At 38.4% G+C, this 141533-nt stretch overlaps 1 protein-coding gene and 1 pseudogene across 2 annotated transcripts; both read left to right on the top strand.

The window, feature by feature from the left end:
• Positions 1-16582: 16582 nt before the first annotated feature.
• Positions 16583-111838, top strand: MTMR9 (myotubularin related protein 9; the record flags this gene model as incomplete). Its single annotated transcript, XM_082655816.1, has 10 exons — positions 16583-16764; positions 29860-29968; positions 34886-35011; positions 53152-53325; positions 56081-56298; positions 57412-57573; positions 92287-92428; positions 94234-94454; positions 99985-100136; positions 107242-111838. 10 exons carry the CDS (start codon positions 16583-16585, stop codon positions 107403-107405), a joined length of 1650 nt encoding a protein of 549 aa, XP_082511942.1. The 3' UTR covers positions 107406-111838.
• LOC309823723 (large ribosomal subunit protein P1-like) lies at positions 45371-46412 on the top strand (annotated as a pseudogene). Its single transcript has 2 exons — positions 45371-45381; positions 46063-46412. The product of its transcript is annotated as a large ribosomal subunit protein P1-like (transcript).
• Positions 111839-141533: the final 29695 nt, after the last annotated feature.

Here is a 141533-nt window from a genome sequence, read left to right on the forward strand (position 1 = left end):
GGGGGAAGGATTTTTAATGCAGAATTCGGTTGTTTACATGAGGTTGTTTGCTAAGGTGAGTGCATATAAAATGTTATATTGGTCTAAGCATTAAATAAGACTTTGTGGCCAGATCTTAGCATGTCTTTGTAGCCAATTGAGTAGATACTCTGTAGTTATCTGGGCACTAATTGTTAAGTACAGATTACAACAGATCTAAGTTATCGCTTGTAAAGCTTGCAAAATTCATTCTTATTTGATATTCTACGGTCATACTTTTACACTTCCTTTTATTTCTATAAACATATTAAAATATTTACTTTACTTTCTTTTCCAATATCTTCAGTCTTTTGTGAATGTTTCTACTGTTTCCTCTTTCTCCTAACTCCTGCTCTTGTGACTTGTTTCCTCTTGTGTCTTATAAACTGTCATTGTGAGATTGTGTCCCATGGATACCATCTGTAACATTTCTTTGACTTGAGTCTGAGGTGTATTCTCTGAGCAAATATTTACATTTGCTTTTTCAGGCACCTGATATATGAGCAATCCAGGATGTCTTAAAACTAAATTATCAGTTTGGTGTTCCCAGGATTCTCAGACAGTATACCTTCTGGCCCTAAACCTGTGTGAGGGTGAAGTGCAAACTCTTAAATATATTTGTCTCCCCATCACTCGGAGGTAAGGTCAAGAGAGACAAGTTTCTGGGCTTCCCTGGTGGTGAAGTGGTTAAGAATCTGTCTGCCAATGCAGTGGACACGGGTTCGAGCCGTGGTCTGGGAAGATCCCACATGCCGCAGAGCAGCTAAGCCCGTGAGCCACACTACTGAAGCCCGCGTGCCTAGAGCCTGTGCTCTGCAACAAGAGAAGCCACCACAGTGAGAAGCCCACGCACCACAACTAAGAGTAGCCACTGCTTGCCGCAACTAGAGAAAGACTGGGCGCAGCAACAAAGACCAAAGCCAAAAATAAATAAACAAACAAACAAATAAATAAATAAATAAAAAAAGAGAGAGACAAGTTTCCTTACTATCTCCTTAAGAGAGGAAGGATTTTTTCCTGGATTACTGAATGAAATGTGGCTTTCAGGGTCCCAAATAATGAAGGTCTCCAGATGGTAGACTTACCACCGGTGTAGGCACTAGACTTTGTCTCCTTTTCCCTCAACCAAATTATTAAATGGAAACTCCAGGCCCCCAGATGTTCCTTGAACAGTAACTGCTTCTGATCCTTGCTCACATCGCTGAATTCACGATTTCCATTATTTTTGGCCTTTGAGAATTTTCTTTTACTTTTTTGCTAGGCCAGCTATACATTTAATAATATGTCGGGTTTTAAAAAAATATTTTAAAATACTTGCTTTTTTAAAAACAGACAATCATAGGTGTTTCACACAAAGTGTTATTAGGGTTTGTAGTCTGCCATATTGCTAAAAATGGAAGGCAATAATTTTGTGGGTTTTTCTGTTTTTACGCTTAGAGCTTTATTTCAGCTAGAACTTATTTTTGTGATTAGTTTGAGATAAGGTTAAATTTTTTTCCTGTAGATTCAAACAGCCTAAAAGGAAGGTATAATGGAAAATGGGCACTAAATGAGTGTGTTAGGAACTCTGGTGAGTTCAACTTTAGGGGCAAAGCAAATATCAAGTAATTAACAGATTGCTTTCATACCTTTGGTTAAGGTCTGCTACCCACCCCAGCCCTGACTCCTTTTGACACAAAAGGTTCAAAATGACCCTTATTCTTTTTTATAGTGCTTTATTCACTGCATTTCCCCTGCTCTCATACACCAGCTTTTCCCAGTGAGCTTCATCACTGAGGATCTACTATTTACCGTTCACTCTTTTATACCTGACTCTTCCAGGATGGTGGGACCTAAATAAAGATGGGTGATTAGGGTGGTGGGTGGATTTTAGGATTTGGGTCCAGATAAAAGTAATCTGAGACTGCTAATAAGAGATTAAGTGTTAATAGTTGATTGGTAAATGCAACCCCATCTAAATACAGAAACTCAGAACCCAGGATGAATCCCATTCCTACCAACTGTGAGGAACCGTTCCAACTCTTTGAAATATCAAATGTGTAAAATATATGTAAATATATAAATAAATAAACCATTTTCTAGAACTTAAAGATTGTTTTGTTATAGAAAGATTTAAATTACAATGCACAGCCTTTTTAGAAATGAGAAAACACTAAATGAAGACTACGTTCTGTTTAACAATGAAAACATCCAACTTTGGAAGACCTTCCTAACCTTTGATTGGAATAGAAAAGTTTGCTTTCTCTCCTTTTATAGGACACTATTTATGACAATGTAAATATTATAATTAAGTTACATCTTTGTGATGGAAGTTCCAATGTTCTATTTTCTCTTTTTTCCTGTAGTGAAGCCTGGATATCCCTTTTCTTATTTTCTGGCTCTCTACTCAGAAGATCCCTGTGTTTATTTATCTCCACCTTGCTGGTATTGTAAAGCATTTGTCTTTTTAAAACATTGATCTCCACCTTGCTTATATCATAGAGCATTTGTCTTTTTGAAACATTTTAAATTTATATTGGATATAGTTGATTTACAATGTTGTGTTAGTTTCAGGTATATAGCAGAGTGATTCAGTTATACATATACATACACCTGTTGTTTTCCAGATTCTTTTCCCATTTAGGATATTACAGAATATTGAGTAGAGTTCCCTGTGCTATACAGTAGGTCCTTGTTGATTATCTATTTTATACATAGTAGTGTGTATATGTTAATCCCAAACTCCTAATTTATTCCTAACCCCTCCCCTTTGGTAACCATAAATTTGTTTTCTATGTCTGTGAGTCTGTCTCTGTTTTGTAAATAAGTTCATTTGTATCATTTTTTTTAGATTCCACATGTAAGTGGTATTGTATATTTGTCTTTCTCTGTCTGATTTACTTCACTTAGTATGGTCATCTCTAGGTCCATCCATGTTGCTGCAAATGGCATTATTTCATTCTTTTTTAAGGCTGAGTAATATTCCTTTGTATATATATACTGCATTGGAAGATCTAGAAATTGATTTGGTTTTTGTGCTCATACCCTAGTTGGACAAAAGTTTAGAAAAAAGGAAGCAAGTGTAAAACCTCATAGCAGAGGATGGTTTTCATCCATCAACCTCTGGGTTATGGGCCCAGCATGCTTCCACTGCACCACTGTACTGCTTTAAAGGTGTGTTGTTTTAAGCCACTAAGTGTGTGGTAATGCGTTACAGCAGCCATAGGAAACATATACGGTATACAAGGCCTGGGCACATAATAAATGTTCAGTGACTATCTTCGCCCCACCTTCACTGTTGGAGGAGTAGACAAGAGTCGCTTTATTACTTTGCCAGGCAAAGGGGGCCACAGAAGGCCAGCACCCTCAAGACTGTGCCCCCCTTCCTGGGAAATAGGAAGGGGTCTTATAGTTTCAGGGTGAAAAATGAGGCTGTAGATAAGGATTGGGGCTGATGTAGTCTTGCATTTTTCTTTTCCCCTGGAGATATTGAGATCATTAGGGCTGGTGTCAGGTGTTTACAGAACAGGTTCTGGTGGTCCTCGAGGTTATCATTCCATGACCTTCTTTCTGGAATGAAGGATGCTCACAAAGGAGTGTTAGGGAGTGTTGTCTTGGAGAAGTAAACAGCAGGTGCATAATACCATTTTAGCTAGAGGGCAATCATTTTCAGAGTGCAATTAAGCAAGAAAGAGAGGGGGGTAAAAACATCTGTAGAAGACCAGTTGAATGAGCAGAAAGAATAAAGGCTGAATGAGGGTTAACATAATGGGGATGCCTCAACTAGTTTCTGCTACAGCATCACCTAAAGAACCACGATGGAGGAGTGAGGGAGACCTGAGTTGCCTGGGTTGACTGTGTCAATTCTTTCTTTCTTCTTCTTCTTCTTTTTTTTTTTTAGGGCCTCTCACGGCTGCAGCCTCTCCTGTTGCAGAGCACAGGCTCCGGACACGCAGGCTCAGCGGCCATGGCTCACAGGTCCAGCCGCTCCGTGGCATGTGGGATCTTCCCGGACTGGGGCATGAACCCATGTCCCCTGCACTGGCAGACGGACTCTCAACCACTGCGCCACCAGGGAAGCCCCTCTTCTTTTTTTAAAATAAATTTATTTATTTAATTTTGACTGTGTTGGGTCTTCGTTGCTGAGCGCAGGCTTTTCTCTAGTTGTGGCAAGCGGGGCTACTCTTTGCTGCAGTACGTGGGTTTCTCATTGTGGTGGCTTCTCTTGTTGTGGAGCACGTGCTGTAGGCGCGTAAGCTCAGTAGTTGTGGCACGTGGGCTCAGTAGTTGTGGTTCGCGGGCTCTAGAGTGCAGGCTCAGTAGTTGTGGCACATGGGCTTAGTTGCTCCATGGCATGTGGGATCTTCCCGGACCAGGGCTTGAACCTGTGTCCCCTGCATTGGCAGGCGGATTCTCAACCACTGTGCCACCAGGGAAGTGCCCGTGTCAATTATTTCTTAATCTTTGGTTTCATACAGGTTTTTAAAAAAAAAATAAACAGAAGACCATCTACATTAATTTGCTAGGGCTGCCATAACAAAGTACCACAGACAGAGAGACTTAAACAACAGAAACTTATTTTCTTGCAGCTCTGGAGGCTGGAAGTCCAAGATCAAGGTGTCAGAGGGTTGGTTTCTCCTGAGACCTCTCTCTGGGGCTTGTAGACGGCTGTCTTCTCCCCATGTCTTCACATGGCCTCCCCTCTGTGTGTCTGTGTCCTAATATTCTCTCTCTCTTTATTTTAAAAAATTTTCAGCCGTTCCTCACAGCATGTGGGATCTTACCTCCCCGACCAGGGATTGAACCCGTGCCCCTTGCATTGGAAGCGTGGAGTCTTAACCACTGGATGGCCAGGGAAGTCCCTAATATTCTCTTCTTATAAAGACTTTAGACATATTGGATTAGGGCCACCCTAAAGACCTTATTTAACTTCAATCATCTCTTGAAAGACCCTGTCTCTACAGACAGTCACATTCTGAGGTCCTGGGGGTTAGAACTTCAAAATATGAATTTTGGGGGACGCAGTTCAGCCATCAGGCCGCTGTGTCTGTTAGATAGCAATTACTATCAAGTTAGGATTGTATCCTCCCACAGCCTGGCAGACGGGGGCCCTATCCTTCCTGAGGATTGCATTTCAAAGGAATGGCTTTCAGGTCCTTGACAAAGACACTCCTGAGTTGTAGGAGATACATACACATCTCAAAGGGACAGAGGAAGTGTTCACAGTTGCAGGCCCTTTTTAGTACATGTTCTGTAAAGTCAGGTCAGGGCCTATTGTCAGGTGTTGGGTAGAACAAATAGTAACTTCTTTTGGTAGGTTTGAGGTTTTTCAGGCAAGTGCTTCAAGGTGGCTAGGTTCATCCTAGGGCTGTGGCCTTGAGCTGTTAGAGATCATGTTAGTGTTATTCAAGGCTTTTAAAATTTTATTTTTTTTTTGCGGTACGCGGGCCTCTCACTGCTGTGGCCTGTCCGGTTGCTGAGCACAGGCTCCGGTCGCGCAGGCTCAGCGGCCATGGTTCACGGGCCCAGCTGCTCCGCGGCATGTGGGATCTTCCAGGACCGGGGCACGAATCCGTGTCCCCTGCATCGGCAGGCGGACTCCCAACCACTGCACCACCAGGGAAGCCCCCCAAGGCTTTTAATGTGTGTGGGATAAGGAGAGGCGAGTGGATGAAGTCACTTATGCTAAAGGTTTGCAGTTTTTAGCGGCCAAGGCTGAGCCTGATTAGAATTGGAAAGGAGGAAGTAACACTGTCACTGTTTGCAGATGACGTGATACTATACATAGAAAATCCTACAGATGCTACCAGAAAACTACTAGAGCTCATCAATGAATTTGGTAAAGTTGCAGAATACAAAATTAGTATACAGAAATCTGTTGCATTTCTATACACTAACTGTAAGGCCAACTGGCCCGAGGCAGGGGAACACAATCAGATTCACAGGTTGCATCAGACCGAAACTCTCCGGACCACCCAGTTCCAGAAACTGACCTGGGGACTTTGCACCCGGCCCAGCCTTCCCGCCTTTCGAGGGGCGGGACTAACGGTTCCCCAGGATACCCGAAAAGACCACCAAATAAGGAATACCCTGCGTCCTCCCAGATTTACCACACCCCTTTCCCTTCTTCCCCTATCTTGCCCAACCCTCGCCCGGGTGCGACTTCTCTGGCCCCTTTTTCTCGGACCAGTGAACCTCGCCCGGGAGCGCTCCCTAATAAAGCTCACTTGAAGCTTTCCTCTGTTTCGCGGTGCCGTTTGTTAAGATCCGACCTTACACTAACAATGAAATATTAGAAAGAGAAATTAAGGAAATAATCTCATTCTCCCTTTAAAACACCCAGTCACCTTTGAACAAATCAAAGTTCAATTCACTCTGGACCCTCTTCCCTATTGCAATACTATATTCCTGATTAAAATCTGCCCTTACCACTTGAACTAGTATCTGGTTTTGTTTATCTTTGATACTGATGATAACAGAATTTCCTCTTTTTAAAAAATATTTATTTATTTATGTTTTGGCTGTATTGGGTCTTCGTTTCTGTGCGAGGGCTTTCTCTAATTGCATCAAGGGGGGGGCCACTCTTCATTGCGGTGCGCGGGCCTCTCACTGTCACGACCTCTCTTGTTGTGGAGCACAGGCTCCAGACGCGCAGGCTCAGTAGCTGTGGCTCACGGCCTTAGTGCTCCGCGGCATGTGGGATCTTCCCAAACCAGGGCTCGAACCCGTGTCCCCTGCATTGGCAGGCAGATTCTCAACCACTGCGCCACCAGGGAAGCCCCAGAATGCCCTCTTAAGTCTTAGGACAGGAGATGGTCTCAAATTGAGAGTTCAGAAAAATAGATGTTCATTGCTCCTTAAAAGTGAAAACCTGAGGCACACACACACACACACACACACACACACACACACACACGCACACACTGAAACCAAGGAGAAAAAGTCAAAGTGAATCAAGGGACAAGAGACTTTTTGTCAGGGAGGAACTGATTAAAATGCAGCAGAAAACCAGCAGAGGAGAGAACTTCTTTCCTGTCTCTTGTCACATATACCTCTACTCCCCTGGGGATGAGGGACTGGAGGAAACACAGACCCAGAGGCCAGACTGTGGGAGATATATCCTGGTTCATTATTTGGTATTTTTAGACAAATTGGTTCTTCATTCTTTCCCTGTTCCTTATTTATCTTATCTCAAAAAATAACAACTAAACTAGATTAAATAAGTGATGGCAAAGAAAGCATTGGCAGTAGAAAGAACATTGACCAGAAAGTTAAAAGAAATGGATTTTGCAGCATAATTTACAATTGCCAAGACACAGAGGCAACCTAAGTGTCCATCAACAGATGAATGGATGAAGAAGATGTGGTATATCTATACAATGGAATATTACTCAGCTGTAAAAAAGAATGAAATTCTGCCATTTGCAAGAACATGGATGGACCTAAAGGGTATTACGCTAAGTGAAATAAGTCAGACAGAGAAAGACAAATACTGTATAATTTCACTTATATGTGGAATCTAAAAAACAAAGCAAATGAAGAAACATAACAAAATAGAAACAGTTATAGATACAGAGAACAAACAGGTGGCTGCCAGAGGGGAGGGGAGTAGGGGAGGAAAGAAATAAGTGAGGGAGGTTAGGAAGTACAAACTTCCAGTTGCAAAATAGATGAGTCATGGATATGAAACATACAGGGTGGGGAATATAGTCAATAACTATGCAATATCTCTGTATGGTGACATAGAGTAACAGGACTTATCATGGTGATCATCTTGAAATGTACAGAAATTGAATCACTATGTTGTGTAACTGGAACTAATGTAGTGCTGTAGACCAATTATACTTCAAAACAAAAGAAACAAACAAACTCACAGAAAAAGAAATCCGATTAGTGGTTATCAGAGGTGGGGGTGGGGGAAGAGGAATTGGATGAAGGTGGTCAGAAGGTATAATCTCCCAGTTATAAGATAAGTAAGTACTAGGAATATAATGTATAACATGATAAATATAATTAACGCTGCTGTATGTGACATATGAAAGTTGTTAAGAGAATAAATCCTAAGAGTTCTCATCACAAGGGAAAATATTTCTTTTTTTTTTTTTTTGCAGTACGCGGGCCTCTCACTGTTGTGGCCTCTCCCGTTGCGGAGCACAGGCTCCGGACCCTCTCCCGTTGCGGAGCACAGGCTCCGGACGCCCAGGCTCAGCGGCCATGGCTCACGGGCCCAGCCGCTCCGCGGCATGTGGGATCTTCCCGGACCGGGGCACGAACCCGTGTCCCCTGCATCGGCAGGCGGACTCCCAACCACTGTGCCACCAGGGAAGCCCTTGGGAAAATATTTCTTTATTTCTTTGATTTTGTATCTATATGAGATGATGGATGTTCACTAAACTTATTATGGTACTTACTTCATGATGTATGTAAGTCAAATCATTATGCTGCACAACTAAACTTCTATAGTGCTGTAAATCAATTACATCTCAATAAAACTGGAAGAAAAAATGAAAATGGATTTTAGTCCCCAATCTGCCACTAACTAGCCATGTGATCTTAGATCAGTGATTTCAAGTCTCTGAGCCTAATTTCCTCATCTGTGAAATGAGAGGGTTGGATTAGAAAATTCAATTTCATTCAGATGTATTTGTCAAATATTTATTGCATGCCCATTGCTGGAGCTACAAAGATAAAGGAAACGCAATCCTTTCCTTCATGCAGGTGGAGTTAAGCCTGCTGGAGAGTGTGGTGGAAATTATTGACCAGTGGATGGGGCCTGGGCAGGGAAGGAAATGACACTAAGTAATGCTAGTAGAGACTTGAAGTCAACCTGAGCAGGGCAGATTTAGTGTGAGCGAAAGTCATGTAAAAGAAACTGTGGTCAGAAGTTGGATTTGGGGATTTGAAATTGTCAGATGTAGAGAAGTTCTGACTGATGAAGAGATTACATTGTGTGGGCTTTAAATTATGAATGTATGATCTAACAACTCATATTTGAATTCCTACAAGTAATCCCTTACAATGAAACAATAAAGCTCACAGCAGTAGTTAACTGTTGCCAAGTCTTTTGGTCTCTGGTGAGCTTTAGGAATCTAGACCTCCTCAGAAAGATCAGCAATTATGCTTCCCTGGGTCAGGGCACATTAAAATTGAATCGCCAGTCCAGGCCACTCCAGACCACACATGATGCTAAACCACAGTTCCAAGTGTGTTCTTGTGTTTAGCTGTCAAATGCCAGAACTTGCCTTACTGCCCATTCTATTTCAGCGTGTCATAATTGGTGGGTTTTTTTTTATTTTGATTTTTTTTCAATCTTAACTTTGAAAAAATTTCCAGGTATAGAAAAATTGGAAAAATGGTATACTACACACCCTTAAACCCTTCACCCACATTAACCAATTATCAATAATAAATAAATGCCACATTTTCATCCTGTGTGTGTGTACATACTTCATGTGTATGTATATATGTATCTATATGTATATATATACATGTATGTATACATACACTTCATCTTTAAATATTTCAGCATGCGTTTCCTGAGAAAAGGGACATTTTTATCCTGTGTGTGTGTACATACTTCATGTGTATGTACATATGTATCTATATACATGTATGTATACGTACACTTCGTCTTTAAAATATTTCAGCACACATTTCTTGAGAAAAAGGACATTTTCCTGCACAACCACATGATCATTATCCCACCTAAGAAAACTAACATTAACTCAATAATATCATCTAGTATAAATTCCATATTCTCACTCCCCCCAAAATGCCTTTCGCAGTAATTTTTTCTTTGCATCGGGAATTAATCAAGTTTCCTGCCTTGCATTTGGTTGTTATATCCCTTTCACCTCTGAATATGGGATGGTTCTCTTGCCTTTTGCTTTTGTTTTCCGTGGCACTGAATTTTTAGGAGAATCCAGGGCAATTGCCTTGTAGAATATTCCACCCTGGGGGTGTGTCTGATGTTTTCCTTTAGATTTGAGTTAAGTGTGTCTGGCAAGAACATGTCCCAGGTGATGCTGTGAACCTGACCTTGCCTCTCATTAGGAGGCACAGAATGTCTGGGTATCGCACTGTTAACGCTTGGTCATGGTGGTGACCACCAGATCTCTCCAGTATAAATACATGCTGCTCTTTTTGTAATTACTGAGTCATCTTTGGGGGTGATACTTGAAGGTCTTCTTAAGGTGGTCATCTCTGAGAAGAAAGATTGGGGAGAGAAAAGCAGAATAAGATGAGAAAGGAAAGGACAGTGGAGTAAAGGCAAAGGAAGGAAAGTTAGGGACGACAGGAAGGGATATTGGAACAGGTATCATAGTCTATTAAACGAATTAAAGCGTTGAAAACAAAACTATATCTCGCACTTAAACTTGTATACAAAGCTTCCCCTAAATCGTGTGGGGAAAGAAGGAATGGGAGGCTAGGGAAGTGTGACTTAAAGAGCTGAGAGCAGACTTGCTTCCCTACTTTATTGGACCTTGATCCTGATTTAGGTTCAGTGACAATAAAATAAACCCCAACAGTATTCACTGAATTTGCACTGTTGACATTCCCACCTAGTAAATTTTTCTACTTCTTAATTATGCCTTTATTTTAGACGTGTCTCTTTCTTTTAATGATATCCAATTATATGTAATTGCAGATTCTTAGTTCACTTCATTATGGCTATGAGCAGAAAAGCACTTTATCGGAGTGTTCTCTCTTTCCAAATATTCTCTTTATTCCTCCTTCCAGCTGCCCGTGTGCACAAGGGAAGTTGAGTTCATACGTATATGTTTCCCACTCAACTGCACCCCTGTGGCAGACGTTTTCTGACACCGCTCCTGTTGAGAGATGGGATCCGTGTCCTCTCGCTTCGAAACTGAGTGGGTTTTGTGACTGTTTAAGATCCACAGAGGGCAGTGGAAATGACATTATGTGACATCCGAGTCTGGGTCATAAAAGTTGATGCAGCTCTGATTTGCTCTTGGGAATATTCACTCTTGACCTTCAGCTGCCATGTATGCAGCCCGCCTGTGCTAAGGCCGCTGTGTTACCGGGTTCAAGCTCGTATTGATGGCCTCATGACAGGCCAATAAATCGAGAGACGAGGTGTTGGGGCAAGGAATATCAACTTTATTAGAAAAGCCAGCAGACCAAGATGATGGTGGACGAGTGTCCCAAAGAACCATCTTTCCCCAGTTAAAATTCGGGCTTCTCTTATACTCAAAGGGGAGGAGGTACGGTTGATTGCTGCAAACTTCTTGGTGTCGGAATCCTCTGTTCTTGGAGCTGTCGCTGTAGGTTGATCACCATGTTCCTGTAAACCATGACAAGACAAATGTTACTCTCTGTTCTACAACTTTTTATCTCTATACGAATAGAAAAGTGTACACGTTTAAAGGTCAGAGCCTTCAGAATGGGCTATCCTGTATATTTCAGGGTATGGGCAACATTCTAACTTGTGGCAAAAGCAATAGAATACAAAGATTAAAGTAAAAGAAACAGAGCTAATATGGAGTCAGATTTATTCTTCCCTATTACAACTGTACTAGCAGGAATACAGAATCAACTCCCAAGGAGACCACAGGGAGAGAGCCTGAGACCACAGAAACAGATGACTGGGCAGCTCTCACTCCCCCTCCCATTCCCCTTCCCACTACTCCAGCTCTAGCTATCAACTACTGGGTGTTGTTTCAAGCAATTCTGTTTGGGCTGATTTATTTTATGTGCAATAAAATAAATCAGCTCCTCTTCCTTCCAGTTTGCCACTTTTTTCTAAAGCGCTGGGTTCCTTTGCTTCTGATGAAGCAGCTCAGTGATTGAGGCACAGGAATGTGGCTATTAGAATGTAGTATCTGAACACAGACCTATGGACCATATCACTGTCACCAGAGGCTTCCTTTTGTTGCTGTGTGCAGTGAAACCTCAGCCCTCCTTTTCTTACTTAAGAATGGCTGTCTTCTCCCAACACCCACATTTCAGAATCTTAACAGATAAAAGCAATGCCAAGTGAGTCTAATTTAATTTAGCAAAGGCCTGGGTTTGGGACTCAGAATTGTTGCCTTTGGGTTTCTGCTTCTCTGCTTGGTTTGTCATTGAAAGGACATCGGCATCCTTTGAGCCTCCATCCTTCTCTGAGCTGGGACCAATACCTCTCCTATCTGCTTCGCCAGGGTACTGAGAGCCATATGTGACAGAATATTAGAAAACATGTAAATTGTAAAACAGTGAGTAAACATAAGAGATGATAGATATCGTCGTCCCTGGGAAGTTATTCATCTGCTTTAATTTCCTCATCTGCAAGGTGGGAACAGTATAACACCACCTTCCTCCTGCTCTCATCAAAATACTGCTTTAAGCATCCACAATATTATCTAAAGTCACTCAGATTGGGGGGTGGAGGAGAGGTCAGGGTGGAATATGTTAAGTAAAATACGGAGTATGTATTCAACAAATATACATTGAGTGGCTACTGTGTATTGGCACTAAGCTAGATGCTGGGCATATTGCAATCAAGAAATGGTCCTTCCTCTCAAGGAGCTTACTGTCTAGTGGAATGTTGTTATGGACGCATAAGGAGTCTATTTCAAGACAGCTGAAGAGGGGAAATCAGAGAGAGTGACCAAGGTGGGCTCAGATCTCCTGGGTGGCCATGTAGCACGGTGGTGAAGAGCACAGAGTCTGCACTTGACTCCTTGATTCCGAATCCTGCTTCCGCCACTTATTGCTGTCTGACCCTGGAAACATTATTAAGATCTGTGGGCCCCAGTTTCCTCATCAGTAAAAGGAGAATACTAACCAACCTCAAAGAATTGTGGAAGGACTCCATGAGCCAATGCTTGTAAAGCATTTATCATAATGTCTGGAACACAGAGTAAACACGCAAAAATGTGAACTGTTGTTACTATTATTATTACATAGTGCTGTGGAACATTTATAACATGGAGCCCATAGTTTTGGAGGGGAAGTCAGAGAAGGCTTCCCAGAAGTAGTGACATCTGAGTTGAAATCTGAAGGATGATAGGCATTAGCAGGTCAGAGACAAGGTACTGGGAGTGAGATGAGTATATACCAGGCAGAAAGAACAGTCAGATTTCATGTGCACAAAAATCGTCTAGCAGTCTTGTTAAAGTGCAGATTCTAATTCAGTAGCTCTGGAACAGAACATTTCTAATGAAGTTCCCAGGGAATGCTGATGATGCTGGTGCCTGTTCTACACTTCCACTTGGTAGCGAGGTTCTAAATGGGTGCAAAATCTCAAAAGGATACAGCAAGCTCTTTAAGGATGGTTGGCATGAAAATGGGGGTTGGGGACTGTTGTGTTGAGTAGAGAGAAGTAGGAGAGATGAGGTCTAGGATGCTGATCACAAAGGGGCTAAATCACAAAGGGACTTACAAGTTAAGAGAAGAAAAAAGCAATTTGGAGCAGCAAAGAGGGCTTTAACTGCCAAGTGGAAAGTGGGTTGGAGGAGAACCTCTCTAGAAGAAAGGTGACCAACTGAGAGGCTTCTCCTCTCAAGTAACAGTAGGTGAGAAATGATGGTACAAGCTATGGCAGTGGCCCTGGGGATGGAGAGAAGTGGAGGAATTCAAGAGCTGTTAGAAGATATGATCAACAGTTTAGTGATTGATTTGCATGGAGGATGAAGGGGGTGGAGAACACAAGAAAGGCACAGCACAAGGTTATCAGTTCGTCTCAGCTGCCTACAGTCAACACATAATTACAAAGCACATGGAGAATAGCTGCTCATCAATGGCACACAGAGGCACTATCTTCTCCACCTGAGATGCTCCTACTACTTTTGGCAATCGTTGACCTACTGTTTTCAAAATACCTTCATTTCTACTAACTCCTCAAGGCCTAATGGAGAAACACAAAACCAGGAACGTAAATCTGTACTTCATAATTTAGCACTTACTCTCTTATTTTATTCATTCCTTATGTGGGGTGTGTTGGCCTCCCCAAATTAGCTATTACTCTTTGCGGGCAAGGGCCGTGTCAGATCTATTGTTTCCATTCCCCACAGTGGCGATGACCAGGTAGGCAGTTAATACATGCTAGTTGACTAGTTGATAGAATAACATCTAGATGTTTACACGTCAGTGCCATTTATTACACATGAAATGATGACAATATCTGTCAGGTGTTGAGTGTTTTATATACATTATAAATGACATCATCTTATTTGGTTTATCAGAATCCTCTGAGACCCTTATATCCGGGCAGCTGGGGTAATAACTTATTTGACTACAGCTTCACTTAATTATTTTAATAGAATGAAAGCCTATCCCCTTACTGTTGAACTCTACTGCCATCTACTGTTCATGTGGTAAGTTAAGCTATTGTTGCTGCCCACCTCCTTTCTTTCTTTACTATTGAATGTATGTTTTCTTCAGATCTCAAGGGCTTTCTATGCTTGGAGTTTCAATCCAGAGAAGATGCAATTTTCTAATAGTTTCTGGCATTTCATTATAACAACCCAACATGATATTGACAATTTTTTTCTCATTGGCAAAAAGAGTTTATGCCTTTATGGAATATTAGCCATTTAAAAATGTAATGACACAATGGTCTTTTCATAGGCTTCTTTTTTTTCCAGGAAAATTAAAAGAAAAAGGTCATGACATTTCTGAAGAATTTTTTCTCTACCTTTAGAAGACATCATTAAACTGGACAGCTACCTAGGCTAAACTTCATTCAGGGTGTAAATCTTAACTCATCCTTCAAGGTCCTCCTCTCAAATGATACCTTCTCCATAAAACATTCCCTAATTCTTCATTCTAGAAGTCAATTCTCCCCTACACAATTGGTAATTGTTATAATGAACCACATGGTGGAAGGACAACAAAAATTCCAAAATTAGGGCTTTCCTGGTGGCGCAGTGGTTGAGAGTCTGCCTGCCGATGCAGGGGACGTGGGTTCGTGCCCCGGTCAGGGCGGAGCGGCTGGGCCCGTGAGCCATGGCCGCTGAGCCTGCGCGTCCGGAGCCTGTACTCCGCAACGGGAGAAGCCACTGCAGTGAGAGGCCCGCGTACCGCTAAAAAAAAAAAAAAAAAAATTCCAAAATTAAAAACAAAACTTTATAAATCGTTTCCGCTCCTTCTTTCTTCTCTGATGGTTCTTGTTTTTCTATTGTAGACAATCAACATAAAACTGGGCTCTCAGCTGTAACAATCTCATAAAGGGGTTTGTTTTAAGAAAGAGAACGTTTTAGGAAGGACAAGGACAGAAGCAGGGACACGTGTTGGGTGATCTGATGAGAATTCAGGCAATTTATTTTGTCTTTATTCTGAGACTTAAGCCAACTCGCTGTTCTTAGGTTCTAGATGGTGAAGATTTCAAAGGTTAATGAAGTAACAGTAGACCGGGTCTTAAACCCTTGCATATTTCCCCTCTAATGCCCTATTTTAGTATGAAAATGTTAGTTTAAAAGGGGAGGGAGACACCAGGTAAATTTCTGGCATAGTTAAGGTGTCTGGAAGTAGTTCAGTTGGATTGTATTTAATGGGAAGGCTGTGCGGTGGTGACCAAGGCCCAATTCCTTGAATTTCGTAGACCTAGACTGAAGCCCGTTCTGCTACATAAACTGTGTTTTAGCGCGTCACTTGAGTTTCCGCAAAGAATAGGATTGGTCACTTCCTCTTCGGTGCACTGTACGTATTTCTACCTGGGTCCCTTTCATAGATGTTTGTATGCTTTTCCTCTTTCTTGTTCCAGGTCACAGCACCTTGGCGCTCGCCCTCTGGTCGTCTGCGGCGTCCGGCCGTGCCCCTCCCTTACACCTGGCGCTTCTGTGTGGTCACAATCACCGCCTCAATCCCATGAGTCATCTCTTCACGGCCAATGGATGAAAATCGCCAAAATTTACGGCAGCCCCACGCTCTGAAGAGGGATTACTGCTCAAGTGGAGGGAGGCAGGTCAGGGACGTCTTCTCGTCGTCCCTTTTTCCCTAGCCTTTTCTCAAACGGAATGTTTGTAGGGGTGGCGGGTGCGGCGGTTGGCTTGCAGGTAGAGCTTTTTCCTGCTAGGAACACAAATCTTCGATTCCTGCTGTGTTTCCGGAAGCATTCTCATCGGACCTAGGCGGGGACCGACTTCCGGATCGGACTCCCCTGTCTTCCGAGTTTCGAGCCCGCCGCTTCCGCCCGGAGTTGCTTTAAGCTCCGGCTGCGAGTAGCTACTTCAGCCAGGAGTCCGTAGCGTCTCGGACGTGGAAAGTGGCCCTGGGTCGGCCTCCTTCTTGTGCCCTCAGCCTGCCCGCCCCGAGGCCGGGGCCTCAGCTGGCGGCGGTGGCGGCTGGGCCTGTCGCGGAGCGTTCTCTCTGCCCGAGTCCTGGGCCTGGGGGAACAGAGCGGTGAGGGAGCGACGCCCGGCCTGGCCCAGCCCCGGTCCAGCCCCGGCTTTCCCGGGGCCTGTGACGGTGGCCACAGGCCTCGCCGCGCCCACCCCAGCCTGGGGCGGGGCACGACCTCCCCGCCCGCGTCCCCGCCCCTTCTGCCTGCCCAGCGCCTGGGCATTCCCTTCAGCCCAGCGGCGGCGTAACCGTCTCGCCCCTCCGGGACTCGGCAGTCCCCTGGCTCCGGCCGCTGGGGAACATGGAGTTTGCGGAGCTGATTAAGACCCCACGGGTGGACAATGTGGTGCTGCACCGGCCTTTCTACCCGGCCGTCGAGGGGACCTTGTGTCTTACTGGCCACCACCTGATCCTGTCCTCCCGGCAGGACAACACGGAGGAGCTGTGGCTCCTCCATTCAAACATCGACGCCATCGACAAGCGGTGAGTGCCTGTCCCACCCCCTATTCCGCGGGGAGCCTGGGGTCCTCAGGTGCAGGTCTGCGGAAACGCGTCCCATCGCCCAACCAGCCAGCAGATCGAGCCCCCTCTGGCCTAGATTGAGGATTTGAGTTTTAGAAAGCAGAAAACCATCCAAATGAGATCCCTGGTTTCCATTCAGTTTGGCTGGGTTATCACGTGGTTGTTATCGTGATTATCATTTTTGGTACATAACACCATGTGGGGGGATATGCAACGTTTTCTTTTAAAATTTCTTTTGCTTGCACCGTCATATTCCCTGAATGTTAATTGTCCATCAAGGTTCATGAAATTGTGATTGAATGTGATTTAGGTAGAGTCTTTACTTGCCACTTTCGAGTATGTAGACTTTAGTATGTAGTGTCTAAATTCCATAAAACCTTTTCCCCTCCTCTCAAAAATGTTCAGTTTACCATATTTCTCCTTATTTCTTACCTTCTGGGTCATCGATTTAAGACTTCCCATTATGGGAGATTATAATGTCTTTTATTTATTTTTACTCTGTTTGGCTTTTGGAAAGGACAGAGTAGGCTCTTCAACAAAGGTATTAATTAATTAACCTCTTATTTTGCACCCCAGACTCTGTCTTTCCAGGGTAGTGCCTCAGAGACAAAAAGTTATACTTCCTTTGCAGTCAGAATTATCATTTCCCCAATGGCTTTGTACTTACTCTAGCCAGAAGAAGGTAAATTGGTTATCCAGTGAACACTAAAGTATAAATGAATGACAACAGCTTTTTCTATTACCTCTCAAGAGAATTTGGGTACAGTATTAAGAAGATTCCTAGAGAGGTTATGCCTTAAAAGAAAATACTTTGTAATAGTAGAAGGTAAACAAAACGGGTGAAGTGGTGGTAAATTTATTTTTTCAAGCAGAGGGCTCCTATTAGATAGATTCCTGAGATCACCTTCTCCTGTGTAAAAGTTTTCAGCTGTTACTCATCTATCAATATTCAGTTTAACCATTTCAATCTGCCACCCCTTTCACAGGTTCTTCTGTTAATCCCACAATGAGAAGTAATTCCCCTCACCTTGAAATCCTATAGCTCTTTAATTATACCTCTTTCATAAGTATATTTTACAATCTGTATTTTGATAGTTACATATATGTTAGCTCCTTGGAGCCAGGACACAAATTTGGTTAATTTTTATCTCCTTCAAAACTGTGGCATGGGCAGATAGGCACGTAGGAAATAAAAGGATTAACCACTGAATGGTCAGTGGTGCCATAGAATACAAATTAGAGTTTCTTCATGCCACCAACTCTTTTCTTTCTTCCTTACCTCTTTCTGTGGTTGCTTTTCACTCTCTCATTTCATCGTATTTACCTAGCATTCACTACACGCTGGGCCTGGTTGGGCTAAACCAAGTATTTAAGATAAGCACTTTTTAATCTGTTAGGGGAGAAATGACAAACTGTACACATTTATCTTTTTCCTGGGAAGCAGCATGATGTAATGGAAAGAGCTAGCTAGCTAATGGTCAGATCAGAGTTTGTTGAGTTGTTGCTTTCAAAAGAGTTACTTCCATGTGTCTCCTATATGCTGAGTTCTGTCTGGGCTGTGCAGATGCAGTGGTGACTAAGACAGATGAGGAGCTTATGTACTAGTGGAGGAGATGGACATTCACATAAGTCAACAAATAAATATATAACAATGTCAGGTAATAAATGCCAGGAAGGAAAATAAAGGAAGATGTTAGGATAGAGAATGCCTGGAGTCAGTTCAAGAAGACAAGTGACATTTGAATTAATGAAGGGAGGAAGCCTGCAGTGTGAATATTGGAGGAAGGAGCGTTCCAGCCAAAGGGAATGCAAAGGCAGAGACTTGAGACAGGACCATGCCTGGCTTGTAGGAGGAAGAACAAAGAGGCAGGTGTGGCAGGAGGGCAGTGAGCACGGGGTAGAAGCTAGGGGGACTAGGGAGACGGCAGAAACGTGGTTGGAGGGATAAGCAGGGGCCAGATGGTGTAGGGCCTGTTACGCCATTGGGATGGTTTTCATGGGAAGCCTTGGAGAGTTGAAAGCATGGAAGTAGCAATCGCTAGACTTCTAGAAGATGATTCTGGTAGCTGGCAGAAAATGGATTGTAGAAGGGCAGTGATTTGTTAGCAAATCATTAAAAATATTTTTCCCTTTCTGTGGATTGCCTGTGAATTTCCTTGGTGTTTCTTTCTTTCTTTCTTTCTTTTTTTTTTTTTTGATGGTACGCGGGCCTCTCACTGTTGTGGCCTCTCCCGTTGCGGAGCACAGGCTCCGGACCCTCTCCCGTTGCGGAGCACAGGCTCCGGACGCGCAGGCTCAGCGGCCATGGCTCACGGGCCCAGCCGCTCCGCGGCACGTGGGATCTTCCCGGACCGCCGCACGAACCCGTGTCCCCTGCATCGGCAGGCGGACTCTCAACCACTGCGCCACCAGGGAAGCCCGCCTTGGTGTTTATCTGGTGATTTTTTTTTTTTTTTGGCACCAGTTCCTTATATACTCTCTAGGTATTAATTCTTCGTTTAGACATTGCAGATATCTTCTGCATATCTCTCACCCATTTGTTAACTTTTGTGTGGTGCCCTTTGTGGAACAGAAGTTCTAATTTTAATACAAAATTCATTGATACTTTATGGTTTGTGCTTTTTAAGTCTTAAGAAGTCCTTCCTTATCCCAAAATTACTAGGATATTCTCCTACTTTTCTTCCATATTAGCTTTATAGTTTTACCCTTCATTTTTAGGTCTTTAATTCATTTGTATTCTACCTTTGTTTCAAGTGTGATAAGAATCCAACTTTGTTTTTCTTCATGTAGCAAGCTAGTTTTCCTAAAACCATCATCTAACAACCCATCCTTGACTGATTTATCATATTATCAGGTGGTTTTATATATATGTATATATAATATATACAACTTTTGCTGTGCCCCATAAGTTTTGTAATGTCACGTTTTTGTTTTCATTTTTTTTGTCTGTGTTTTATAATTTCCCTTGTGATTTCTTCTTTGATCCATTGGTTGTTTAAAAGTGTATTAATTTCCATAATTTGGTGAATTTCTCAATTTTACTTTTGTTACTGATTTCTAACTTCATCCCATGTGGTCAGAGAAGATACTTTGTATGATATCTTTTTTTTTTTTTTTTGGCTGCACCTAGCGGTATGTGGGATCTTAGTTCCCATACCAGGGATCTAACCCATACCCCCTGCAGTGGAAGCTCAGAGTCTTAACCACTGGACTGCCAGGGAGGTCTCTATATCTGTCTTTTTAAATCTGTTGAGACTTGATTTGTGGCCTAACATACAGTCTATCCTGAAAATTGTTCCATGTGCACTTGAGAAGAATGTGTATCCTATTGTTGTTGGGTAGCATGTTTATGTCTGTTAGGTCTAGTTAGTTTATTGTATTAAGTCCTCTGTTTCCATATGTATATCTGTTTGGTCTCCAACTATTATTGTAGAACTGTCTATTTCTCCTTTCACTTCTGTCTGATTTTGCTTCAAATATTTTGATTGTCATAAGATGTGTAAATGTTTATAATTGTTACACCTTCTTGCTGTGTTGAACCTTTTATTAATGGATAATGTCCTTTGTCTCTCATAACCAGTTTTGATTTATAGACTATTTTGTCTAATACTAGTAAAGCCTTCTTTGCTGTCTTTTGGTTACTGTTTGCTTGGAATATCTTTTTCCTCCATTCCTTCAATTTCAACTTGTTTGTGTCTTTGGATCTCAAGTGAGTCTCTTGTGAGACAGACTATAGTTGGATCATATGGTTTTTTTTGTTTGTTTGTTTGTGGTACGCGGGCCTCTCACCGTTGTGGCCTCTCCCGTTGCGGAGCACAGGCTCCGGACGCGCAGGCTCAGCGGCCATGGCTCACGGGCCTAGCCGCTCCGCAGCACGTGGGATCTTCCTGGACCGGGGCATGAACCCATGTCCCCTGCATCGGCAGGCGGACTCTCAACCACTGCGCCACCAGGGAAGCCCGGATCATGTTTTTATCCATTCTGCCAATGTCTATCCTTTGACAGTTTAATCCGTTTACATTTAAAGTAATTATTGGTAAGGAGGGACTTACTTCTGTCATTGTGCTGTTTGTTCTCTATATGCCTTAAAGCTTTTCTCTCCCTCATTTCCTTCATTATTGTCTTCTTTTGCACATAGTTGATTTTATTGTAATGAAATGTTTAAAATTTTTTCTCATTTACTGTTGTGTATATTCTGTAGCTGTTTTCTTTGTGGTTACCATGGGGATTAAATTTAACATCCTAAAGTTATAATACTCTAATTTGAGTTTATACCAGCTTAACTTCAAAAACATACAAAAACTCTACTCCTTTATAGCTCTGTCCCCACTGCTTTCCATTGATGTCATAAAATTACATTTTTATGTATTTGGGCCTGAAAACATAATCTAATAATTCTTTTAAATGTATTAGTCTCTTAAATGATGTAGAAAATAAAATGGGCGTTTACAAACCATTGTTACAATAATACTAGATTTTAAAAAAAAGTAACTATTTATTTTTGGCTGTGTTGGGTATTCGTTGCTGCACGTGGGCTTTCTCTAGTTGTGGCGAGTGGGGGCTACTCTTCATTGCGGTGTGTGGGCTTTTCATTGTGGTGGCTTCTCTTTGTTGCATGGGCTCTAGGTGTGTGGGCTTCAGTAGTTGTGGTATGTGGACTCAGTAGTTGTGGCTCGCAGGCTCTAGAACACAGGCTCAGTAGTTGTGGCACATGGGCTTAGCTGCTCTGCAGCATGTGGGATCTTCCCAGACCAGGGCTCGAACCCATGTCCCCTGTATTGGCAGGCGGATTCTTACCACTGCGCTACCAGGCAAGTCCCAATACTAGCTTTTATAATTGCCTTTTATTTTACCTTTTTGAGATATTTATTTCTTCATTCAGCTTCAAGTTACTATCTAGTGTCCTCTCATTTCAGCTTGCAGGATTCCCATGAGTATTTCTTGCAGAGCAGGTCTAGTGCTCACAAGCTCCCACAGCTTTTGTTTATCTGGGAATGTCTTAATTTCTCCCTCACTTTTGAAGGACAGTTTTGCTGGATATCAGATTTTAGTTGACAGTTTTTCCTTTCAGCACTTTGAATATATCAGCCCACTGTCTTCTAGCTGCAGAGTTTTTGAGTTCCTGGTGTGGGTCTCTTTGAGTTAATCTTACTTTGAGTTCATTGAGGTTTTTGGATGTTTATAGTCATGTATTTCATCAAATTTGGGAAATTTTCAGCCATTATTTTCTCAAATATCCTCTCTGCCCTTTTCTTTCTCTCTTCTCTTTCTGGAACTCCCACTGTGTGTGTGTTGGTCTGCTTGTTGGTACCTCACAGGTCACTTTTCTTTAATCTTTTTTTCTTTCTGTTTCTCAGACTTGATAACTTCCATTGTCCTGTCTTTAAGTTTGCTGATTCTTTCTTCTGCTTTCTGAGAATCTGCTTTTGAATCCCTCTTGTGAATTTTTGATTTCAGTTCTTATACTTTTCAGCTCCAGAATTTGTTTTTTCTTTTCTTTTTTTACGTTTTCTATCTCTTTATTGATATTTCTGTTTTGTTCACACATTATATTCTTGACTTTCTCCATACCTTCCTTTAGTTCTTTGAGCATCTTTAAGACTGTTAAAGTCTTTGTCTAAGATATCATCTTCCATCAAGTCTTTTTCAGGGACAGTTTCTGTTTATTTTTTACCTTTTGAATGGGCCATGCTTTCCTGATAATTTCTCTGCCTTGTGATTTTTTTTTTTCTTGCTCAACACTGGACATTTAGATCTAATAATGTGGTAACTCTGGAAAACAGATTCTCCCTCGTCCCCAGGGTTTGCTGTTTTGGGGGGTTTCTTTTGTTTATTATTTTTGCTTTTTTGACTGCTGTAGGATGTCTATATACCAAAGATCAGCCTGAGGTGTAAACTTAAGGCTTTCTCGTCTTTTCTGAGCCTGGGTATGTGTAGTCACAGTCACTTCCTAATTTTCCTATATATACAGTTGTTTTCAAATGTCCTGATCTTTAATGTCTGGTTCCTGAAAGGGGGAAAGTGAAAAATGAAGAGGAGTGGGAAGAGAGCTGACCCTGTAAATCCACTGAAAGTCACTGATTGGGGGCTGGAGGCAGCTTGCAACAGTGGGAGGAATTGCAACAATGGTTGCCTGCCTCTTTGCACCTCTGTGATCAGAAACAGCAATCTACAATCACAGCACAGACCCCTGATATTTGGAGGACAGGGTGCTTTCTGCCCACCCTGGCTCCTGTAAGCTGTGTGCAAGCTGCTCCAGGAACATACACACAGCTGCTTGTCACTTGGGTGGGGGTGGGGAATGGGTAGCTGCTATTTTGCTAAGAGCTGAATATATCCAAAATTAACTGCAATTTATTATCCAAGTCTTTCCCTGGAAGTTGCAAGCCTTTAATAGACATCAGAGTTCCAAAATAGGTATAGCAAAGAGATTCTGCCAGTGCAATTGTTATCTAGGTGGGAAGACAGATTCCTAATGCTTCTGATTCCACTGTCTTCCAGAATCCTTTCCCTTGTTAAGTTTTGAGGGTTTTTTTTTTCTAAGTATATTCTGATACAAGTCTTTTATCAAATATAAGATTTGCAAATGTTTTCTCTCAGTCTGTGGCTTGTCTTTTTATTCTCCTTAACTGTGTCTTTCAGAGAGCAAGCATTTAAAATTTTGAAGACATATAGTTTATTAGCTCTTTTATAGACTGGGGTTGTGATAGCTAAGAAACCTTTGCCTAACCAGAGGTCACAAAGATTTTCTCCCGTGTTTTCTTCTAGAAGTTTTATAGTTTTAGGTTTAGATATATGATCCATTTTTAGTTAGTTTTGTATATGGTTCATGTATAGATCCAAATTCTTTTTTTCATATAGATATCTGATCGTTGTAGCACCATTTCTTGAAAAGTCTGCCTTTTCTTCAATGAATTGTCTTTGCACACCTTTGTCCATATATAAGTGAATATATTTCTAGACTTTCTGTTCTATTCCATTGATCTATTTGATGCCATTGCTGCCACAGTCTTTATTTTTATATTAAGTCTTTAAATTATATAGTGTTAGCTGTCTGATTTTGTTCTTATTCCAAGTTGTTTTGGTTATTTGAGGTCATTTGCATTTCCATATGAATTTTTAAAATATTTATTTATTTATTTATTTTTGGCTGTGCTGTGCAGCTTGCAGGATCTTCCCCGACCAGGGATTGAACCTGCACCCTTGTCCGTGAAAGCATGGCATCCTAACCACTGGACCGCCAGGGAATTCCTCCATATGAATTTTAGAATCAGCTTGTCAATTTCTTTTTAAGAAAGGCCTGTTGTGAGAATTGTGGTGAACCTGTTGATAAGTGAACTTGATGAGAATTAACCTAGGATATCATAATATTGAGTCTTCTGACTTACGAACAAATCTCTCCATTATCTTATTTAGGTCTCAAATTTCTTTCAGCCATGTTTTATAGTTTTCACTCACAGGTCTTTCACATCTTTTGTCAGAATTTCCTCTATGTATTTCATATTTTTTATGCTATTTCAAGTGATATTTTTCAAATTTCAGTTTCCAGTTACTTGTTTGTATTAATCATTTATAAAAATTTTAATTTATTTTATTTTTGGCTGCATTCCATCTTCGTTGCTGTGCATGGGCTTTCTCTAGTTACGGCAAGTGGGGACTACTCTTCGTTGTGCGGCACGGCCTCAGTAGCTGTGGCTCACGGACTCTAGAGCGCAGGCTCAGTAGTTGTGGCGCCTGGGCTTAGCTGCCCTGCATCATGTGGGATCTTCCTGGACCAGGGCTCAAACCCATGTCCCCTGCATTGGCAGGCAGATTCTTAACCACTGCGCCACCAGGGAAGTCCAGTACAATGTTGAGTAGAAGTGGTGAGAGGGAACATCCTTGTATTATTCCTGATCTTAGTGAGAAAGCATTCAGTCTTTCTCATTAAGTATGCTATTAGTGGTAGAGTTTTTTAGTTTTTTAGTTTTTGTAAATGCTCTTATCAGGTGGAAGAAGTTCACTTCTGTTCCTAGTTTGCTGAGAGTTGGGTGGTTTTGTTTCATTTTAAAATCATGAATAGCTGTTGGATTTTGTCAATGCTTTTTCTATATCTATCGAGATAAGCATATTGTTTTTCTTTTTCAGTTTGTTAATATGGTAAATTACTTTGTTAAACCACCCTTGCATTTTGGGGATAAACCCCATTTGCTCGTGATACATTATCCTTTTTATATATTGTTGGATTTAATTTGCTAATGTTTTGTTTAGAAATTTTACATCTATGTCTATGAGGGATATTTGTCTGTAGTTTTCTTGTAATGTTTTTGGGTTTTGTATTTGGGAAATGCTGGACTTTAGGTGTGAATTGAGAAGTAATTGCCTCTTCTCAGTTTTCTGGAAGAGTGTGTCTTGACTTAATAGTATTTTTTCCTTAAATGTTTTATAGAATTCATCAGTGAAGCCACCCAGGACTGGAGTTTTCTTTGTGGGGAAGATTTTATTGAAAATTTCAGTTTATTTAGTAGATATAGCTCTAACCAGGTTATTTATTCTTGAATGAGCTTTAGTAGTTTGTATCTTCTGAGGAATTTGTCCATATCATTTACCTTGTTGAATTTATTGGCATAAAATTGTTCCTAATATTCCCTTATTATTTTTTAATGTCTGTGGAGTCTGTAGTGATTGTAACCTCTCTCATTTCTGACATTGGTAAATTGTGACTTTCTTTATTCCTGATCAGTCTGGCTAGAATTTTATCACTTTTATTGATCTTTTGAAAGAGTCATTTTTGCTTTTATTGTTTTTCCCTAGAATCTTCTCTTATTTCATTAATTTTTTTTCTTTTTATCTTTATTTAATTTTCTCTGCTTTGGATTTATCTTGCTGTTCTATTTCTAGTATAGTGGAATCTGAGGTCACTAATTTGAGACCCAAATTTTCTTCATTAATTTCCTTCTTTCCTAATATAGGTGGTCTCCTCAGACTCTCAACCCCACCCAGTTTTCCTCTCCCTTCACTATAACTTGGAAAATCTCAAAACAGTAAATTGGGGCAGTCACTGAACTCACCCATCTCCCAGAGAGCTCTGTTCTTTGTTGTCTGATGTTCAGTGTCTTGAAAACAGTCTTTCCTTATATTTTGCCCAGTTATTTTGGTTGTTTCAGGTAGGAGGGTAAATCTGGTCTCTGTTATTCCACTTTTGCCAGAAGTGGAAGTGCCAAGAGTATGAGTTTTCAAAATACATTTCATAAGAGGCATTCCACTGTGTTGTTTAGTTGTGGATATCTGGTGGAATTTTCTTTGCTAGGATTTGACCCATGTTGATAATTTTTGCTTATCCAAATTCACAGTGCAGTGATGTTGGGCATGGGGGTATTTACAGTTGAAGTAGAATTTGGGAAGAGTAGCTGTAGGAGTCATTTTCCTAAGCTAGGCACAGTATAAATAAAATTATCTGCTTTAGATCAATCTAAGAATTCTTAGTTTAGGGAATACTCAGAAGTATTAATGGGAAAGAATTGGGGCAGTCAGTGGCAAAGCAAAAGAAAAATCAGAGCTATCAGCAAGTGCAGACAAAAAAAAAAAAAAAAGAAAAGGAAGACAAAAATCCCAACTAAGGTAAAATTAAATTTGTTCAAAACTTACTGATACAAAATTTATGATTACACGTGGCATTTACTCTGAAGTTTTCCTTGACTTAGAATAGATATTGCAAGTTAATAGGTTTTAAAGACTGAACAAAAGATACTTATTTTTCAAATCAACTGTTGTAAGTTTGGAAGTAAGTAAAATCTGAAATGAACTGTTTTTCTATGCTTTGGAAATATCTCTACACAAACACTTAATACATTAATTACAGATCTGTTTTTCCTATAATTTGCAGTAAGGCCCCTAATAATCTCCATTAAATGAATTGGCCTAGCATGAATTACTTTATATATTTGAAAAAAAATTAAATATATTTAAAATTATTTGTGGCTCACATTTTAATGATGCAGGCTTGATTCTTCCTTAATTAGATTACTAGGGGAGAAGAAAGTTGAATACAGGCACACGGTGGAGGTATTGCAGGTTTAGTTCCAGACCACCTCAGTAAAGCCGATATGACAATAAAGAAAGTCACATGAATTTTTTGGTTTCCCAATGCATGTAAAAGTTATTATACACTATACTGTAGTTTATTAAGTGTGCAGTAGCATTATATCTAAAACAACAGTGTACATACCTTAATTAAAAAATACTTTATTGCTAAGAAACGCTAATCATCATCTGAGCCTTCAGTGAGTTGTAATCTTTTTGCTGGTGGAGGGTCTTGCCTCAGTGCTGATGAATGCTGACGGATCAGGGTGATGGGTGCTGAAGGTTGAGGTGGCTGTGAAAATTTCTTAAAATAAGACAGCAGTGAAGTTTGCCACATTGATTCTTTCCTTTCAAGAACAATCTCTTTGTAGCATGCAATGCTGTTTGATAGCATTTTTCCCACAGTAGAACTTTTTTCAAAATCAGAGTGAATCCTTTCAAACCCTCTTGCTGCTTTATCAACTAAGTTTATGTAATATTCTAAATCCTTTGTTGTCATTTCAACAATCTTCATCAGGTGTAGATTCCATTTCAAGAAAACACTTTGTTCAACTCCTTATCCATTAAAGTTTTATCATGAGACTACAGCAGTTCATTCACACCTTCAGACTTCACTTCTAATTCTAGTTCTCTTGCTATTTCCACCACATCTGCAGTGACTTCCTTCACTGAAGTCTTGAACCCCTCAACATTATCCTTGAGGGTTGGAATCAACTTCTTCCAAACTCCTGTTAATGTTAATATTTTGACCGCTTCCCATGAATCACAGATATTCTTAATGGCATCTAGAATGGTGAATCCTTTCCAGAAAGTTTCAATTTACTTTGCCCCGTTCTATCAGAAAAATCACTATGTATTGCAGCTATAGCCTTTTGAAATCTGTTTCTTTTTTAAAAAATTAACTAATTAATTAATTAATATTTGGCTGCGTCGGGTCTTTGTTGCTGTGTGTGGGCTTTCTCTAGTTGCGGCGAGTGGGGGCTACTCTTCGTTGTGGTGTGTGGGCTTCTCATTGCGGTGGCTTCTCTTGTTGCGGAGCACGGGCTCTAGGCATATGGGCTTCAGTAGTTGTGGCACGCAGGCTCAGTAGTTGTGGCTCATGGGCTTAGTTGCTCTGCAGCATGTGGGATCTTCCCAGACCAGGGCTCGAACCTGTGTCCCCTGCATTGGCAGGTGGATTCTTAACCACCGTGCCACCAGGGAAGTCCCTGAAATATATTTCTTAAATAATAAGATTTGAAAGTCAAAATTACTCCTTGATCCATGGTCTGCAGAATGGGCATTGTGTTAACAGGCATGAAAACAACATTAATGTCATTGAACGTCTCCATCAGATAATGGGTGATCACGTGCATTGTCATTGAGCAGTAATATTTTGAAAGGAATCTTTCTGAACAATAGGTCTCAACAGTGAGCTTAAAATACTTAGTAAACCATGTTGTAAACAGATGTGTTGTCATCCAGGCTTTGTTGTTCCATTTATAGAGCACAGGCAGAGTAGATTTAACATAATTCTTAAGGGCCCTAGCTAGGACTTTGGGAATGGTATATGAGCATTGGTTTCAGCTTAAAGTCACTAGCCACATTGTCCCCTAACAAGAGGGTCCATCTGTCCTTAGAATCTTTGAAGCCAGGCACTGACTTCTCCTCTCTAGCTACGGAAGTCCTCAGATGGCATCTCCTTCCAATATAAGGCTTTGTCTACCTTGAAAATCTGTTGTTTAGTGCAGCTGCCTTCATGAATTATCTTAGCTAGATCTCCTGGATAACTTGCTGCTTCTTCTACATCAGCACTTGCTGCTTTGCTTTTACTTTTATGTTATGGAGATGGCTTCTTTCCTTAAATCTCATGAACCAACTTGTGCTAGCTTCAGACTTTTCTTTCATAGGTTTCTTGCCTCTCTCTGCCTTCAGAGAATTAGAGTTAGGGCCTTGCTCTGGATTAGGCTTTGATTTACGGGAATGTTGTGGCTGGTTGATCTTCTATCCAGACCACTAAAACTTTCTTCATATCGGCAATTAGGCTGTTTTGCTTTCTTATCATTCATGTGTTCACTGGAGTAACACTTTTTTTTTTTGGGGGGGGGGGCGTGCGGTTCGCGGGCCTCTCACTGTTGTGGCCTCTCCCGTTGCAGAGCACAGGCTCTGGACGCGCAGGCTCAGCGGCCATGGCTCACAGGCCCAGCCGCTCCGCGGCATGTGGGATCTTCCCAGACCAGGGCACGAACCCGTGTCCGCTGCATCGGCAGGCAGGCTCTCAACCACTGCGCCACCAGGGAAGCCCTGGAGTAACACTTTTAATTTCCTTCAAGGACTTTTCCTTTGCATTCACACCTTGCTACCTATTTGTCATAAGAGGTGTAACTTTTGGCCTGTCTCGACTTCCTCACTAAGCTCAATCCTTTTTAACTTTTGATGTTAAAGTGAGATGTGTGACTCTTCCTTTTACTTGAGCTCTTAGAGGGCATTATAGAGTAATTAATTGGCTTAATTTCAATATTTTTGTGTCTAAGGGAATAGGGAGGCCTGAGGAGAGAGAGAGAGATGGGGAAACAGCAGTCGGTGGGGCAGTCAGAGGACACACATTTATCAATTAAGTTCACTGTAGTATATGGGCATGGTTACTGGTGCCCCAAAACAATTAAAATAGTAACATCAAAGATCATTGATCACAGATCACCATAACAAATATAATAACAACAACAACAATAAAGTTTGAAATATTGTTAAGAATTACCAAAATGTGATGCAGAGAGATGAAGTGAGCAAATGCTGTTGGAAAAATGGTGCCGATAGACTTGCTGGACACAGGGTTGCCACAAACATTCAATCTTTAAAAAACTCAATATCTGCAATGCTCAATAAAGTGAAGTGCAATAAAAGAAGGTCTGCCTGTGTAGATGGTGATTATAACCTCCTCTTTTTAAAGAAATAATCATATACTTTGAGTTGGGAGTATATAGGTCCCTAAGCATAATTTATAATTTTTTATAGGTTTGTGGGACCACTGGGTACCATCATCATAAAATGTAAGGATTTTCGAATTATTCAGTTGGATATTCCTGGAATGGAGGAATGTTTGAATATATCCAGTTCCATTGAGGTAAGTATTTTGGAAGCAAAATGTGATGAAAATAAATAATCATTAAAAGGAACCTAAAAAAAAAAAAAAAGGAACCTTATTTTCTGCTTCACTGTAGCTCTTATGTTTTTTTTTTTAACATCTTTATTTATTGGAGTATAATTGCTTTACAATGGTGTGTTAGTTTCTGCTTTATAACAAAGTGAATCAGCTATACATATAAATATATCCCATATCTCCTCCCTCTTGCGTCTCCCTCCCACCCTCCCTATCCCACCCCTCTAGGTGGTCACAAAGCCCCGAGCTGATCTCCCTGTGCTATGCGCTGATCTCCCTGTGCTATGCGGCTGCTTCCCAGTAGCTATCTATTTTACATTTGGTAGTATATATAAGTCCATGCCACTCTCTCACTTCGTCCCGGCTTACCCTTCCCCCTCCCTGTGTCCTCAAGTCCATTCTCTACGTCTGAGTCTTTATTCCTGTCCTGCCCCTATATGTTTCTTTTAGATATTTAGTCATGTTTGTGACTCAAATATTGAAGACTGAATGGAAGAGCCTCACCCTGAGTCATTGTTATAGGAATGTAAAAAGATTTTATTGACTTACAGCAGTTTTTAATGTTGGTTATTCTTCTGGGTTTATGGATGTTGTAGCATGTGACAGGAATTCCTTCCCTTTTAAGGCTGAATAATATTCCATTGTGTGTATATAAATGCTGAGACTTTTTAAAAACGTTATTTCTTTTGTAAAGCAAGTAATTATCAACAATGATTGTAGTCTTGTTTGTTTTTAGTAAATCTGAATTTCCATAATTATGTTTGCTTAAGACAGGATGTATTTTATATTTACAGAAATGATATTGAATATCTGTTCAGATTACAAATAATAGAAATTTTACTTGGATAATTTAATATTTAAATTGAAGAGCTCATACTGTTTTCTTTCCCATTTTAAACGATTTTGGTATACCCTCAGATTTTAAGTTGCTTTATTTTAAATCATTGCCACTAAATTATAGCAATTAACTTCATGTTTACAGTATTTTCTAGGTAATTATAGAGACACACTGATTTTTTTTTTCCTTCTGTCTTTGAGTGACTGATCTGGGCTTTGTATGCAAAATAAATGCTATTGGCTTAACTGTTAAAGGCGGCAGAAAGGCTTAAATCTGTAGGATCTCATTTGGCTTTTAAACAAAAATAGAGAAACAGAGGAACCACTGTTGTGGTACTGAGAAAATGGCATGTAGCATTTTTCTTTCTGCTTTTGCTAAATTTTACTTAAGGAAATGAGAAGATGAGCTGAACTGTTTGTCTTACATATTCATCATTTGGAAATAACACAGTCATGTTGATTTGGCTGAATTTGCTGACATGAGTGAGAAACACACTGTGGCTTCTAGGCTGTTAAAGGGAAATGCTGTCCTGCTGTTTGGGCCAGGGAATGCCACTCACCCACTTCAGTTGAGCCTGTGTTTTTTTTCAGTTGTGGGGTTGGATTTTCACTGAGCTGTCCACATTTTTTTTTTCTTATCCCGTTTATAACTTGTAAGATAGATGGTGGGTGTTAGTGAAGTTGCCTGTGGTAAAGAAACAAGGCAAAGCCTATTACCCCACTTGCTGATTGCATTTACTTAACTCCTTGGCATCTGACACTAATCAGTTGTTTATTTAGCTACACATATTACCTAAAGCTCTGTAGAAACTGACTGATTATGTAGAAGCCTTACGGCTGAAAAGCAGCAGTAAGTAATTTGACCTTGTTTTAACAACATAGTAAATACACATGGTGTACTTGGCCTCTCGCCTTTTCCTGGCATCCAATTTCCCTCCCTTCTTCCATACATCTTGACATAATTTGGTAGTAATAAGTGCATTTCTTTTCTTTTTTTTTAAAGAAGATGTTGGGGGTAGGAGTTTATTAATTAATTTATTTTTTCTGTGTTGGGTCTTCGTTTCTGTGCGAGGGCTTTCTCTAGTTGTGGCAAGCGAGGGCCACTCTTCATCGCGGTGCGCGGGCCTCTCACTATCGCGGCCTCTCTTGTTGTGGAGCGCAGGCTGCGGACGCGCAGGCTGCGGACGCGCAGGCTCAGTAGTTGTGGCTCACGGGCCTAGTTGCTCCGCGGCACGTGGGATCCTCCCAGATCAGGGCTCGAACTTGTGTCCCCTGCATTAGCAGGCAGATTCTCAACCACTGCGCCACCAGGGAAGACCAGTGCATTTCTTATAAAGCACGGTTGAACTATTCTTTGTTATCAAAATCCATATACCCAAATATATTCTGTTGCCATAAATAGAATCCCATTGGAAGAATAACTGGCAAGTGCTTGGTTTTCTAAATTATAGCAGGAAGTCAGATGAATCTTATTTTCTATATAGTTTCAGTGGCCTTTTAGGGTTGAAATGACTTCAGTTCTTTGAGCATTAATGTGTTTAAAGGAAAAGTTCTGTCTCTAGTGAAATGAAATGTAGTCACGACAAGTCTGAGCCTGAGTGCTTATTGCCTGCCAGAATGGTTGCTGACATGCATTTAAAATAATGGTTGTGGGCTTCCCTGGTGGCGCAGTGGTTGAGAGTCCACCTGCCGATGCAGGGGATATGGGTTCGCGCTCCGGTCCGGGAGGAGCCCACGTGCCGCGGAGCGGCTGGGCCCGTGAACCATGGCCGCTGGGCCTGCGTGTCCGGAGCCTGTGCTCCGCGGCGGGAGAGGTCTCAGTGGTGAGAGGCCCGCGTACAGCAAAATAAAATAAAATAAAATAATGGTTGTACCGATCACTATGGAATACAGTATGGAGGTTCCTCAAGGAATTAAAAATAGAACTACCATATGATCCAGCAATCCCACTCTCGGTATATATCCGAAGGAAACACAAAATCATTGTCTTAAAGAAATATCTGTACTCCCATGTTCACTGCAGCATTATTCATAATAGCCAAGGTATAGAAACAACCTAAGTGTGTTGATGGATGAATGAATAGGGAAAATCACACACACACACACACACACACACACACACACACACACACACACACAGGAATATTATTCAGCCTTAAAAAAGAAAGCAGTCCTGGGCTTCCCTGGTGGTGCAGTGGTTGAGAGTCCGCCTACTGATGCAGGGGACGCGGGTTCGTGCCCCGGTCCAGGGAGATCCCACATGCCGTGGAGCGGCTGGGCCCGTGAGCCATGGCCGCTGAGCCTGCGCGTCCGGAGCCTGTGCTCCGCAATGGGAGAGGCCACAACAGAGAGGCCCGCGTACCGCAAAAAAAAAAGAAAGCAGTCCTGCCATTTGCAAGAACATGGATGAAACTGAAGGGCGTTGTGTTAAGTGAAATAAGCCAGACAGAGAAAGACAAGTAATTCATGGTATCACTTATATGTGGAATCTAAAAAATAAAAAAAAGCAAACATAGAAACAGGGAGTAGAAAAGTGGTTTCCAGGGGCTGGAGGTGGGTGAAATAGGGAGAGGTTGGTAAAAGTTACAGATGTTTATGAGATAAGGTTTGAGAATCTAATGTGTAACATGGACTATAGTTGATAACACTGTATTATGTAATTGAAGTTTGCTAAGAGAGTAGAACTTAAATGTTTTCATAAACAACAACAGAAGGTAAATATGTGAGGTGATGGATGTGTTAATTAACTCGATGGGGGAAAAACCCTTTTGCGATGTGCATGTGTATCAAATCATCACTTTGTACATTTGAAATATCTTACAGTTTAATAAAGCTGTCAATTGATACCACAGTAAAGCTGAAAAAAATTTTTTAATATTGCGAAGAATATCTTTTAAATAATAAAATAATAAAATTTAAAAATAAAATAAAATAAAGGTTCTACTGACCTAAAAGGAGGTAGCTTTATTCTGAGAGCTTGGGGATGTTAGCGTGATGTTGGGCCCTCTTCTCCGCCTCCAGCTGAGTGTCTCCAAAATTACTGCAGTTTGAATTATGCTAATTGATTTTGCTGCTTTTTTTCCCCCGCTCACAGAAATGCTTTCTAAAACTCCCCTGTCAGAAGGATGAAACTGCCAGGTGATGTTCTGTTTCTCAGTTCCTCCATCTAGTCAGGTTTCCCTGGTGTTGTCACCAGAATTCAAGTGCTTCAGATGGCAATAGGCTTATTTTGGGACCACAGAGTTATTGCCCCGGTTTTGGGTCAGTGTAGCATAAAGGTATGAGAATACCTGACCATATCACTCTAGGAAGGGAGGAAATTTCACATCGATGGAGGCGATGTGGAACATGTAACAGCTAAAATTATTTTAGAGTTTATTATGTGCCAGGTACTGTTCTAGCCCTGTTACATACATTTTCTCTCTTAATGCTCCCAACAGCCCTAAGAGGTAGTCCTATGAGGTTACTTCCTCTACTTTACAGCTAAGGAAAGTGAGGCATAGAGTGGTTACATTACTTAAACACTCTTGCATCGGCATCTGGAATTTGAGTCCAGCAGTCTGACTCCCTTCTGACTCTTTGGCTACTAAGCTTTTTTACAATTGCTTACACACACTGATTTTAAATAATTTACATATGTTTCTGTATAGTTAATAACTGGATTTTGAGCCAAGGCCTTACTGACTAACCAAAACCTATTCTCTGATCCCCAGAAGTATTTGGACCTTTTTATTAGGGCTTATTAAATGGTCTCAAGAAGCAGTTTTTTCATTTTTCTCCTGAGTAGGTGTGCACGTTGTTTTGTTCTTTTGTTCATTCAGCAAATGCTAATTGAGTGTATGTTATGTGCCAGAAACTTAGAGGCTGAAAGCATGGTAATTAGCCTCAGTAAGGTATAATTGTATCTAGTGATAAATACCATGTTAGAGAAATATATTGGGTGTTCATCATTATTAGGCCGTATTTAATACCAATTTGGCAATTAGAAAGTGTTTAAAATTGTGATATGTTCCAATTTTCTTTTTTATTTCTTTTTTCCCCTAGGCATTGTCTACCCTGGACTCCATCACTCTGATGTACCCTTTCTTTTACCGGCCCATGTTTGAAGTGATAGAAGATGGCTGGCATTCTTTCCTTCCTGAGCAAGAGTTTGAACTCTACTCTTCAGCTGTGAGTAACTTTTGAGAGAACTATGGGTAATGAGAAATAACCCAGCACTTTACTTGTGAAAATGATCACTTCCTTTTGACGAGTAATAAGGTGCAGTTGACTTATCCATGCCTAAAAGAAGTATCTATTAGCTATTAGTGCTGCAGCCTTTGCCGTTCAGAGATTTGCATAATTTGTTCCCAGTGCTGCAGCTTAAGTAATTTTTCTTCTAGTGGATTTACTGATAAAACATTAAGATCTTCATAAAGATAGTCCTGAAAACAGCTTTATATACAGTAATTAGGTTCTGAGCCATCTCCCAAAAGTCTGTTGAACCCACTGTGTATCTAGGAGAGCACTAGAGAACCATGTATCAATTTGTTTTTGTGGGATGATTTTTGTGATTTTATAATTTGGATCCAGCAGTGGATCCAGTGTACTAGATCCACTGCTCTTTCTGGAAGATTGGAAGATTGGCAGGACCTTCCTGCACACTTTCTGCTTCTACTGCTGCCCACCCTCCTGAAGCCATTTTTTCTTAGCTTTTGTTAATACTTTTTCCATCCTGATACTTGTTTTTACTGTTAAGTATTCTGCCAGTGGACGGTAATAGTACCCAAATAACCTGTACATATGGAATGAGAAGATATACATAAATGCCAGATTAAAAACAATCAAGGTTTTTCTATCCCACTTTTACTTAGGAGTGGGATGTTGTTTATAAAGGTTTTTTGCTTTCACCAAAAAAGAAACATCTGTGTCTGTCATTGAGTGTTCCTTCCCCTTCTCCCTTAACTGGCTGAAATGTACAAATACCCAAAAAAAGGAATGGGCTGTATCTCATTAGGAAAGAAGCTGCAATTGACCAACAAATAGAGGCTGTTGGTCTTAAAAAAAAAAGAGGTTTTTTTTTTTTTTACTACTTTTCTTTTTCCAGCATACCTCTGTAAATGGGTCCTAGGAGGATCAAGAAGTAGGGACCAGGGTGCCATGTAGTTTAAAGAACAAAGATGTCCATAGCAGCAAAGTGAGAAAGGAAGGGGAATTGTACATTCTTGTGTATGGACCATTTTTTTTTTCACATCTTTATTGGAGTATAATTGCTTTACAATGGTGTGTTAGTTTCTGCTTTATAGCAAAGTGAATCAGTTATACATATACATATGTTCCCATATCTCTTCCCTCTTGCGTCTCCCTTCCTCCCACCCTCCCTATCCCACCCATCCAGGTGGTCACAAAGCACCGAGCTGATCTCCCTGTGCTCTGCGGCTGCTTCACACTAGCTATCTATTTTACGTTTGGTAGTGTATATATGCCCATGCCACTCTCTCACTTCGTCCCATCTTACCCTTCCCCCTCCCCATATCCTCAAGTCCACTCTCTAGTAGGTCTGTGTCTTTATTGCTGTCTTACCCCTAGGTTCTTCATGACATTTTTTTCCTTAAGTTCCATATATATGTATTAGCATATCGTATTTGTCTTTCTCTTTCTGACTTACTTCACTCTGTATGACAGACTCTAGGTCCCTCCACCTCTTTACAAATAGCTCAAAGTCGTTTCTATTTATGGCTGAGTAATATTCCATTGTATATACGTGCCACATCTTCTTTATCCATTCATCTGATGATGGACACTTAGGTTGTTTCCACTCCGGGCTATTGTAAATAGAGCTGCAGTGAACATTTTGGTACATGACTCTTTTTCAGTTATGGTTCTCTCAGGGTATATGCCCAGTAGTGGGATTGCTGGGTCATATGGTAGTTCTACTTGTAGTTTTTTAAGAAACCTCCATACTGTTCTCCATAGTGGCTGTACCAATTCACATTACCACCAGAAGTGCAAGAGGCTTCCCTTTTCTCCACACCCTCTCCAGCATTTATTATTTCTAGATTTTTTGATGATGGCCATTATGACTGGTGTGAGATGATATCTCATTGTACTTTTGATTTGCATTTCTCTAATGATTAATGAAGTTGAGCATTGTTTCATGTGTTTGTTGGCAGTCTGTATATCTTCTTTGGAGAAATGTCTGTTTCGGTCTTCTGCGCATTATTGGATTGGATTGGGTTGTTTGTTTTTTTGTTATTGAGCTGCATGAGATGCTTATAAATTTTGGAGATTAATCCTTTGTCAGTTGCTTCATTTGCAAATATTTTCTCCAATTCTGAGGGTTGTCTTTGTTCTTGTTTATGGTTTCCTTTGTTGTGCAAAAGCTTTGAAGTTTCATTAGGTCCCATTTGTTTATTTTTGTTTTTATTTCCATTTCTCTAGGAGGTGGGTCAAAAAGGATCTTGCTGTGATTTATGTCTTAGAGTGTTCTGCCTATGTTTTCCTCTAAGAGTTTGATAGTTTCTGGCCTTACATTTAGGTCTTTAATCCATTTTGAGCTTATTTTTGTGTATGGTGTTAGGGAGTGATCTAATCTCATACTTTTACATGTACCTGTTCAGTTTCCCCAGCACCACTTATTGAAGAGGCTGTCCTTTCTCCACTGTACATTCCTGCCTCCTTTATCAAAGGTAAGGTGACCATATGTGCATGGGTTTATCTCTGGGCTTTCTGTCCTGTTCCATTGATCTATCTTTCTGTTTTTGTGCCAGTACCATACTGTCTTGATTACTGTAGCTTTGTAGTATAGCCTGAAGTCAAGGAGCCTGATTCCTCTAGCTCCATTTTTCGTTCTCAAGATTGCTTTGGCTATTCGGGGTCTTTTGTGTTTCCATACAAATTGTGAAAGTTTTTGTTCTAGTTCTGTGAAAAATGCCAGTGGTAGTTTGCTAGGGATTGCATTGAATCTGTAGATTGCTTTGGGTAGTAGAGTCCTTTTCACAGTGTTGATTCTTCCCATCCAAGAACATGGTATATCTCTCCATCTATTTGTATCATCTTTAATTTCTTTCATCAGTGTCTTATAATCTGCATACAGGTCTTTTGTCTCCTTAGGCAGGTTTATTCCTAGATATTTTATTCTTTTTGTTGCAATGGTAAATGGGAGTGTTTTCTTGATTTCCCTTTCAGATTTTTCATCATTAGTGTATAGGAATGCCAGAGATTTCTGTGCATTAATTTTGTATCCTGCTACTTTACCAGATTCATTGATTAGCTCTAGTAGTTTTCTGGTCACATCTTTAGGATTCTCTATGTATAGTATCATGTCATCTGCAAACAGTGACAGCTTTACTTCTTCTTTTCCGATTTGGATTCCTTTTATTTCCTTTTCTTCTCTGATTGCTGTGGCTAAAACTTCCAAAACTATGTTGAATAAGAGTGGTGAAGAGCTTCCCTGGTGGTGCAGTGGTTGAGAATCTGCCTGCTAATGCAGGAGACACAGGTTCGAGCCCTGGTCTTGCAGGATCCCACATGCCGCAGAGCAACTAGGCTCGTGAGCTGCAACTACTGAGCCTGTGCATCTGGAGCCTGTGCTCCGCAACAAGAGTGGCCGCGATAGTGAGAGGCCCGTGCACCATGATGAAGAGTGGCCCCCGCTTGCCACAACTAGAGAAAGCCCTCGCACAGAAACGAAGACCCAACACAGCAAAAATAAATTAATTAATAAACTCCTACCCCCAACATCTTCTTTAAAAAAAAAAAAAAAGGAGTGGTTAGAGTGGGCAACCTTGTCTTGTTCCTGATCTTAGTGGAAATGCTTTCAGTTTTTCTCCATTGAGGATGATGCTGGCTGTGGGTTTGTCATATATAACCTTCATTATGTTGAGGAAAGTTCCCTCTATGCCTACTTTCTGCAAGGTTTTTATCATAAATGGGTTTTTAAATTTGTCGAAAGCTTTCTCTGCATCTATTGAGATGATCATATGGTTTTTCTCCTTCAATTTGTTAATATGGTGTATCACGTTGATTGATTTGCACATATTGAAGAATCCTTGCATTCCTGGAATAAATCCCACTTGATCATGGTGTATGATCCTTTTAATGTGCTGTTGGATTCTGTTTGCTAGTATTTTGTTGAGGATTTTTGCATCTATGTTCATCAGTGATATTAGCCTGTAGTTTTCTTTTTTTTGTGACATCCTTGTCTGGGTTTGGTATCAGGGTGATGGTTGCCTTGTGGAATGAGTTAGGAAGTGTTCCTCCCTCTGCTATATTTTGGAAGAGTTTGAGAAGGATAGGTGTTAGCTCTTCTCTAAATGTTTGATAGAATTCGCCTGTGAAGCCATCTGGTCCTAGGCTTTTGTTTGTTGGAAGATTTTTAATCACAGTTTCCATTTCAGTGCTTGTGATTGGTCTCTTCATATTTTCTATTTTTTCCCAATTCATTCTTGGCAGGTTGTGCATTTCTAAGAATTTGTCCTTTTCTTCCAGGTTGTCCATTTTATTGGCATAGAATTGCTTGTAATCTCTCATGATCTTTTGTATTTCTGCAGTGTCAGTTGTTACTTCTCCTTTTTCATTTCTAATTCTATTGATTTGAGTCTTCTTCTTCTCCCTTTTTCCTTTTTTTTTTGCGGTATGCGGGCCTCTCACCATTGTGGCCTCTCCCATTGCAGAGCAACGGCTCTGGATGCGCAGGCCCAGCGGCCATGGCTCACGGGCCCAGCCGCTCCGCGGCATGTGGGATCCTCCTGGACCAGGGCACGAACCCGCTTCCCCCGCATCGGCAAGCAGACTCTCAATGACTGCGCCACCAGGGAAGCCCCTCCCTTTTTATCTTGATGAGTCTGGCTAATGGATTATCAATTTTGTTTATCTTCTCAAAGAACCAGCTTTTAGTTTTATTGATCTTTGCTATCGTTTCCTTCATTTCTTTTTCATTGATTTCTGATCTGATCTTTATGATTTCTTTCCTTTTGCTAACTTTGGAGTTGTTTGGTTCTTCTTTCTCTAATTGCTTTAGGTGCAAGGTTAGCTTGTTTATTCAAGATGTTTCCTGTTTCTTAAGGTAGGATTGTATTGCTATAAACTTCCCTCTTAGAACTGCTTTTGCTGCATCCTATAGGTTTTGGGTCGTTGTGTCTCCATTGTCATTTGTTTCTAGGTATTTTTTGATTTCCTCTTTGATTTCCTCAGTGATCACTTTGTTATTAAGTTGTGTATTGTTTAGCCTCCGTGTGTTTGTATTTTTAACAGATCTTTTCCTGTAATTGATATCTAGTCTCATAGTGTTATGGTCGGAAAAGATACTTGATACAATTTCAATTTTCTTAAATTTACCAAGGCTTGATTGGTGACCCAAGATATGATCTATCCTGGAGAATGTTCCATGAGCACTTGAGAAAAATGTGTATTCTGTTGTTTTTGGATGGAATGTCCTATAAATATCAATAAAGTCCATCTTGTTTAATGTATCATTTAAAGCTTGTGTTCCCTTATTTATTTTCATTTTGGATGATCTGTCCATTTGTGAAAGTGGGGTGTTAAAGCCCCCTACTATGAATGTGTTACTGTCGATTTCCCCTTTTATGGCTGTTAGTATTTGCCTTATGTATTGAGGTTCTCCTATGTTGGGTGCATAAATATTTACAGTTGTTGTATCTTCTTCTTGGATTGATCCCTTGATCATTATGTAGTGTCCTTCTTTGTCTCTTGTAATAGTGTTTATTTTAAAGTCTATTTTCTCTGATATGAGAATTGCTACTCCAGCTTTCTTTTGGTTTCCATTTGCATGGAATATCTTTTTCCATCCCCTCATTTTCAGTCTGTATGTGTCTCTAGCTCTGAAGTGGGTCTCTTGTAGACAGCATATATATGGGTCTTGTTTTTGTATCCATTCAGCCAGTCTGTGTCTTTTGGTGGGAGCATTTAATCCATATACATTTAAGGTATTTATTGATATGTATGTTCCTATTCCCATTTTCTTAATTGTTTTGGGCTTGTTATTATAGGTCTTTTCCTTCTCTTGTGTTTCTTGCCTAGAGAAGATCCTTTAGCATTTGTTGTAAAGGTGGTTTGGTGGTGCTGAACTCTCTCAGCTTTTGCTTGTCTGTAAAGGTTTTAATTTCTCCATTAAATCTGAATGAGATCCTTGCTGGGTAGAGTAATCTTTGTTGTAGGTTTTTCTCCTTCATCACTTGAAATATGTCCTGCCAGTCCCTTCTGGCTTGCAGAGTTTCTGCTGAAAGATCAGCTGTTAACCTTATGGGGATTCCCTTGTGTGTTATTTGTTGTTTTTCCCTTGCTGCTTTTAATATGTTTTGTTTGTGTTTAATTTTTGATAGTTTGATTAGTATGTGTCTTGGCGTGTTTCTCCTTGGATTTATCCTGTATGGGACTCTCTGTGCTTCCTGGACTTGATTAACTATTTCCTTTCCCATATTAGGGAAGTTTTCAACTATAACCTCTTTAAATATTTTCTCAGTCCCTTTCTTTTTCTCTTCTTCTTCTGGAACCCCTATAATTCGAATGTTGGTGCGTTTAATGTTGTCTCAGAGGTCTCTGAGACTGTCCTCAGTTCTTTTCATTCTTTTCTCTTTATTCTGCTCTGCAGTAGTTATTTGCAGTATTTTATCTTCCAGGTCACTTCTCCGTTCTTCTGCCTCAGTTATTCTGCTATTGATCCCGTCTAGAGTATTTTTAATTTATTTTATTGTGTTGTTCATCGTTGCTTGTTTCATCTTTAGTTCTTCTAGGTCCTTGTTAAATGTTTCTTGCATTTTCTCTATTCTGTTTCCAAGATTTTAGATCCTCTTTACTATCATTATTCTGAATTCTTTTTCAGGTAGACTGCCTATTTCCTCTTCATTTGTTAGGTGTGGTGGGTTTTTTCCTTGCTCCTTCATCTGCGGTGTGTTTTCTGTCTTCTCATTTTGTTTATCTTACTGTGTTTGCGGTCTCCTTTTTGCAGCCTGCAGGTTCGTGGTTCCCGTTGTTTTTGGCGTCTGTCCCCAGTGGCTAAGGTTGGTTCAGTGGATTGTGTAGGCTTCCTGGTGGAGGGGACTAGTGCCTGTGTTCTGGTGGATGAGGCTGGATCTTGTCTTTCTGGTGGGCAGGTCCACATCTGGTGGTGTGTTTTGGGGTGTCTGTGGACTTATTATTATTTTAGGCAGCCTCTCTGCTAATGGGTGGGGTTGTGTTCCTGTCTTGCTAGTTGTTTGGCATAGGGTGTCCAGCACTGTAGTTTGTTAAGGTTGAGTGAAGCTGGGTGTTGGTGTTGAGATGGAGATCTCTGGGAGATTTTCACTGTTGGATATTATGTGGAGCTGGGAGGTCTCTTGTGGACCAGTGTCCTGAAGTTGGCTCTCCCACCTCAGAGGCACAGCACTGACTCCTGGCTGCAGCACCAAGAGCCTTTCATCCACACGGCTCTCTAGCTTCCTACCCCAGCTATACTGAATTCCTTGCAGTTCCCTTGATTCATTCGCCAATTCACGCTGCCCCGCCTCTTTGGAGCATTTTTATATAGTTTGTGGATATCTACCTGTATTTACATTTATATTCAGGGTCTTTATAACATTAAAAACTGCATAGTAAGCATTCTCAAATGCATGATGCTTTTCTTTTGTATCCATTAACTACTAGCTAACAGCTACCTTAGAGGAATCCTTAGTTACTTCCTAGGTGGAAAATGGCAGTCAGAATTTGATCTGGAAGGGAGATGTCTGGATGATTTTCTTGATTATCCAGAAACGTCTGTATAAATGACTTGCTCATGATTTATCTTGTAGTTAGGTGCCATAAGTGAACCAGTCTAAGTCTACATTCAACAAGCCAACGTTCAAATCAGTCTCCTGTTCTGTGCAGAAATCCTCTGTGCTAACACATCCACGATGTGGTTGTCCAGCTTCTGCTTGAAATCTCTAGTGCAAGAGAATTTGCAAAATCATACGGTAATGTCCCAGATGGGAACAGTCCTAATACCAAGCTGAAGTTCCCCTGTACTTAGACCCCATGTTTCTGATGTTGTGTTGTGTTTTTCAGGTTGTCTTATTCCTCTACTATGAATTGTTCTTCAAATTAAGAACTTTTATGTCCCCATTAAGTTTCCTCTTCTACAGATTAAATATCAGTATTTATTTCAGCCTTTTCCCATAGTGCTGAACTCAGGGCCCCACCCTGTCCTGGCTGCTTTCCTCAGCAAGGCCTTCAGTTTGTCATTGATTCTCTTAAAACATGGTACCCGTAACATTTAGCGTAGATTGGAACTATTACTGATACTTTACTGTACCCTAAAGTTGCATTGGCCTTTTTCAGAATTAAATTACTAATGAAATAAACTAAAATTCCTTCATCCTTATACATGTGTTGTTAAGGGATCCTCCTTGCCTTTTTGTTTGTTTGTCCATTCATTCATTCTTATATTCAACATTTTTTTCTCGTAGGCATTTCCTTTTGGGGTTAGCTACTTAGTTAAGCAATTTGTATATTTGAATTTCTGTTTTAAATTCCTGCAAATTTTGTAATCCACAAATTTAATGAGAACATTTTTAATGCCTTGATTTGAGGTATTTGCTTACTATTGCTAGATTATGGAAATTTTAGATAAGCAAAGCATGGTCCCTTCCTTTTAATTGTTCAAAGTCTAATAATTATCTAAGTAATTGAATACAATAAAATAAGTGCTGACAAAATTTCCACAAGACACAGGGGAAATGAAATTATTAGATCTGTGTTATAGAAAGTCAGTTCTGTTGCAAAATGCTGAGAAACTGCTTAATCGGATACTGTAATAACATAAAGTAGATGGTTGGATCAGTAGCAGAGTGATTACAGTGCAGAAGGATTCAGGAAGTGGAATTAAAAGGAGTTGGTGAGTCACTCCCTGGATGTGAGAGGTAAAACAGGCAGTGGCATCTAGGTTTTACCATTGAAATGGGAAAGACAGAAAGAGAAATATGTTTGACAGGGAATGAGCTGAGTTCAGTTGTGGGGATGGCAAATTCAAAGGGCCTGTGTGGTACATGTCATTGAATATGTACAAGAGATAGTTTAGAGCTTATTTGAGAGATCTGTGTTAAAAATGAAATATTGAGCATAATCAATGTGTACATTGTGGGAACCATGGGGAGAAGTTGATGTTGCTGAGGGAAAGCATCTAAAGTAAGTAGGGGGCCAAGGATGAACCATGTAAGGGATGAGTGGAGGAAAAAGCCAAGGGAAGAGCGAGCTTCAAGGAGGGGGTCACTAATGTGAAAGCTTCTTATTCGTTGTTTGTTTATTGTCTGTCTTCTGGTCTAGGATACAAGCTGCTAGAATATAAACTTTAAGATGGTGGGAAACATACATGTCATTCTTATTCTCTACTGTATTCTTTTTTTTTAACATCTTTATTGGAGTATAATTGCTTTACAATGGTGTGTTAGTTTCTGCTTTATAACAAAGTGAATCAACTGTACATATACGTATATCTCCATACCTCCTCCCTCTTGCATCTCCCTCCCACCCTCCCTATCCCACCCCTCTAGGTGGTCACAAAGCACTGAGCTGATCTCCCTGTGCTATGCAGCTGCTTCCCACTAGCTATCTATTTTACATTTGGTAGTATATATAAGTCCATGCCACTCTCTCACTTCGTCCCAGCTTACCCTTCCCCCTCCCTGTGTCCTCAAGTCCATTCTCTACGTCTGCATCTTTATTCCTTTCCTGCCCCTAGGTTCCTCAGAACCATTTTTTTTTTTTTTAGATTCCATATATATGTGTTAGCATACAGTATTTGTTTTTCTGTTTCTGACTTACTTCACTCTGTATGACAGACTCTAGGTCCATGCACCTCACTACAAATAACTCAATTTCGTTTCTTTTTATGGTTGAGTAATATTCCACTGTATATATGTGCCACATCTTCTTTATCCATTCATCTGTTGATGGACACTTAGGTTGTTTCCATGTCCTGGCTATTGTAAGTAGAGCTGCAATGAACATTGTCGTACATGACTCTTTTTGAATTATGATTTTCTCAGGGTATCTACTGTATTCTTAGCACATGATTGGCAAGCAGTTGATATTTGTTGAGCAAATGAATATAGGAATGTGTGCATTTATGCAGGATAGGACAAAAGGACAATAAGGCCTTCTATATATCTTTGGAATCCTCTGCCACGTAGACATATATCACTTAATCAGTCAGTATTCGTTGAGTAAGGTTTTTTGACCATCTCAAAAACTTTCTAAATAGTATTAGCCAGTCCCTTCTTCTCTATTATATCCGAAAGAGATGTATGGTATTGAGAAGACAGAGTACTAAAACTAGCTATCAAGATATCTTATGTTGCATCCCAGATATGTTGGCTGCTTGACTTTCTGGGACTCAGTTTCCAAGTCTACACGATGAAAGTATTGGACAAATGATCTTTAAGAGTTCCTCCCCTTTTAACATGCTTTTATTCTAGGATATCATGAAATATTATTTCAGATACTTTGCTGAAATACACATATATAGTATATCAGTACTCTCCCAATCTACTACTTCAGAAATTATATACAACAACGATGATGATAAGGTAATGGTTGAGTAGCTTCTATCTGACAAGACCTCCTGCAGATATACAATGACAAACTATGAATAAAATACAGAAAACTACTACTTGGAGGCTCTGGTAAGTGAACAGAAATCAGCATATTTTAGAGGGGAGTGAAAACTTAGAGGATGTGAATGACAGAGTGAATTTCCTATTTTGCGGGCCTTGTCCTGAGGCCGGTGAAATTATGGCATTGATGGTATAGGACAGCTAACATTCTGGTGAAAAGCCCACTTTGTCTCTGGTGGGAGGAAGGGCTTGGGGAACCAGAGAGCCAGAGGAGGGGAACCTTGATTCTGTATATAATCCTGAATCTCTGGCTGACTCTTGACCCATGATTGCATGGGAGAAACTGGGAGCAGTCAGAGCTAAGGTCTGAGCTGCCGTGCACCTCAGATGTTACAGAGTTTGCAGTTTAAGTCTGAACAAGCCGTTTCCTTGTAAAACAGAACCATAACACTCTTCAAAGATGTGTAATAGAATTCAGTTTCTGGACATTCACAATGTCCAGGATACAGTCCAAAGTTGAGCCAGGATGTTATGACCCGTTCTCAAGAAAAAAGACAATCAGCTCCCTTTCCTCAGCTGCCGCTAAGGTGCTTGGTCCTTCTGAGGAAGCTAAGGCCGCGTTGGGGTGCAGCCCTCACTTCATCCGGTGACTAGCATCGCTCCTGGCAGCACCTGGCTAGCACTCACCCACACCGTGGCCTCCGTCTCGGAGCTCGCCTGCATCTACTTGGCCCTCATCCTGCACTACTGAGGTGACGGTCATGGAGGATAAGATCAATGCCTTCATTAAAGCAGCAGGTGTAAATGTTGAACCTTTCTGGCCAGGCTTGTTTGCAAATGCTTTGGCCAGCCAGTGTGGACCTGCCCCAGCAGCTGGTGCTGCCCCAGCAGGAGGTCCTGCCCCCTCCCTCAGTGCTGTCCCAGCTGAGGAGAAGAAAGTGGAAGCAAAGAAAGAAGAATCTGAAGAGTCTGATGATGACATGGGCTTTGATTTTTTTGACTAAACTAAACTTCTTTAGTAACACAAAAAGCTGGGCTCTTTGCAAAAAACAAAAGACAATCAGCAATTGCCAACCCCAAGATGACTCAGATGTTCACGGGATCGTACAAGATCTTTCGAGCAGCTGTTTAAACTGCCCAACTTTCCATAAAGGAAACTATGCTTAAAATGAGACAAAAGACAGGAAACCTCAGCAGAGAAATAGAAAACATTAAGAAGAGTCAAATGGAACTCAGCATTTTTTGAAAAATTTGTATCTGAAATAAAATATTCACTAGGCTAAATGACAGAGGACAGAAACAGTAAAATTGAAATTAGAGCAATAGAAATTATTTGGAGAAATAAAGAGAGAAGAGAAATTATGGAAAAATAAACAGAGCCTCAAGAATATGTGGAACAATATCAATATATCTAGTATATATATAATTACAGATCCAGGAGAGAATAGACAGAATAGGTAGAAAAAATATTTAAAGAAATAATGTTCAGAAACTAAAAATTTGGTGAATATTCTGAATTCAAAAAACTCAGCAAGCCCCAAACAGGATAAGTATGAAGAAAATCATGCTAGGCACATCATAGTCAGACTGTCAATGAACCATGATAACATGAAGATCTTGAAAGCTGCCAGATAAAAACAACACATTACATACACAGAGACAATTCAAATGACCGTGGACTATTCATCAGAAATCATGGTGACTAGAAGACAAAACTTTTAAAGTGTTGAAAGGAGTAAAACCTATCAACCCTGAATTCTGTATCTGGTGAAAGTATCTTTCAAGGAGGAAGGTGAGACAACATTTTCGGATAAAAAGAAGCTAAGAATTTGTCACCAAGAGACGTTCACTATAAGAAATGTTAAAGGAAGTTCTTCAGACTGAAGGGAAATAATACCAGAGGGAAACCTGAATACTCAAAATGATTGAAGAATATTGAAAATGGTAAATTCTAGGTAAATATAACAAGCTACTTTTTTTCTTTTTAGTGTCTTTAAAATATGTATGACTACTTAAAGCAAAAACAATGGCATTGGGGGCTTCCCTGGTGGTGCAGTGTTTAAGAATCTGCCTGCCAGTGCAGGGGACACGGGTTCGAGCCCTGGTCCGGCAAGATCCCACATGCCGCGGAGCAGCTAAGCCCGTGCACCACAACTACTGAACCTGCGCTCTAGAGCCTGTGAGCCACAACTACTGAGCCCGCGTGCCACAACTACAGAAGCCTGTGCTCCACAACGAGAAGCCACCACAGTGAGGAGCCCGCACACAGCAACGAAGACCCAATGCAGCCAAAAATAAATGAATATATAAATAAATTTATTAAAAAAACAAAAACAAACTATGGCATTGCCTTTGTGGTGTTTATAGTATATGTAGACATATTATGTATGGAAACTATGTCATTAAAAATGACTGGGTGTGGTGTGGCTGAATGGATATAGATCAGTACAGCTTCAAGGTTTTTACATATTACGTAATGTGGGCTAATATTTAAATTAACAATATATATTATAATCCCTAGAGCAGAGTTTCTCGAACTTGGCGCTGTTGACATTTGGGCTAGATAATTCTTTGTTGTGAGAAACTGTCCTGTGCATTGTAGATTGTTTGGCAGTATCCCTGGCCTGCCACTAGATGCCAGTAGCATTCTTCTCCTCCAACCCCAGTAGTCTTCAGTCATTGACAGATGTTCTCTTGGGGCAAAATCACCCCTAGCTGCGAACCATTGTCTTAAGCAGTCACTTCTTAAAAATGTTAAGAGGTATAATTAAAAGATTAATACATTAAAGTGCAATTCTAAAAAGTATTTAAATAATACAAAAGAAAGTGGGAAAGAAGAAACAGCAATAAAAACTGAAGGGGCAAACAGAAAATAAATGCTAGACTAAAATCCAGCTGTATCGATATTTAATATTGGTGAGCTAAATGCTCCAATTAAAAGGCAGAGACTGTCAGAATGAATTAAAGAAAAAAGCAAGGGAGTTCCCTGGTGGCCTAGTGGTTAGGATTCCAAGGCTTTCACTGCTGAGGGCTCGGGTTTGGTCCCTGGTTGGGGAACTGAGATCCCTCAAGCTGCGTGGTGTGGCCAAAAAAAAGAAGAAAAAAGCAAGATGCAAATATTGCTGTGTACAGGAGATGCATTTTGAATATAAAGAGACAGATTGAAAATAAATGGGTGGGCAAAATGTGCCATGAAAATAATAAGTATAAAAAAGAAGTAGCTTTATTAATTCCAGATTAAAAAAAAAAACTTCAAGACACAGAATATTATCAAATAAAGAGGGTCATTCCATAATAATAAAATTCATCAGGACAACATAATGATTTATATATAAAAATAAATATTTATGCCTGATAGCCAAAATTGATGGAAATGAAGAAATAAGCAATTCTGTGATGATTGTAGATTGTTTAAACTGCCCTCTCAGCAAGTAATAGAACAACTAAACTAAAAACAACAACAAAACAAGTAGAGACAGAATCTGAACAACACTCTCTGATGTTCATTGAATACTACTTCCCAACTTCTGCACAATAAACAACATGCAAGAGCACATGGTATGTTTTCTAAGAGAGAATATACGCTGGGCTATTAAATAAATATCAATAAATCTAAAAGGATTGAAACCATACAGTATATAATCCCTGATCACAAAGTAATTATATTAGAAATCAGTTAACACTAAGGTATCGAGGAATACCCAGAGTATTTCTAAATTAAACAACATGCTTGTAAATAATCTGTAACTCAAAGATGAAATCAGAAAGGAAATTAGGAAATATTTTGAACTGAATGATAATATCAAAATTTGTAGAATATAGCTAAAGCAATGTTTAGAGAGAAACTTATAATGTTAAAGTGCTAATATAAAACAAGAAGAAAGGTCTAAAATCACCGACTTAAGCTCCAACTTAAGAAACTGGGAAAAAAATGAGCAAAGTAACTTGAAAGAATGAAATGATAAAAATAAGAGCAGAAATGAACAAAATAACTAGAACTAATAAGTTTAGCAAGTTTGCTCGGTACAAGTGTACAAAATCTAACTGGCAATAAGCAATCTTAAAATGAATAAAGTACTTAGTAATACATTTAACAAAAGGGCAGGATCTATACAAAACACAAAAGAAAACACAAAACATTGCTGAGAGAAGTTAAAGGACATCTAAATAAAAGGAGAAACACATGTTCATGGATTGGAAGACAGTATGGTTAAGATCAGTCAGTAATGGGCTGAGTTATGTAAAGGACCCAATAGTAAATACTTTAGGCTTTGAGGGTCATGAAATCTTTGTTGCAGCTGCTCCACTCTGCTGTTACAGCATGAAAACAGCAATAAATAATATATCAATGAATGGGTGGTGCTGTGTTCCAGTAGTATCTTACAGGCATACCTCATTTTATTGCATTTTCATCTTATTGTGCTTTTCAGATATTGTGTTCTTTACAAATTGAAGGTTTGTGGCAATCCTATGTCAAGCAAGTCTTTCAGTGCCACTTTTCCAACAGCATTTGCTTACTTCATGTCTCTGTTGCATTTTGGTAATTCTGAAAATATTTCAAATCCTCCACCAGCAGAAAGATTATGACTTGCTAAAGGCTCAGATGATGGTTAGCATTTTTTAGCAACAAAATATTTTAAAATTAAGGTATGTACATTTTATTTTTTTAAGACATATTGATGTTGCGCACTTAATAGACTACAGTATAGTGTAAACATAACTTAGATGCATTGGGAAAGCAAAAAATTTGTGACTCGCTTTGTTGCAATATTCACTTAATTGCAGTGGTCTGGAACCAAACCTGCAATGTCTCTGAGGTATGCCTGCATTTACAAAAACAAGCAGGGGCCTGGATTTGGCTTGTGGACTATAGTTTGCTGACCTCTCATTAAGATGCTAATTCTCTCCAAATTGATTTATTGATTCAGTGCAACTCCTATCAAAATTCCAATAGATGTCTTTGTAGAAATTGCCAAGATTATCCTGAAATTTATATGGAACTGCAGAGTTACTAGAATAGCCAAAACAACTTTGAAAAAAAATAGCTAAATTATTTACATTACTTGATTTGAAATTTTACTATCAGGTTACAGTAATCAAGAGAATGTGGTATATTGGCTTAAGGATAGATATATAAATCCATGGAACAAGATAGAGGGTCTAGAGATAAACTCTCCCATTTGTGGTCAATTTTTGCCAAAGGTGCCTAGACAATTTTATAGGTAAAGGAGAGTTTTTTTCAACTAATGGCATTGGAACAACTGGACTGATAAAAGATAGATCTAGACCTTTACTTCCATCCACAAAAATTAACTCAAAATATATTATAGACCAAAACATAAGAGCTAAAGGTATACAATTTCTTGAAGAAAACACAGGAGAAAATATTTATGACCATAGATTAGGCAAAGATTTCTTAGATAAGACACTAAAAGTGACCGAAAGCAGATTAGTGATTTCCTAGTATTGGTTGTGGAGGGGAAGGTATGGACTGCAAAGATGCACAAGGGTATCCCAGCAAACACCATGTAGGATAACCAAAAGGAAATTTTTACTTAGATGTATTGAGTTCAGCTATTGAACAGTAAGGCAAAGAGAATATCACAAAATTAACCAAAGAGAAAAGACAAATTACATACATGGTGAAACAAAATTAGAAGAGAAAAAAACAATTTGGTAAAATTAAACATCTACTTATGATAAAAGCTCTTAGCAGAGTTGGATTTGAAAGGAATTTATTTAATCTGATACAGGGTAGCTACAAAAACAAAAATATACAAAAAGCAAATCTTTCATTTGACAAAGATGCCTGCCATTGCTACTCATAGCTGACTCAGGAAGACAAGAAGGAAAAATAAAAGGTATTAGGATTGAAATGAAAGAAGCAAAATTGCTATTAGTTGGGTTTTTTTGGCCATGCAGTACGTGGGATCTTAATTCCCTGATCAGGGGTTAAACCTGCCCCCCTGCATTGGGAGCGCAAAATCTTAACCATTGGACCACCAGGGAAGTCCCTGCTCTTAGTTGTTGATTATATGCTTCTCTACATAGGAAACTGAAAGAATCTTGAAATTGTAGGCATTTCTCTACACCAAACATAATTTTGAAGACATACAACTAAAATGCTGTAAAAATATAATGTTCCTAGGAGTATATCTAAGAAAAGATATGAAAGATGTTTATTGAGAGAATTTTAAAACTTTATTGAAAAATTAAGAAAGCTTTGAAAAGTAGAGGGACACTATGCTCATAGACAAGGATATTAAATATTATAAAGATGTCTCCAAATCAATCTATAAAGTCAGTGCTATCTTATTAAAACACCAGTGGGTTTTTAAGTGGAATTTGATAAAAGTTACATGAAAGAGCAAAGGATCAAGGGGAACCAAGGTTCTCTTGAAGAGCAAGAAGGAGGGAAGAGGATTCTAGGAGACTTAGCCTACTAAATACAAAGTTTATTCTAAAAGCCGTGGATGGACTTGCTGCAGCTAGACAAGTGCGACAGAATAGAGAGACCAACGTGTGGAAAGTTAATATTTGACAGAAGTGGCATTGCAGGTCAATGAAGAATCATAGCATTCTCTGGAGTAGGAAATCAGTAAGTAATACCTAATTGTGAAAAATAGCCAAAAATTAAAAAAAAACAAAAAACAGCTGAAAGAGTTGAAAATGGTTACTTCTGGGGAAAGGGAATTAGATGATGTGTGAGCAGGAAACAGGTAACTTCCTTTTTAAAAAATAATTTTTTAGAAACTGTCTTTTAAATTAGTAATGTGAATAACTGAACAGTGAAAAAATTTAATTAAAAAATATTGTATCTTGTAAAAGGATTTTTTTTTTTTAAATACATTTATCAGACATGCTTTGGTTTATCCTCATGATACTACGAGCCATGGCCAGCATGTTAGGGCAACTCTGATTTATAGGAACATATTGAAATTTACATACACATAATTTTGTTTGTTTTTTGCAGTGCAAAGCTTTTTACAGTCTTTAAGTGATTTTCATTTTTGATATTAGAAATAAGTTGTCATTTGATAGTTTTATGTTGTGTACTTTTGGTTCTTAGCATACTGAGTTTGAAATTATTTCATTGACTTCTAAGCATAATCTTTCTTAGTATTAAGTTGTTATTGCTTTAAGAGAGATGTTAACAGTCTTTCCTCATTTTTCTCCTTTTTTAAATAACAGAAATGAGCAAGGGGTTTGATGTAAGTATTAGCAGTGTTCTGTTCTGGTTAAGCATCATCTGGAGTTTTAGTCTTCCTGTTGCTGTACTTTAAGAGTACCATTAACAAAGTAAATGGTACCAAGACAAGAAGGAATGAGATGATGTTGGCCCTGATATTCATAAATATACTTAATATATTTAACTTGGAGAATAGAAGACTAAGGGAGAAACAACTCTTTCATATATTCCATAAGATGTCATGTGAAATGGGGAACTTGTACTGAAATCACAGTAAACAACAATAGAGGAAGTTACAGAGCAATAAGTTTTGCTCAATAGGAGGAAGAACTTTCTAGGAACTAGGGATACCTAGCACTGTAGGAAGCTGGCTCTGAAGAGTGGAGCTCCTTTTCTGTGGAAGTATTTAAGTATGGGCTAGGTATCCTTCTATTAAATTCCTGTGAGATGGCTTCTTCACTGTATGAAAATTGATCTCTAAGCTTTAAAAGTTTTCAGATTATTTTGTGACATTGAGATACTTGCTTAGCTTTGAAGTATTTTGTGTTTTTCAGACCAGTGAATGGAGGTTAAGCTATGTCAATAAGGAATTTGCTGTTTGCCCCTCTTACCCACCAATTGTCATAGTACCCAAAGCCATTGATGATGAAGCTCTTCGGAAGGTAGCTACGTTTCGACATGGAGGACGCTTCCCAGTACTCAGCTATTATCATAAAAAAAATGGAATGGTAAGTGAACAATAAATACTACTGCTTAATCGACTGGAAGACTTGGTTTGAGGTTCTTAGAAATGTTCCCCTTTTCTGTGTACCTGTTCATTGAAGTGATTAGTCTCTCCCGCTGGGACTTCTGATATTTAAGCTTTAGGGAATCAGGAGTAGAGTGTTTTCTGTGATCAGGACATGACTTTGAATTCTTTCCATGATGCTGCTTAACCTTAGAAAAGCCCAAAGAAGTGTATCTTTAGGACTCAGTACAAAGGGAGCTAATGTTTAGTTTATACTTAAAATGAACACTCTTAGGTAGAAAAATAAATTTCTCTGACCGGAATAATGGTATGATACTTTATTTTAATGATTCTCACCAGATTTTCCTGTGAAAGGTAAATTGAACAGACGTTTTTATTTTCAGAAGGGAAAAGAGTGACACATGTCATTAGTCACAACTTAAGTAAACACAGGAGTCAGGAATTGAATAGGCAAGTGCTCACTGTGTGTTCGTTTCCTAAATATTTTCGAAGTTTATTTCTCTCCTCTTATTTTCTCTTTGTCAGTAAACTCTGCTTCTCATTTTGAATCCAGTAGTAAATGAGTGGGTAAGTTATAGCTATCTTCCATTTTCCTTTTTCCCCTGGTAGTAAGTCAAGTGTAGATATTTAGGATAAAGGGATTTCTAGAAATCAGGTCACCTATCTTGCCTGCTCAGCAGTATTTCTCTTCACTAGGGTTCACCATAAAGCATTTTAACAACTCATAAAATATATTATTGCGTCCAGTTACATGGTAAGTGCAGTCTGAGAGTTAGCCATTGTCATCCTCTGGATGACCTTCCTTTTGTTAAATTTCAGGGTAGTTAAGATAACAGTATGTATTATGGCACTGGTCCCCAACCTTTTTGGCACCAGGGACTCTTCATGGAAGACAGTTTTTCCACTGAAAGGGTGGGGGGTGGCTCAGGCGGTAATGCAGGTGATGGGTAGCGGCAGATGAAGCTTCGCTCGCCCACCTACCACTCACCTCCTACTCTGAGGCCTGGTTCCTAACAGGCTGTGGGCTGGTACCGGTCTGCGGCCTGGGGGTTGGGAACCCCTGTATTATGGGACGAGCTTGAAATAATTCTAAACCATTCGCCAGGGAATAGATCAGTATAACAGATATTGATTTCTTGAGAAAAGTTTCAAAAGCAGACTTCGAAGTATGTAGTTTTTGGTCTTTGGAGTCAAGTGGTTAAGTCCTGGAATACTGGAAGAAGACCACTGGAGAATAAAGAATAAATAAGTAGTTTTCAAGATATTGAAAGTGATTCCCGAAACAAGAATAATAGTACATAAATTTTTTTTATTTTACCATCGGTGCCTTTTCTCTTTATAATTCTTGATAAAACCTGCCAACCCTAAGTTTATGTAGTTGAAGCCAAAGTTTCCTGGTGTGTAGGCTGTTATCATTATCTAAATTACAGGCCCAGATCTGCTGGATAATTAATTCACTGACTAAATGAATTGTAATATTTGATCTTAAAGAGGAACTATAATTTATTATGTGAAAGTATTTTGAGATAGTAGGAAGAAAAATCATGTAAAAGTGCAAGTCTTGTTTTTGTTTTACAATGATTAACTGTTGTCAATACATAGAAACATTTCTTTGTTTTAGGATCAAATTCATCTCCGAAGTGACACACAATTTTTTTATTCTTTTAAAACATCTTTATTGGAGTATAATTGCTTTACAATGGTGTGTTAGTTTCTGCTGTATAACAAAGTGAATCAGCTATACATATAACTTATATCCCCATATCCCCTCCCTCTTGCGTCTCCCTCCCACCCTCCTTATCCCACCCCTCTAGGTGGTCACAGAGCACCGAGCTGATCTCCCTGTGCTATGCGGCTGCTTCCCACTAGCTATTGGTTTTACATTTAGTAGTGTATATATGTCCATGCCACTCTCTCACTTCGTCCCAGCTTACCCTTCCCCCTCCCTGCATCCTCAAGTCCATTCTCTAGTAGGTCTGCGTCTTTATTCCCTTCATGCCCCTAGGTTCTTTTTTTTTTTAAACAGAGAACAGGGGTCTTTATTTATTTATTTATTTATAAATTTATTTATTTATTTTGGGCTGTGTTGGGTCTTCGTTTCTGTGTGAGGGCTTTCTCTAGTTGTGGCAAGTGAGGGCCACTCTTCATCGTGGTGCACGGGCCTCTCACTATCGCAGCCTCTCTTGTTGCGGAGCACAGGCTCCAGACGCGCAGGCTCAGTAGTTGTGGCTCACGGGCCTAGTTGCTCCGCGGCATGTGGGATCTTCCCAGACCAGGGCTCGAACCCGTGTCCCCTGCATTAGCAGGCAGATTCTCAACCACTGCCCCACCAGGGAAGCCCCCACCTAGGTTCATCATGACCATTTTCTTTAGATTCCATATATATGTGTTAGTATACGGTATTTGTTTTTCTCTTTCTGACTTACTTCACTCTGTATGACAGACTCTAGGTCCATCCACCTCACTACAAATAACTCAATTTCGTTTCTTTTTATGGCTGAGTAATATTGCATTGTATATATGTGCCACATCTTCTTTATCCATTCATCTGTCAGTGGACACTTAGGTTGCTTCCATGTCCTGGCTATTGTAAATAGAGCTGCAATGAACACTGTGGTACATTACTCTTTATAGAATTGTTTTTTGAGATACTCTTAATGTAGCTAATTCATTTCTGCTTTCAGAAACTTTAAAAAGCAGCTACTGTTAAATTTTAGACTCTTTTGTCCTTGTAGGTTATTATGCGAAGTGGTCAGCCACTCACTGGCACAAATGGGAGACGGTGCAAAGAAGATGAGAAGCTGATAAATGCTACCCTCAGGGCAGGAAAGCGTGGCTACATCATTGACACCCGACCTCTAAACGTAGCTCAGCAAGCTAGAGCCAAAGGAGGTGGCTTTGAACAAGAAGCTCATTATCCCCAGTGGAGGCGGATTCATAAGTCCATTGAGAGGTAAAAGATTTGGGAGACAGTACTGGACTCTTATTTGAAGATATTTAGAGTGGGTGAGCCCTTAGCTGTTCAAAAATCACAAGTTTTCAAATGAACCTTCATATTAACTTGAGTCAAAAATTGGCTGGATATCCTGTCCTTGTGTTTTTTGTTTTTTTCTGCGATACGCGGTCCTCTCACTGTTGTGGCCTCTCCCGCTGCGGAGCACAGGCTCCGGACGCACAGGCTCAGCAGCCATGGCTCACGGGCCCAGCCGCTCCGCGGCATGTGGGATCTTCCCGGACCGAGGCATGAAGCCGTGTCCCCTGCATCGGCAGGCAGACTCTCAACCGCTGCACCACCAGGGAAGCCCTGTCCTTGTGTTTTATAAGATAAGCAGAAAACTTATGGTGGATGCTCAGAAGTGAGTTTTGATCAGATAGCATTTTTTCTCTGTTAGCTCTGAAATTTCATCACCATGAGGTCTGCTCCTCTACTTGTAGATCAGCAGTCACCAAACTTACTGAAAAGATATGCTACACATAATTATGTTTTCCTAAGTCAAAAAGACTTAGACATTTAATTTCCCTGATACACACTTATTTTCACACCTTATTTCCTCTACCTATATCATCTCCTTTATGCTTGCAATTAGTGGTTTATAATTGCTTCTGGGTGGGTGAGTGGGTAGGAGTTAGAGTTAATAAAACAATGGGATCTGAGCTGGCCTTGGGCATCCCTGCTGTGACAGTACAGGTGTCCAGAGTTGATTCTGTGGGAACGGGACACAGATGTTAGTGATGCTGTTTTGTGACCTGTGACAAAAAGCAGTACTGTGGCCCTCTTCTCAGTCAGATAATTCAGTTATGCAAACTGGGTTTAATCTGTTCAGTTGAGGAAGAGTTTACCATCGCAGGCATTTTAAGCATTTCACACTCATGTTTAAATATTAGTTTTTCAGTCTTTAACCCTATAAGTTATTATATAGCAAGGTAAATATTTTTATAGTATTTGGAGCTGCTTTTGCCCTTGCATATATATTGGAGGCTGAGTTTTTGATTTGGTTTCTTCCTTCATTGTTCTATGTTCTATTTTCTTTCTTTCTTCTTTTTAACTTTTTCTTGTTTTTGAAAGGTATCACATTCTTCAGGAGAGCTTAATCAAACTCGTGGAAGCTTGTAATGACCAAACACATAACATGGACCGATGGCTCAGTAGATTGGAGGCCTCCAACTGGCTGACTCACATCAAGGAGATTCTGACAACTGCCTGTCTGGTAGCTCAGTGTCTCGACAGGTAAAGTGCATCTCCAGGTTATAGAGCGGGCCACTCACACCAACAAGACTTCGCTTCCATCCAGACCTGTGGTTGTGTATCATGTTACTGTTCATGCCTGTCTGTATCTTATGTTTACATAAGATCATTTTACAAATAACTGTAGAAGATAGTCAACGCCATTCAGTGTCAGTGAAGTATGTGTGTAGAGTCTGGCATTTAATTGATAATGTTTGTTGAATGAATGTGAACCATGTACATATACATGTCTTCCATGACAAAATTTTTTTAAGTATTAAAGGACCTATTTTTTTCTATAAAAATCCTTAAAATGTGAATCTACCAATTTTCCTTTTCTTAGACTGAAAAAGAATGAAAAGAAGTTTTCTTATTTCTCCTCAGAGGGCCAAACTTGGCCTTCAAGGAACTTTTGAAATAGCAATGAAAGGAAACATGTAATTTTGTTACACAGTAAATGATCCTTTCTAATTTCTCAGCTATCTTGTTACAAACTACTTGATATGTGCAGTTATATCTGGATCTCGAGTTGAGAAAACCGGATGGTAGTGATGTGAAGTATATGAAGTGATTTTAGTTTATTCACTCAGTTGAAAGTTGCTAATCCTCGAGACTTGAGGCAGAAGACTTGAACAGGGGCAGAAGGATTGGTATAAGTTGTTGCAGAAGCTTAGAATGCCCTTTTCATTTATTTTTTCATTTTAAACCTGTTTTTTTTAAAAAAATAAATTTATCTATTTAGGGCCGCGTCGGGTCTTCGTTGCTGCATGCGGGCTTTCTCTAATTGCCGCAAGTGGGGCCTTCTCTTCCTTGCAGTGCGTGGGCTTCTCATTGTGGTGGCTTCTCTTGTTGCAGAGTACAGGCTCTAGGCGTGTGGGCTTCAGTAGTTGTGGCACGCAGGCTCAGTAGTTGTGGCGCACAGGATCAGTTGCTCCGCAGCATGTGGGATCTTCCGGGACCAGGGCTCAAACCCGTGTCCCCTGCATTGGCAGGTGGATTCTTAACCACTGCACCACCAGGGGAAGTCGTTTTAAAATGTTATATGCTTGCAAAGATGGGGTGGAGGGCAGTGCTGAACTTCCTAGCAGCCAATTCAAAGGCAGAGAACACTTTGCTTAAAAATGAACCCACATAAACATGAATTTCAATTAGAACCCCGATCTGCATTCACACAGGATGCTGCAACAGGCCCTAGAAGAGCTGGCTAAGTCCTTGTCTTGGTCCATCTCTACTCTAATGTCTTCATTAGCTTCCACAGAGAATAGATGTCTCCTCGATAAGGCATCAGTTACTCTACTTGAAAGCAGATGGGACAAAGACTGAAAGGAGGTTTTCTGAAAACCAGATTTTTTTTTTTTTTTTTTTGCGGTATGCAGGCCTCTCACTGTTGTGGCCTCTCCTGTTGCGGAGCACAGGCTCCGGACGTGCAGGCTCAGCGGCCATGGCTCACAGGCCCAGCCGCTCCGCGGCACGTGGGATCTTCCCAGACCGGGGCACAAAACCGTGTCCCCTGCATCGGCAGGCAGACTCTCAACCACTGCGCCACTAGGGAAACCCTACATATATAATTTCATTTAAGCTTCCAAACAACAATTGTTATGTATTATTACCCTACCTCTATAGATAAGGAAAAATAAAATCAGAGTAAGTTGCCTGAGTTGTACTGATTACAGCCCAAGTGGCAGTGCTGAGATTCCAACCTTTTTGTAAGAAATAATTAAGGAATAACACAGATAGACCCCTGAGTGTATGTCTCTGGATCATTTCCTGGATCTTTAAATGGCTGTTGTTCTGCTCTGGTATTTTCTATGCTATTTTGTTTGTTTGTTGTTGTTTTTGGTTTAAGTAACATCAGGGATGGTTAACATAAAAACTTTTAGCTGGGAGAGCAAATCTATTTCAGAGAGAAAAATGCCCATCCCTTGGTTGTTTCAGAAGGGTCTCCTTATTTGCTTCAGAAAGCTGAAGGAAGACTCTGGGAGCACATTAATATATGCTAACAACTTTTTCTATAGGAAAACGTGAAAACTTGCCCCACTCTTGTGCAAGATGGAACACGAAATATTTTAATACATTATCCTTCTATATTAAAAAAAAACTAGGCTGCTGTTTTAAAATAGGATAGATGTGACCCCAGTTGCATTTTGGGGGGTTAATTTTTAAATGTTTGCACACCAACAATTTCATCAGCAAAAACATACATCTCTGAATAAAATGAGAAATACTTATAACCAAGAAGAACAACAGATAATTTCACTGGTAGTTACTGATTTTATGTTTTTCAGTTTATCAGAGGGATTTTTCTTTTTGTGCAAGCATTTTGCATGCTTATTTTGGGTCAAATTCTAAACCTAGCCCTGACACCAGTATTTAATTCCCAGGGGCTAGTATATGTACACAAGGAAAGCTTCCAAAGATATCTTCCTATCAACTGAGTTATTTAAAATAATAATCTATTTGTCTGCCAGAAAAAACATATTGATATCATGTTAAAGCTAAACTTTTGGAGGGGAAAACATATTTTGTTATTCATTTCTAAACAATTTAAAAAAGAAATATGAAAATAATTACAAAATAAAACTTTCTAGAGTCATAAAATTATTTTATACTCCTAAGTGGTTAATTCCTTTTTTAAATTAATTGAAGTATATTTGATTTACAGTGTTGTATTAGTTTCAGGTGTACAGCAAAATGATTCAGTTATACATATACATATATCTATTCTTTTTCAGATTCATTTCCCATATAGATGATTACAGAGTATTGAGTAGAGTTCCCTGTGCTCTATAGTAGGTCCTTGCTGATTATCTATTTTATATATAGTAGTGTGTATAGGTTAATCCCAACCTCCTAATTTATCCCTTCCCCTCCTTTCCCTTTGGTAACCCATAAGTCTGTTTTCTAAGTCTGTGAGTCAGTTTCTGTTTTGTAAATAAGTTCATTTGTATCATTTTTTTAGATTCCACATATAAGTGATATGATTTGATATTTGTCTTTCTCTGTCTGACTTCACTTAGTATGATCATCTCTAGGTCCATCCATGTTGCTGCAAAAGGCATTATTTCATTCTTTTTTCATTCATTTTATCCCCATCAGTGTATACATGTCAATCCCAATCTCCCAACTCATCACACCACTACCACCACCACCACCGCCACTTCCCCCCTTGGTGTCCGTACGTTTGTTCTCTACATCTGTGTCTCAATTTCTGCCCTGCAAACCAGTTCATCTGTACCATTTTTCTAGGATCCACATATATGCGTTAATATACTATATTTGTTTTTCTCTTTTTGCCTTCACTCTGTATGACAGTCTTTAGATCCATCCACATCTCTACAAAGGACCCGATTTTGTTCCTTTTCATGGCTAAATAGTATTCCATTGTGCACATGTGCCACATCTTCTTTATCCATTCATCTATCAGTGGACCTTTAGGTTGCTTCCATGTCTTGGCTATTGTAAACAGTGCTGCAATGAACACTGAGGTGCATGTATCTTTTCAAAGTATGGTTTTCTCCAGATATATGCCCAGGAGTGGGATTGCTGGATCATATGGTAGATCTATTTTTAGTTTTTTGAGGAACCTCCATACTGTTTTCCATAGTGGCTATGTCAGTTTACATTCCCACCAATAGTGTAGGAAGGTTCCCTTTTCCCCACACCCTCTCCAGCATTTATTGTTTGTAGACTTTTTGATGATGGCCATTCTGAATGGTGTGATGGGATACCTCAGTAGTTTTGATTTGCATTTCTCTATTAGCGATGTTGAGCAACTTTTCATGTGCTTTTTGGCCATCTGCATGTCTTTGGAGAAATGTCTGTTTATATCTTCTGCCCATTTTTTGATTGGGTTATTTGTTTTCTGCATCATCTGTTTGTATATTTTGGAGATTAATCCCTTGTCAGTTGCTTCGTTTGCAAATGTTTTCTCCCATTCTGTGGGTTTTCTTTTCATTTTGTTTATGGTTTCCTTTGCTGTGCAAAAGCTTTTAAGTTTTTTTTTTCTGGCTGCGTTGGGTCTTCGTTGCTGCACATAGACTTTCTCCAGTTGCGGCAAGCGGGGGCTACTCTTCATTGCAGTGTGCAGGCTTCTCATTGTGGTAGCTTCTCTTGTTGTGGAGCATGGGCTCTAGGCACGCGGGCTTCAGTAGTTGTGGCTCACAGGCTCTAGAGCGCAGGTTCAGTAGTTGCACATGGGCTTAGTTGCTCCACGGCATGTGGGATCTTCTCGGACCAGGGCTTGAATCCGTGTCCCCTGCATTGGCAGGCAGATCCCTAACAACTGTGACACCAGGGAAGTCCCACTTTTAAGTTTATTCGGTCCCATTTGTTTATTTTTCTTTTTTTTTTTATTGGAGTATAGTTGCTTTACACTGCTGTGTCAGTTTGTTTTTATCTTCATTAATGTAGGAGGTGGATTGAAAAAGATATTGCTGTGATTTACGTCAAAGAGTGTTCTGCCTATGTTTTCCTCCAAGAGTTTTATAGTATCTGGTCTTATATTTAGTTCTTTAATCCATTTTGAGTTTATTTTTGTATATGGTGTTAGAGAATGTTCTAATTTCATTCTTTTACATGTATCTGTCCAGTTTTTCCAGCACACTGAGGGGTTAATTGTAATATTTCCACAAAGACATGTCATAAGTGACAAGCCAGAAGCTGTGACTTGGGCTTGAGGTAGACATTTTAGTACTATATGAAGCTCTGTAAGTAAAAATTTTAGATTCAACATTAATTAGACAGTATAATCAGACTCTAATCAGGACAGCAATTGTTAATGTGTCGACCACACATTTACAGATACTGGTGAGAAAACTGGCTAAATTATCAAACCCGAGAAGAAAATGCCTACTTTTGTTATTTCCTTAAGTCATCAAGAAGATTCAATTGTTCTCAGCTTTGAAAAAAGGATATTGACTGCAAAAAAGTTACATAGACAGTAGCATGCATTCTTAGATATGATGGAACAATTTAATTAATGATGATGTTGGGATCCTGTTTTCATACATGCATTGTTCTTTTTTTTTATGACGTCTCTTTCCATTTATTCATCTGATCTGTCCATTAATTCGTCTACTTTTTGACGCTTCCAAGCACATTACAGATCATTTACCTTTTTTTATTAACATTTTTTCTTTTTTATTCAAACACAAAGTCACAAAAATTATAATCATCCTCATCAGTTCACTCAGTCCCATGTAATTAATTTTTTTTCATCTTGATCTTTTGTTAACACTTTTATGAATTCATCAGTTTTCCATTAGAGTTCTGAAAATGCTTATTCATTCAGTTCAGAAGTATTATAGTCAGTTACTAGAAACCTGTACTTGTCAGAGTCTTTTCCATGAATTCCTTGAAGATGAAATTCTTTTAAAGGAACATTTTTGAAAAAGCATCAGAGTACACCCAGAAATGTCTGTAAATGACAAAAGACTTAAAAATGACCACGGTTAAAGATTTGATGAAAGTTCATAATAATGCAATTGACAAGGAAATTTAGTTATTTCTGAGATGTACATTTTAAAGTAATAACTACAATTATGACATAAAACATTACACCAGAACATACAAGATTTTTAGAAATTTCTTGTAATGTCTGAAACATTTATATTAACATATTTCCATACAAATAACCCAAACAAACTTTAATATTAGTTTTTTGTATTGTTTTGTTTTTTTATACAGCAGGTTCTTATTAGTCATCAATTTTATACACATCAGTGTATACATGTCAATCCCAATCGCCCAATTCAGCACACCACCATTCCCAACCCCCCGCGGTTTTCCCCCCTTGGTGTCCATACGTTTGTTCTCTACATCTGTGTCTCAACTTCTGCCCTGCAAACCGGCTCATCTGTACCATTTTTCTAGGTTCCACATACATGCATTAATATACGATATTTGTTTTTCTCTGACTTACTTCACTCCGTATGACAGTCTCTAGATCCATCCACGTCTCAACAAATGACTCAATTTCATTCCTTTTTATGGCTCAGTAATATTCCATTGTGTATATGTACCACATCTTCTTTATCCATTCGTCTGTCGATGGGCATTTAGGTTGCTTCCATGACCTGGCTGTTGTAAATAGTGCTGCAATGAACATTGGGGTGCATGTGTCTTTTTGAATTATGGTTTTCTCTGGGTATATACCCAGTAGTGGGATTGCTGGGTCATATGGTAGTTCTATTTTTAGTTTTTTAAGGAACCTCCATACTGTTCTCTGTAGTGGCTGTATCAATTTACATTCCCACCAACAGTGCAAGAGGGTTCCCTATTCTCCATACCCTCTCCAGCATTTGTTGTTTGTAGATTTTCTGATGATACCTATTTTGACTGCTGTGAGGTGATACCTCATTGTAGTTTTCATTTGCATTTCTCTAATAATTAGTGATGTTGAGCAGCTTTTCATGTGCTTCTTGGCCATCTGTACATCTTCTTTGGAGAAATGTCTATTTAGGTCTTCTGCCCATTTTTTGAGTCGGTTGTTTGTTTCTTTAATATTGAGCTGCATGAGCTGCTTATATATTTTGGATATTAATCCTTTGTCCGTTGATTCATTTGCAAATATTCTCTCGTATTCTGAGGGTTGTCTTTTCGTCTGGTTTATGGTTTCCTTTGCTGTGCAAAAGCTTTTAAGTTTCACTCGGTCCCATTTGTTTATTTTTGTTTTTATTTCCATTATTCTAGGAGGTGGATCAAAAAAGATCTTGCTGTGATTTATGTCAAAGAGTGTTCTTCCTATGTTTTCCTCTAAGAGTTTTATAGTGTCTGGTCTTACATTAAGTCTCTAAGCCATTTTGAGTTTATTTTTGTGTATGGTGTTAGGGAGTGTTCTAATTTCATTCTTTTACACGTAGCTGTCCAGTTTTCCCAGCACCACTCATTGAAGAGACCGTCTTTTCTCCATTGCATATCTTTGCCTCCGTTGTCATAGATTAGTTGACCATAGGTGCGTGGGTTTATCTCTGGGATTTCTATCTTGTTCCATTAATCTATGTTTCTGTTTTTGTGCCAGTACCATATTGTCTTGATTACTGTAGCTTTGTACTACAGTCTGAAGTCAGGGAGTCTGATTCCTCCAGCTCCGTTTTTTTCCCTCAACTGCTTTGGCTATTCGGGGCTTTTTGTGTTACCATACAAATTTTAAAATTATTTGTTCTAGTTCCGTAAAAAATGCCATTGGTAATTTGATAGGGATTGCATTGAATCTGTAGGTTGCTTTGGGTAGTAGAGTCATTTTCACAATATTGATTCTTCCAATCCAAGAACATGGTATATCTCTCCATCTGTTTGTATCATCTTAAATTTCTTTCATCAGCGTCTTATAGGTTTCTGCATACAGGTCTTTTGTCTCCCTAGGTAGGTTTATTCCTAGGTATTTTATTTTTTTCGTTGCAGTGGTAAATGGGAGTGTTTCCTTAATTTCTCTTTCAGGGTTTTCATCATTAGTGCATAGGAATAAAAGAGATTTCTGTGCATTAATTTTGTATCCTGTAACTTTACCATATTCATTGATTAGCTCTAGTAGTTTTCTGGTAGCATCTTTAGGATTCTCTATGTATACTGTCATGTCATCTGCAAACAATGACAGTTTCACTTCTTCTTTTCCAATTTTTATTCCTTTTATTTCCCTTTCTTCTCTGATTGCCGTGGCTAGGACTTCCAAAACTATGTTGAATAAGAGTGGCAAGAGTGGACATCCTTGTCTTGTTCCTGATCTTAGAGGAAATTCTTTCAGTTTTTCACCATTGAGAATGTGGTTTGCTGTGGGTTTGTTGTATATGGCCTTTATTATGTTGAGGTACGTTCCCTCTATGCCCACTTTCTGGAGAGTTTTTATCATAAATGGGTGTTGAATTTTGTAAAAAGCTTTTTCTGCATCTATTGAGATGATCATATGGTTTTTCTCCTTCAGTTTGTTAATATGGTGTATCACATTGATTGACTTGCGTATATTGAAGAATCCTTGCATCCCTGGGATAAATCCCACTTGATCATGGTGTATGATCCTTTTAATGTGCTGTTGGATTCTGTTTGCTGGTATTTTGTTGAGGATTTTTGCATCTATATTCATCAGTGATAGTGGTCTGTAATTTTCTACCTTTGTAGTATCTTTGGTTTTGGAATCAGGGTGATGGTGGCCTCTTAGAATGAGTTTCGGGGTGTTCCTTCCTCTGCAGTTTTTTGGAAGAGTTTGAGGAGGATGGCTGTTAGCTCTTCCCTAAATGTTTGACAATTCACCTGGGAAGCCATCTGGTCTTGGACCCTCTTTTTCTTGATGAGTCTGGCTAATGGTTTATCAACTGTGTTTATCTTCTAAAGGAACCAGCTTTTAGTTTTATTGATCTCTGCTGTTGTTTTCTTTGTGTCTACTTCATTTATTTCTGCTCTGATATTTATGATTTCTTTCCTTCTGCTACCTTTGGGTTTTGTTTGTTCTTTCTCTAGTTCCTTCAGGTGTAAGGTTAGATTGTTTGAGGTTTTTCTTGTTTATTAAGGTAGGCTTATATCGCTGTAAACTTCCCTCTTAGAACTGCTTTTTCTGCACCCCATACGTTTTGGATATTCGTGTTTTCATTGTCTTTTGGCTCTAGGTATGTATGATTCCCTCTGTGATTTCTTCAGTGATCTCTTGGTCATTTAGTAACGTACTGGTTTTTTTTTTAATCTTTATTGGAGCATAATTGCTTTAGAGTGGTGTGTTACTTTCTGCTTTATAACAAAGTGAATCAGTTATACATATACCTGTGTTCCCATATCTCTTCCCTCTTGCGTCTCCCTCCCTCCCATCCTCCCTATCCCACCCCTCCAGGTGGTCAGAAAGAACCGAGCTGATCTCCCTGTGCTATGCGGCTGCTTCCCACTAGCTATCTACCTTACGTTTGGTAGTGTATATATGTCCGTGCCTCTCTCTCGCTTTGTCACAGCTCACCCTTCCCCCTCCCCATATCCTCAAGTCCATTCTCTAGTAGGTCTGTGTCTTTATTCCTGTCTCACCCCTAGCTTCTTCGTGACGTTTTTTTTTCCTTCTTAAATTCCATATATATGTGTTAGCATACGGTATTTGTCTTTCTCTTTCTGACATACTTCACTCTGTGTGACAGACTCTAGGTCTCTCCACCTCATTACAAATAGCTCAATTTCGTGTCTTCTTATGCCTGAGTAATATTCCATTGCATACATGTGCCACATCTTCTTTATCCATTCTTCCGATGATGGGCACGAAGGTTGCTTCCAGTCCGGGCTATTGTAAATAGAGCTGCAATGAACATTTTGGTACATGACTCTTTTTGAATTATGGTGTTCTGAGGGTATATGCCCAGTAGTGGGATTGCTGGGTCACGTGGTAGTTCTATTTGTAGTTTTTTAAGGAACCTCCATACTGTTCTCCACAGTGGCTGTATCGATTTACATTCCCACCAACAGTGCAAGTGGCTTCCCTTTTCTCCACACCCACTCCAGCATTTACTGTTTCTAGATTTTTTGATGATGGCCATTCTGACTGGTGTGAGATGATATCTCATTGTAGTTCTGATTTGCATTTCTCTAATGATTAATGAAGTTGAGCATTGTTTCCTGTGTTTGTTGGCAGTCTGTATATCTTCTTTGGAGAAATGTCTATTTCGGTCTTCTGCCCATTTTTGGATTGGGTTGTTTGATTTTTTGTTCTTGAGCTGCCTGAGCTGCTTATAAATTTTGGAGATTAATCCTTTGTCAGTTGCTTCATTTGCAAATATTTTCTCCCCTTGTGAGGTTTGTCTTTTGGTCTTGTTTGTGGTTTCCTTTGCTGTGCAAAAGCTTTGAAGTTCCATTAGGTCCCATTTGTTTATTTTTGTTTTTATTTCCATTTCTCTAGGAGGTGGGTCAAAAAGGATCTTGCTGTGATTTATGTCTTAGAGTGTTCTGCCTATGTTTTCTTCTAGGAGTTTGATAGTTTCTGGCCTTACATTTAGGTCTTCAATCCATTTTGAGCTTATTTTTGTGTATGGTGTTAGGGAGTGATCTAATCTCATACTTTTACATGTATCTGTCCAGTTTTCCCAGCACCACTTATTGAAGAGGCTGTCCTTTCTCCACTGTACATTCCTGCCTCCTTTATCAAAGATAAGGTGACCATATGTGCGTGGGTTTATCTCTGGGCTTTCTGTCCTGTTCCATTGATCTATCTGTTTTTGTGCCAGTACCATACTGTCTTGATTACTGTAGCTTTGTAGTATAGTCTGAAGTCACGGAGCCTCATTCCTCCAGCTCCGTTTTTCGTTCTCAAGATTGCTTTGGCTATTCGGGGTCTTTTGTGTTTCCATACAAATTGTGAAAGTTTTTGTTCTAGTTTTGTGAAAAATGCCAGTGGTAGTTTGCTAGGGATTGCATTGAATCTGTAGATTGCTTTGGGTAGTAGAGTCCTTTTCACAGTGTTGATTCTTCCCATCCAAGAACATGGTATATCTCTCCATCTATTTGTATCATCTTTAATTTCTTTCATCAGTGTCTTATAATTTTCTGCATACAGGTCTTTTGTCTCCTTAGGTAGGTTTATTCCTAGGTATTTTATTCTTTGTGCTGCAGTGGTAAATGGGAGTGTTTTCTTGATTTCACTTTCAGATTTTTCATCATTGGTGTATAGGAATGCCAGAGATTTCTGTGTATTAATTTTGTGTCCTGCTACTTTACCAAATTCATTGATTAGCTCTAGTAGTTTTCCGGTAGCATCTTTAGGATTCGCTGTGTGTAGTGCCATGTCATCTGCAAACAGTGACAGCTTTACTTCTTCTTTTCCGATTTGGATTCCTTTTATTTCCTTTTCTTCTCTGATTGCTGTGGCTAAAACTTCCAAAACTATGTTGAATAAGAGTGGTGAGAGTGGGCAGCCTTGTCTTGTTCCTGATCTTAGTGGAAATGCTTTCATGTTTTCACCATTGTGGATGACGTTGGTTGTGGGTTTGTGATATATGGCCTTTATCATGTTGAGGAAAGTTCCCTCTATGCCTACTTTCTGCAAGGTTTTTATCATAAATGGGTTTTGAATTTTGTCAAAAGCTTTCTGTGCATCTATTGAGATGATCCTATGGTTTTTCTTCTTCAGTTTGTTCATACGGTTTATCACATTGATTGTTTTGCGTATACTGAGGAATCCTTGCATTCCTGAAATAAACCCCATTTGATCATGGTGTATGATCCTTTTAATGTGCTGTTGGATTCTGTTTGCTGGTATTTTGTTGAGGATTTTTGCGTCTGTGTTCATCAGGGATATTGGCCTGTAGTTTTCTTTCTTTGTGACATCCTTGTCTGGTTCTGGTATCAAGGTGACGGTGGCCTCGTAGAATGAATTTGGGAGTGTTCCTCCCTCTGCTATATTTTGGAAGAGTTTGAGAAGGATAGGTGTTAGCTCTTCTCTAAATGTTTGATAGAAGTCGCCTGTGAAGCCATCTGGTCCTGGGCTTTTGTTTGTTGGAAGATTTTTAATCACAGTTTCCATTTCAGTGCTTGTGATTGGTCTGTTCGTATTTTCTGTTTTTCCCGATTCAGTCTTGGCAGGTTGTGCATCCCTAAGAATTTGTCCGTTTCTTCCAGGTTGTCCATTTTATTGGCATAGAGTTGCTTGTGGTAATCTCTCATGATCTTTTGTATTTCTGCACTGTCAGTTGTTACTTCTCCTTTTTCATTGCTAATTGTATTGATTTGAGTCTTCTCCCTTTTTTTCTTGATGAGTCTGACTAATGGTTTATCAATTTTGTCTATCTTCCCAAAGAACCAGCTTTTAGCTTTATTGATCTTTGCTATCGTTTCCTTCATTTCTTTTTCATTGATTTCTGATCTGATCTTTATGATTTCTTTCCTTCTGCTAACTTTGGGTTTTTTTTGTTCTTCTTTCTCTTTAAAATTGCTTTAGGTGCGAGGTTAGGTTGTTTATTCGAGATGCTTCCTCTTTCTTAAGGTAGGATTGTATTGCTATAAACTTGCCTCTTAGAACTGCTGTTGCTGCATCCCATAGGTTTGGGGTCGTCGTGTCTCGATTGTCATTCGTCTCTAGGTGTTTTTTGATTTCCTCTTTGATTTCTTCAGTGATCACTTCGTTATTAAGCAGTGTATTGTTTAGCCTCCATGTGTTTGTATTTTGTACAGATCTTTTCCTGTAATTGATATCTAGTCTCACAGCCATGTGCTTGGAAAAGATGCTTCATACAGTTCCAATTTTCTTTCTTTTTTTTTTTCACATGTTTATTGGAGCATAATTGCTTTACAGTGGTGTGTTACTTTCTGCTTTATAACAAAGTGAATCAGTTATACATATACCTGTGTTCCCATCTCTCTTCCCTCTTGCGTCTCCCTCCCTCCCACCCTCCCTATCCCACCCCTCCAGGCGGTCAGAAAGAACCGAGCTGATCTCCCTGTGCTATGCGGCTGCTTCCCACTAGCTATCTACCTTACGTTTGGTAGTGTATATATGTCCGTGCCTCTCTCTCGCTTTGTCACAGCTCACCCTTCCCCCTCCCCATATCCTCAAGTCCATTCTCTAGTAGGTCTGTGTCTTTATTCCTGTCTCACCCCTAGCTTCTTCGTGACATTTTTTTTTCCTTCTTAAATTCCATATATATGTGTTAGCATACGGTATTTGTCTTTCTCTTTCTGACATACTTCACTCTGTGTGACAGACTCCAGGTCTCTCCACCTCATTACAAATAGCTCAATTTCGTGTCTTCTTATGCCTGAGTAATATTCCATTGCATACATGTGCCACATCTTCTTTATCCATTCTTCCGATGATGGGCACGTAGGTTGTTTCCAGTCCGGGCTATTGTAAATAGAGCTGCAATGAACATTTTGGTACATGACTCTTTTTGAATTATGGTGTTCTGAGGGTATATGCCCAGTAGTGGGATTGCTGGGTCACGTGGTAGTTCTATTTGTAGTTTTTTAAGGAACCTCCATACTGTTCTCCACAGTGGCTGTATCGATTTACATTCCCACCAACAGTGCAAGTGGCTTCCCTTTTCTCCACACCCACTCCAGCATTTACTGTTTCTAGATTTTTTGATGATGGCCATTCTGACTGGTGTGAGATGATATCTCATTGTAGTTCTGATTTGCATTTCTCTAATGATTAATGAAGTTGAGCATTGTTTCCTGTGTTTGTTGGCAGTCTGTATATCTTCTTTGGAGAAATGTCTATTTCGGTCTTCTGCCCATTTTTGGATTGGGTTGTTTGATTTTTTGTTCTTGAGCTGCCTGAGCTGCTTATAAATTTTGGAGATTAATCCTTTGTCAGTTGCTTCATTTGCAAATATTTTCTCCCCTTGTGAGGTTTGTCTTTTGGTCTTGTTTGTGGTTTCCTTTGCTGTGCAAAAGCTTTGAAGTTCCATTAGGTCCCATTTGTTTATTTTTGTTTTTATTTCCATTTCTCTAGGAGGTGGGTCAAAAAGGATCTTGCTGTGATTTATGTCTTAGAGTGTTCTGCCTATGTTTTCTTCTAGGAGTTTGATAGTTTCTGGCCTTACATTTAGGTCTTCAATCCATTTTGAGCTTATTTTTGTGTATGGTGTTAGGGAGTGATCTAATCTCATACTTTTACATGTATCTGTCCAGTTTTCCCAGCACCACTTATTGAAGAGGCTGTCCTTTCTCCACTGTACATTCCTGTCTCCTTTATCAAAGATAAGGTGACCATATGTGCGTGGGTTTATCTCTGGGCTTTCTGTCCTGTTCCATTGATCTATCTGTTTTTGTGCCAGTACCATACTGTCTTGATTACTGTAGCTTTGTAGTATAGTCTGAAGTCACGGAGCCTCATTCCTCCAGCTCCGTTTTTCGTTCTCAAGATTGCTTTGGTTATTCGGGGTCTTTTGTGTTTCCATACAAATTGTGAAAGTTTTCGTTCTAGTTTTGTGAAAAATGCCAGTGGTAGTTTGCTAGGGATTGCATTGAATCTGTAGATTGCTTTGGGTAGTAGAGTCCTTTTCACAGTGTTGATTCTTCCCATCCAAGAACATGGTATATCTCTCCATCTATTTGTATCATCTTTAATTTCTTTCATCAGTGTCTTATAATTTTCTGCATACAGGTCTTTTGTCTCCTTAGGTAGGTTTATTCCTAGGTATTTTATTCTTTGTGCTGCAGTGGTAAATGGGAGTGTTTTCTTGATTTCACTTTCAGATTTTTCATCATTGGTGTATAGGAATGCCAGAGATTTCTGTGTATTAATTTTGTGTCCTGCTACTTTACCAAATTCATTGATTAGCTCTAGTAGTTTTCCGGTAGCATCTTTAGGATTCGCTGTGTGTAGTGCCATGTCATCTGCAAACAGTGACAGCTTTACTTCTTCTTTTCCGATTTGGATTCCTTTTATTTCCTTTTCTTCTCTGATTGCTGTGGCTAAAACTTCCAAAACTATGTTGAATAAGAGTGGTGAGAGTGGGCAGCCTTGTCTTGTTCCTGATCTTAGTGGAAATGCTTTCATGTTTTCACCATTGTGGATGACGTTGGTTGTGGGTTTGTGATATATGGCCTTTATCATGTTGAGGAAAGTTCCCTCTATGCCTACTTTCTGCAAGGTTTTTATCATAAATGGGTTTTGAATTTTGTCAAAAGCTTTCTGTGCATCTATTGAGATGATCCTATGGTTTTTCTTCTTCAGTTTGTTCATACGGTTTATCACATTGATTGTTTTGCGTATACTGAGGAATCCTTGCATTCCTGAAATAAACCCCATTTGATCATGGTGTATGATCCTTTTAAGGTGCTGTTGGATTCTGTTTGCTGGTATTTTGTTGAGGATTTTTGCGTCTGTGTTCATCAGGGATATTGGCCTGTAGTTTTCTTTCTTTGTGACATCCTTGTCTGGTTCTGGTATCAAGGTGACGGTGGCCTCGTAGAATGAATTTGGGAGTGTTCCTCCCTCTGCTATATTTTGGAAGAGTTTGAGAAGGATAGGTGTTAGCTCTTCTCTAAATGTTTGATAGAAGTCGCCTGTGAAGCCATCTGGTCCTGGGCTTTTGTTTGTTGGAAGATTTTTAATCACAGTTTCCATTTCAGTGCTTGTGATTGGTCTGTTCGTATTTTCTGTTTTTCCCGATTCAGTCTTGGCAGGTTGTGCATCCCTAAGAATTTGTCCGTTTCTTCCAGGTTGTCCATTTTATTGGCATAGAGTTGCTTGTGGTAATCTCTCATGATCTTTTGTATTTCTGCACTGTCAGTTGTTACTTCTCCTTTTTCATTGCTAATTGTATTGATTTGAGTCTTCTCCCTTTTTTTCTTGATGAGTCTGACTAATGGTTTATCAATTTTGTCTATCTTCCCAAAGAACCAGCTTTTAGCTTTATTGATCTTTGCTATCGTTTCCTTCATTTCTTTTTCATTGATTTCTGATCTGATCTTTATGATTTCTTTCCTTCTGCTAACTTTGGGGTTTTTTTGTTCTTCTTTCTCTTTAAAATTGCTTTAGGTGCGAGGTTAGGTTGTTTATTCGAGATGCTTCCTCTTTCTTAAGGTAGGATTGTATTGCTATAAACTTGCCTCTTAGAACTGCTGTTGCTGCATCCCATAGGTTTGGGGTCGTCGTGTCTCGATTGTCATTCGTCTCTAGGTGTTTTTTGATTTCCTCTTTGATTTCTTCAGTGATCACTTCGTTATTAAGTAGTGTATTGTTTAGCCTCCATGTGTTTGTATTTTGTACAGATCTTTTCCTGTAATTGATATCTAGTCTCACAGCCATGTGCTTGGAAAAGATGCTTCATACAGTTCCAATTTTCTTTCTTTTTTTTTTTCACATGTTTATTGGAGCATAATTGCTTTACAGTGGTGTGTTACTTTCTGCTTTATAACAAAGTGAATCAGTTATACATATACCTGTGTTCCCATATCTCTTCCCTCTTGCGTCTCCCTCCCTCCCACCCTCCCTATCCCACCCCTCCAGGCGGTCAGAAAGAACCGAGCTGATCTCCCTGTGCTATGCGGCTGCTTCCCACTAGCTATCTACCTTACGTTTGGTAGTGTATATATGTCCGTGCCTCTCTCTCGCTTTGTCACAGCTCACCCTTCCCCCTCCCCATATCCTCAAGTCCATTCTCTAGTAGGTCTGTGTCTTTATTCCTGTCTCACCCCTAGCTTCTTCGTGACATTTTTTTTTCCTTCTTAAATTCCATATATATGTGTTAGCATACGGTATTTGTCTTTCTCTTTCTGACATACTTCACTCTGTGTGACAGACTCCAGGTCTCTCCACCTCATTACAAATAGCTCAATTTCGTGTCTTCTTATGCCTGAGTAATATTCCATTGCATACATGTGCCACATCTTCTTTATCCATTCTTCCGATGATGGGCACGTAGGTTGTTTCCAGTCCGGGCTATTGTAAATAGAGCTGCAATGAACATTTTGGTACATGACTCTTTTTGAATTATGGTGTTCTGAGGGTATATGCCCAGTAGTGGGATTGCTGGGTCACGTGGTAGTTCTATTTGTAGTTTTTTAAGGAACCTCCATACTGTTCTCCACAGTGGCTGTATCGATTTACATTCCCACCAACAGTGCAAGTGGCTTCCCTTTTCTCCACACCCACTCCAGCATTTACTGTTTCTAGATTTTTTGATGATGGCCATTCTGACTGGTGTGAGATGATATCTCATTGTAGTTCTGATTTGCATTTCTCTAATGATTAATGAAGTTGAGCATTGTTTCCTGTGTTTGTTGGCAGTCTGTATATCTTCTTTGGAGAAATGTCTATTTCGGTCTTCTGCCCATTTTTGGATTGGGTTGTTTGATTTTTTGTTCTTGAGCTGCCTGAGCTGCTTATAAATTTTGGAGATTAATCCTTTGTCAGTTGCTTCATTTGCAAATATTTTCTCCCCTTGTGAGGTTTGTCTTTTGGTCTTGTTTGTGGTTTCCTTTGCTGTGCAAAAGCTTTGAAGTTCCATTAGGTCCCATTTGTTTATTTTTGTTTTTATTTCCATTTCTCTAGGAGGTGGGTCAAAAAGGATCTTGCTGTGATTTATGTCTTAGAGTGTTCTGCCTATGTTTTCTTCTAGGAGTTTGATAGTTTCTGGCCTTACATTTAGGTCTTCAATCCATTTTGAGCTTATTTTTGTGTATGGTGTTAGGGAGTGATCTAATCTCATACTTTTACATGTATCTGTCCAGTTTTCCCAGCACCACTTATTGAAGAGGCTGTCCTTTCTCCACTGTACATTCCTGCCTCCTTTATCAAAGATAAGGTGACCATATGTGCGTGGGTTTATCTCTGGGCTTTCTGTCCTGTTCCATTGATCTATCTGTTTTTGTGCCAGTACCATACTGTCTTGATTACTGTAGCTTTGTAGTATAGTCTGAAGTCACGGAGCCTCATTCCTCCAGCTCCGTTTTTCGTTCTCAAGATTGCTTTGGTTATTCGGGGTCTTTTGTGTTTCCATACAAATTGTGAAAGTTTTCGTTCTAGTTTTGTGAAAAATGCCAGTGGTAGTTTGCTAGGGATTGCATTGAATCTGTAGATTGCTTTGGGTAGTAGAGTCCTTTTCACAGTGTTGATTCTTCCCATCCAAGAACATGGTATATCTCTCCATCTATTTGTATCATCTTTAATTTCTTTCATCAGTGTCTTATAATTTTCTGCATACAGGTCTTTTGTCTCCTTAGGTAGGTTTATTCCTAGGTATTTTATTCTTTGTGCTGCAGTGGTAAATGGGAGTGTTTTCTTGATTTCACTTTCAGATTTTTCATCATTGGTGTATAGGAATGCCAGAGATTTCTGTGTATTAATTTTGTGTCCTGCTACTTTACCAAATTCATTGATTAGCTCTAGTAGTTTTCCGGTAGCATCTTTAGGATTCGCTGTGTGTAGTGCCATGTCATCTGCAAACAGTGACAGCTTTACTTCTTCTTTTCCGATTTGGATTCCTTTTATTTCCTTTTCTTCTCTGATTGCTGTGGCTAAAACTTCCAAAACTATGTTGAATAAGAGTGGTGAGAGTGGGCAGCCTTGTCTTGTTCCTGATCTTAGTGGAAATGCTTTCATGTTTTCACCATTGTGGATGACGTTGGTTGTGGGTTTGTGATATATGGCCTTTATCATGTTGAGGAAAGTTCCCTCTATGCCTACTTTCTGCAAGGTTTTTATCATAAATGGGTTTTGAATTTTGTCAAAAGCTTTCTGTGCATCTATTGAGATGATCCTATGGTTTTTCTTCTTCAGTTTGTTCATACGGTTTATCACATTGATTGTTTTGCGTATACTGAGGAATCCTTGCATTCCTGAAATAAACCCCATTTGATCATGGTGTATGATCCTTTTAAGGTGCTGTTGGATTCTGTTTGCTGGTATTTTGTTGAGGATTTTTGCGTCTGTGTTCATCAGGGATATTGGCCTGTAGTTTTCTTTCTTTGTGACATCCTTGTCTGGTTCTGGTATCAAGGTGACGGTGGCCTCGTAGAATGAATTTGGGAGTGTTCCTCCCTCTGCTATATTTTGGAAGAGTTTGAGAAGGATAGGTGTTAGCTCTTCTCTAAATGTTTGATAGAAGTCGCCTGTGAAGCCATCTGGTCCTGGGCTTTTGTTTGTTGGAAGATTTTTAATCACAGTTTCCATTTCAGTGCTTGTGATTGGTCTGTTCGTATTTTCTGTTTTTCCCGATTCAGTCTTGGCAGGTTGTGCATCCGTAAGAATTTGTCCGTTTCTTCCAGGTTGTCCATTTTATTGGCATAGAGTTGCTTGTGGTAATCTCTCATGATCTTTTGTATTTCTGCACTGTCAGTTGTTACTTCTCCTTTTTCATTGCTAATTGTATTGATTTGAGTCTTCTCCCTTTTTTTCTTGATGAGTCTGACTAATGGTTTATCAATTTTGTCTATCTTCCCAAAGAACCAGCTTTTAGCTTTATTGATCTTTGCTATCGTTTCCTTCATTTCTTTTTCATTGATTTCTGATCTGATCTTTATGATTTCTTTCCTTCTGCTAACTTTGGGGTTTTTTTGTTCTTCTTTCTCTTTAAAATTGCTTTAGGTGCGAGGTTAGGTTGTTTATTCGAGATGCTTCCTCTTTCTTAAGGTAGGATTGTATTGCTATAAACTTGCCTCTTAGAACTGCTGTTGCTGCATCCCATAGGTTTGGGGTCGTCGTGTCTCGATTGTCATTCGTCTCTAGGTGTTTTTTGATTTCCTCTTTGATTTCTTCAGTGATCACTTCGTTATTAAGTAGTGTATTGTTTAGCCTCCATGTGTTTGTATTTTGTACAGATCTTTTCCTGTAATTGATATCTAGTCTCACAGCCATGTGCTTGGAAAAGATGCTTCATACAGTTCCAATTTTCTTTCTTTTTTTTTTTTCACATGTTTATTGGAGCATAATTGCTTTACAGTGGTGTGTTACTTTCTGCTTTATAACAAAGTGAATCAGTTATACATATACCTGTGTTCCCATATCTCTTCCCTCTTGCGTCTCCCTCCCTCCCACCCTCCCTATCCCACCCCTCCAGGCGGTCAGAAAGAACCGAGCTGATCTCCCTGTGCTATGCGGCTGCTTCCCACTAGCTATCTACCTTACGTTTGGTAGTGTATATATGTCCGTGCCTCTCTCTCGCTTTGTCACAGCTCACCCTTCCCCCTCCCCATATCCTCAAGTCCATTCTCTAGTAGGTCTGTGTCTTTATTCCTGTCTCACCCCTAGCTTCTTCGTGACATTTTTTTTTCCTTCTTAAATTCCATATATATGTGTTAGCATACGGTATTTGTCTTTCTCTTTCTGACATACTTCACTCTGTGTGACAGACTCCAGGTCTCTCCACCTCATTACAAATAGCTCAATTTCGTGTCTTCTTATGCCTGAGTAATATTCCATTGCATACATGTGCCACATCTTCTTTATCCATTCTTCCGATGATGGGCACGTAGGTTGTTTCCAGTCCGGGCTATTGTAAATAGAGCTGCAATGAACATTTTGGTACATGACTCTTTTTGAATTATGGTGTTCTGAGGGTATATGCCCAGTAGTGGGATTGCTGGGTCACGTGGTAGTTCTATTTGTAGTTTTTTAAGGAACCTCCATACTGTTCTCCACAGTGGCTGTATCGATTTACATTCCCACCAACAGTGCAAGTGGCTTCCCTTTTCTCCACACCCACTCCAGCATTTACTGTTTCTAGATTTTTTGATGATGGCCATTCTGACTGGTGTGAGATGATATCTCATTGTAGTTCTGATTTGCATTTCTCTAATGATTAATGAAGTTGAGCATTGTTTCCTGTGTTTGTTGGCAGTCTGTATATCTTCTTTGGAGAAATGTCTATTTCGGTCTTCTGCCCATTTTTGGATTGGGTTGTTTGATTTTTTGTTCTTGAGCTGCCTGAGCTGCTTATAAATTTTGGAGATTAATCCTTTGTCAGTTGCTTCATTTGCAAATATTTTCTCCCCTTGTGAGGTTTGTCTTTTGGTCTTGTTTGTGGTTTCCTTTGCTGTGCAAAAGCTTTGAAGTTCCATTAGGTCCCATTTGTTTATTTTTGTTTTTATTTCCATTTCTCTAGGAGGTGGGTCAAAAAGGATCTTGCTGTGATTTATGTCTTAGAGTGTTCTGCCTGTTTTCTTCTAGGAGTTTGATAGTTTCTGGCCTTACATTTAGGTCTTCAATCCATTTTGAGCTTATTTTTGTGTATGGTGTTAGGGAGTGATCTAATCTCATACTTTTACATGTATCTGTCCAGTTTTCCCAGCACCACTTATTGAAGAGGCTGTCCTTTCTCCACTGTACATTCCTGCCTCCTTTATCAAAGATAAGGTGACCATATGTGCGTGGGTTTATCTCTGGGCTTTCTGTCCTGTTCCATTGATCTATCTTTCTGTTTCTGTGCCAGTACCATACTGTCTTGATTACTGTAGCTTTGTAGTATAGTCTGAAGTCACGGAGCCTCATTCCTCCAGCTCCGTTTTTCGTTCTCAAGATTGCTTTGGCTATTCGGGGTCTTTTGTGTTTCCATACAAATTGTGAAAGTTTTCGTTCTAGTTTTGTGAAAAATGCCAGTGGTAGTTTGCTAGGGATTGCATTGAATCTGTAGATTGCTTTGGGTAGTAGAGTCCTTTTCACAGTGTTGATTCTTCCCATCCAAGAACATGGTATATCTCTCCATCTATTTGTATCATCTTTAATTTCTTTCATCAGTGTCTTATAATTTTCTGCATACAGGTCTTTTGTCTCCTTAGGTAGGTTTATTCCTAGGTATTTTATTCTTTGTGCTGCAGTGGTAAATGGGAGTGTTTTCTTGATTTCACTTTCAGATTTTTCATCATTGGTGTATAGGAATGCCAGAGATTTCTGTGTATTAATTTTGTGTCCTGCTACTTTACCAAATTCATTGATTAGCTCTAGTAGTTTTCCGGTAGCATCTTTAGGATTCGCTGTGTGTAGTGCCATGTCATCTGCAAACAGTGACAGCTTTACTTCTTCTTTTCCGATTTGGATTCCTTTTATTTCCTTTTCTTCTCTGATTGCTGTGGCTAAAACTTCCAAAACTATGTTGAATAAGAGTGGTGAGAGTGGGCAGCCTTGTCTTGTTCCTGATCTTAGTGGAAATGCTTTCATGTTTTCACCATTGTGGATGACGTTGGTTGTGGGTTTGTGATATATGGCCTTTATCATGTTGAGGAAAGTTCCCTCTATGCCTACTTTCTGCAAGGTTTTTATCATAAATGGGTTTTGAATTTTGTCAAAAGCTTTCTGTGCATCTATTGAGATGATCCTATGGTTTTTCTTCTTCAGTTTGTTCATACGGTTTATCACATTGATTGTTTTGCGTATACTGAGGAATCCTTGCATTCCTGAAATAAACCCCATTTGATCATGGTGTATGATCCTTTTAATGTGCTGTTGGATTCTGTTTGCTGGTATTTTGTTGAGGATTTTTGCGTCTGTGTTCATCAGGGATATTGGCCTGTAGTTTTCTTTCTTTGTGACATCCTTGTCTGGTTCTGGTATCAAGGTGACGGTGGCCTCGTAGAATGAATTTGGGAGTGTTCCTCCCTCTGCTATATTTTGGAAGAGTTTGAGAAGGATAGGTGTTAGCTCTTCTCTAAATGTTTGATAGAAGTCGCCTGTGAAGCCATCTGGTCCTGGGCTTTTGTTTGTTGGAAGATTTTTAATCACAGTTTCCATTTCAGTGCTTGTGATTGGTCTGTTCGTATTTTCTGTTTTTCCCGATTCAGTCTTGGCAGGTTGTGCATCCCTAAGAATTTGTCCGTTTCTTCCAGGTTGTCCATTTTATTGGCATAGAGTTGCTTGTGGTAATCTCTCATGATCTTTTGTATTTCTGCACTGTCAGTTGTTACTTCTCCTTTTTCATTGCTAATTGTATTGATTTGAGTCTTCTCCCTTTTTTTCTTGATGAGTCTGACTAATGGTTTATCAATTTTGTCTATCTTCCCAAAGAACCAGCTTTTAGCTTTATTGATCTTTGCTATCGTTTCCTTCATTTCTTTTTCATTGATTTCTGATCTGATCTTTATGATTTCTTTCCTTCTGCTAACTTTGGGTTTTTTTTGTTCTTCTTTCTCTTTAAAATTGCTTTAGGTGCGAGGTTAGGTTGTTTATTCGAGATGCTTCCTCTTTCTTAAGGTAGGATTGTATTGCTATAAACTTGCCTCTTAGAACTGCTGTTGCTGCATCCCATAGGTTTGGGGTCGTCGTGTCTCGATTGTCATTCGTCTCTAGGTGTTTTTTGATTTCCTCTTTGATTTCTTCAGTGATCACTTCGTTATTAAGTAGTGTATTGTTTAGCCTCCATGTGTTTGTATTTTGTACAGATCTTTTCCTGTAATTGATATCTAGTCTCACAGCCATGTGCTTGGAAAAGATGCTTCATACAGTTCCAATTTTCTTTTTTTTTTTCACATGTTTATTGGAGCATAATTGCTTTACAGTGGTGTGTTACTTTCTGCTTTATAACAAAGTGAATCAGTTATACATATACCTGTGTTCCCATATCTCTTCCCTCTTGCGTCTCCCTCCCTCCCACCCTCCCTATCCCACCCCTCCAGGCGGTCAGAAAGAACCGAGCTGATCTCCCTGTGCTATGCGGCTGCTTCCCACTAGCTATCTACCTTACGTTTGGTAGTGTATATATGTCCGTGCCTCTCTCTCGCTTTGTCACAGCTCACCCTTCCCCCTCCCCATATCCTCAAGTCCATTCTCTAGTAGGTCTGTGTCTTTATTCCTGTCTCACCCCTAGCTTCTTCGTGACATTTTTTTTTCCTTCTTAAATTCCATATATATGTGTTAGCATACGGTATTTGTCTTTCTCTTTCTGACATACTTCACTCTGTGTGACAGACTCCAGGTCTCTCCACCTCATTACAAATAGCTCAATTTCGTGTCTTCTTATGCCTGAGTAATATTCCATTGCATACATGTGCCACATCTTCTTTATCCATTCTTCCGATGATGGGCACGTAGGTTGTTTCCAGTCCGGGCTATTGTAAATAGAGCTGCAATGAACATTTTGGTACATGACTCTTTTTGAATTATGGTGTTCTGAGGGTATATGCCCAGTAGTGGGATTGCTGGGTCACGTGGTAGTTCTATTTGTAGTTTTTTAAGGAACCTCCATACTGTTCTCCACAGTGGCTGTATCGATTTACATTCCCACCAACAGTGCAAGTGGCTTCCCTTTTCTCCACACCCACTCCAGCATTTACTGTTTCTAGATTTTTTGATGATGGCCATTCTGACTGGTGTGAGATGATATCTCATTGTAGTTCTGATTTGCATTTCTCTAATGATTAATGAAGTTGAGCATTGTTTCCTGTGTTTGTTGGCAGTCTGTATATCTTCTTTGGAGAAATGTCTATTTCGGTCTTCTGCCCATTTTTGGATTGGGTTGTTTGATTTTTTGTTCTTGAGCTGCCTGAGCTGCTTATAAATTTTGGAGATTAATCCTTTGTCAGTTGCTTCATTTGCAAATATTTTCTCCCCTTGTGAGGTTTGTCTTTTGGTCTTGTTTGTGGTTTCCTTTGCTGTGCAAAAGCTTTGAAGTTCCATTAGGTCCCATTTGTTTATTTTTGTTTTTATTTCCATTTCTCTAGGAGGTGGGTCAAAAAGGATCTTGCTGTGATTTATGTCTTAGAGTGTTCTGCCTGTTTTCTTCTAGGAGTTTGATAGTTTCTGGCCTTACATTTAGGTCTTCAATCCATTTTGAGCTTATTTTTGTGTATGGTGTTAGGGAGTGATCTAATCTCATACTTTTACATGTATCTGTCCAGTTTTCCCAGCACCACTTATTGAAGAGGCTGTCCTTTCTCCACTGTACATTCCTGCCTCCTTTATCAAAGATAAGGTGACCATATGTGCGTGGGTTTATCTCTGGGCTTTCTGTCCTGTTCCATTGATCTATCTTTCTGTTTCTGTGCCAGTACCATACTGTCTTGATTACTGTAGCTTTGTAGTATAGTCTGAAGTCACGGAGCCTCATTCCTCCAGCTCCGTTTTTCGTTCTCAAGATTGCTTTGGCTATTTGGGGTCTTTTGTGTTTCCATACAAATTGTGAAAGTTTTCGTTCTAGTTTTGTGAAAAATGCCAGTGGTAGTTTGCTAGGGATTGCATTGAATCTGTAGATTGCTTTGGGTAGTAGAGTCCTTTTCACAGTGTTGATTCTTCCCATCCAAGAACATGGTATATCTCTCCATCTATTTGTATCATCTTTAATTTCTTTCATCAGTGTCTTATAATTTTCTGCATACAGGTCTTTTGTCTCCTTAGGTAGGTTTATTCCTAGGTATTTTATTCTTTGTGCTGCAGTGGTAAATGGGAGTGTTTTCTTGATTTCACTTTCAGATTTTTCATCATTGGTGTATAGGAATGGCAGAGATTTCTGTGCCCTGCTACTTTACCAAATTCATTGATTAGCTCTAGTAGTTTTCCGGTAGCATCTTTAGGATTCGCTGTGTGTAGTGCCATGTCATCTGCAAACAGTGACAGCTTTACTTCTTCTTTTCCGATTTGGATTCCTTTTATTTCCTTTTCTTCTCTGATTGCTGTGGCTAAAACTTCCAAAACTATGTTGAATAAGAGTGGTGAGAGTGGGCAGCCTTGTCTTGTTCCTGATCTTAGTGGAAATGCTTTCATGTTTTCACCATTGTGGATGACGTTGGTTGTGGGTTTGTGATATATGGCCTTTATCATGTTGAGGAAAGTTCCCTCTATGCCTACTTTCTGCAAGGTTTTTATCATAAATGGGTTTTGAATTTTGTCAAAAGCTTTCTGTGCATCTATTGAGATGATCATATGGTTTTTCTTCTTCAGTTTGTTAATACGGTTCATCACATTGATTGTTCTGCGTATACTGAGGAATCCTTGCATTCCTGGAGTAAACCCCATTTGATCATGGTGTATGATCCTTTTAATGTGCTGTTGGATTCTGTTTGCTGGTATTTTGTTGAGGATTTTTGCGTCTGTGTTCATCAGGGATATTGGCCTGTAGTTTTCTTTGTGACATCCTTGTCTGGTTCTGGTATCAAGGTGACGGTGGCCTCGTAGAATGAATTTGGGAGTGTTCCTCCCTCTGCTATATTTTGGAAGAATTTGAGAAGGATAGGTGTTAGCTCTTCTCTAAATGTTTGATAGAAGTCGCCTGTGAAGCCATCTGGTCCTGGGCTTTTGTTTGTTGGAAGATTTTTAATCATAGTTTCCATTTCAGTGCTTGTGATTGGTCTGTTCGTATTTTCTGTTTTTCCCGATTCAGTCTTGGCAGGTTGTGCATCCCTAAGAATTTGTCCGTTTCTTCCAGGTTGTCCATTTTATTGGCATAGAGTTGCTTGTGGTAATCTCTCATGATCTTTTGTATTTCTGCACTGTCAGTTGTTACTTCTCCTTTTTCATTGCTAATTGTATTGATTTGAGTCTTCTCCCTTTTTTTCTTGATGAGTCTGACTAATGGTTTATCAATTTTGTCTATCTTCCCAAAGAACCAGCTTTTAGCTTTATTGATCTTTGCTATCGTTTCCTTCATTTCTTTTTCATTGATTTCTGATCTGATCTTTATGATTTCTTTCCTTCTGCTAACTTTGGGGTTTTTTTGTTCTTCTTTCCTTTAAAATTGCTTTAGGTGCGAGGTTAGGTTGTTTATTCGAGATGCTTTCTCTTTCTTAAGGTAGGATTGTATTGCTATAAACTTGCCTCTTAGAACTGCTGTTGCTGCATCCCATAGGTTTGGGGTCGTCGTGTCTCGATTGTCATTCGTCTCTAGGTGTTTTTTGATTTCCTCTTTGATTTCTTCAGTGATCACTTCGTTATTAAGTAGTGTAGTGTTTAGCTTCCAAGTGTTTGCATTTTTTACAGATCTTTTCCTGTATTTGATATCCAGAATCATAGCCTCGTGGTCGGAAAGATACTTGAAACAATTTCAATTTTCTTAAATTTACCAGGGCTTGACTTGTGACCCAAGATATGATCTATTCTGTAGAATGTTGCATGAGCACTTGAGAAAAATGTGTATTTTGTTGTTTTTGTTAGAATGTCCTATAAATGTCAGTAACGTCTGTCTTGTTTAATGTATCATTTAAAGCTTGTGTTTCCTTATTTATTTTCATTTTGCATGATCGGTCCATTGCTGAAGGTGGTGTGTCAAAGTTTCCTACTATGAATATGTTAGTGTTGATTTCTCCTTTTATAGCTGTTAGTATTTTCTTTATGTATTGAGGTGCTTCTATGTTGGGTGCCTAGATATTTACAATTGTTATATCTTCTTCTTGGATCGATCCCTTGATCATTATGTAGTGTTCTTTGTCTCTTGTAATAGTCTTTATTTTAAAGTCTATTTTGTCTGATATGAGAATTGCTACTCCAGCTTTCTTTTGGTTTCCATTTGCATGGAATATCTTTTTCCATCCCCTCACTTTCAGTCTGTATGTGTCTCTAGGTCGGACATGGGTCTCTTGTAGACAACATTAATATGGGTCTTGTTTTTGTATCCATTCAGCCAGTCTGTGTCTCTTGGTGGGTGCGTTTAATCCATTTACATTTAAGGTAATTATCGATATGTATGTTCCTATTCCCATTTTCTGAATTGTTTGGGGTTTGTTATTGTAGGTCTTTTCCTTCTCTTGTGTTTCTTGCCTAGAGAAGTTCCTTTAGCATTTGTTGTAAAGCTTGTTTTGTGGTGCTGAAGTCGCTCAGCTTTGCTTGTCTCTAAAGGTTTTTAATTTCTCCATCAAATCTGAGTGAGACCCTTGCTGGGTATAGTAATCTTGGTTTTAGGTTTTTCTCCTTTATCACTTTAAATATGTCCTGCCAGTCCCTTCTGGCTTTCAGAGTTTCTGCTGAAAGTACAGCTGTTAACCTTATGCCAATTCCCTTGTGTGTTATCTGTTGTTTTTTCCTTGCTGTTTTTAATATGTTTTCTTTGTATTTAATTTTTGTTAGTTTGATTAATATGTGTCTTGGGGCGTTTCTCCTTGGATTGTTCTTGTATGGGATTCTCTGTGCTTCCTGGACTTGATTAACTATTTCCTTTCCCATATTAGGGAAGTTTTCAACTATAACCTCTTCAAATATTTTCTGAGTCCCTTTTTTCTCTTCTTCTTCTGGAACCCATATAATTGTAATGTTGGTGTGTTTAATGTTGTCCCAGAGATCTCTGAGACCTTCCTCAATTCTCTTCATTGTTTTCTTTTTATTCTGCTTTGCAGTAGTCATTTGCAGTATTTTATTTTCCAGGTCACTTATCTGTTCTTCTGCCTCAGTTATTCTGCTATTGATCCCATCTAGAGTATTTTTCTTTTCATTTATTGTGTTGTTCATTGTTGCTTGTTTCATTTTTAGTTTTTCTAGGTCCTTGTTAAATGTTTCTTGCATTTTGTCTATTCTAGTTCCAAGATTTTGGATCATCTTGACTATCATTATTCTGAATTCTTTTTCAGGTAGACTGCCTGTTTCCTCCTCATGTGTTAGGTCAGGTTGGTTTTTATCTTGCTCCTCCATCTGCTGTGTGTTTTTTTGTCTTCTCATTTTGCTCATTTTACTGTGTTTCGGGTTTCCTTTTTGCAGGCTGCAGGTTTGCTGTTCCCATTGTTTTTGGTGTCTGTTCCCAGTGGCTAAGGTTGGTTCAGTGGGTTGTGTAGGCTTCCTGGTGGAGGGGACTTTTGCCTGTGTTCTGGTGGATGAGGCTGGATTTTGTGTTTCTGGTGGGAAGGTCCATGTCTGGTGGTGTGTTTTGGGGTGTCTGTGGACTTACTATTATTTTAGGCAGCCTCTCTGCTAATGGGTGGGGTTGTGTTCCTGTCTCGCTAGTTGTTTGGCATAGGTTGTCCAGCACTGTGGCTTGCTGGTCGTTGAGTGAAGCTGGCTGCTGGTGTTGAGATGGAGATCTCTGGGAGATTTTCGCTGTTTGATATTATGTGGAGCTGGGAGGTTCCTTGTGGACCAGTGTCCTGAAGTTGACTCTCCCACCTCAGAGGCACAGCACTGACTCCTGGCTGCAGCACCAAGAGCCTTTCATCAACTCGGCTCAGAATGAAAGTGAGAAAAAGTAGAAAGAAAGAAAGGAAGGGTGGGAGGGAGGGAGGGAGGAAGGAAAGAAGAAAGAAAAAAGAAAGAAAGCAAAATAAATTAAGATAAAATAAAGTTATTAAAATTAAAAATAATTATTAAGAAAAAAGATTTTTAAAAATTAAAAAAAAAAAACGGACGTATAGAACCCTAAGACAAATGGTGAAATCAAAGGTATACAGACAAAATCTCACACAGAATCATACACATACACACTCAGAAAAAGAGGAAAAGAGGAAACAATAATAAATCTTCTCAAAGTCCACCTTTTCAATTTGGGATGATTTATTGTCTATTCAGGTATTCCACAGATGCAGGGTACATCAAGTTGATTGTGGAGTTTTAATCTATTGCTCCTGAGGGTGCTGGGAGAGATTTCCCTTTCTCTTCTTTTTTTGCACAGCTCCTGGGGCTCAGCTTTGGATTTGGCCCTGCCTCTGTGTGTAGGTCGCTGGAGGGTGTCTGTTCTTCGCTCAGACAGGCCGGGGTGAAATGAGCAGCTGACTCGGGGGCTCTGGCTCACTCAGGCTGGTGGCAGGGAGGGGTGTGGATGCCAGGCGAGACTGCGACGGCAAAGGCTGGTGGGACATTGTACCAGCCTGAGGCGTGCCGTGCGTTCTCCTGGGGAAGTTGTCCCTGGATCCCGGGACCCTGGCAGTGGCGGGCTGCGCAGGCTCCCCGGAAGGGAGGTGTAGATAGTGACCTGTGCTCGCACACAGGCTTCTTGGTGGCGGCAGCAGCAGCCTTAGCATCTCATGCCCATCTCTGGGGTCCGCGCTGTTAGCCGCGGCTCGCACCCGTCTCTGGAGCGCCTTTAAGCAGCGCTCTTAATCCCCTCTCCTCGCGCACCAGGAAACAAAGAGGGAAGAAAAAGTCTCCTGCCTCTTCGGCAGTTGCAGACTTTTCGCGGACTCCTTCCCGGCCAGACGTGGCGCACTAACCCCCTGCAGGCTGTGTTCACTCCGCCAACCCCAGTCCTCTCCCTGCGCTCCGCCCCAGTGGGTGAGCAGACAAGCCTCTCAGGCTGGTGAGTGCTGGTCGGCACCGATCCTCTGTGCCGGAATCTCTCTGCTTTGCCTTCCGCACCCCTGTTGCTGTGCTCTCCTCCGTGGCTCCAAAGCTTCCCCCCGTTGCCACCCGCAGTGTCTGCCCACAAAGGGGCTTCCTAGTGTGTGGAAACCTTTCCTCCTTCACAGCTCCCTCCCACTGGTGCGGGTCCCGTCCCTATTCTTTTGTCTCTGTTTATTCTTTTTTCTTTTGCCTTACCCAGGTATGTGGGGATTTTCTTGCCGTTTGGGAGGTCTCAGTTCTTCTGCCAGTGTTCAGTAGGTGTTCTGTAGGAGTTGTTCCACATGTAGATGTATTTCTGGTGTATCTTTGGGGAGGAAGGTGATCTCTGCGTCTTACTCTTCCACCATCTTCCTCCCAGTAATGTATTTTTTAGCCTCCATGTGTTTGTGTTTTTTACATTTTTTTCCCTGTAATTCATTTCTAATCTCATAGCGTTGTGGTCAGAAAAGATGCTTGATATGATTTCAATTTTCTTAAATTGACTTAGGCTTGATTTGTGACCCTAGAGGTGAGCTATCCTGGAGAATGTTCTGTGCGCACTTGAGAAGAAAGTGTAATCTGCTGTTTTTGGATGGAATGTCCTATAAATATCAATGAAATCTATCCGATCTATTGTGTCATTTAAAGCTTCTCTTTCCTTATTTATTTTCATTTTGGGTGATCTCTCCATTGGTGTAAGTGAGGTGTTAAAGTCCCCCACTATTACTGTGGTACTGTCAATTTCTTCTTTTATAGCTGTTAGCAGTTGCCTTATGTATTGAGGTGCTCCTATGTTGGGTGCATATAGATTTATAATTGTTATATCTTCTTCTTGGATTGATCCCTTGATCATTATGTAGTGTCCTTCCTTGTCTCTCGTAACATTCTTTATTTTAAAGTATATTTTATCTGATACGAGTATAGCTACTCCAGCTTTCTTTTGATTTCCATTTGCATGGAATATCTTTTTCCATCCCCTCACTTTCATATGTATGGGTCTTGTTTTTGTATCCATTCAGCAAGCCTGTCTCTTTTGGTTGGAGCGTTTAATCCATTCACATTTAAGGTAATTATCAATATGTATGTTCCTGTGACCATTTTCTTCATTGTTTTGGGTTTGTTTTTGTAGGTCCTTTTCTTGTATTTTCCACTTAGAGAAGTTCCTTTAGCATTTGTTGTAGAGGTGGTTTGGTGGTGCTGAATTCTCTTAGCTTTTGCTTGTCTGTAAAGCTTTTGATTTCTCCATGGAATCTGAATGAGATCCTTGCTGGGTAGAGTAATCTTGGTTTTAGGTTCTTCCCTTTCATCACTTGAAGTATGTCATGCCACTCCCTTCTGGCTTGTAGAGTTTCTGCTGAGAAATCAGCTGTTAAACTTATGGCAGTTCCCTTGTATGTTATTTGTCAGTTTTCCCTTGCTGCTTTTAATAATTTTTCTTTGTCTTTAGTTTTTGCCAATTTGATTACTATGTGTCTCGGCATGTTTCTCCTTGGGTTTATCCTGTATGGGACTCGCTGCGCTTCCTGGACTTGGGTTGCTATTTCTTTGCCCATGTTAGGGACGTTTTCAACTATAATCTCTTCAAATATTTTCTTGGGTCCTTTCTCTCTCTCTTCTCCTTCTGGGACCCCTATAATGCACATGTTGTTGTGTTTAATGTTGTCCCAGAGGTCTCTTAGGCTGTCTTCATTTCTTTTCATTCTTTTTCCTTTATTCTGTTCCACAGCAGCGAATTCCACCATTCTGTCTTCCAGGTCACGTATCCGTTCTTCTGCCTCAGTTATTCTGCTATTGATTCCTTCTAGTGTAGTTTTCATTTCAGTTATTGTATTGTTCGTCTCTGTTTGTTCTTTAATTCTTGTAGGTCTTTGTTAAAGATTTCTTGCACGTTCTTGATCTTTGCCTCCATTCTTTTTCCGAGGTCCTGGATCATCTTCACTATCATTATTCTGAATTCTTTTTCTGGAAGGCTGCCTATCTCCACTTCATTTAGTTGTTTTTCTGGGGCTTTATCTTGTTCCTTCATCTGGTACCTAGCCCTCTGCCTTTTCATCTTGTCTGTCTTTCTGTGAATGTGTTTTTTGTTCCACAGGCTGCAGGATTGTAGTTCTTCTTGCTTCTGCTGTCTGCCTTGTGTTAGAATGCCCTTTTTAAGAAGGGGATTCCCACTGAAACAGTAGGTAGGTAGAAGTGTTGTCACCACATAGTTGGATGGCACTTTTCTTTGAGATTTTAATTTGTTTTATTGATGCTTCCAAATTAGGGAAATATATATGTAATTTTAAAAATAAATGAGAAATTGATAATAGAACAGGTTGCTTAAGATCATGTGGTGAGTTAGCAACTTACCACAGGGCCACCAAGTGCCATGAATCAGGATTCCCTGGGATTCCTGGTGTAGGGACCTCTCTGGTGGTCCAGTGGTAAAGAATCCACCTTCCTATGCAGGGGACACGGGTTTGATCCCTGGTCGAGGAATGAAGATCCCACTTGCCGCTGGGCAAATAAGCCCACACGCCACAGCTACTGAACTTACGCGCCTCAATGAGAGCCCACGTGCCGCGAACTACAGAGCCCACTCACTCTGGAGCCTGCGCGCTACAACTAGAGAGAGAAAACCAACACGCCACAACTAGAGAGAAGACCGCACCACAACGAAAAGATCCTGCATGCCGCAACTAAGGCCTGATGCAGCCAAAAAAATAAAGAAAAAAAAGGGAAGCCCAATTATCTTATAAAATAATGGGAGTTAAAGACCAAGGTTCTGTGGCAGAGAAATAAATAATACAGAATGATGAGATGTATATATTAAGGGATTGGGTTTTTTTTTTTCTTTTTGCGGTATGAGGGCCTCTCACTGCCGTGGCCTCTCACGTTGCGGAGCACAGACTCCGGATGCACAGGCTCAGCAGCTGTGGCTCACGGGCCCAGCCGCTCCACGGCATATGGGATCTTCCTGGACCGGGGCATGAATCCGTGTCCCCTGCATCAGCAGGCGGACTCTCAACCAGGGAAGCTCAAGGGTTTGGGATTTTTTAACCTAAGTTAAAAATATTTCCCCTTACATGATGAGTACAGAGGCTTTGTTTGCTTATGAGACATGAATTGTCATAAACCCTTATAACCATGTTGTCTGAGTCTTCAGCCATAATTAGAGGTGATGCAGGTGGATGTAATCCCAGGGGCAGAACAGTGTTTTCTATCTCCACCTTTGTTTGGTTTGGGCTACCTTAAACAAACAGGGACTTACACACTCCTAGGAGAATTGAAGGTTTTGGTTTATTTTGCCATGTTTGAGTTCCCTTTTGGGATGTATATTAGCTCATTAGTTATACCTTCATAAAAATCTGCCCTTACAACACTCAAAATGTAAAAATAGACCTTAAATTAATTGAATTAAATTTAGAGTATACCACAGATAACTAGGATATACATCTAATATATATCAAAAGCCTGAAAACATTTGCTCATACCCTTCAGTCTAGTCATTAGATTTCATCCTGAGAATGGGGTTGTTAACTTAAACATAGGTGAACATCAGGGAGTCTTATTTTCAAATTAAGAACTCTAGAATAATTCAGCAAAAGACAAAAAGCTAAGTACACCATCTAAAGTGTAACAAAAATTGGCAGTGACCTGAATGTCCAAGTATAGGATTAAGTAAATTGTAGTTCATCACTTAATAGAATATTATGTAACCATTAATACAATACTTTTATAGATGACATAGAAACATGGGAAAATGTTTATAATAAAAGTGGAAATAATAAGTTACCTTTCGCTACAGCTATGTAAAGTATATCTGTACATGAGGAAAGAATTAACAGTAGCCAAACATAAAACTTTTATGGGAAAGTGGTGAGCTTATTTTCCTTTTTTCCACAATTTCCTTCACTGTCATTTCAATAAAAAGAGGTAGAAGAAGGGGAGGGGAGAAAATGTAGTTTAGTTTCTGGTGTTTCCTCCCACTCTTTAGAATAATGGGGTCCTGGGAACCACCTACACAGTGTATAGTGGTATCATTGCCACTGACTTTCTAGATTGATACTTTTTTTTCCCCCTAAGGAATTTATTTATTTGGTTGCACTGGGTCTATTTGGTTGCGCTGGGTCTTATTTGCAGCAGGCGGACTCCTTAGTTGTGGCTTGCCGGCTCCTTAGTTGCAACACGCGGACTCCTTAATTTTGGCTCATGGGTTCCTTAGTTGCGGGTCGCTGGCTTCTTAGTTGCAGCATGTGGGCTCCTTAGTTGTGGCATGCAAACTCTTAGTTGTGGCATGCGTGTGGGATCTAGTTCCCTGACCAGGGATTGAACCTGGGCCCCCTGCATTGGGAGCATGGAGTCTTTACCACTGTGCCACCAGGGTGGTCCCTAGATTGACACTTTTTTTTTGTTGTTTTTTTGCGGTACGCGGGCCTCTCACTGTTGTGGCCTCTCCCGTTGCGGAGCACAGGCTCCGGATGCGCAGGCTCAGCAGCCATGGCTCACGGGCCCAGCCGCTCCACGGCACGTGGGATCCTCCCAGACCAGGTCACGAACCCGTGTCCCCTGCATCAGCAGGCGGACTCCCAACCACTGCGCCACCAGGGAAACCCCCTGACACTTTTATATATAATATTTTAAAATTTTTCTTCCTGTTTTCATGTTTCTCAAAGTGTGGTTTAGGACTTGTTTCCCAGATTCATTATGGTTTATGAAGGCATCCTTACAGTAAACTGATGGTGGAAAGGTAGAATCAAGGTCAGAGAGATACAGAAAAATAACTGTGTGTGTTTCTAGGCTTGATGAGAAAAGGCTTTAGTTAACTATATTAAAGCAGAAAAGGTCAGCATCTAGTGAATGTGATGAGGTCTGCTTTCTGGTTTTGTAAAGGAAGAAAACATTCAGGAAATGGTTTTATGAAATTTGTTATAATGTAAATGGGTTCTTGTCCTATGAAATTTGGGACTTAGAGTTTTATATTTTCCCCAAAGGAAGCTATCTTCATGTACCTCATTTAGACTCTAAACCTACTGGACAGAGCAGAATGCAAAAGACTTTCAACTGTTATACTCAAGAAATGTTTATTGTTATACTCAAGAAATGTTTATTATTAACAGAGTTGGTTGACCATGTCAGGAGTGTCCCATTTGTCCTCTGAATTTTCCTACCAGGGAAGGAGCATCCATACTGATTCATGGAACAGAAGGAACTGATTCCACACTCCAGGTTACCTCCCTGGCCCAGATTATCTTGGAACCAAGAAGCAGGACCATCCGGGGCTTTGAGGCCTTGATAGAGAGAGAGTGGCTTCAGGTGAGAAAAGCTATTTTGTCCACAGAGGAACTGCTCATAATTGATGTTTGATCCTGGTTTGTGGGAATGGATATAATATATGAAATTCTGATTCAGATGTTTAATTTTCTGGGGGACAGTAAATCTCTCTTCCTCTTAATAAATGCCTGTAATCTTTACTGCCTCTCAATTTCTGTCTCCCTGTTTGCTTATATTGCTCATTTGGCACTTCATTCCCCTAACAAACGTTATTAGTTGTACCTTGTTACCTATAGGGGAAACACAAAGAACGTGTAAAACATGGTCTTGTCTCACAGAACTTAGTCTTGCTAGAGATAAAAGACATAAACAAGGGGGGAAGGAGGAGTGGGGACTTGTAAGTACAAGGCATGTGCTTTAGTGCTTTCTACCTTCTGCTCATCTCTGTCCTGTCGTCTTTCTCAGCCAGGTGAAATCCTTCTCATCCTGTAAGATCCAGCTAAATATCTCTACTTTCGTGAAGACTCTGGGACCTTAACTTCCTTCACAGAAAAAATTGATCCATTTTCCTCACACCTTGTTTCCTGAACTAGACTCAGATATAGTGACTTCTTTGAGTTCAGGGAACCTTGCCCACCCAATTCAGCTGTTTACCCCTAGGACACAACACAGTGCTGTCCTATATAATGCTGAAGGACAGCTAAAATAAAGGTCTCATAAAATACATGGAAATCCTTCAGGCCAGAGGTTAATTTAAATATATATACACCATGTAACTTAGTGTGTAATTGTGATTGAAAACAAATGTTTAGATATATCTTGAAAGGAAGTATCTCTGGAGAAAATCACTTCTGGCCCTTCTAGTTACAATTCAGCTTTATTATGTGTTAATGCTGTTATGTTTACCATGTCTACCCACCCTGACAGCTGACCTTTATCTCTGTTTAAGTCAGACCATCCTAAATATTTGGTACAGATCTTATTCAGCTACATTCCTTGTGATGCATAGCAAACAAACAAATGAGTATGATTGATTTGTTTATATATTACCATTTTCATGGGCATCAAAATCCCATTCATGTTCCTGGCATTATCTTTGTCAGATAAAGTAGCACGAGGACCCAAAGATAAAGCATGTATATGAAATACCTAGAAGGGTGTGATTTGGGGGGATAAGGTCGGTACTCAGGTTCTGGGTGGGCCAGAGAGCCAAATGATTCTTAAATTTCCTTTGGTCAGTAGATGACAGACTCTTCTAGTTCTTTTTGGGGGGAGGGGGAAACTAAAGACAGCTTTGTCTCTAATATAAAAGCATTCATACAGATGTAATCATGACAGTAACTTTCTTATGTAATTAAAGACTTACTATCAGGAGTAACCTGATAAAAATTTGTCTATGAGAACCCCATATCTATCTGCATTTAGTGTTGAGGCTTCCTTATCTTACAGTAGTCTACAGTGCTTTGGATGGATAGAAGGGGATAGCTGTCGTGTTTTATACCTGAAGAGCTTATGTTCTTTGACTTTGCTCCAGATTTTACAGACGTAGAAAGATTTATTTTATGCTTATTATTACTGAAGTTCATTATTCTTCTATTTGATATTCCAAGACCAACTGCAGACGTTATGGCTAACTGTATATATACCCTTGTTAAGTATTTGGAAATCTTGTCTTTTTCTTTAGTTGGTGAAGATTGTCTTAAACCAAGAAATCATTAAAGAGCAGCCACCCAAATTATATGATGTTCCATTTAATAGTTTTGTTGCAACTGTGTGAAATTTGTTACTAATGTGCTACAGTGTGATCTCACTGGATATGATTGCTGCATTTCCATCTTTTCTCTTAGGCTGGTCACCCATTCCAGCAGCGCTGTGCACAGTCGGCCTATTGTAATAGTAAGCAGAAGTGGGAGTCGCCTGTATTTCTTCTCTTCTTGGACAGTGTGTGGCAGATACTTCGTCAGTTCCCTTGTTCATTTGAATTTAATGAGAATCTCCTCATCATGCTCTTTGAGCATGCATATGCCTCACAGTTTGGAACATTTCTGGGCAACAATGAAAGTGAAAGGTAGGTACCTGCTCACGTGGGGGCCATTTTATTTTTAGCTGTTTTGGTCATTTCCTAAAAGAGACCAGGATTTGGTTCTACATTAATGTTATTTATAAGATGGAAGAGGTTACAGTTAGTATAAATTAAATTACGTAATTTATTGTGAGCCTGTCACATGCTAGGTGAGAGCATATCCTGGATTTTGTTCTATTTGATTAAAATTAGTTCATACACTGATTAAAAAGCTTTGAATAATTGAGCAACCATTAAAATGTTACTCTCCTTATATAGGAGCATAGTATCTTACATCTGGAAGAAGCTTTAACATATAATTCAATTCTACCCTCCATGCAGTTTGATAGATTAGGAAGGTTATTATCCAGAGAAGTGAATGACTTGTCCAGGAAGCACACAGCCTGTTGGTCACCAAAAGTATGGCTGTAGTACAGGTCTTCCTACTCCTGCTCTAGAGTTTTCTCTCTTATACCGAGAAACTGTCCTCGGGCCCAGAGTTAGGATCTTACTTCATAACCCAGACACCATCAAGTTTATAGGTTTAATTAGAAGATTCACATCAGAATGATCATTAAAGATGCTTAACTGGTAATCTTCTCATTTGGGTACAGTCTAAAGGCTTCCTCTGGGTGGGAGGCAGGGTTTGTCCCTTGGCTGGTACCTGGCATCAGTTAGTTGAATAATAAATTTAAACAATTAAGTTTTCATAAAAGAATAGAATTATTGCATCTTTACCTGTTTGAAATTCAAGAACATAGAGCAATACATGTTTTTTTACTTAAAGCTGAATTGGCAGATATTTCAACTTTAGAGTTTCTTACAGATTCTTGTCTTCAAAAGTAGGGAAAAATTTAGAACTATTTGCTCTAGAAAGTTCTGTGTCACCACAGTTTTCTCACTGTGCTTTGGCTATAGTTACTGCAGCCACATGTGATTCATATGGTCAGTTTGATTTAATGGATTTGTTTATAATTTGCACTGTTTCTTCTGTATCCCAAGGGTATTTGCTCTAAGTGTTTTCTCTGATAATATATGGAGTTGGGAGAGGACTAACTTGCTCAAGATAAAATGTCTTATTGGTACCGAGTCCAAGCTTGTACTGCTTCTGCACGACAAGCCAATAAATCGAGAGACGAGGTGTTGGGGCAAGGAATAGCAACTTTATTCAGAAAGCCAGCAGACCGGGAAGATGGTGGACTAGTGTCCCAAAGAACCATCTTGCCTGGGTTTGGATGCTAGTTTCTTTTATAAAACAAAGAGGGGGAGGTAAGGAGGTAAAGTTCAAAAATAAAAAGAAAAAAACACAAGGTGATAAGTTGTTGTAAATGTTTCCTGGTTCCTGCCAGACTCTGGAGGGGATGCATTCATTTCTTCCTCCTTGCAGTCCGTCACAGGTGGGCCTGGACAGGATGTTTCCTGGGAGCTAAACAAAGGTGTTTTAGCTTACTGCTCAGGATGGGGGACAGGGTTCCCCAGATGGGCCATTATGTATTCTTTAAGCTATAAGCAACATTCCTTTAGTGATTAACTTGTAGCGAAAGCAGTAGAATACAAAGTTTAGAGTAAAAGAAACAGATCCAGTATGGAGCCAGATTTGTTCTTCCCTATTACATTACAAAATCGAACCTTTGTGAAAACCTTCAGATGGGTTGGTGGTTGGGATTGTCCCTGAGCTGTTCATTCATAGTTTAGGCTTAAATGAATCTTTGAACATCGTACCTCAGTTTTTTCAATTGATGAAATTTACTTTGGGTATTTTAGTATCATTTTAAGTTGACTTTCTAGAAATGATTATACTTATATTATTACACTTGAATTCATTACTTATGCCAAAAGAACAGGCCTACTTCCAAAAAGTAGGATTTGGATTGATTTGTGATGGAAATGCCATTAATATTTCCCTTCCCACCCCAGAAACTATTCTGTAACACGTAGTTAATCCAAATAGAACATAAATTATTAATTTTTTCCTATTTTTTCCTTATTAACAATAGATGAAAAGTTTAATGCTTCCTGACTTTAGGGTTCTATTCATCTCTGTTTTAGAATTCTGCTAGTCAGAATAGAGTTTAATTAGAAGAGATGACCTAAGAGAAAGCAATGACCATCCTTTTTTTTCCCTTTTAAATATTACATACGAAAGAATAAGAACTTTTAAGATTTGTTATGAATACAAAGTCTGAAATTACTTGAACCCTGTGAATTTGGGAGATTGGAGTATTAGCTAGCCTAATAAGATTTTTTTAAAAATCTTTAAAGATTTAAAAAAAATCTTTAAAAACCACTGAAACTTCTTGGTAAAAGATGACTTCAGTTAAAAGGGAAAATGTAACATTTTTAAAAAACAGCTTTATTGAGATATAATGCATTTACCATAATATTCAGCCATTTAAAGTGTATTTATTGTGATTTTTAAAAATGGTATATTCAGAGTTGTGCAACCAGCACTGCACCTAATTTTAGAACATTTTCATCACCTCCAAAACAAACCCCATATCCATTACCAGTCACTATCCATTTTCCCTCCCTCCATCCCCTAGCCCCTGATAACCACAAATCTGCTCTTAGTCTATAAATTTGCCTGTTTGACTATTTCATATAAATGGAATCATACAATATGTGGTCTTTTATGATTGGCTTCTTTCACTGAGCATATTTCCAAGGTTCATCCATGTTGTAGAATGGGTTGTTTCCATCATTTGGCTACCATAAATAATGCTGTGTTAAACATTTGTATACAAGTTTTTGTGTGGACATATATCCATTTATCTTAGATATAAACCTAGGAGTGGAATTATGGGTCGTATGGTAACTGACATTTTGAGGAGCTGTGAAAGAAAGTGGCAGCACCATTTTACATTCCCACCAGCAATGTATGAGGGCTCCAGTTTCTCCATATCTCCACCATTTTTTATTGTCTGCCCTTTTGATTTAGTCATCCTAGTGGGTGTAAAGTGGTGTAAATCTCATTACAGTGATTTGCATTTCCTTAATGGACCAATGGTGTTGATCAGCTTTGCATGTGTTTGTTGGGCATTTGTGTTATCACTTCTTTGATATCCAAATATCTATTTGGATACTTTGCCAATTTTTTCATTGGGTTATTTGTCTTTTTATTGTTGAGTTGTAAGAAAATTTTGATAGAGATTGCATTGGAATCTGTGGATCAATTTGGGTAGTTATTACTGCCTTAACAGTGTTGTCTTCCAGTCTATGAACACGGGATGTCTTTCCATTTATTTAGGTCTTTAATTCCTTTCAGCAATATTTTATAGTTTTCAGTATACAAACATTTTACCTCTTCAGTTAAATTTATTCTTGGTATTTTAATATTTTGAATGCTGTTGTAAATGGAATTGTTTTCTTAATTTTTTTGGAGTATTCACTGCTGGCATATAGAAACATGACTGTTTTTCTGTGTCTATCTTGTACCCTGCAGTTTTGCCAAATTTATTTATTAGCTCTAGTAGTTCGTGTGTGTGTGTGGATTCTTTGGGATTTTCTATGCATAGGATCATGTTATTTGCAAGTAGAAATCATTGTATGTCTTCCTTTCTACTTTGGATGTGTTTTCTTTCTTTTTCATGTCTAATGAATTTCCAGTACAGCATTGAATGGCAGTGGTGAAAGCAGGCACTCTTGTTTTATTCCTGATCTTAGGGAGAAAGCTTTCAGTCTTTCACGAGTGTAATGTTGAGTATGATGTTAGCTGTGTTTTTTTTCATAAGTACCCTTTACCATGTTGAGGAAGTTCCCTTCTATTCCTAATTTATTGAGTGTTTTTGTCATGAAAAGATGTTTTGTTATCTGCTTTTTCTGCATTAATTGCAATGATCATGTGGTTTTTTTCCCTTTGTTCTATTAATGTGGTGTATTACATTGATTGATTTTCTTATGTTGAACCACTCTTGTATACTTAGGATAAATCTCTCTTGGTCATGGTATATAATCCTTTCAATGTGCTGTTGTATTTGGTTTGCTAGTAGTTTGTTGAGAATTTTTGCATCTATATTTGTAAGGGACATTGGCCTATTACAGTTTTCTTGTATCATTGTCTGGCTTTGGCATCAGGGTGATAATAGCTTCATAAAATGAGTTAGGAAATATTCCTTTTCTATTTGTTGGGGAGTTTGAGAAGGATTGGTGTTCATTTTTCTTTTATATTTGATAGAATTTACCAGTGAAACCATCTGGTCCTAGACTTTTCTTTGTGGAGAGATTATTTGTTACTGAGTCAGTTTCCTTATTTGTTATAGGTCTGTTGAGATTTTTTATTTCTTCAGTCAGTTTAGGTAATTTTTGTGTTTATAGGAATTTGTCCATTTCATCCAGATTATCTAATTTGTTGGTGTGCAGTTAATAGTATTTTCTTAAAATCTTTTTTATTTCTGTAAGGTCAGTAGTAATGTCCCATTTTCATTTTTGATTTTAGTTATTTGCATCTTCCTTTTTCTTTGTCATTCTAGCCAGAGGAACAATTTTGTTGATCTTTTCAGAGAACTGACTTTTGGTCTCATTGATGTTATTTTAAAAAGTTTTTTTGTCTGTCTCCTCTGTAATCTTAGTTTTTCCTTCCTTCTGCAAGCATTGGCTTAGTTTGCTCTCCTTTGTCTAGTTCCTTAAGGTGTAAAGTTAGATTACTGATTTGAGATCTTTCCTTTTTAACATAGGTTCTTGCTATAAATTTCCCTCTGAGCATTACTTTCACTGGAGTTGTGTTAGCATGTTGTGTTTTTGTTTTCATTCATTTGTAAGTATTTTCTGACTTCTTTTGTGATGTCTTCTTTAAACCGTTGGTTGTTTGAAAGTGTGTTATATAATTCCACATACTTATGTATTTTCCAGTTTTTCTTCTGTTATCAATTTCTAACTTCATTCCCTTGTGGTTGAAGATGCTTTGTATGATCTCAGTCTTTTAAAATGTATTGAGCTTTGTTTTGTGGCCTACCACGTGGTCTGGCCTGCAGAATGCTTCATGTCCACTTGAGAAGAATGTGTGTTCTGCTGTTGGGTAGAGTTTTCTATATTTGTCTTACATTTTGTTCAAGTCCTGTATTTCCTTATTTATTTTCTGTCTAGTTATTGGGATAGTGAAATCCTCAACTATATTAGAGAATTGTCTGTTTCTCTGTTCCATTACGTCAGTTTTTGCTTCATATGTTTTGTGGCTCGGGTGCAACATACATATATATTTATAATTATTATATCTTCTTGGTGGATTAACTTTGTTGCCAGCTTTGGAAGCCTGCAAAACAGTCTTTGTTTTGATGTCGTTGACAGTTAAAAATGCTGACAAATATTTTAATTTTACAACATTTTGTTCCTCTGCTAAAAGTCTTGTGTTCTGCTTTCTAACATACAACAGAAAAGAAATTGTCCTGTTAGAAGGAGCATTTAATAGTGGTTGTCATAAATTAATTGTTTTAATGGCAATTTTCTTTCTTGATCAGATGTAAGTTGAAGCTACAGCAGAAAACGATGTCTCTATGGTCATAAATTAATTGCTTTAATGGCAGTTTTCTTTCTTGATCAGATGCAAGTTGAAGCTACAGCAGAAAACGATGTCTCTATGGTCTTGGGTCAACCGGCCCAGTGAACTGAGTAAGTTCACCAACCCTCTCTTTGAAGCCAACAATCTTGTCATCTGGCCTTCAGTTGCTCCACAGAGTCTTCAGCTGTGGGAGGGTAAGCCACGCATCCTTCGCAAACATTTTATTAATATAGTCTAGGATGTTCTCTTGACTGCCTGTGGGTACATGAGTACATGGATACTGCTGTTTATATCGGATATTTTCTCAAGATAAGAAGGTACATTTTTTTTATTGTGACAAAAACACAAAATTTACCAACTTAACCATCTTTGAGTGTGCAGTTCAGTATGGTTAAGTATATCATGTTGCTGTGAAACAGGTCTCCACAACTTTTCATCTTGTAAATCTAAAACTCTGTACCCATAAACAACTTCTCAGTGCCCCTCTCCAGCCCCAGGCAACCACCCTTCTGCTTTCTGTCTCTGGATTTGACTGCTCCAGGTACCTCATATAAGTGGAACCATACAGTATTTGTCCTTTTGTGACTGGCTTATTTCATTAGCATAATTAATGTGCTCAAGTCTCATCCATGTGGTAGCATGGGACAGGATCTCCTTCCTCCTTTTTTTTTTTTTGTGGTACGCAGGCCTCTCAGTGTTGTGGCCTCTCCTGTTGCGGAGCACAGGCTCAGCGGCCATGGCTTACAGGCCCAGCCGCTCCACAGCATGTGGGATCCTCCCGGACTGGGGCACGAACCCGTGTCCCCTTCATCGGCAAGCGGACTCTCAACCACTGCACCACCAGGGAAGCCCCCTAAAGAACGTGTTTTACCTACATTAATTTTTCAGATTCTTGAAGTTTATCTCCTTAAATACTAAAGCTTGTTTTTTTAAAAAATAACCAAAACCTATCTAAAACATATTATCCATTCATTAAGCAAAGACTATAAAACATTTAATTTCTTTTTAACCAATTTGTAGGTAGTGTACATTTGTAGGTACATTTTTATTCATCTTTATATTAAACAATATAAGGCATACACACAGGAATGATAGCTGTTTGGTAAATTGAAGTACTATAAATGTCAGTTAGTATACTGTGTTCTAATACATTAGTGTCTCAAGGGTAATTCTCGTGTGGAAACTGCCCGTTGTGTGTAAAAGGGTCTCAGGTTGCTTTGCTTCCTTGTTTTGAGACCGAGCCTGTTTCTGTCACTTCTCCGGCCATCAGTTTCACGGCTTGTTCCGCTTGGCATATCTGTCATTAGCTGCTTCCTCCCCCTCAGTTTATGCTTCTAATCTTATCAGTTGAGGTGTCCCCTAGTTAGAATTGTGGGAAAGTGGCCTCAGTCTCCAGGGTCTCTGAGTCTGAGTGTTAGTGCTTTGGGGATTTGGGGCTGCTCAGAACTTCTCCTTGCTTATTGAGTGTTTAGATAGTCACAGATGCAGGACAGGTGATCTCTTAAATGAGAGTTTACAGCTGTACTACTTGTTTAAGACTTGTGAGACAATTTACCTAAAAGCCACTGTCATGTTTAATAACTGAAACAAGAATCTAGTTAGTTGGGAGGAAAGCCAAAATTGGGAGTCCAATGGCCTAAAGGACTATTTAACTTGTTTTTACCAAACCTCATTGACAGTTTAGGGATTATGTGATAGAAGAAAATTTTTTTGTTATATGAATGAGTTCCTCCTACACCATTAAGAAAGGGGTTTCTCTGTATGTTTACTACCTCCTCAACTTAGAACTGGAAGAAATCCTGTTAGGTAAAATATTCTCATGGAAAGTATATGGATTGTATAATGACACTACTCTGGTCTTAAAATGTCTCTCTGCTGTTTATAATTACATTGTAGTCATTGTAGTCAACCATTAATATTAAGTAATTCCTGTATTGAAGAACAGGATTTTAAAAATAAGCTCATTTAATAGAAAAATCAACACAGGTCAGTCTTTAGTCTGTGTTTCTGTCTTCTTCTATCTAGCATTTGGACACATTACAGAAGGACTGTCTAGGGTGCATGGCAGTTTGGTTTATGGAAAGTATTCTAATATAAAGTATTCTAATCATAAAACTTTTGTGAACTTGCCAGCTGCTGACTTCTTGCAGCCTGGAAGGTGTTTGTGCCTCCTGGCCTGAGTATCTTTAAGCGGTTACTTTGGGCTGATATCATTAACGTACATCTGTGTAGAGGAGAAAATGTCTTTACTCCATAATAAAAGGATAATTATTATTTGGGGAAAGAAGCAGTTGCCTACAGAATTGGAAAGCTGCCTCGTAAGTAACAGAGAGAGAGAGAGGGAGTGCTGAAGTTTAGGCTCTTAAATAACAGTTTGTGTAGTTCTGTTTTGCTGTAACTGCCACTTTTCCAGTGAAAGTGATTTCACACATGTAGGTCTTACAGGTCTGGATAAAGTTCTGTAATTGTTTAAAGAAAGATTTGTATTGTGAAACTATAAAGTTTATCCCATTGTAAATGTACAGTTTGTATTCCTGAATATATCAGAGAACAGGATTTTGATCTATTTCATAATTTTGTGGGGTTTTGAAGAATTAATGAGCATGTACATAGTGACTTTTTTAATTTTTGAATTCTATCGTTTCATACAGCAGGTTTATTAGTCATCCATTTTACACACATCAGTGTAGACATGTCAATCACAATCTCCCAGTTCATCCCACCACCACCCCCACTCCCACTTCTTTCACCCCTTGGTGTCCATACGTTTCTTCTCTACATCTGTGTCCCAATTTCTGCCCTGAAAACCGGTTCATCTGTACCATTTTTCTAGGTTCCACATATATGCGTTAATATACAATATTTGTTTTTCTCTTTCTGACTTACTTCACTCTGTATGACAGTCTCTAGATCCATCCACGTCTCAACAAATGACCCAATTTCGTTCCTTTTTATGGCTGAGTAATATTCCATTGTATATATGTACCACATCTTCTTTATGTGTTCATCTGCTGATGGGCATTTAAGTTGCTTCCCTGACCTGGCTATTGTAAACAGTGCTGCAGTGAACATTGGGGTGCATGTGTCTTTCTGAATTATGGTTTTCTCTGGGTATATGTCCAGTAGTGGGATTTCTGGGTCATATGGTAATTCTATTTTTAGTTTTTTAGGGAACCTCCATACTGTTCTCCATAGTGGCTGTATCAATTTACATTCCCACCAACAGTGCAAGAGGGTTCCCTTTTCTCCACACCCTCTCCAGCATTTGTTGCTCGAAGATTTTCTGATGATACCCATTCTGACTGCTGTGAAGTGATACCTCATTGTAGTATTGAATTGCATTTCTCTAATAATTAGTGACGTTGAGCAGCTTTTCATGTGCTTCTTGGCCATCTGTACATCTTTGGAGAAATGTCTATTTAGGTCTTCTGCCCATTTTTTGAGTGGGTTATTTGTTTCTTTAATATTGAGCTGCATGAGCTGTTTATATATTTTGGAGATTAATCCTTTGTCTGTTGATTCGTTTGCAACTATTTTCTCCCATTCTGAGGGTTGTCTTTTCATCTTCATTGTAGTTTCCTTTGCTGTGCAAAAGCTTTTAAGTTTCATTAGGTTCCATTTGTTTATTTTTGTTTTTATTTCCATTACTCTAGGAGGTGGTTCAAAAAAGGTCTTGCTGTGATTTATGTCAGAGAGTTTCTCTAAGAGTTTGATAGTTTCTGGCCTTACATTTAGGTCTGTAATCCAATTCGAGTTTATTTTTGTGTAAGGTGTTAGGGAGTGCTCTAATTTCATTCTTTTACATGTAGCTGTCCAATTTTCCCAGCATGACTTACTGAAGAGGCTGTCTTTTCTCCGCTGTATATTTTGGCCTCCTTTATCAAAGATAAGGTGACCATATGTACGTGGGTTTATCTCTGGGCTTTCTATCCTGTTCCATTGATCTATATTTCTGTTTTTGTGCCAGTACAATACTGTCTTGATTACTGTAGCTTTGTAGTATAGTCTGAAGTCAGGGAGTCTGATTCCTCCAGCTCCATTTTTTTCCCTCAAGACTGCTTTGGCTATTCGGGGTCTTTTGTGTCTCCATATAAATTTTAAGATTTTTTTGTTCTGGTTCTGTAAAAAATGCCATTGGTAATTTGATAGGGATTCCATTGAATCTGTAGATTGCTTTGGGTGGTAGAGTCATTTTCACAATGTTGATTCTTCCATTCCAAGAACATGGTATATCTCTCCATCTGTTTATATCATATTTAATTTATTTCATCAGTATCTTATAGTTTTCTGCATACAGGTCTTTTGTCTCCCTTGGTAGGTTTACTCCTAGGTATTTTATTCTTTTTGTTGCAGTGGTAAGTGGGAGTGATTCCTTAATTTCTCTTTCAGATTTTTCATCATTAGTGTATAGGAATGCAAGAGAATTCTGTGCATTAATTTTGTATCCTGTAACTTTACCATATTCATTGATTAGCTCTAGTAGTTTTCTGGTAGCATCTTTAGGATTCTCTATGTATAGTATCATGTCATCTGCAAATAGTGACAGCTTTAATTCTTCTTTTCTGATTTGGATTCCTTTTATTTCCTTTTCTTCTATGATTGCTGTGGCTAAAACTTCCAAAACTGTTGAATAAGAGTGGTGCGATTGGGCAACCTTGTCTTGTTCCTGATCTTAGTGGAAATGCTTTCAGTTTTTCACCATTAAGGACAATGTTGGCTGAGGGATTGTCATATATGGCCTTTATTATGTTGAGGTAGGTTCCCTCTGTGCCCACTTTCTGGAGAGTTTTTATCATAAATTTGTGTTGAATTTTGTCAAAAGTTTTTCCTGCATCTATTGAGATGATCATATGGTTTTGCTTCTTCAGTTTGTTAATATGGTGTATCACATGGATTGATTTGCGTGTATTGAAGAATCCTTGCATCCCTGGGATAAATCCCACTTGATCATGGTGTATGATCCTTTTAATCTGTTGCTGGATTCTGTTTGCTAGTATTTTGTTGAGGATTTTTGCATCTATATTCATCAGTGATATTGGTCTGTAATTTTCTTTTTTGTAGTATCTTTCTCTGGTTTTGGTATCAGGGTGATGGTGGCCTCATAGAATTAGTTTGGGTGTGTTCCTTCCTCTGCAATTTTTTGGAAGAGTTTGAGAAGGATGGGTGTTAGCTGTTTTCTGTATGTTTGATAGAATTTACTTGTGAAGCCATCTGGTCCTGGACTTGTGTTTGTTTTTTTTTGCGGTACGCGGGCCTCTCACTGCTGTGGCCTCTCCCATTGCGGAGCACAGGCTCCAGATGTGCAGGCTTAGTGGCCATGGCTCACGGGCCTAGCCGCTCCGCAGCATGTGGTATCTTCCTGGATCGGGGCACAAACCCGTGTCCCCTGCATCAGCAGGCGGACTCTCAACCACTGCACTAAAAGGGAAGCCCCTGTTGGAAGAATTTTAATCACAGTTGCAATTTCATTACTCGTGATTGGTCTGTTCATGTTTTCTATTTCTTCCTGGTTCAGTCTTGGAAAATTATACCTTTCTAAGAATTTGTCCACTTCTTCCAGGTTGTCCATTTTATTGGCATAGTGTTCCTTGTAGTAGTCTCTTAGGATGCTTTGTATTTCTGCGGTGTCTGTTGTAACTTCTCCTTTTTTATTTCTAATTTTATTGATTTGAGTCCTCTCCCTCTTTTTCTTGATGAGTCTGGCTAATGGTTTATCAATTTTGTTTATCTTGTAAAAGAACCAGCTTTTAGTTTTACTGATCTTTGCTATTGTTTTCTTTGTTTCTATTTCATTTATTTCTGCTCTGATCTTTAGGATTTCTTTCCTTCTGCCAACTTTGGGGTTTTTTTTGTTCTTCTTTCTCTAGTTCCTTTAGGTTAGATTGTTTACTTGAGATTTTCCTTGTTTCTTGAGGTAGGCTTGTATTGCTATAAACTTCCCTCCTAGAACTGCTTTTGCTGCCTCACAGAGGTTTTGGATGGTCATGTTCTCGTAATTTGTCTCTAGGTATGTTTTGATTTATTCAGTGATCTCTTGGCTATTTAGTAACGTATTGTTTAGCTTTCATGTGTTCGTCGTTTTACGTTTTTTCCCCCTGTAATTCATTTCTAATCTCATAGCATTGTGGTCAGAAAAGATGCTTAATATGATTTCAGTTTTCTTAAATTTACTGAGGCTTGATTTGTGACCCAAGATGTGATCTGTCCTGGAGCATGTTCCATGTGCACATGAGAAGAAAATGTAATCTGCTGTTTTTGGATGGAATGTCGTATAAATATCAGTTAAATCTATCTGGTCTATTGTGTCATTTAAAACTTGTGTTTCCTTTTTAATTTTCTGTTTGGATTATCTGTCTGTTGGTGTAAGTGAGGTGTTAAAGTCCCCCACTATTATTGTGTTACTGTCAGTTTCCTCTTTTATAGCTGTTAGCAGATGCCTCATGTATTGAGGTGCTCCTATGTTGGGTGCATATAGATGTATAATTGTTATATCTTCTTCTTGGATAGATCCCTTGATCGTTATGTAGTGTCCTTGTCTCTTGTAACATTATTTTAAAGTCTATTTTGTCTGATATGAGTATTGCTACTCCAGCTTTCTTTTGATTTCCATTTGCATGGAATATCTTTTTCCATCCCCTCACTTTCAGTCTTTGTGTGTCCCTAGGTCTGAAGTGGGTCTCTTGTAGACAGCATATATATGGGTCTTGGTCTTGTATCCATTCAGCAAGCCTGTGTCTTTTGGTTGGAGCATTTAATCCATTTACATTTAAGGTAATTATCAATATATATGTTACTATTACCATTTTCTTAATTGTTGTGGGTTTGTTTTTGTAGGTCCTTTTCTTCTCTTGTGTTTCCCTCTTAGAGAAGTTCCTTTAGTAGAGGTGGTTTGGTGGTGCTGAATTCTCTTAGCTTTTGTTTGTCTGTGAAGCTTTTGATTTCTCTATTGAATCTGAATGAGATCCTTGCTGGGTAGAGTAATCTTGGTTGTAGGTTCTTCCCTTTCATCACTTGAAGTATGTCATGCCACTCCCTTCTGGCTTGTAGAGTTTGTGCTGAGAAATCAGCTGTTAACCTTATGGGGGTTCCCTAATAGTAACTTCTTGAATACTGTACTCAATTGTACTCTTTCAATACCTCAAGATTGTTGTATATTTTAGAGTATAATAAAACACAGATGTGAATTGTGAAAAAATGAGAAGGATTATAATGCATGGGATTATATATTAACCACAATTATAATGCTAATCCGTTGTGTGTATCTTTTTCCTTTCTGTTTTCCTTTTGTGGATTCAATAGGTATTTTTCTGCGTTGGAACAGATCTTCCAAGTATTTGGATGAAGCATATGAAGAAATGGTTAACATCATTGAATATAACAAGGAATTACAAGCAAAAGTAAATATCCTTAGGCGGCAGTTGGCAGAACTGGAGACTGAAGATGGGATGCAGGAGAGTCCCTGAATTCCAGATCCCCTGCAGCCCTCGGAGGACCATCAGGACTGGTATCCCATCTCTCTCTCCCTTGCCCTTCAGTTCACTTTCACACAGTAGCCTTAAACTTAAGGCTTTAGATGTGAGAACCTTCTAATATAATGGACTCCTCAAAACTTTATGAATGGAACTTACTATAATTATTCATGTTTCATGTGGCCTGTTAGGCCTCTTCACTTTGGGAGCAGGAAGGAGGTGCTAGTCATTTTATTTTACATGAAACAAGTGACCTATTTAATGCCATTTGTGTTATATGCCATTTCACCCTAAGCTTTTCTCTGCATCCACTTTCCAAACAGTGCTCCAGATCAGTCAAGAATATGATTAAACTCTTAGGGAATATATGTTAGTTTAAAAAAAGGATCAGACTTTGAAGCACTCCAAATATAGAAATATTTTTCAAACCTGAAATGGTTGATAAACGAAGAATTTTGTGTTTAACATACCATTTCCAATACCTTTGCCACATAAAAAAGCCATTCTCTTTAAAACAGTTTTGGGCTGACAGAGCTGAATTCATCCTCATTCTGATTCGTCAAGAAAACAAAAGCTGAATATTTATTCAAGGTAAATTATTTTTACGTAAAGGGCAACAGCTATAGTCCTCTGATATTTACATTAAGAAGAAGTAAATTTATTGTAACAGATACTAAAATATGTGCAATATAGAAATAAAGTAGGAATTTGTTACTGATAAGGTATCTTTAGTGTTGAATTGGTTTTTCAGGGTTTTGACACACATGTTAAATGTGTGTCAAATGCTGGATGTAATGTTAAACCGTCATTTAGAATAGATGTTAATTTGTTATGATTAAGCTACAAATACGGTGTCCTTAAACCAGAGATGCACCGCCCTTGTCTGAAGTTCTTATTGCACTGGTTTATGTATGGATATGTGTGTTTTATTATGTTTTGTTTTATTTTTAAATATTCTAAGAGTTCATTAATACTAAGGTTAAAATTTTCTTATTGTCTTGAGCCTTTTGAACATTTATCTTGACTGCTGATTTGTCCATTATATGCTAGGCAAATAATAATTTAAGTGGAGGTGAAAGTTTATGAACGTGATGCAGCTATGTTTTAAACTTCAGAAGCCAATTTGGAATGTTTCAATGTTACAGAAACAGTGACGACTATATTTATGTGCTATGCTGGTTTATGCCTGCAATTCTAAAATTTGTGGTTTGGTGCTTTCCTTATACATTTTTGTTTTGTGGCACAGGTCGTTTTAACAGATACTGTCAATTCTAGTTTTCCTTTAAAAGGATAGTTGAAGGGCAATCTTTAATACCATTTCTATCCCATCTATATATAACCATTTCATTGTAAAACACACCAAAACTGAACCCTGCTTTAGGGCTATGTATTGAGTTAAAATTTTAATTCTTCAAAATCAACTGTAGGAAAATCTATGGCCACATTCAGAAGCCTTAAAAAGTGGCAAATACTTTCTATCTCCAGCTGCCCAAACTTTTTTTTTTTTCTGTTTCCTCAGACTTTTAGCAAAAGGCTAGACAGCAATCCACAGAGCTCTCTTTTGGTAAATTAGTCTGCTTTCTCCTCTAAGCCCAGTTTTATTCGTGACCTGTTTTGTTGGCTATAGTTATGAATCTTGGGGCATTAAAGCCCTCACCTAAAGGCTAATAAGGCAAGGAGCAAAGAAGGTGTACTTTCTTGCTGTAGACATCTGTGTGTTGTGTGAAATGTCTGTATTAATTTTTTAAAAGAGGAAACACCCCAGCATTTTATGGATCCTTAAAATTGAAGAAGGTGCCTTTTTCTTCTCAGTTAACGGCCCCATAAGGAAAACCATATAGAGATTTTCTTTTAGTGATTCTTTAGAAGTGACTCTCACTGGTAATATTAATTGGCCATAAGGCTTCTGTGGGTGGAAACTTTGGAGGGATTTTTTATTAGCTTTGGTCATGGAGAAATTGTATGCCATCAACTTATAACTGTCTTCCTGATGAACATTTTATATGTGAGCCAGAGTACAGTAATAGCATAGTGTTTCAATTTCTTTTTCTTTCTCTTATTGAGACAGCAATCATAAGCTGTTTGGACAAGTTTGTGTTTTAGTGTTAATTTATAATTAGGGATTGTCCAAACCTCAGTTCTGTTTACAGGGTGTAAAAACAAACTTTGGTATCAATACAATTTCAAAGGGGTCATCTAATAAGACAAATACTAAGGTTTCCACAAACCTGAGAACTCTGTCAAAGACAAGTGCTTTATCAATATAATTTGAAGAGGGTTTTTAGTAATACTATTAAGTTACTTATCCCTTGGATGAAAAGAATAATTACAGTGGATATACTTATGAGAAGCTACTTATTAAAGGTTAAGTTTGGAGAATTGTCTTTGATAAATATGGCTTTAAAAACTTTAATGAAGAGAATGATGGCCAAATTAGTGAGCATGCAGATTACCCCATTAGAAGCCAATAATAAAGTGAGATATAATCAAGTTCATGTACATTATTGTGAAGGCTGGTTTACATTTTTGGAATGCAAAAAGTAAGCCCCACAAAGAATATTTTTAAAATATTGCTACAGTACAAGGATCCTTAGATTTAAATTAATAATTTTTTAAAAATTAGAAGAACATAGTTTGTTATATAAAAATGCTGAAACTTTTTGGGTGGTCTAAGATTTTTCAGTAGTTTGACATTTTTCATTTTGATTTTATTAAATGGGAAGAAAACAAGCAGAAATTACAAAATCTTACAGATTTAAGACACCTATAAATTTGTTTTATTTGTAAGAAAACTTAGGCCTTCGAAGCAAGTTTTTAAAGTGATTTTTGGGAAAACTTTGGAAGACGATAGATAGTCATTTAAGATCCGTATGGAGAATTTTAAAACTTTTCTTTGAATTCTAAAGCCTGATTTTGTAGAGGTGATATGTCACTGCTTTTCATTTTAAAGGTGAAAATTTAGTGAAATTTTAGTCTTTGATTCAGTCAGTATTTATGTTAAATAAAAAAGTCAATATATGGAAAAGATTTGACCAGTAATTGTCTCTTGAAGTGAAAAACGGGGAACATTTTGCTGCATTTAAAAATAATCTGCTTAAAGATATAACTCTTAACGTTATCTGGTTTCAAGATTAGTTTTGTTTTTTTTGTTGTTGTTGTTGTTTTTGTGGTACGCGGGCCTCTCACTGCTGTGGTCTCTCCCGCTGTGGAGCGCAGGCTCTGGACACGCAGGCCCAGCGGCCCACGGGCCCAGCTGCCCCGCAGCACGTGGGATCCTCCCGGACCGGGGCACGAACCCGCGTCCCCTGCATTGGCAGGCGGACCCTCAACCACTGCGCCACCAGGGAAGCCCCAAGATTAGCTGTTTTAATTGTTAGTCTTAACTAAGTCATCAGGTTCACTTACTATCAGACCTTAACCTGAGACACAGTTTTGGTATTTACCCATATCCAGATTTAATGAATTAAAACAACATGAATCTATTAGGAGCACTCTTTATCAGAGAGGTATTTCCTGGACAAAAAATGGGCAATATTTAGAACAGTTAGTCCCCTGGTTCTGGAAGCTTTGAAATTTATGAATGAAGTCATTCATTCAGTACCTCTGATACAGGTTTATCCTATACCTCAGGACAACAGAGATTAATTATTTCTTATTCTTTAACATGGCTCAGATCTTTCCCCTCCAGAGCTGGTACAATATGTTATTATAGGTAGTATTTTTGTGTAATTCACCATCTTAACAAAAAACAGTAAAAGACTGGTTTCTACATTAATATCTATTCTCAGATGGTATGAAATGCTAATTTTTGTTTTCTTGAATAAAACAACTTCTGCCTTCACTCAGTCCTTATAATCTAGTGTCCACAGCATTTTCTTCCTTTAAACCAAAAGCCCAGAAGAGACCTTCTGAAACTCTAGGGCTAGGTTTTAGAAAGTCTGAACTTGTAATCTAAATTCCCTTTAAAATAAACTAATGTCCTATTTTTGAATTGCAGTGCAGAACTGTAGTTTCTGCTTAATTAATGAAAAATAACGGGGCTCACTGCAGACACTACATTGTCGTGGAAAATACTTCATGATGAGAGCTTACTGTCTTCTAGGGCCATTCTGTTTATCTGTGAGTATACAGATTAAATATATTTGTGATTTATAATAAAAACAAGTTGTGCAACACTGCCTGTGTCTCTCTGCCCAAGACATTTGCTTCACTTTTTCAAATGCATGTATTTTTGGAGAGGTGGATTATTCTACACAAACACACCCTGAGTTCTGCTTTTTAGAATCCTTATAGATCTATTATCATCTACACTGAAAGTGTTGTACTTGCACAACTTAGTTATTTTAAAAAATAAAAAAGTATGTATTTCTTCAGTAGCCATGCATTTGAATTGTACTCTTGATATATTTGAATGTGACTCTTGGATTTAAGTGCACTATTATTCATGTCTTACACAATAAAACTGCACTGTATGGCAAATGTGTCTGTAATGTATGCTTTGCTAAAACCTCAGAGTGCTGTAATGTACAGGTTTCTACATGATGAACCTGTCAGCATATAGGGGAAATCCTGAACTTCCGTTAAGTCTGTGTAACATTTTAGTAGTATTTGTAATGTTCCCTTAAGTGGTAAGTTCACTTATGTCCTAAGACTGGAATCATTTATCTTGAGTTGGCTGCTTTGTCAAGCTTGGTTTACTGAATCAAACAAACGTGTCAAACATGGTACTGTTATATTAGTGTATAAGATTTATGTGTCATGTTCTCCCTCTGCCTCGGAGGACTGTTGCACAGACGCTAGTGTTAAATATCTATAGACAATGGTAATAAACTTTGAATACATTCAAATGCAGTAAATTAAATCTATAGGCTGACTTATTTTCAAATATTTGTGAAGGTTTTGGCAGTGTCTTGATTAAAATTGCTATATATATATTTGGACCTTATATTTTGAAAAAATTCAGATCTGTGAAAAAGTTGCAAAATAGTACAGTGATATTCCTTAAATATTCAATCTAGGTGAACAGTATAACATTTTTCACATTTGCTTTAACACCCTTGAGTGTGTGTATGTATGATTACTATTATTTTGCTGAAACATTTGAGGGTAAGCTGCAGACGTCATGACCTTTCCACCTAAATACTTTCCACCTATATCTCCCAAGAATTAGTATATATTACACGTGCTATTTATTCAATATGTATTGATATGAATAAATCAATGAGGGAAAAGGCAAAGCTCCTCCTTAGGGTAGAATGCCAGCTATGAAATATAGAAAGAATGATGACATTAGAAAATCACAGTTTAGTCATTAGTAATAACTGATTTAGGGAATCACTGTCAGTGGATGCTAAAACTAGCAGGTGAAAGTTTGTGAGCAAAACCATATAGTCTCAAAGTATCTTTCCATAAAATACCAGTTACAAAGAGGAAAACAGTTAACTTTACAGTGAAGGAAACTGGTAGATACCAACCTAATCCAAACATAATTAACATCACTAGTAATGGAACAAATCAATATCATGTGCCTTCTGATAGGATCCACTGAGAACATAGCATCACTTTTACGGCATTTTTTGCAAAAAACAAAAAGCACAACCTGAATCTAATTATGAGGAAACATCACGCAAACTTTAAATTGAGGGACATTCTACCAAATAAGTCTGTATTCTTGTAAATTACGGAGCTTATAGAGGAAAAGGAAAGACTGAAAACTTATTTGTAAGTTTAAAATTATTTTTTAAAAGCACAAAGTGAACAGAAAATAGTATCTATGCAAAGCTATAAAATGAAAATGAGAAAATATTTCAGCTGATGAAAATTATCCCCCAATAAATGAAACGTTAAGCAAAATAAAACTCTAACACACATTCCAAAAGGAATAAATACCCTTAAACAAAATTTCTGTATATGATATGGAAAAAAACCTCAAATGAGAAATCAGAAAAACCACAACAGAAATAACCAAAAATGAAACAGGAAGGTAGAAAACGGTTAAGTGAACTCAGGAACAAATTTGAGGAATAAAGACAAAGTCATCTTGAAGGTGAAATCACTCAAGGGAGAATAGGTTCAACTGAAGATTTATTTAAAAACGTTGACAAAAAGTATGAAAGGCTAAGAGTGAAAATAAAAATAGTAAGCAAAAAGGATGAGAGAGAAAGTGATGGACATAGAGGACACTCAGAGAAGAGCCAATATATGAATAATCGGAGTCCCTGAAGAATAAAAACAAAATAATGGAACAGGACAAATATCTAAACCTATAATCCCAGAAATGTTTCCAGAAATAAAAGTCTGAGTAGGCTTGGATCCAGATTGGTCAGTTTCAAGACATACCCTAGTAAAACCGTTAGACTTTACATATGAAGAGGGGGTAAAAATCCCCAGGGCCTCTAGGCAAAGAGAATATTTAAAATCGGGTTGCAGCAGATGAAGGAGCAAGAAAAAACCCACCAGACCTAATGAAGAGGAAATAGGCAGTCTACCTTAAAAAGAATTCAGAGTAATGATAATAAAGATGATCCAAAATCTTGGAAATAGAATGGAGAAAATACAAGAAATGTTTAACAAGGACCCAGAAGAACTAAAGAGCAAACAAACAACGATGACAACACAATAGATGAAATTAAAAATTCTCTATAAGGAATCAATAGCAGAATAACTGAGGGAGAAGAATGGAAAAGTGACCTGGAAGATAAAATGGTGGAAATAACTACCACAGAGCAGAATAAAGAAAAAAGAATGAAAAGAATTGAGGACAGTCTCAGAGGCCACTGGGACAACATTAAACGCACCATCATTCCAATTATAGGGGTCCCAGAAGAAGAAGAAAGAGTCTGAGAAAATATTTGAAGATATTATAGTTGAAAACTTCCCTAATATGGGAAAGGAAATAATCAAGTCCAGGAAGTATAGAGAGTCCCATACAGGATAAATCCAAGGAGAAACAAAACAAGACACATATTAATCAAAGTATCAAAAATTAAATATAAAGAATACTAAAAGCAGCAAGGGAAAAGCAACAAGTAACATACAAGGGAATCCCCATAAGCTTAACAGCTGATCTTTCAGCAGAAACTCTGCAAGCCAGAAGGGAATGGCGGGATGTAATTTAAAGTGATGAAAGGGGAAAACCTACAACCAAGACTACACAGCAAGGATCTCATTCAGACTTGACAGAGAAATAATAACCTTGACAGACAAGCAAAAGTTACGAGAATTCAGCAACACCAAGCTAGCTTTACAACAAACGCTAAAGGAACTTCTCTAGGTAGGAAACACAAGAGAAGGAAAAGATCTACAAAAACCCAAAACAGTTAAGAAAACGCTAATAGGAACATAGATATCGATAATTACGTTAAAGGTAAATGGGTTAAATACTCCAACCAAAAGACATAGACTGCCAGAATGGATACAAAAATAAGACCTGTATATATGCTGTCTACAAAGACCCACTATAGACTTAGGGACACATACAGACTGAAAGTGAGGGGATGGAAAAAGATTCCATGCAAATGGAAATCAAAAGAAAGCTGGAGTAGCAATTCTCATATCAGACAAAATAGACTTTAAAATAGACTATTACAAGAGACAAAGAAGGACACTACATAAGGATCAAGGGGTCAATCCAAGAACAAGATATAACAATTATAAATATTTATGAACCCAACATAGGAGCACCTCAATACATAAGGCAAATGCTAACAACCATGAAAGAGGAAATCAACATTAACACAATCAGTAGGGAACTTTAACACCCCAATTTCATCAATGGACAGATCATCGAAAATGAAAATAAATAAGGAAACACAAGCTATAAATGACACATTAAACAAGATGGACTTAGTTGATATTTATAGGACATGCCATCCAAAAACAACAGAACGCACTTTCTTCTCAAGTGCTCATGGAACATTCTCCAGGACAGACTGTATCTTGAGTTACAAATCAAGCCTTGGTAAATTTAAGAAAATTGAAATCGTATCATGTATCTTTTCTGACAACAATGCTCTGAAACTAAATATCAATTACAGGAAAAAAAAAACACTAAAAAATACAAACACATGGAGGTGAAACAATACACTACTAAATAAGCAAGAGATCACTGAAGAAATCAACGAGGAAATCAAAAACACATAGAAGGAAATGACAATGAAAACACGATAACCAAAACGTATGGGATGCAGCAAAAGCAGTTCTAAGAGGGAAGTTTATAGCAATACAATCCTACCTCAAGAAACAAGAAAAATCTCAAACCAACCTAACCTTACACCTAAAGCAATTAGAGAAACAACAATAAAACCCAAAATTAGCAAAGAAAAGAAATCATAAAGATCAGATCAGAAATAAATGAAGAATGAAACAATAGCAAAGCTCAATAAAACTAAAAGCTGTTTCCTTGAGAAGATAAACAAAATTGATAAACCACTAGCCAGACTTATCAAGAAAAAAAGGGAGAAGACTCAAATCAACAGAATTAGAAATGAAAAAGAAGTAACAACTGACAATGCAGAAATACAAAGAATTGTGAGAGATTACTATGAGCAACCATATGCCTATAAAATGGACAACAGGAAGGAATGGACAAATTCTTAGAAAAGCACAACCTTCCGAGACTGAACCAGGAAGAAATATAAAATATAAACTGACCAATCACAAGCACTGAAATTGAAACTGTGATTAAAAGTCTTCTAACAAACAAAAGCTCAGGACCAGATGGCTTCACAGGCGAATTCTATCAAACATTTAGAGAAGAGCTAACACCTAACCTTCTCAAACTCTTCCAAAATATAGCAGAGGGAGGAACACTCCCAAATTCATTCTACAAGGTGACCATCACCCTGATACCAAAACCAGATAAAGATGTCACAAAAAAAGAAAACTACAGGCCAATATCACTGACGAACATAGATGCAAAAATCCTCTAAAAAATATTAGCAAACAGAATCCAACAGCACATTAAAAGGATCATACAATATGATCAAGTAGGCTTTATCCCAGGATTGCAAGGATTCCTCAATATATGCAACTCAATTAATGAGATACGCCATATTAACAAAGTGAAGGGAAAGAAACATAATCTCAATAGATGCAGAAAAAGCTTTTGACAAGATTGAACACCCATTTATGATAAAAACTCTCCAGAAAGTAGGCATAGAGGGAACCTACATCAACATAATAAAGGCCATATATGACAAACCCACAGCCAACATTGTTCTTAATGGTGAAAAACTGAAACTATTTCCTCTAAAATCAGGAACAAGACAAGGATGCATACTCTCACCACAATTATTCAACACAGTTTGGGAAGTTTTAGCCACAGCAATCAGAGAAGAAAAAGAAATAAAAGGAATCCAAATCAGAAAAGAAGTAAAGCTGTCACTGTTTGCAGATGACATGATACTATACACAGAGAATCATAAAAATGCCACCAGAAAACTACTAGAGCTAATCAATGAATTTTGTAAAGTTGCAGGATACAAAATTAATGCACAGAAATCTCTTGCATTCCTATACACTAATGATGAAAAATCTGAAAGAGAAATTAAGGAAGCACTCCCATTTACCATTGCAACAAAAATAATAAAATACCTAGGAATAAACCTACTTGAGACAAAAGACATATATGCAGAAAATTATAAGACACTGATGAAATTAAAGATGATCCAAACAGATAGATATACCATGTTCTTGGATTGGAAGAATCGACATTGTGAAAAGGACTATACTACCCAAAGCTATCTACGTATTCAGTGCAATCCTTATGAAACTACCAGTGGCATTTTTCACAGACTAGAGCAAAAAATTTCACAATTTATATGGAAACACAAATAACCCCGAATAGCAAAAGCAATCCTGAGAAAGAAAAACAGAGCTGGAGGAATCAGGCTCCGTGACTTCAGACTATACTACAAAGCTACAGTAATCAAGACAGTATGGTACTGGCACAAAAACAGAAATATAGATCAATGGAACAGGATAGAAAGCCCAGAGATAAACCCATGTACATATGGTCACCTTATCTTTGATAAAGGTGGCAAAAATATACAGTGGAGAAAAGACAGCCTCTTCAGTAAGTCATGCTGGGAAAATTTGACAGCTACATGTAAAAGAATGAAATTAGAACACTCACTAACACCATACACAAAAATAAACTCGAATTGGATTAAAGACCTAAATGTAAGGCCAGACACTATAAAACTCTTAGCGGAAACATAGGAAGAACACTCTGACATAAATCACAGCAAGATCCTTTTTGACCCACCTCTTAGAGAAATGGAAATAAAAACAAAAATAAACAAATGGGACCTAATGAAACTTAAAAGCTTTTGCACAGCAAAGGAAACGATAAACAAGATGAAAAGACAACTCTCAGGATGGGAGAAAATATTTGCAAATGAAGCAACTGACAAAGAATTAATCTCCAAAATATACAAGTAGCTCATGCAGCTCAATATCAATAAACAAACAAACCAATCCAAAAATGGGCAGAAGATCTAAATAGACATTTCTCCAAGGAAGATATACAGATTGCCAACAAACACATGAAAGGATGCTCAACATCACTCATCATTAGGGAAACGCAAACCAAAACTACAATGAGGTTTCAACTCACAGTGGTCAGAATGGCCATCATCAAAAACTCTACAAACAATAAATGCTGGAGAGGGTGTGGACAAAAGGGAACCCTCTTGCACTGTTGGTGGAAATGTAAATTGATATAGTCACTATGGAGGTTTCTTAAAATACTAAAAATAGAACTACCATATGACCCATCAATCCCACTACTGGGCATATACCCTTAGAAAACCATAATTCAGAAAGAGTCATGTACCACAAAGTTCATTGCTGCACTCTTTACAATAGCCAGGACACGGAAGCAACCTAAAGTGTCCATCGACAGGTGAATGGATAAAGAAGATGTGGCACGTATATACAATGGAATATTACTCAGCCATAAAAAGAAACGAAATTGAGTTATTTGTAGTGAGGTGGATGGATCTAGAGTGTGTCATACAGAGTGAAGTAAGTCAGAAAGAGAAAAACACCAAATGCTAATGCATATATATGGAATCTAAAAAAAAAAAAAAAAGGTTCTGATGAACCTAGGGGCAGGACAGGAATAAAGATGCAGATGTAGAGAATGGCCTTGTGGACATGGGGAAGGGGAAGGGGAAGGGTAAGCTAGGATGAAGTGAGAGTAGCAGTGACATATATACACTACCAAATGTAAAATAGCTAGTGCGAAGCAGCTGCATCACACGGGGAGATCAGCTCAGTGCTTAGTGACCACCTAGAGGGGTGGGATAGTGAGGGTGCAAAGGAGACGCCAGAGGGAGGGCATATGGGGATATATGTGTACACATAGCTGATTCACTTTGTTATACAGCAGAAACTAATACAATATTGTAAAGCAATTATACTCAAAGATGTTAAAAAAAACACATTGGGTTGCCATTAGAATTCTCAACAACAACATACAAAGTAAGACATAGAGAACAGCATTTTCAAGAAATGCAAAAAAAAGCATAACCCAAGGATTTTATATTCAGCTAACCTGTACTTTTAGAATCAAAGCTATTGAAAAAGTTTTTAAGCCTGTGAAAACTCAGGGAATATGGTAGTTAAGAGTGATTCCTGATAAATCCATGGAAGAATGAGTTTTATCCAATTAAGAGATGATGAAAGACTATAGACTACAGCTGTAAATATATTGTAACTGTAGATCCAAGACTATGACAAAGGTAGAGACAGTGGTGGCAGAATATGTAGAGTTTATGTACTTTGGCAATGTAGAAACTGCAATTTTTTTAAATAAGAGAAAAAAATGGAGAAAGTAGAATAAGCTCATTGATTGTCATTTAAATAATAGTAGTCAAAGATATTTAAACCTAACAAAACAAATTGTAAAAAGTTAGGATAAAGGTATCTATGACCACCTCTATAAACAGTATTATGGTGCCATCTCTTGGAAAAAATTTCAATCTTTTCATACCCAAGGAAATAAGAACACCAAAGGAACAACATAAATAAATACAGTAAATATAACAGTGCACACAGTAAATATAAGAAAACAATATGACAATTACAATCAAACATTAGACATATCAATAAATGAGTGGGCTTGATTCATCTATAAATATTTAAAGAAAAGATATTCAAGTTGACTTATAAAGCAAAATCCAACTTGGCTACATACAACAGACAGATTTAAAACAAAGTGACTCAGAAATGTTAAGAAACAGGAGTGGTGTACCAATTAGGGTTCAATATATTACAAAGCTACAGTAATCAAAACAGTGTAGTGCTTGCATAAACACAGACATAAAGACCACTGGAACAGAAGAGAGAGTCCAAAAATAAACCCCTGTTTATGTTTTCAAATGATCTTCAAGAAGGGTGCCAAGAACACATAATGGGGAAATGACAGTCTCTTCAAAAAGTGGTCCTGGGAAACAAGATACCCACATGACAAAGAATGAAGTTGGACAATTACCTTATATCATATACAAAAAAATTAATTCAGAAAGGATTAAAGATTTTAACATAAGACCTAAAACAATAAATAAGACCTTTCTTCCTAGAAGAAAACATGGGAAAAGCTTGATGACATTAGATTTGGCAATGATTTCTTGAATATGATACCAAAAGCACAGGCAACAAAAGCAAAAATACACAAATTGGACTAGAAACTTCTACACATCAAAGGAAATAATCAAAAGAGTTAAATGACAATATACATGGGAGAAAATATTTGCAAATCATATATCTAAAAAGGGGTTAATAGAATATATAAAGAACTCCTACAATTCAAAAACAAACAGAAAAACCAATCATGAAATTAAAATATGGGCAAGGGACCTGAGTAGATATTTCTCCAAAGAAGATGTACAAATGGCTAACAAGGCTGTGAAATTATACTCAACATCACTAGTCATTAGAGAATACAAATCAAAACCACAATGAGCTATCATCTCATACACATTATGAAAGCCATTGTAGGAAAAACAAAAAATAACAAGTATTGATGATGTGTAGAAACTGGAAACCTTATGTCCTATTTCTGGGAAAGTAAAATGGTGGGGCCACTATGGAAAACAGTATGACAGTTCCTCAAGAAATTTTTAAATTGTTTTAAAAAATTACAAATAAAATTACCTTATGATTCAGCAATCCTACTTCTGGGTATATACACAAATTGAAAACAAGATCACTAAAACATATTTGCACACCCATGTTCATTGCAGCAATATTCATAAAAACCAAGAGGGGGAAACAACATGAATATCCATCAGTAGATAGATGAATAAAGAAAATGTGGTCTAGCCATATAATGGAATATTATTTAGTCTTTAAAAAGAAGGAAATCCTGTCACTTGCTACAACATGGATGAACATTAGGCTAAATGAAATAAACCAGTCACAAAAAGACAAATACTGTATGATTTCACTTATATAAGGTATCTAAAGTAGTCAAATTTGTAGCAATAGAAAGTAGAATGGTGGTTGCCAGAGGCTGGGTGAGGGGGAAATATATTGTTGTGAATATACTTAACAATACTAAATGGTACAGTTAAAAATGATTAAGATAATAAATTTTTATAATAAAGTAATATTGTGAGTTTAATAAACCAATTTATGATTTTTAAATATTTTTAAACTACTGTAATAGTCAGGAAAAAGTAAACCATTGAAAAAGCATATAGGGTAACATCAGCAAATTGACAGAGTAGGCAGATCCAACCTCTTATACCCACACAAAAACATCAAGAAACAAACTGCAAAATGAAGTTTGTCAAAACTCTGGAAAATAGTCAAAGATTTACAGCAACCAAGAACATGCTGAATTTAAAAAAAAAAAAAAAAAGGCAAGTTGAAAACTTTAGGAAATATTTGTGGCATTTTTACTTGCTGTTGTCCCACCCCCTTTCCAGCATAGGGCAGTCTTGAAACAGTGCTAGCCTGTGTTATGGGTACCTACTGTCTGGTTCTGAGGGAGGAGAGCAGACTCTAGCCACAAATTATTGCTTATATATGTTGTAACCTGTCTATAGGATACCTGAAGGACTTACAGAAGGATTTCATCTCTGTTTTACCTAACTCAGAACTCAGGCTAGATAAGTAGTTGGCTTTGACTGAGTATACTGCAAGGAGAACTAACAATCCACAAACACCTGGGGGGAAATGTTACAGTCAAAATATATAACAGTCAAGATACCTAAAGCATGGGAGGAAAAGCTGGGGGACATTCTTTGGGAGATTAAGACATTCAAAAAACTCACGTAGGGCTTCCCTGGTGCTGCAGTGGTTAAGTATCCACTTGCCAATGCAGGGGACACAGGTTTGAGCCCTGTTCCGGGAAGGTCCCACATGCCACGGAGCAACTAAGCCCGCGTGCCACAACTACTGAGCCTGTGCTCTAGAGCCCACAAGCCACAACTACTGAAGCCCATGTGCATAGAGACCATGCTCCACAACAAGAGAAGCCACCACAATGAGAAGCACTCACACTGCAAACAAAGAGTAGCCCCCGCTTGCTGCAACTAAAGAAAGCCCATGCACAGCAACAAAGACCCAAAGTAGCCAAAACAAAAACATGTATATGGGGTAATTTAGGTAATCTAGGCTATGTGCATGCCTAGATTATGACAAATATTTAGAAAAGTGTTGAGGAGACCCCAAATATTCACTTCGCAGTTATCCCTAAGTTCAGCGCAAGCATGGTATTGAAGGAGGGCCCAACACAGAACTCAATCTGCAAAGATTGGAAGACTTTTTTTTCTTTTTGGTTTGCTTGTTTTTAGTTATTTTTTTAAGCTTCTGGCATTCAAAGAAATCTCTATCAAAACATTAGGTGAGGGGCTTCCCTGGTGGCGCAGCGGTTGAGAGTCCGCCTGCCAATGCAGGGGACACGGGTTCGTGCCCCGGTCCAGGAAGAGCCCACATGCTGTGGAGCGGCTAGGCCCGTGAACCATGGCTGCTGAGCCTGCGCGTCCGGAGCCTGTGCTCCGCAACAGGAGGGGCCACAACAGTGAGAGGCCGGCATACCGCAAAAATCAAACAAACAAAAAAAATAAAAACAAAACAAACAGAAAACATTAGGTGAACGTGAGCTAAAGGAACATAGACCTCAGTGACAACACATGACAAGGAATGCATCTTCTCAAAAACAGATTGGAAAAGAAACTAAACAAATGGGCTACTACAGCCTTCAATAATTATAATAAACATAAAGCCCCTAGCAAACCCTGGAGAAAGGCAAGAATCTAATCTCCAGTGATACCACACTATAATATTCAAACATCAAGTTTTTGATAACAACAACAAAAAAATCACAGGGCATACAAAGAAACAGGAAGTATGGTGCATTGAAAGGAACAAAATTAATTGAAACTAACTATCCCTGAGAAATTAAAGACATTGGATATACTAGAAAAAGACTAAAATAACTTTTTAATAGGCTTAAAGAGCTGAAGACAAACATGGACAAAGAAATAATGGAAAACAGGAAAATGTATGATCAAAATGCAAATACCAACAAAAAGAAATTATAGAAAGGAACCAAACAGAAATTTTGGAGCTGAAAAGTACAACAACTGAAACAAAAAATTAACTAGAAGGGTTCAACAAATTATCTGATCAGGCAGAGGAAAGAATCCGCAAAGATGAAGACAGGAAATTTTAAATTATCCAGTCTGAGGTACGGAAAGAAAAAAAATGAAGAAAAGTGAATACGCCCAAGAGACCTGAGACACCATCAAGTGGACCAACATATAGATTATGGGAGTCAAACAGAAAGGAGAAGAAAGATTATTGGAAAAATTAAGGGCTGAAAACTTCCCAAATTTGAAGAAAGACAATATATCTACAAATCCAAAAAACTCAAAAATATCCAAGTACTTTAAATTCAGAGAGATCATCACTGAAAGACACTATAATCAAACTACTGAAATTCACAATGAGTGAATCTTAAAAGCAGTGAGAAAATCAACACATGCAAGGGACCCTCAATGAGATTATCAACTGATCTCTCATCAGAATCCAGGCAGGCCAGAAGGCAGTGGGATGATACGCTTGTAATGCTGAAATAAAAAAACTTGTCAACTGAGATTTGTATATTCAGAAAAACTGTGCTCCAAAAATTATGATATACCCAGATTAAAAAAAAAAAACTCAGGGAGTTTGTTACCACTAGACCTGGTCTACAAGAAATAGTGAAGGAAGACATTCATGGTGAAATGAAAGAAAGTTGGACAATAACTTAAACCTATAGGAAGAAATAAATATCTTTGTTAAGTGTAAAAAATGGGCAAATACAAAAGTCAATATTATTGTAATTTTGGTTTGTATCTCCACTTTTTATTTTCTACAGGATTTAAAAAACAAAGGTATAAAAATAATTATACAGCTATATTATTGGGAATACAGTGTATAAAGATATAATTTGTGACATCAATAAAGGATGGGGGATAGAACTGCATAGGAGTAGAATTTTTGTATGCTATTTAAGTTAATATCAATTCAAATTAGAATGTTATAACTTTGGGTTGCTCTATGTAATGCACATAGTAACCACAAAGAAAATATCTGTAGAAAAGGAAATGAGGAAATGAAAAGGAAATCAAAAGTTGTCACTCCAAATTATGAACTAAACACAATAGAAAGCAGTAATGGAGGAAATGAGGGACAAAAAGCTACAAGACATACAGAAAACAAATTGGAAAATGGCAGAAGTCCTATCAGTAATTACTTTATATACAAAAATATTAAAATTTCCAATGAAAGGCAGGTAATGGCAGAACAAAGAAACATTTTTAATTCTAAAATTTTAAAGAAAAGAAATTAAAAAACCCATGATGCCTTGGGTACACAAGGTTGGTTCAACATTTGAAAGTTAATGTAATTCATCACATCAACAGGCTGAAGAAGAAAAATCACATAATTATATCAGTAGATTCAGACAAAGTATTTGACAGAAATGAACTCTGATTTATGATAAAAACTCTCAACAAACTTAGAGAAGAACAAACATCTACTAAAAACCTGCAGCTAACATCACACTTGTTGGTGAAACACTGGAAGGTTTCCCACTAAGATCAGGAACAAGACAAGGATGTCCCCACAAACCACTATTTTTCAACATCATATTAGGAGTCCTATCTAATGCAGTAAGGTAAGAAAATGAAATAAGAGGCATACAGACTAAGAAGAAAGATATGAAACTGTCTTAGTTTGCAGCTGACATGATAATCCATGCAGAACATAAGAACTGACAGCAACAAAAAATCTGGAACTTATAAGTGATTATTATAGGAAGGTTGCAAGAGACAAGGTTGATATACAAAAGTCAATCATTTTCCTACATACCACCAATGTACAAGTGGAATTTGAAATTAAAAATCATAAAACCAGTTCTCTCATGCCATTTTGGACTTGCTCGAGACAGCTCTGCTCATCCTGGAGAGCTCAATTATGATATTTCAGAGCCTTTGAAATATGTGTGCACACACACAAATAAATAAATATATACGTCAACATAGTTTAAGAAACATTGTTAAAGAAGGAATAGTGCTTCAGAGGGCAGAGAGCAGAAGCAAGAAGAACTAAAATCCTGCAGCCTGTGGAACAAAAACCACATTCACAGAAAGACAGACAAGATGAAAAGGCAGAGGGCTATGTACCAGATGAAGGAACAAGATAAAACCCCAGAAAATCAACTAAATGAAGTGGAGATAGGCAGCCTTCCAGAAAAAGAATTCAGAATAATGATAGTGAAGATGATCCAGGACCTCAGAAAAACAATGGAGGCAAAGATCGAGAAGATGCAAGAAATGTTTAACAAAAACCTAGAAGAATTAAAGAACAAACAAAGAGATGAACAATACAATAACTAAAATAAAAACTACACTAGAAGGAATCAATAGCAGAATAACTGAGGCAGAAGAACAGATAAGTGACCCAAAAGACAGAATGGTGAAATTCACTGCTGCGGAACAGAATAAAGGAAAAAGACTGAAAAGAAATGAAGACAGCCTAAGAGACCTCTGGGACAACATTAAATGCAACAACATTCTCATTATAGGGGACCCAGAAGGAGAAGAGAGAGAGAAAGGACCCGAGAAAATATCTGAAGAGATTATAGTTGAAAACTTCCCTAACATGGGAAAAGAAATAGCCACCCAAGTCCAGGAAGTGCGGTGAGTCCCATACGGGATAAACCCAAGGAGAAACACGCTGAGACACATAGTAATCAAATTGCAAAAATTAAAGACAAATTATTAAAAGCAGCAAGGGAAAACTGACAAATAACATACAAAGGAACTCCCATAAGATTAACAGCTGATTTCTCAGCACAAACTCTACAAGCCAGAAGGGAGTGGCATGACATACTTCAAGTGATGAAAGGGAAGAAACTACAACCAAGATTACCCAGCAAGGATCTCATTCAGATTCAATGGAGAAATCAAAAGCTTTACAGACAAGCAAAAGCTAAGAGAATTCAGCACCACCAAACCACCTCTACAACAAATGCTAAAGGAACTTCTCTAAGTGGGAAACACAAGAGAAGAAAAGGATCTACAAAAGAGGAACCCAAAACAATTAAGAAAATGGTCATAGGAACATACATATTGATAATTACCTTAAACGTGAATGGATTAAATGCTCCAACCAAAAGACACAGGCTTGCTGAATGGATACAAAAACAAGACCCATATATATGCTGTCTACAAGAGACCCACTTCAGACCTAGGGACACATACAGACTGAAAGTGAGGGGATGGAAAAAGATATTCCATGCAAATGGAAATCAAAAGAAAGCTGGAGTAGCTATACTCATATCAGATAAAATAGACTGTAAAGTAAAGAATGTTACAAGACAAAAGGAAGGACACGACATAATGATCAAGGGATCAATCCAAGAAGATATAACAATTATAAATCAATATGCACCCAACATAGGATCACCTCAATACATAAGGCAACTGCTAACAGCTATAAAAGAGGAAATCGACAGTAACATAATAATAGTGGGGGACTTCTCACTTACACCAATGGACAGATCATACAAAATGAAAATATATAAGGAAACAGAAGCTTTAAATGACACAATAAACCAGATAGACTTAATTTATATTTATAGGACATTCCATCCAAAACAGCAGATTACACTTTCTTCTCAAGTGTGCACGGAACGTTCTCCAGGATAGATCACATCTTGGGTCACAAATCAAGCCTCAGTAAATTTAAGGAAATTGAAATCATATCAAGCATCTTTTCTGACCGCAACGCTATGAGATTAGAAATGAATTACAGGGAAAAAACTGTAAAAAACACAAACACATGGAGGCTAAACAATACATTACTAAATAACCAAGAGATCACTGAAGAAATCAAAGAGGAAATCAAAAAATACCTAGAGACAAATGACAATGAAAAGACGATGATACAAAACCTATGGGATGCAGCAAAGCAGTTCTAAGAGGGAAGTTTATAGCTATACAAGGCTACTCAAAAACAAGAAAAATCTCAAGTAAACAATCTAACCTTACACCTAAAGGAACTAGAGAAAGAAGAACAAACAAAACCCAAAGTTAGCAGAAAGAAAGAAATCATAAAGATCAGAACAGAAATAAATGAAATAGAAACAAAGAAAACAATAGCAAAGATCAATAAAACTAAAAGCTGGTTCTTTTACAAGATAAACAAAATTGATAAACCATTAGCCAGACTCAAGTAAAAGAGGGAGCAGACTCAAATGAATAAAATTAGAAATGAAAAAGGAAAAGTTACAACAGACATCACAGAAATACAAAGCATCCTAAGAGACTACTATAAGGAACACTATGCCAATAAAATGGACAACCTGGAAGAAATGGACAAATTCTTAGAAAGGTATAACCTTCCAAGACTGAACCAGGAAGAAACAGAAAACATGAACAAACCAATCACAAGTAATGAACTGTGATTAAAAATCTTCCAACAGGGCTTCCCTGGTGGCGCAGTGGTTGGGGGTCCGCCTGCCGATGCAGGGGACGCGGGTTCAAGCCCTGGTCTGGGAGGGTACCACGTGCCACGGAGTGGCTGGGCCCGTGGGCTGTGGCTGCTGGGCCTGCACATCTGGGGCCTGTGCTGCACGGCGGAGGGGCCGCAGCGGTGAGAGGCCCGCGTACCACACACACAAAAAAAATCTTCCAACAAACAAAAGTCCAGGACCAGATGGCTTCACAGGTGAATTCTATAAAACATTTAGAGAAGAGCTAACACCCATCCCTCTCAAACTCTTCCAAAAAATTGCAGAGGAAGGAACACTCCCAAACTCATTCTATGAGGCCACCATCACCCTGATTCCAAAACCAGACAAAGATACTACAAAAAAAGAAAATTACAGACCAATATCACTGATGAAAATAGATGCAAAAATCCTCAAAAAAATACTGGCAAACAGAATCCAGCAACACATTAAAAGGATCACACACCATGATCAAGTGGGATTTATCCCAGGGATGCCAGGATTCTTCAATATATGCAAATCAATCAAAGTGATACACCATATTAACAAACTGAAGGAGAAAAACCCTATGATCATCTCAATAGATGCAGAGAAAGCTTTTGACAAAATTCAACACCCATTTATGATAAAAACTCTCCAGAAAGTGGGCATAGAGGGAACCTACCTCAACAATAAAGGCCATATACGACAAACCCAGAGCAAACATCATTCTCAAGGGTGAAAAACTGAAAGCATTTCCTCTAAGATCAGGATCGAGACAAGGATGTCCACTGTCACCATTATAATTCAACATAGTTTTGGAAGTCCTAGCCACAGCAATCAGAGAAGAAAAAGAAATACAAATCGGAAAAGAAATAAAACTGTCACTGTTTGCAGATGACATGATACTATACATAGAGAATCGTAAAAAGGCCACCAGAAAACTACTAGAGCTAATCAATGAATTTGGTAAAGTTGCAGGATACAAAATTAATGCACAGAAATCTCTGGCACTCCTATACACTAATGATGAAAAATCTGAAAGAGAAATTATGGAAATACTCCCATTTACCATTGCAACACAAAGAATAAAATATTTAGGAATAAACCTACCTGAGGAGATGAAAGACCTGTATGCAGAAAACTATAAGACACTGATGAAAGAAATTAATGATGATACCAACAGATGGAGAGATATACCATTTTCTTGGATTGGAAGAATCAATATTGTGAAAATGACTATACTACCCAAAGCAATCTACAGATTCAATGCAATCTCTATCAAATTACCAACGGCATTTTTTACGAAACTAGAACAAACCATCTTAAAATTTCTATGGAGACACAAAAGACCCCGAATAGCCAAAGCAGTCTTAAGGGAAAAATACAGAGCTGGAGGAATCAGACTCCCTGACTTCAGACTATACTACAAAGCTACAGTAATCAAGAAAATATGATACTGGCACAAAAACAGAAACATAGATCAATGGAACAAGATAGAAATCCCAGAGATAAACCCACGCACCTATGGTCAACTAATCTATGACAAAGGAGGCAAAGATATACAATGGAGAAAAGACAGTCTCTTCAATAAGTGGTGCTGGGAAAACTGGACAGCTACATGTAAAAGAATGAAATTAGAGCACTCCCTAACACCATACACAAAAATAAACTCAAAATGGATTCGAGCCCTAAATGTCAGCCCGGACACTATAAAACTCTTAGTGGAAACACAGGAAGAACACTCTTTGACAGAAATCACAGCAAGATCCTTTTTGACCCACCTCCTAGAGAAATGGAAATAAAAACAAAAGTAAACAAATGGGACCTAATGAAACTTCAAATCTTTTGCACAGCAAAGGAAAGCATAAACAAGACGAAAAGACAACCCTCAGAATGGGAGAAAATATTCGCAAACGAATTAAGGGACAAAGGATTAATCTCCAAAATATATAAATAGCTCATGCAGCTCAATATTAAAGAAACAAACAACTCAATCCAAAACTGGGCAGGCGACCTAAATAGACATTTCTCCAAAGAAGACATACAGATGGCCAAGAAGCACATGAAAAGCTGCTCAACGTCACTAATTATTAGAGAAATGCAAATCAAAACTACAGTGAGGTATCCCCTCACACCAGTTAGAATGGGCATCATCAGAAAATCTACAAACAACAAATGCTGGAAAGGGTGTGGAGAAAAGGGAACCCTCTTGCACTGTTGGTGGGAATGTAAATTGATACAGCCACTATGGAGAACAGTATGGAGGTTCCTTTAAAAACTAAAAATAGAATTACCATATGATCCAGCAATCCCACTACTGGGCATATACACAGAGAAAACCATAATTCAAAAAGACACATGCACCCCAATATTCATTGCAGCACTATTTACAATAGCCAGGTCATGGAAGCAACCTAAATGCCCATCGACAGACGAATGGATAAAGAAGTTGTGGTACATATATACAATGGAATATTACTCAGCCATAAAAAGGAATGAAATTGAGTCATTTGTTGAGACGTGGATGGATCTAGAGACTGTCATACAGAGTGAAGTAAGAGAAAAACAAATATCGTATATTAATGCATGTATGTGGAACCTAGAAAAATGGTACAGATGAACCAGTTTGCAGGGCAGAAGTTGAGACACAGATGTAGAGAACAAACATATGGACACCAAGGGGGCAAAACCGCGGTGGGGTGGGGATGGTGGTGTGCTGAATTGGGAGATTTGGATTTACATGTATACACTGATGTATATAAAATTGATGACTAATAAGAACCTGCAGTATAATAAAACAAACAAACAAACAAAAAGACAACTAATACTAAAGTTTGTTTGGGTTATTTGTATGGAAATATGTTAATATAAATGTTTCAAACATTACATGAAATTTCTAAAAATCTTATATGTTCTGATATAATGTTATAAGTCATAATTCTAGTTATTACTTTAAAACGTATATCTCAGAAATAACTTAATTTCCTTGTCCTTTGCATTATTATGAACTTTCATCAAATCTTTAACCGTGGTCATTTTTAAGTCTTTTGTCATTTACAGACAGTTCTGGGTGTACTCTGATGCTTTTGCAAAAATGTTCCTATAAAAGGGTTTCATCTTCAAGGAATTCATGGAAAAGACTCTGGCAAGTACAGGTTTCTGGTAACTGACTATACTGCTGAACTGAATGAATAAGCATTTTCAGAACTCTAATGAAAAACTGATGAATTCATAAAAGTGCTAACAAAGATCAATATGAAAAAAATTAATTACATGGGACTGAGTGAACTGATGAGGCTGATTATAATTTTTGTGACTTTCTGCTTGAATAAAAAAAAAATCCCAGAAGGACTCAGAGGCAAAAAATATACAAATCAATTTTCACTGCAAAGTAAAGGAGATGTTACAGTGGAGGATTACTGGACTGAATGTCAATATTATGATATAGTAAGAGTGTGTTTCATGTTTGGTAATTGCAATCATTGTTGCTTTTGTTGTGGTCACCCATTTACAATGCTTGGTGTCAGTTTACCTCTTGTAAAAATAAAATACAGTGTGTGTGTGTGAAAAAAAAAGGAAGGAATAGTGCTACTAGTTGCAACCAGAATATACAGTGTTATCATCAATATTAAAAATTATACATGAATTCCATAAAGTTGTATCTGTTATGGCCTTTCAGAGATAAAAATTTCAAAATGCATTCTAATATTATTTAAGTTAATCAAAATCCTTTTATATTATACAGAAACAAAACCTCTACTAAATACATTTCCTATAAGAAAAGAATATCATAATACCATTACGAGGGGGATCACAATGGCAGAGAAAGAGAACATGAAGCTCACCTCCCCCCACAAACACATCAAAAAAACACCTACATGTGGAACAATTCTCACAAAAAAGTAACTGGAAACTGGCAGAAGGTCTCCTATACAACTAAAGCTACAAGAAAGATCTCCACATAACCTAGTTGGAAGGGGAAAAAAACGGGCATCAGTTTGGGACTGGTGCCCCTGGGAGAAATCTGTAAGGAAGAGAAGGTCCACATGGTGGACACTTGCCATGGGGAGGGAGCAGTTGGACTCAAAACCTGGGCATCCCAGACCTAGAGTCCCGCACAGAAGAGAAAAGCCCCCTAGCCTTCTGGGAAATCTGCTAAGACAGATAGAAGGGTTGGGAGAAGCCTAGGCTCTACTCACAAGGAGTGCACACATACTGGTTTGCTAACAATCAGGGCAGAGAGAGCCCTGCTTTGGCAGCTGCTGCCTCACCACACTTCCCAATCTGAAGGGGTGAACACCCCATCTCCATTCAATCCACACCACAGCTTCAAACGAGATCAGTGCAAAGATTCGATCTAGCTATGCAGAGACAGTCTGGGGCACCTGAGGTGTGATCCAGGCGGAACCAGGGCAGAGCAGTGACAATGAAAGAGCAAAGAGGAATCCCTGTATCTCATGCAACACAGGCTCTACACACCACGACACCAATCACACCCCCATCAAGAGTATAATGGTTAGCACACCCTGAGGAAAGACGCAGCTCGCATCCAAATCAAAACCAGCCCTCGCACCAATAATACTGGACACACACATTCTACACGTGAATGCTCCAACATAAAAACACCCCTTTGAGTCCACAGGACATAACTATTTCTCCTAAATTCATAGAGAAAGGGAAATTAAAGTTAAATGAAAAAGCAGAGGAACTACTTGCAATTGAAAGAACAAGAGAAATCCCCTGAAAGAATAATGAAAAAGACCTCATCAGTCTACTAGATCCCAAATTTAAAAGGAGGTAATAAAAATGCTAAAGGATTTAAGAAAGATTATTGATAGAAATGCAGATCACAGTAACAAGAAACTAAAAACTACAAAGATGAACCAAGCAAAATTAGTTCAATTTCTGAGATAAAAACCAATCTAGAAGCAATAAAAAGCAAACTAAATGACACAGAAGAGCATATAAGTAACCTGGAAGATAGAATAATGGAAAACACCCCATCAGAAGAGCAGACAGAAAGACGAATTAATAAAAAAGAAAGCAACGTGTAAGGTCTATGGAATAATACAAAGCATAATAGGAGTTCCAGAAGTAGGAGAGAGAGAAGGGGATTGAAAATATATTTGAAGAAATTATGGCTTAAAACTTCCCAAACCAAAAGAAGGAAACATGTCCAAATACAGGAAGCAGAGAGGGTCCCAAAAGATGAACCTAAACACACGCACATCAAGACATGTCATAATTAAAATGGCAAAAGTTTAAGATAAAGAGAGAATTCTAAGTCAGCAAGAGATAAAGCGTCAATTACAAGGGAACCTTCATATGTCTATCATCTGTTTCTCTGCAGAAAGTCTGCAGGCCAGAAGGGAGTGGCATGATATATTCAAAGTCCTGAAAGGGAAAAAATCTGAAGCCTAGGATACTCTATCCAGCAAGATTTATCATTTAGAACAGAAGGAGAGATAAAGAATTTCTCAGACAAGCAAAAACTAAAATAATTCAGCAATATTATATCTACCCTAAAAGAAGTATTGAAGGGTCTTCTCTAAATTGAAAAGAAGAAAAGGGAAAAAAGAAAAGAAGAAAGGGAAAAACACAAAAGGAAACGTAAATATATAAAAGGACTGAAGATCAAAAAATTTTTGTAAATGTGATTATAACCACAATTAACGCAAAAGGATAAGTGTGAAGATATAAAATAGGACATCAAAATCACAAAATATGGGGGAGGGAAGTATAATAATGTAGATCTTTTAGAATGTGTTTGAACATATATGACTATCAGTTTAAAGCAAGTAGATATAACTATGGGTCAACATACTTGAACTCAATCGTAACCTCAAATCAAAAAGATACAAAAGATTCATAAAACCAAAAAGAAGAGAACTCAAGCATAGTACAAAAGAAAATCATTAAACCACAAAAGGAAAAACAAAAAGAAGAAGGAATGAACAAAAAAGAACTACAGAAACAACTGGAAAACAAAGGTTAAAATGACAATAAATACATACCTACCAATAATTACTTTAAATGTCAAAAGATTAAATGCTCTAATCAAAAGACTTAAAGTGGCAGGTTGGATAACAAAACAAGAGCCTACAATAGGCTGCCTACAAGAAACTAACTTCAGGGCAAAAGACACACATAGATGGAAAGAGAGGAATGGAAAAACATATTTCATGCAAATGGAAACAACAAGAAAGCAGTGGTAGCAATACTCATATTAGACAAGATAGACTTTAAGAAAAGGTCATAAAAAAAAAAGAACTACACTCCAATAAAAATCAATTAAAAAACAAGAAAAAAGAAGCATATTATGTAATGATATGGGATAAATACAAGAAGAGGATATTATACTTTTTAACATACATGCACCCAACATGGGAGGACTTAAATACATAAAACAAATATTATCAGAGAAAGGGAGATATTGTCAGGAATATAATAATATTAGGAGACATTAGCACTCCACTGACATCAATGTATAGATCATCTAGATAGAAAATCCAAAAGGCAACAGAGGTCCTAAATGATACAATACAATTGGACTTAATTGATATCTATAGGACATTACATCCAATTTAAAAAAAAACCAAAAAGAAAAAACAGAATATGCATTTTTCAAGTCTGCATGGAATGTTCTTTAACATAGACGACATACTAGGCCACAAAACAAACCTCAACAAATTTAAGAGGATAGAAATTATTTCAAGATTATTTCAAGATTATTATCTTTTTTGACTACAACAGTATGAAACTAGAAATAGATCACAGAAAGAAAAATGAGAAAAGAAGGAACATGGAGAGCAAAAAACATGCTACTAAAAAACCTATGGGTCAATGATGAAATCAAAGAATAAATCAGAAAATACCTCAAGACAAAAAAAATGGAAATATAACCTTACAAAATCTATGGGATGCAGCAGAAGAAGTTCAATGAGGGAAGTTCACAGCAATATCAGCCTTCCTCACTAAACAAGAAAAACCCAAAATAAGCAACCTAATTTACCACCTGAAAGAACAGAAAAAGAAAAACAAAACCCAAAGTCAGCAGAAGGGAGGAAATAATAAAGATCAGAGAGGAATTAAATTAAATACAGTTCCAGAAAAACAATAGAAAAGATCAGTAAAACAAAGAGCTGGCTTTTTGAAAAGGCCAACAAAATTGACAAATCTCTAGCCAGGCTCACCCAGAAGAAATGAGGGAGGACTCAAATAAAATAAGAAATGAAAGAGGAGAAACAACAATGAATACCACAGAAATACATAAAATCAAAAGAGAATACTATGAACAGTTACATGCCAACAAATTGGACAACTTGGAAGAAATGGAGAAGTTTCTAGAAATATACAGCCTGCCAAAACTGAGTCAAGATGAAATATATAAAATGAATAGACTGATCACTAGAAGTGAAATACAATCTGTAATTTTAAAAAACTCTCTCCAAACCAAAGTCCAGGACTGGAAGGTTTCACTAGGGAATTCTACCAAACATACAAAGCAGAACTTAAACCTATTCTTCTCAAATTATTACAAAAATTGAAGAGGAGGGAACACTCCCAAATTCATTCTGTGAAGCCACCATCACCCTGATACCAAAATCAGACAAAGACACTACCAAAAAAGAAAATTACAGGCCAATATCTCTGATGAATATAGATGCAAAATCCTCAACAAACTATTAGCAAACCTAATCTAACAATACATAAAAAGGATCATACACCATGATCAAGGTGGATTCATTCCAGGGGCACAAGGATGATTAAACATATGCAAATCAATCAATGTGATACACCACATTAACAAAATGAAAGATAAAAAACACATGATCCTCTCAACAAATGCACAAAAAGCATTTGACAAAATTTAACATCCATTCATGATAAAAAACTCTCACCAAAGTGGGTATAGGGGGGAAATATCTCAACATAATACAAGTCATTTACTACCTCAACATAATACAAGTCATTTACTGCAAACCTCCAGCCAAACGAATACTCAGTGGTGAAAATCTGAAAGCCTTCCCACTAAATCAGGAACAGGACAAGGATGCCCACTCTCACCATGTTTATTCAACATAGTACTGGAAGTACTAATCACAGAAATCAGTCAAGAAAAAGAAATAAAACGTATCCAAATTCGAAGGGAAGAGGTAAAACTGTAACTATCTGCAGATGACATGATACTCTATATGGAGAACCCTAACATCTCCTCACAAAAAATGTTAGAACCAGTAAATGAATTCAGAAACGTAGCAAGATACAAGATTAATATACAGTAATCTGTTGCATTTCCTTACACTAACAATAACACATCAGAAAGAGAAAGTAAAAACCAATCCCACAAGAGGGAGGGGATATGGGGATATATGTATGCATATGGCTGATTCACTTTGTTGTACAACAGAAACTAACACAGTACTATGAGGAAATTATACTCCAATAAAGATTTATTTAAAAATTTTTTTAAATAAAGTAGAATCACATCAGAAAAAAAGAAATAAAATACAAGGAATAAACTTAACCAAGGATGTAAAAGACCTATACACTGGAGAAACCCTAGATAAACTTGAATATGGGGGTGACAATTTAGTTACAACACCAAAGGCATGATCTATGAGAGAAACGATTGATAAGCTGGAACTCATTAAAATCAAAAACTTCTGCTGTGCAAAATACATTGTCAGGAAAATGAGAATACAAGCTACAGATGGGGAGGAATTATTTTCAAAAGATATATCTGATAGTACAAATGAACTTATTTACAAAATAGAGGCAGAGTCATAGATGTAGAAAACAAACTTATGGTTACCAGGGGATAAAGGAAGAGAGGGATAAAATTGGGATATTGGGATTGACATATACACACTACTATATATAAAATAGATAACTAATAAGAACCTGCTGTATAGCCCAGGGAACTCTACTCAGTAGTCTATTATGGCCTATACAGGAAAAGAATCTAAAAAAAAGGTGGATATATGTACAACTGATTCACTTTGCTGTACACCTGAAACACAACATTGTAAATCAACTATAATCCAATAAAAAAATTTTAAAAGATATATCTGATAAAGGAATTTATCCAAAATATACAAAGAACCCTTAAAACTCAGAAATGAGAAAACAACTCAAATAAAAATGAGGAAAACATATGTACAGACACCACACTAAAGATAATATACGGATGCAAAATAAGAATATGAAAAGATGCACAAAATCATATGTCAATAGGGATTTGCACATTAAAGCAGATGGCTTCACTGTTGGATTCTTCCAAACATTTAAAGAATTAATACCAATCCCTTCCAAACTCTTCCAAAAAATAGAAGAGAAGGGGATACTTCCTAACACATTTTATGAAGTCAGCATTACTGAAAACCAAGCCAGATAAAGTTACAATGAGAAAGTAAAGTTACAGATTCCCTATGTATATAGATGCAAAAATACTAGAAAACTGAATCCAACGGCATATTAAAAGGATTATACATCATTACTAAGTGGGATTTATCCCAGGAATGCAAGGGTGTCTCAGGATAAAAAAATCAGTGTAATACATCACATCAATAGGAAAAAGGGAAAACACCACACGATCATCTCAATTGACACAGCAAAGACATCTGACAAAATCCAACACAGTTTCATGATAAAAACATTCAACAAATTAGGAAGAGACAGCAGTTCCTCAATGCCCTTTTAATGAAAAATCTATACCTAATATCATACTTAACGTTGAAAGACTGAAAGATTTCTCTCTAATATCAGGAACAAGACAAGGATGCTCACTTTAACCACTGCTATTCAACATTTTACTGGAAGTTCTAGCATTGCAATTAGGTAAGCAAATAAATAAAAGGCATCCAGATCGGAAAGGAAGAAGTAAAATGATCTGTGTTTGAAGATGACATGAATTTATATGTAGAAATTCTAAAGATTAAACAAAAAGACTGTTAGAGCTAATAAAAGAATTCAGCAAAGTTACAGGATACAAATTCAACACACAAAAATTAGTTGCATTTCTATACATTGGCAATGAACAATCTGAAATGAATTTAATAAAACAATTCCATTTACAATGGCATAAAAATGAAAAAATACTTAGAAATAAATTTAACCAAGGAGGCTAAAGATTTTTACACGGATAACTATACAACACTGATGAAATAAATTAAAGAAGATATAAATAAATAGAAAGATATCCCATTTGCTGGAAGACTTAATACTGTTAAGATGAAAATCTATCAACAGATTCAAGATAATCCTATCAAAATCCAAATGGCAACTCTTTGCAGAAATAGAAAAATCCATCCTAAAAATCATATGGAATGTCAAGGGACCCGAAATAGTCAAAACAATCTTGAAAAAGAAGAACAAAGCTGGAGGACGCACATTTCCACATTTTAAAAATTATCCCAAAGCTATAGTAATCGCCAGAGTATTTTTGTGGCTTAAAGAAAAAAATACAGACAAACTGAATCAAATACAGAGCCCAGAAATAAATTCTTGTATGTATGGGCAAATGATTTTTTACAATGATACCAAGACAGTGGGAGGAAAGGATATTCTTTTCAAAAAGTGGTGGAACAAAAACTGAATATCCACATGCAAAAGAATAAATCTGACCCGTCTCTTACACAACACACAAAAGTTCAATCTTTGATAAATCAAATCCGGAGTTAAGAGCTAAAACTTTAAAACTCATAGAAGATAACTGTACAAAATCTTAATGACATTTAACTTGGCAATAATTTCTTGGATATCACACCAAAAGACCAGGCAACAAAAGAAAAAATCGATAAATCTGACCATCAAAATTAAAAACCTTTGTGTATCAAAAGACACTATAAAGAGAATGAAAAGACAATCCACAGAATGGGAAAAATGTTTGAAATCATATATCTGATAAGAGTTCAATATTCAGAATATATACAGAAATCCTACAACTCAACAACAGAAAACAAACAACCCAATTCAAATATGGACAAAGGGCTTGAATAGACAATTTTGCAAAGAAGATATACAGATGGTCAATAAGTACATGAAAAGATTTCCAAAGTCATTAGAGAAATGCAAATTATTACCACAACGACATACCACTTCACATCCAGTTAGGATGGCTATAGTAAAAAACAGAAACAAACAAACAGAAAAGGAAGATAAGTGTTAGCACAGGTGTGGAGAAACTGAAACCCCAGTGCACTTGTAGTTGGAACGTAAGATGGTGCTGTGGAAAATGGTTTGGGGATTGCTCAAAAGTTTAATAAAGAGTATCACATGACCTGGCTGATAACTCCTAGGTATATATCCAAGAGAACTGAAAGCCAGGACTCATACTTCCACACCAATGTTCACTGCAGTATCATTCACAATAGCCAAAAGATGGAAACAACTCAACTGTCCATCGACAGAAACATGGCTTGAAGAGTTTCATCTCCAACATTACAAAGCAGAATATATAAGGGTATGTGTGACTGACAGTTACTTTCAAAAGTCACCTTGACAAGGCCACGGGGTGCTCAGATGCTTGGTTAAACATTATTTCTGGGTGTGCCTGTGAAGGTGTTTCCAGATGAGACTGTATTTGAGTCGACAGACTGAGTAAAGCAGATGGCCCTCCCTAATATGAGTGGACATCATCCAATCTGTTGAGGGCCTAACTGGAACAAAAAGGTGAAGAAAGGGAGAATTCACTCTCTCTGCCTGACCTCTTGAGCTTAGACATGTGTCTTCTCCTGGCCTCAGGCTGAGACTTACACCATCAGCTCTCTTCATTCTCAGGCCTTCAGACTGAGACTGGAACTACCCCCAGCCTTCTTGGGCCTCCAGCTTACAGACAACAGAGCATAGGACTTCTCAGCTTCTATAATCATGTGAACCAAGTTCTTATGATAGATCACTTTACAAATATTGTTTTTGTTTCTCCAGATAAACCTGACTAACACAAGGGGGTTAGAAGCTGAAATATCTTATAAACTAGCACAGTCCACCCTTGGCTATTCTGCATCTGTGTCCATCCTTCTAGACGTAGTCGACCTTCCATTCAGCAGTAACAAATTTATCCTTTCATCTACCAATATATAGCTATTCTTCAAACAAGAAAAGATGCTGTTAGCTTCTACCTAAAATGATGAGACAGAAAATCACTGTATATTCATTGTATCACTCTCTGGGCAACACTCATGGTATTCATTACTAGGAAATATTAATTATCCTTAAAATTAAGTACAGTCTGACCTGAAACCTGAAATTGAAACTTTAACTACTATAAACAGTTTAGACTAGTAAGGTGAAAGGAGAAGAGAGAAAGAAAAGAACACACAGACATCAATGCAGAAAATATGCATACTTGCTATAGTTGTCACTTTTGTAACTGATCATGAGTTTGCAGTTGGTATTTATAATTCCTTCTTCCACAACCAATTTCATGTTACCCCAACCTTCAATCCAAACATCAACCTATTGGGCTCTTTAGCTGAATATCTGATTATTAGATCTGTTGTCTTTCTGTTATTTTTGTTAATTTTTAATTTTTTTTTTTGGCCATGTGCGGAATGTGGGATCTTCATTCCCCGACCAGGGGTAGAACCTGCGCCCCCTGCATTGGAAGCACAGAATCTTAACCACTGGGGCGCCAGGGAAGTCCCAAAATTTCAATAAGTTTTAATAGTGGATGTTGTCAGAATAAGAGATAGTCCAGAGAATTCACTAGTCTGCAGGCATAATCCTTTCTGCTCTCATTGTATAATAACAATTCAATTTTACCTTGGTAATCAAGATCAGTCATTTCAACCAAAGAGTGAAACACTCTGCCTATTTAGTGGCATGAGAAGCCCAGGATGGGCAGGTGGAAGCCTTAATTTCCAAATCAGTGAAACTATTGCTATGTCCTTTGGGAGCATACTCCTCCTTTGGTAAATAAGATTGCTAACGAGCAGATCTCAAAGTTTGGGGGATGAGGAGCATGTGTATGCACGTCTGAGTCCAAATTTCCCCTTTTATAAGGACACCAGTCATATTGGGTCAGGTCCCACCCTAATGACCTCATCTTAACCTACCTAATTACATCTGCAACAACCCTATTACCAAATAAGATCTCATTTTGGGGGTTAGGACTTCAAGAGAATTTTGAGGGGAACACAGTTCAACACATAACCAATACCATGAGAGTAAATAACACATTCTATCCAGAGATAGCCAGAAATATTTACAGGCAAGGAAGGCAAATCTATATACAGAATATATGTCTATTTGAGTGATGACAAATTGCTTCCCCTTCCTTATAAAAGATGTACAATGTAATCAACCTGTTACTAGCTGGCAGGCTGGGCTGCCCAGAGAAGGGTGTCAAATCAAGAGGTCTGCATAAGATTTTGTCCTTGATATGTTAGAAAGTCAGACTGGTGGTGCCCAATTGATCAGAGGGAGTCCATGTTGCTGAGTCTATGCAGAGCCTCCCTCCGACACCATGGCCACTTTATATCTATTTCCATTAAGTGAGAACAAGGATGCCTGAAGAAAAAGGCCAACCAATCCATTAGTTCTATGATCCATAGAATGTGTCAATTTGTCCACCTGATTACTGAAACATCCTCTGCAGTGGATTCCCTTTGGTGAACATTCACATGGGACAATAATATCCTCCTATTCTGTGCCTATTCTCAGAGGTCTAGTTAAATATTTCTTCCCCAGATTTCCTTGACACTGATTTTTCAATCTTATTCTCTACAATCCCCCTGGCCAACCAGCAAAACCATTAGACACTGACCATGAATCCATGTACATCAGTACTTCTTGCCACCTCTATATCAGAAAAGTGGGCAAATATCTCTTGATACTTGGGAATATTTCTCCTCATAGGCCAATATTTTTCCTCCTCTGTTAACCTGTCATAAGGAATTCCTTAGTAGGCTAAAGGACAGCTAAGGCAATGCAGCAGAAATGGGTGTCAAAGGGATCTGAAACACCTGCTCCTGCATCTTTGTAGAGCCTTTTGAACCTTTCTAGTGCTCAAGCCCCATCTCAACACCATTCCACTTGAAGATGAATTGTGCTGGACACGCCCAACCTGACAGCTTGGTAAGTCAGATAACTCCCAGTTCATTACAGGTGCCTCAGCTTGCATG

This window comes from Grampus griseus, assembly GCF_964374135.1.
Source record: "Grampus griseus genome assembly, chromosome: 6".
NCBI lineage: Eukaryota > Metazoa > Chordata > Mammalia > Artiodactyla > Delphinidae > Grampus > Grampus griseus.